Below are 142,500 nucleotides of genomic sequence, written 5' to 3' on the forward strand. Positions count from 1 at the left end.
CGTTAGTAATAAATGAGATTACTTGGATGATCAAATACTCAATAAATCTTAATAAAATAAAAAATATATATACTGGAAAATATTTATCTATTATTTCTAAATTACTGTCAATTTTTTGTAATTATATTTCCGCCCGAACACATTACACTGTCGGATCAAAACAAACCAAGTTCCGGAGAATTTAATTAAAAACCACGTCTGGAAATTATTATTAGTTTTGTTTTTACTTTTATTTAAAGCAAGTAAATAAACATATTTACTCTTCCGCGCTTAACATCCGCTCCTTTTGTATGTTATCACGTATAAAATGTGTTAAGCTATGTATGCGTTATAACGTCTTATAGCGTTTAATATCGCCTTGTGAACACTGGCATAATGCAGAAATTCTGCACGTGCAGCTGCTATTACACGGATAACATCTTTCTGGAGCAATATAAACTCCATGTGCGATTCACATCAGAAGAGCAGTTTAAATCGGATTATCGACAGGTAAGTGAGAGCAGTGTGACGGCTGGATCCGGATTTTATCTGGATATCTGGGTTTCTGGTTTCGTTCCCATTCACAATCCATAGCTTAGAAATAATTCGAATTCTCAGTTTACACACTCCATCAGTTCAACTGCAAGTCTAGATACTAATGTGACCAAAGATTCGTTTTTTTTCCCCCCACATCTCTTGTTTATGTTATAATTCACATCCTGGATCTTTAAGCTTATAATTATTCACATTCTAGATAATGGTATTTAGAATAATTCACATTCTGGAGCCTGAGGTTTATATAATAATAAATCTTATTAGGGATCTCGAAGTTTATAATAATTCCCTTTTTGGATCTTGAGATTTATCGTGATATATATTCCAGATCCCGAGATTCATTGTAATGTACATTCTAGATCCTGAGGTTTATAATAATTCACATTACAGATCCCAAAGTTTATATAACAGTTCACGCTCTAGATTCTGAGGTTTATAATAATCCACCTACCAGATCCTGGGATTTATGATAATTGACATAAGGTTCCTATTTGACTGTGTGGTTAAGCGTCATTCACATTTTATATCTTTTTCAAATAAATAACTCTGCATCTGAGTCTGCATTCTCAGGCGTATCTAATAGCTAACGTTCCTGATACTCAAATCTCTGGATCTAACCCTGTTCTAGGTCCTCCAGTCCCTGGGTTGTGCCACTGACACCCAGTACAATGCTGTCCTCGAAAAAGTGAGTCAGTTCTGAAAATCTTGGTCCTCATATCATGAAACATTATACACAAATGAAACACCAATCAGATTTGAGAATTTATCAGCGCCGTGGTTTATTAACGTTGGACCTCGCAGATCCACAGTGAAGTCGAGAGGCGCCGGAATCTCGAGATGCAATCAGCAGAGAGAAAATCGATCATCAAGGAGACTTACAAAGCGCTCCATCAGCACGTCTACAGCTTACAGGTACACGTCTCACTCCGGCAGCACCCCAGAGTTCAGTTCCGACTGCAGTGATGTGAAACTGCTAATGTTTCTCCTGCACAGGAATCATTCTTGGCCCCTGAGTTTGTAGAAATCGTGAAGTACAGCCTTGAAGACGGCGCCAGTGAACAGGGACTACTGCAGCTCATCACCTCAGAGGCGGGTAGGACGTTATATCGAACCGGGCTGATGTTATACGCTTGGGTGCCAAAGTATGTACACCCCCATAATATCTAATAACTATCTTTATATAAAAGGTGAAGGAGAAAGGGAAATATTTACATTGCATTCAGAAAGGGAAGTGAAAACATTTTAAACTTTTATCATTTACATTGTTTATGATTGATATCTCAAACCTGCACATGATTATGATAATGAAGGAACATCTGAAAAACACAGAAGACTGGACACTGTGATCCAGGGGTGTACAAACTTTTGCACTCGAACACATTTCAGGTTCTTCTGTACGTTTTACTGTAATTGTGCACTGATATATAGCAGTAAAGACACTGTGTGTGTGTGTGTGTGTGTGTGTGTGTAGCACCCAGAGTGTATCGTTTCCCAGTGTTCACACAGGATTTCTGTAGGGATCTGGTGGAAGAGCTGGAGCATTTTGAGCGCTCCGAGGCTCCGAAGGGTCGACCAAACACCATGAACAACTACGGGGTATTTCCTCTACTTTAAGTTAAGGGAAGCTGATTAGTTAACGGTGTTGCCAGTTTATTAGGTACACCTGCCTTGCAGCTAGATTCAGGGTCTTACAGCATGTGTGGTGCTCTGTGTAGTGTATAAACTGTATATTAAATCAGCATGGACAAGCTTTACACAAAATTCCTGATTCATCCAATCCCAAGCTTTGAGATGTCATGATATAATACTCCTTAATAGAGATCATCAAGCAGTGGACCACAATCCAGATCAAACAAAACACCAAACATTGCTACATTTAGGCAAAAAATGCCGTTTTTCACTCAGATCCTCCTGAACGAGCTGGGCTTTGACGAAGATTTCATCGCTCCACTCAGAGAGCTGTACCTGAAGCCCATCAGCTCGCTGCTGTACCCGGACTGTGGAGGGAAATGGCTGGACAGCCACAAGGCCTTCGCTGTGAAATACACACTGAACGAAGACCTGGAGCTCAGCTACCACTACGACAACGCCGAGGTCACGCTGAACGTCTCGCTCGGGAAAGACTTCGCTGACGGAAACCTGTACTTCGGGGACATGAGACAGGTGAAACAACACAAAACAAAACGCAAAGACAAAGATGACCTTTAGGCATGGCATTTATTTAAGAGTTACACACTTTACAAAGACGTTTTATTCTTGGATAAAATAAAGGATAAAGTGTGTGTGTGTGTATGAAATGATGCAGGTGCCTTTAAACGAGACGGAGTGTGTGGAGGTGGAGCACCTTGTATCTGAGGCTGTGCTCCACCGCGGTCAGCACATGCACGGAGCTCTGCCCATCACCTCGGGGTGCCGCTGGAACCTGGTGGTGTGGATGCGAGCGTCGCGTCAGAGGAACCGTCTTTGCCCCATGTGCAACCGAGCGCCAACACTACAACCTAGCACCGGCTACGGAGACGGATTCACAGAGGAGGACGCCGGACTGTGCGTTTTAACATGACATTGAAGGGGCGGTGTGTCATTTCTGGTGCCTGAGATAATCTTCTTTTACCTTCCCTTTTGTATTTCCTCCTCTGAAATACAGCTCCTTACAGTTTAAAGCTGGTGGCAGGTGGAGCTCATTTCAGGGCCAGAAAAAAAATGTGCACATGAAGCCTGAAATGAAGTGAGATACGTGTTTGTTTACATGTGTGACGTTTTAAACGGATCATGTCAGATTTAGATTTTGTGTCTGACCTCTTAGGTGAAATCTAGCACCTTTTTCCTTGCTCCGTTACAGCTTTAATTCTTCATCATGAGTATCAGCGTTGTAATTTTGAGTACAGATTTTGAAAAAGAAAAATACAAACCGCACCTTTAATCTTTAGCAATGTGAGCAAAAAAACCACGTTTAAATCCTTTAAAAGACTGAATCTGGATTTTCATAATCCAGATTTTTATAATGATCCGATTCTTGTGTGTGAACACAATCAAAATATTCTATATGTTTTTAAGAATAAATAAATAAATAAATGAATGAATGAATGAATAAATAAATAAATCAAAATAAATCATTTGGTCTGTAAATCTGTGTCATTAATGTGATCGGAGGTACATTTTAAAATAAAAGGTTTTTATTTTAAAGCTCTAAACACGCCCATTTCTGCTAAAATGTATTTACCTAAGCCTTTATGTACAAAAACAAGGTATAACATGATATTTGGAGTTTTTGGTTGTTTCTTTTCCCTGCAGTTGATTAACTTTAACAGACCTGAAACATTGAGGAGGGGGAAAAAATTTGGTTCTTTCTATTAATCAGAAATAATGAAGAAAAACGTAGATCTCGTTATTTTTACCCACAATCCTCAGCAATACATTACAACACAAACATGACCACAATACTGATTATACACACGTAGAAATAGAAACGTATTTATCTAAAATATATAATCTGATTTAAAGTAAGAACACATTCAGGGTTTTTTTCCCCCCCTGCCACTGTACAGTAAAGACGTCCACTGGGAACGACGGACCCTGTTCCATTTTTTATCTTGAAGAAGACTTTCTTTGGTTGCTTAATCTAGGGGAAAGCCTTTAACGCTTCTACAGTTAGATCCTGTTAGATTAGAAAGCATCCCATGAGGATTGTCGTTTTAAGACCATCTGTCGTTTCCTCAACAACGTCTCTCTCTCTCTCTCTTTGTTTTTTGTTTGTTTTTACTCATTTAAAATCTTTCCATTGATGGAAAACATTCTTATAGAAAGCACTGACAACAACCGTTTGCTTCAAATTTCCATTCATCTTAATGAGCATTTCTATAACGTGAGTGCATTAATATAAACCCTGCTGTTTATAGGACATGAATCAACTTCCTGACAAATAGAGCAAGAAGCCCCAGATAATGAAAATCTACATGAGAATATTCAGGACCTCATCTCGGCTAGCTGTGTATTCACTTACGCTACAGTTAACTAGCCGAATGAACTGACAAAAAGCCATGATCTCACACTATAAAAGGTTTTTTTCTGTACACCCTTTTAAGGGGAAACCCGTAAACATGACACAGTTCTGATGCTAAGAAAAAGTTCGGTTACAGTGTGGATGGAATCAGCCGCTAGTAAACCTCAACACGTTGTCTGCTGATGAAGTTAAAGGGTGGTCTCGCTGCTGTCCCGGTTCCTGTATCTGGGTTCCGTGTCGGTGTCGTCGTACTCCGACTCCATCTCGATCTTCACTTGCGGCACCGGACACGACACGCCTCGGGTGACGGGCGTCGCCGGCGACGACGGGCACGAGATCTTCAAGTGAAGGGTGATGCTGCGCAGTGGCAATGTCCCGTTATGAGAGTGAGGATGAGGTAATGGCAAAAGGTCAAGGGTCAGCGGTGTGGCACCAACTCTGCAGGTGAAGAATAGCCCTGCGTCCTAATACGGTTTTTAACACTTTTAGCCCCTCTGGACTTGGACTTTGGACACGCAGCACAAGAGGAGGAGTGTTTAGCAGGGAACACATTAGCGCTAGCAAGAAATTTTTGCACATTAGATCCTAAAAAAACAGTCATGTGTTTGAGATATTAATATTTTACCATCCTAACAAGCGTGACTCGAGTTCAATAAACACTGACCGATGATAAAAAAAAATGCAAAAAAAAAGACGTCTGATTAGAATTGTGTGTAGAATTGTGTGTAGTCTTATCACACTGACTGACAGTAGTGTCTCTACGGCAACGGAACCTACACCTGAAGTGCTAGAAAAGTGTGTAAAGTGTGTAGGATGTGTGACAGCACTTTGTATTTTAATACGTGAGTCACGAATGTTGCGTGGTTGAAGTTTGGACATATTACTCATGGATAAGATTGAGGTTTGTGTGTCACGACACTCAGATTGCAGCCCAAGCTAATGTCTAGAGGCAGAGAAGATCAGATTAGCGCCATCACAAACACCAACACACGAAAAGGTTGAGGAAGGAGGAAAGAAGTCAGTATAAGCAGAAAGCTAATTCTGATTGGTGTTGAAATGAAAGCCCCGCCCAGTTTTAATACTCCAGACAAAATAAATGACAAAAGAAAATCCTGAAATGTCACTAAGAAGCTTTTAAACAGCAAAAGCAACCAACTACATAAACCCGGATGTTCAGGGTCAGGGTCATATCCGGTCTCATTAACAATAAAATGTGTCTGTGATCCAGGTTCATCACCCCTGTGGTTTGAGGGTCAGACGTAAGTGTGGGGGAAAAAATATACTGAGAAACATTACCATCATCCAGACCATGCACCATTATCAGCAATGCAGACATGATGACCACTGTGTGTATTTCACATCACATGTCTTCAAGGAAGGAAGGAAGGAAGGGGGGAGTGAGGGTGGGAGGGAGGGAAGGAAGGAAGGAAGGAGCCAAGTAGAAAGGAAGGAAGGAGCCAAGGAGGGAGGGAGGGAGGGAGGGAGGGAGGGAGGAAGGGAGGAAGGAAGGAAGGAAGGAAGGAAGGGAGGGAGGAGCCAAGAAGATAGGAAGCAAGGAAGGAAATGTGGAAAGAAGTGGGGCAAAAGTCTAAGTCCTTTATTTGTAAAGCAGAGGCAAACGAGCTGCAGTTTATGTTCTCGGGGCTGGGGTTATGGCAGCACTATGGCACTGGGTGCCACACACCCACACACCCAATTAATATTGCTGCAGTTTAACATTTGTCTGAAAGTGTCCCAGCTCTGAGACATGATCTCACCACCAGGACTGCACTGGAAGCCAAACTTCATGACTGAATAATCTTTTCATTATTCTGTAATGCTGCCTGGGACAGATGAATGGATTTGGACCGTCGTTCGTTTGCTAACCAGATGCCAAGATCACATCAGTTATGACAAAATCAGATTTTTCTCAACTTCTCTCTGGAATAAGATTCTATCACTTTTCACACACACAGACACACACACATAGTCTCACACACACACACACACACACAGACACACACACGGACACACACACACAGAAACACACACATAGTCACACACACACACACACACACGGACACACACACAGGGACACGGACACACACACACACGGGGACACACACACGGGGACACACACACACACACACACACACACGGACACACACACACACACACACACACAAAAGTCAATATCAGGTAGCAGGCCTTTTTTTTTAAATGGAGTATAAGGTAGAGTAAATATTTTATTGTAACTCTTGGTACCAAATTGAGTCGCCTGCTTACGCTGCAAAAAAAATGACATCTTATCCTAACATCTTGACCCTCTACTCACATCTATCTAGCATTTCCTATTACGACATGACAGCAAACCAAATCTCAGATTTCTAAACAGGTTTACGCATTTATTTCTAGAAAGCAGAATCTGCCAATAGATACAGAACCAGGAAATGAGTAACAGGTTTAATTATCCTATGTTTGGTTGATTATAATCTGACGAAATAAAACACTCTATAAATTTATAAAGTAAGTTCCATCAATTAGGGACTTGATGGAACATGTCAGTTTCTGATGTTTGCTGCTTGAAGTGAACTGAGGTTTAAGTTGACGAACTGAACTGAACTGAACTGACGGATTATACTTGAGCCACAACACTGGTACAATCCGATCCTCAGATACAGTCACATATTTTGCCATTTTCTTGGCCTGGATTGTCTAAGATTCGTACAGTTTAGACCACCGAACTAATAACTCAGACTGTTTTGGCCCATTTTCATTACAAAGGGACACTTTCAAGGAAAAAATAAAGCAAATGAGAAGGACCTAGATTGAGTTCAAACTTGGGCTGAATGGAGAATCCCCGTCGCTCTCCGTGGGGATTTTCCATTCATCTGCAGCCAGAAAACCAGCCTTTAAATAAATAAATAAAACAAAATTGCACAGTATGACTCAGCAAACATTAAAGTGAACATAACACGGTACACAAAGGAGAAAGAAACAACCAAAATCTGCTGTAAAATAAAAAGCAGCAATTGTTCAGTGGTTCTTAATTATGAATGAAGAATAGCTTTCACCTTCTGCATCTGAATATTTATGGAGCTGGTATTAAACGCATCGTAATGCCACTAATGCTACGATGTTACATTCTTATTCTACGGAAAAATCGGGGCAGACGCATGCAGTCTGGATTTATCTGCATTGCTCAAAAGTGCATGGAAAGGACAACTGGGTCAAATGTATAAATATTTGTCTTCATATAGTGGGATTTAGAATTTATTTAAAAGCACAAATCAACAGGAGAAAAAATAGAGTGTGCATGCATGTGTGAAAGTACCGCAGTGTGTGTGTGTGTGTGTGTGGTGCACGTCAGTGGTAAAAGGAGCCCGGCTGACAGCGTGCAGCCCACTCGGAGCTCGAGTCGGGGGGATCTAACAGGTCTCGGTAGGGGACGTGCAGTTTGAGCACACAGTACCTGCGGTCCATGTCCAAGTCTGCCGGAGCGCAGTCGGAATACGGGTGGAACTTCTCCTGCAGGACAAGATTAAAAAAAAGGCGTTGTACAAAGCAGGTGGAGGAGGTGTACCTAATAAAGTGGCAGCCCTGGGGCTCTGTGAATGTTACGAGAGTTTCAGGCCAGTAGGGGACAGCAGCAGTACATAATGGATATTGATGGGCTTGAGTGTGTGTGTGTGTGTGTGTGTGTGTGTAAGTGAGGATAAAATCGAATATCTATCCATAACTTGACAAGGAAACTATTCAAGCATCAGTCTCACACACACACACACACACACACACACAAAGGAAGATAATCAAAAACATTCATCCACCAATACAACAGAGGTTTACCTCATCCTCACTCTCTTCTCCTCTGACCTTCTTCTTTTCCTTCTTCGCTCCGTCCTTCTTCTTGTCGTCCTTCTTCTTCTTCTCCTCCTTCCCGGGCAGGAGATCGTCCAGCCAGGCCAGGTCGTGCTGAGAGAACACCATGTCGAGCATCTTGCGCACCAGCATGAGGCCCAGAATCTGAGACACGAAGACATCACCAAAGTCATGTGCACAGACATGCAGCAGCCTTCAATGTGCAACAGAGATTTCATGTGATACACAATGAATCATCTGAAAGAGTCACAAGGGAAAATAAATGAATCATTTAAAAGAGTCATATGTGAAAATGAATCATTTGGGAAAAAAAACCTCACGTACTGCATGTGTATAATTTTGTGTGTTTAATTATTTTTCACATTTTTTTTTTTTTCAAATGATTCCCAATTTTGATCTCTTGGTCTTGTGCCTGCTCTTACACTCCCTTCTTCACTTCACAAACAGCTCACTAATCATTAATTCACTGAATAAAACTGAATAAAACAATGAAATCAGGAAACCCGGACCATGACGGGGAAGATGATGGCGAGGAAGGTGGATTTGAGGACCCAGAGGACAGTGAGGCAGATGACCTGCAGCAGCGTGAACAGGTGAACTCTCCTGAGTGGAACATGGCGCAGGTACGTGTAGTCTGGCTGGTGCTTCGCTGGCATCAGAAACAGCTTGATCCTGTCCCAGAACTGCAGGATTTGTCACAAAGGACAAATGTGTCAATTATTCACCTAAATAAAGAGCAGCTTATGGGCCAGAACTTTATATAAAGATTACTATTTTTGGCTGTACTGAATTTAAACCTACATTAAAGATGTTAATGTAGCTACGTAAACAACTTTTGTAGCTTATGGAGGCGGGCATCAAGAGTTTTTGTATCACTGCTAAACTCTCTAAGCTAATTTTACTGTATAACAAAATACTTTTACTGGCTGGCTACGTTAGTGTTAGCTAAGTGTGTTCATGGTTGAGTATCCTGCTAAATCTGTTCTGTGTGGCTATGGTTGTTATTTTGCTTACCTGGATGCCCCCAAGAGAAGCGACGCCCATGTAGAGGAAAACTCCGTAGAGCACAGGCATGGGGATGAACTGAGGACAGAAAACATCAGCATTCAGTGACACCATACGCTGAATAAAACACTTCACTCGGCTGATAATTCACACCAAAATACTTGGGCTCTGTTTTATAAAATGGCACATTTGCACTTGAATGGAACACACGCTATATCTGCGTCAATCATCACTGCCAAATCCACCCCAGTGCCGTCGTCAACAGGTAAAGGAAGGCTGACATTTGCAGTTTGGCACGATTAGAGACTCTACATTCACCCCACTGTGTGCCAGCTGAACCTGCTCCTCATTATGAATATGGAAACCCACCAGGATTTGAGATACTCTTGAAGCGAGACCTTTAAGATCTGTTTAATTAGCCGTCCTCCGAGTTAAAGAAATTTGGAGTCCAAACACGCACGTTATACGAGTTTAAAAAGCTTTAATGCCGCGTGACGGGACTTTACCTGTAGAACTGGGGCGAGGAAGATGGAGACTCCGGTTAGGACAAAGACAAGGATTCCTGTCAGTCGCTGTTCCCTTTGTAGATCAGAAACATGAAGAAGGAAAAGAAGAAGAAGAAGAAGAAGAAGAAGAAACTCAACTCCAGGCACAGTATATTGTTGCTGTATTCTGGATTTTGATTGGTTACATCGTGTTGCTTTAATTTCCTAAAACAATGCACTCATGCTTATACCTTATTGTTTCTATAGTAACCACTTACAGCACATTGTAGCAGTTAATATGCTGTTTTATTTTTTTATCTTAACAACTTCACCAGCGTGAACAATGGAATATAAGTACTGTTATTATTAAGGCTTTCCATATTAATTATTAAAAAAATGACTTTCCGTCTTTAAGTAAGAATTGTAATTGGTGGCAAATTGATTTGATTGACGTTGATAACATGCAAAAAAAATGTAGAAACTCAGCGTTCGTCATATCGACCGGAGTTAACCTTTTTTTTTTTTTTTCTTTAATTAAAAGTGCATGAAAAATCCCCCCAAGAAAGGTCTTAAGAAATCTAGAACCATAAATCATCCAAGGAACCATTAAAAGACCCTTCTTTTTTTTCTAAGATAAATGTCTGAGTGCACCAGTAAGCAGTGTTGTTTTTTTCCACCATTTTTCAAAAACGGTTACACTTTTTCTCCAAATCCCTGACATTCAAATTTGTCAGATTCGTTCCACCATTTTTTTACTCATACTCATTTACTCATTGTTTTTTATTTAAACATACAGTCCGTGGAATACAGTTTTAAAGTTAACTTTTTACCAAAATGAATGATGTGATTTAAATTTGATTACAATTTCCGAACAAAGTTTAAATCGGGTTTATTTTTGTTTTTAATAACCGAATACTGCCTAAGGTATCTGAGTAAAAAGATTTGGAAAAACTTCTGCAGCTTCATGAACTCTGTATATATTGTTCTGAACCAAACCACAAAACAAATACCACAGAGGGCAGAAAGCACTGTGACAGAAAGCACTGTGAAAGAAAGCATTGTGAGCATGTAAACATTACCTCACACCCAGAAACTGTGGCTGCTCTCCAGGGGCGTTGGACTCGCTCTCCATTTTAAGCGAGTCGATGTGAGCGATGGAGATGACTGTAGCTGCTACATACCATGGCAGGCCCATCAAAGAGCAGGCAACCATCAGGACACCCACCCAGAACAGGTCTAAATGGTACCCACACCCTTTCTGTTTGAAAGGGACAAAAAAGGGGGGGGGGGGGTTAAGATACTGCAGCTTGTGTGCTGAAAACAAATGTTTCTGATTTCATACTGACTCTAACCTGTCCAGAGATTGTATCATATACAACCTCTTACTGCCATAAAATACTATCACGTTCATATAAAATGTGAACACTTTCAAAAATGCTCTCACGTTCCCCCCAGAAATTCTCACATTCAAAACAAAAGCTCCCATAAAGACACCTAATTCTATTAAAATCACATAAAACTATCAATCGTTCACAGGAAAAGCTTCAATATGCAATAAAAATGCGCTCGCATTCACATAAAAGCTCTCGCATTCCAACAGAAATTCTCACATTTAAAACAAAAGGTCTCAAAATTACACCCAAATTCTCAAATTCATATAAAAACACTCACTCGTTCACATACAAAGCTGTAATATTCATGAAAAATGCTCTCACATTCACATAAAAGCTCTCACATTCATATAAAATGCTTTCGCATTCCCACAAAAATTCTAACATTTAAATCAAAAGCTCTGATAATGACACTTAATTCTCTTAAATGTATATAAAACATTTGAAAGTTCACATGAGAAGCTCTAATATGGAATATCGCATTCCAACAGAAATTCTCACATTCAAAACAAAAGGTCTCAAAATGACACCTAAAGCTTTCACATTCATATTAAACAATCTCCCGTTCACATGCAAAGCTGTAATATTGATGAAAAATGCTCCTGCATTCACATAAAAGCTCTCACATTCATATAAAATGCTTTCGCATTCCCTCAAAAATTCTAACATTTAAAACAAAAGCTCTGATGATACTTATTTCTCTTAAATTTATATAAAACACTTGATTGTTTCAATATGCATTAAAAATGCTCTTGCATTCACAAAAAAGCTCTCACATTCATATAAAATGCTCTCACATTCCCACAGAAATTCTCACATTTAAAACAAAAGGTCTTAAAATTACACCTAAAGCTCTCACGTTCATATAAAAACACTCTTATTCACATGTAAAGCTGTGATATTCAGGACAAACGCTCTCGCATTCATGTAAATGCTGCTGCATTCATAAAATGCACTCACATACTGTACATAAAAAATGCTTTCATATTCATCATATAAATCACTCTTGCCATCACATAAAAAAAGCTCTCGCATTCATATAAAATGCACTCGCAGTTGCATGAAAAAAGCTATTATAAAAGACTCACATTCGCATTAAACAGTCTGACCTTCGTATCAAAGCTCTTGTATTTATATAAAAAGTCTTACATTTATATAAAACACTTTTGCATTCTCTTTACATAATTAAGTAGAAATTCATTTAAAATGCTTTCCAATTTCTTAAAACTTAAAACCACATTTACATAAAATGTCCTTCTTTTCATGCAAATCACATTCTTACACTCACAAAAAATTACTTTCGCATCTACTATTCTCACCTCAAACATACAAAGCTTTCACATTTAATTTAATGTCAGTTTGTGGAAATGAAATCATTCACCTTCAGTTTGTTCTCTTTCCTGTTGACGATGACGGCGCTGATCTGCTGATCCATGAATATGAGGATGGTGACCAGGAGAGCGGGAACGAAGCTAGCCAGATAAACCCACCACGGATTCTTCCCAAAAGGCATGACGATCCAGCCGCGGTCCGGACGTGTGGGCTACGTGACGGAAAACAACAGAGAAATTTAACTGAGATTAAATTCAAAGTGAGAATCAAAAGAAAATGTGAGAAGACTCAAAAGGAAATGTTCCAGATCTTTAGTAAAGGATTTGAACAAAATGTGAGAGCATTTTATAAGAATGTGAGAGCTTTTATGTTAATGCTAGAGCATTTTTGTATGTGAATGAGTGAGTGTTTTATAGGAACCTGAGAGCTTTGGATGTAATTATGAAAGGGTTTGTATTTGACTATAAGAATTTCTATAGAAGGGCATGAAAATTATATATAAATGTGAGAGCTTTCATGTGAATGCAAGAGCATTTTTTTTAATATTATAGAGAATTTAATGTTGCAGAATGTTCAAGAAACAAGTTAGTTCCTGTTATCACTTGTGTTCACAGCTTTTTTGTAGTCTACATGAGTGTAAAATACATGTGTAAAGTGTGTGTGTGTGTTCTATTTCACCTTGAACTCAGTGGGCACGATCAGTTTAGGAGTCTTCAGCCCCATAAGCATGTCCAAACCCACAAACGTCATGATGGACATGAAGATGGAGAAGTCACTGATGAGCTTCCTGATCTAAAAAAAACAAAACAAAAAACAGCAGGCCACCAACGAGCACATCAGTATTCCATTTTCTCATGGATGCATCTGTCCAAGTCTTTTTTATCACCTTGAAAAAGTGAGTTTCCCGCTGCTCAGTGGGCGAATATCCAAAAAAAATACCGTAGACGTTACTGTAGAAACTTCTTGACAGCTGATGTTTATTCCATGCTTTAAATCCCAAATGTTAGGAGTCAGATGCAGTGCAACTTTAGCCATCCCTGTTGCCATAGCAACCAACAAAATACTTTATTTTATCTAAATAAATCCATATCTTGAGCCGTGATGCTGTAGAACTCAAAATTCTGAGATGAAAGATCTTTTTTTTTTTTTTTTAGATATCTCTTAATAATTTAGGAATTTTCTGGCTTAAAGATTTTATTTTTATGTGTGTTTTTAAATTTTTTTTTATTTATTTGCTGTTGTGAACATTAGTTGAATTAAAAAATATACATGTCATTGCTTGAACCCAAGACCATTTGTGCAATCGTACATGCTCTATTGTTCATTATATGTTATATAGTGTTTACACCAATCAAAAATCTGGTCATTTAGCAATATTTATATATTAAACAAAAACAATTAAAATAAAAAAATAAAGAGAAGATAGACCCCAGAAGGTCTTTTCCTCTCTTGCTGTACTGAACTCCATTAATGGCACCCCATACTTTATATTGTATTTAATTTTGGACTAATTTGGAGTTAACTGACCTTCAGAATGTTGGTGCAGATTTACTCTCACAATTTATAATTCACCTCAAACTCGGAGTCATGTACCAGACTTCAATCCCCAGAGAACCTAAAGCTGTAATTGGTTTCTAATCAGGTTAATGTTGCTCTCGTGTCTCCCGATGTTTGTCTACAAAGTATGAGCAATTGGCGACTTTCCAACCTCTTCCCTGTGCCAGAATTTCCAATTAAATGTGGGCGGGGCTTGTTTTGGGTGAAGCTTATGGAAGACGTTTTTGGAATCAGTGCGTTTTTGAGCTAACACTTTAAACTGGCTCGAATGGCACATGTAAGGATTCTCCCAGCATGCATCGTTATTTAGAGTGTAGGAAAGAGGGCTGTCATTATAGAATATCAGGCCACGCCCACATGTGTTTTCTGAAAATGAAGGGACTCAAATCAGATCAAATAAAAAACAAAAAAAAATCCTTTTTCTCTCTCTCTCTCTCTCTCTCTCTCTCTCTCTCTCCTACCCTTCATCATCCCTTGCTCGCACCTTAGTAGGAAAGTAGCGGCTAAATTTGAACTTCTTCAGTGAGACGGTCATGGAGTAGGTGCCGAAGAACAAGATAAAGGACATGAGCGCTAAATCCGGGACGAACTTGCAGGAGCTTCCCACCAGCTGGCCGCCGTATTTGAGACACTCTTTCTTGCTGAGCTGACTCCAGTCAAGAGCTGTTATATTCATCTGGAAGAACATGACACAGAGAGAGAGAGAGAGAGAGAGAGAGAGATGGACATGAGGTCAGGATGAACGTGCGGTCCATTCATAAAATGAAGATAAAAACCCTGAAACACAAGCTTCAATCCTCTTTCATCATGAGACCTTTTCAGACTCGGCCCATTTGAAAGCGTTTAAAGACATGAATCAAGAGATTGTGAGGCTCCAAACCCTTCAGGCAGCACAAATCTTAACTTAAAACATTTTTTTAACAGAAAGAGAGAAGCACTTACACCAAAGAGAGCAGACGTATTATCGGGCACTGGAACTACAGCACCGAAGAGCAGTGAAGCCACTAGACAAACAAGAGAGGTAGGGTAGAGGGAGAAAGAGAAAATAATAGGAATTAGCAGGATGGAGGAAAGAAACAAATTTGTGATGGGAATTGCAATTTGTTGTTCATTTGCATCACATCTGTGTGCTACTAAAGCCAACAGCTGGGCTTGGAATAGAAATTACAATCAGGGAATTTTAATTGTGGGCTTCAAAATCTCTGAGTGGAGAGAGAGAGAGAGAGAGAGAGAGAAACAGAGAGAGAGAGAGAGAGAGAAGAAGAAGACACCTTTGAATTTCATTCGCATGCAGCATGAGGCAGATAATACGGCATCTACCTTTGATTAAAAAAACATGTGTCAGACATGGACGAATCCTAAAAGGGCAAACAGCAATCAAAAGTCTATAGGAAAAGTCTCAAGAGATCAGCAGACTTCACTTATACCACAGCACTGGATTTTGATTGGACGCCAGGACTTGAATGGTGGACTGTCCTCATATTCACACATCTTCATATTTAAATAATTTGCTGCACGTTTATGTCATATTTAACGGCCTCCATTGTCAGAACAATCAGCAGCAACTATACATTTACGGTATAAGTGATAAAAGCAGATATTTCACAGTGTTAAATGTAACCATAAATTAATAAAAAGTACTTTTCATTCAACATTAGACAGAGTGAAAGGCTTGTATAGGAAAAGAGCTGACTGGAAAAAAATGGTTGTGGTTAAAAATCCAGGGAACTAGAAGGAGGGAAGTGGACTGATAATGATAATGACGGGTGATACTCACACATGCGAAACGGTGGCCATGTTTGCAGCGAAAACAAGCACAATGCAAATCAGTTACAATAGATATAAAGACACGGCTACTTCTAACCCAAGAGGAAATGTTTTATAGAAATGTATCAATATTTCTGCATAATTCAGATCATTTCACAGTGAAATGTTAGTTAGCTGAACCTCAAAGGTTTTCTGCCTAACCAGCTATGATTCATAAACCATTTATTTCGAGATATGTTTAACTTTCTGATTTACAATGTTTACAATATGGTTTCCGTTAGACATTTTAGATTTATTGTGGGAATAATGGACAACAGAACAACTAGAGAAGTCTTGCTAGAAAGTCTAGCTAGCAATGTAACCATCCATCCATCTAACCATCTACACAGCAATAATAGCATTTGTTTAGAATTAACACTTGAAACTTGGGAGATTTACGAACTTCATGAAACAATTTTAGTGTCCAAATGTTTACTTATAATATAAATTACTGCTTGGTTGCTTTGCTGAATTCCTAACTATATTATACGAGTAAGAGCGAAGGGTTACATCAATATTTATTTGAGGAAACTTACTTGGATTTAGAATTGGGTTAAGTTGATTATCTTTTCCATTCACATTATCCAAAACAGATTTAAACTACATCAAAACTAATAATGACCCAGACTTCCAAGACACAACTTCACGCATCCACGCTAACTCAATGTAACCCTACTCCAAGAAAGGACTCACTCGTATCTGGAGCGACACATTCACACTTGTAGGAGGTGATGAAGTCAGGCTGAAAGTCGGTGTTGATGGGGTAGTAGCTGAAGGAACCAGCCATCTTCTTGATGGCATCTGAGATGAAGATGAAGGAGATGAGGCTGGAGAATCCTTCCTCGGTAAAGCGTGTCATGTATTTGATGATGTAGCTGGCATCAGTGGCCACCAGGAAGAAGCACTGGATACAGGAGTGTATGCCGACCCACAGCCTCAGCTCCATGTAGTCCATGCTGCTGCTCCTGGGACGGGATCAATAAATCTATATTGAGACACTCAAGGAAAATTCAGGAGTTTAATGAATGTTATTCCTGAAATTACTCTTCTTTCCATCATGGACAACACAAGCTTGAGCAGTTATTGAGCAATACAAGATGAAAAGCAATCGTTTCTATGAGATATATACAAAACAGCTGTAAAAGTTCACACATCTAGTCCAAAGTTTTGAAGTTTTATAAGAGCTTAATCACTGCTAGCTCAATAAAGAAAATATACTAGGTACAGAACCGCAATTACATAGGCAATAACGTTAGAAAAACAGCATAAATCTTTGAGTTAATGGGCGATGTTTCAGATTCTAATGGAACAGTGTTTTTTTAAAGGTGAGCTGTGGGCTGTTAAGACTCAGAGTTTTGAATTATAAAACAAACAAAAATAATCTGTGTACTATGTGTGGAATAAAAGCCAAAAGCATCCTTTTCGAATGAATTTTTCTTTCATTTCAAATCAGGCCATGAAAAAATAAAGTCGAGACTCTTGACTGGCACTATCAGCTTTCCAAATGAATATTAATACACTCACAGTTTGCTCATTAATCATTGATTGGGTTGAACGTCAAAGCCAAATTGTGGCAGAACCACAGGGAAGCCATTTCAAACTCAAATTTATGAATTAAAAAAAAACAAACAAACAAAAAAAATCTGCCTCAGCTCAACTCCAGATTGTGGAGAGCCTGACGAACTACTCGTATTCATGCAGGTAACAAATACTTCGAATCAGGAGGCAAATTAGTCACGGCTGAATGAAAGCCGCTGTGCCTGCAACAGGAGACTGATGAATACCTGCTGGTGTGATGGATCTATGCCGAGCTTGAGACACAAAGATCTCTTGGAATAATTAGAGTCAGAAAGCAGAGCAGGGGTCAAAGCTTCTTTAATTCATTTTTTCTGAATGTATGAAGTGAGTGAGCACAATAATAGTAATGACACCCTTTACAAGAAGGAAGAATGTCATGCGCGGCATTCTTTCATTGTTTAGTCACCATTTTGTTGTTTTTTTACCTTTCTGTGTACCTTTCATTTGCACTAAATTTAAAATCGGCTGCGTCATGAAACCGCTTGGTGATTATGAAGAAAACCGGGGCTGCCAAAACTTTTGGAAATTTGGTGGGAAATATCCTCTTTCAGGTCTCAGTGTTTGTTATTCATTATCTGTGTGCTTTTGTTTATATTTTGCCATGTTAAATTGGTTTTGTTTTCCCATTGTGTGCACCTGTTAAGTGCTAGTTAGTCTGTAATTAACCTGCTGTTTCTTTGTTCAATGCCAATTTTTTTCATGAATTTCTTTTCCTTTTACATGAGTATTAACAACAGAGCGAGACACAAATGGGACAATCCAAACAATCAGTGGGGAAAAACAGGAAGAGCTCTTACTTGCTGAACTCATAAAGCAGCTTCTCAAAGATGAGTATGGGCCCAGTGGAGCTGAGGATGATGAGGGGTTGACCGCCAAAAAGGCAGAAGACTGTGCCTGCTAAGGCTGTACCCAGGAAACTCTCCATTACCCCCTGAGGGAAAGCAAGAGAGACAGAAAGAAAGGGTGAGAGACATTCTGCTCTTCTGGAATAAACCAAAATAAGAATAAGAAAGAGGAGGAGACCACCACTGGGTTTGAAAGTATGACATTACTATAAATTGGCCCATAAAGTTCAGTGGTTTACCTGGTAATTGTCTGTTGCATCTCCCAGCAGGCCACCAAAGGTAATTGCGTTGGTGATGCAGCCCAGGTATATAAAGAGCACGGCTGAGACCGACTGGATGTTAAAACCCTCATAAAAGTCACTGGGATACCAGGGTATTTTCCTCTTGATGTCCAGGAACAGACCTCCACAAAATCTATCATCCACACACACAGGTTTCTAGTCTAAGCCTCAGACATCAGAAGTTTTAAAGTTGTCATCTGGTTGGATTCTACAGGATATTTGGGAGACATCTGTGTCTTTTTTAAAAGTCCACCTTGGAACAAAGCTAGAATGACCCTCTATTTTCCTCATGGAAGAATTAAAATGTCCTGTGAGACTGAACGCTTAAGAGGATCAGCTAAATGCTGGATTTTCCAAATGATGTATGGTTCATGTTATGGACTCATTCATTTGCACGACTTCCTTACATGAACAATCTACGACTACATATCATCTGTTTTTGGAGGGACATTGACTTTACATTTACATGTCCCTAATTATGACCATAAACAAAATAAACTGTGATTGATGATTTACATTCCAGTCAGATGCCCTCTTGGGTGGTATTTGGCCAATAAAAGCTGCTCTGGAATCCAGACCTTCTGGCGTCATTCTGAAGCTCTGGCTATGAGAGACTAACAGGTTTCTAATACATAATTCAAAAGAGGTTTTCAGAATACACCACATTAAAAACAGAAAAAAGACAAGGAGAAGGAGAAGGAGAAAGGACAGACAGGCAACGAAAACAAGAGATTTTTCTGAGAAGAGAATAGTAAAGAACAGCACAGTATGCTGGCCTTCTGTTTGCTCTAATGCATTTTCCAGTCACTTGTTTTTTATGGCCATATTTATCACCTTAAAATCGCCCCCTCTGCACGGTTTGGAGCCATCTCCAATTATTTGCACTCTCCAGACTAGCCTTGCAACTGGCAAGTGAGTGTTTTAGTGTTTTAAAGGGACTTCTTCAGCCTGAAGCACACTCCAGTCCATCATAAGCCTGCTAACTGCCATGACACTCCTGAGGGATAATTGGAACTCACCTGCCCGTGTATGCCAGCTCTTCACCGAGCTCATGCGGCACAGGCATCTCCTCATCCTCAGCAGTACCGCCCCCGGCTCCCACAGTGCCGTTCATCTGGCCCAGCTCGTTCAGAGAGAACACCGACTTTCTGTATCAGGGAATAAGTCCAGAGACTTGAAGTAGCTGAAGGATAAATGGCGCAGTAAATGGATAATCATTAACTATAAGCTTTCTGATTCACAGCGCAGGCATGCCGTGGGCAATTAGCAAGTCATTTTCATGCGAGGTTCAAGCTCGACAAACCTCATTCACATACAGATACATTATGCAGGAATGAGCATAAAGTGGCTTGGATTTTCCACCTTTGATGCTTCTGATTACAAATAATGCCAAGAACCATGACTTCTTATTCACAGACACCCCCTAGACTATACAAAACCACTAGCAGACTGCTCATGGTCAGGGAAAACATGCAGTCTCAGAGCATAAAATCAATATACAGTGACCACAGCCATGCTCATAATGTGGGTTTGGTGTAAAGGATCAATTACAAAACAGCCCTGCAGCACAACAAATGTTGTTAAAAAGCCCATCTCCATAACTATATTCTCCAGAATATCCTGGCTTTACCTCTTGTCAGCAGATGGCACTTTTTTGGGTGGTTCAATGCGGATTTTAGGGTCCCACTCGCCAGGTGGAAGCACAGTCACCTCATCCAGGAATTCATCAATGCCTGCAATCAGGTCCTCTCGGTCCCGGGCCTTATATGCCACATCACTAAAGAGCTGAAGATAACGCTTGCAGAGTTACTTTCCTGATGTTTGTATCTTTGCTGGATTTATGCTTGATTTTTCAGATTTGCTTCTGAATTTTTGGAAAGAAGATTCTGTTCATACTTACATCATCCACCATAAGTGTAGCAATAGCACGGCCAATTTCATTGTAGGACTTGGCTTTGCCAGGAGGGCCCAGAAGCACAAACAAAAACCTGTAATACGAAAAGTTAAATTTAAAAAAACAAACTTACTTTTCAAATTGGATATCTCGACGTCTGTATTCTTATGGTTGCCAAACAATTAAAAAAAAAAAAGTCAAACTGTACATGATAAGCATGGATTAATATCGTAAGGAATGACAGTGGTGTTAACTGGAGGGCAGCAGGACCTTGGTATAGACTGGTAACAGAGGCTCCATCTGGGCACCAGGACCTAGATCCAGAGTGGAAGTTGTAGTAATATATGGGGACTTGGATCTTGGTATGGAACGGTGAATATGTTATTATATTACATATTATAATATACATATATTAATATAATATATTAATACCTTAATACAGAGTGGTATATGTGGTAATTGGTGGGAATCGGGACCATGCTCTGGAGTGGTACATGTAGTACTTGGTGGGTACAGGGACTTTGAAAGACAGTGGTAAATGTGGTACTTGGTGGCAAGTGGGATCTTGAAAGAGAGTGGTCATAGTGGTACTTGGTGAGAAATGGGACTTTGGTATGAAGTGGTAAATGTAGTACTCTGTGGGTACAGGGAACTTAATATTAAGTGGTATATGTGGTAATAAGTGGCAACTGAGACCTTGCTTTGCAGTGGTACATGCAGTACTTGGTGGGTAGAGGGACTTGGTGGAAAAATTGGTAAATGTGGTAGTTGGTGGTAAGTGGGTTATTGATAGAGAGTGGTCATAGTGATACTTGTGGGTACTGAGACCTAAAAACAGAGTGGTACAAGCGGTCCTTAGGGAAAATTGGAACATTGAGAGAGAGATTGGTAAACATGGTATTTGATCAGTACTAAGACCTTGGTACCGACCAAGTATTGCATATTTTATTCCATACTAAGATTTTGGTGCCAAGCAGCAAGTGCAGAATGGTAAATCTTTCATTACATGGGCACTGGGACACGAATGGTACAGAATAGTAAGTGTGGTTTTGATTTTGAATGCAGTATAAATGTAGTACTTGGTGGGAAATGGGATAGTGATAAGCATTGGACATCGTTGTACCTGGTGGGCACTGGAACTTCAGTCAGACCTCCTAGTGTCGTGGCTTGTGCAAGTCGTACAAAGGCCACAAAGGGTTTGTCAAGGAAGTCCACCTCACCCACAAGTACGTTGGAGGCCTCTGCATCCCTGGGGATCTTCTTCATGAACTTGTTCTTTAGCTTCATTCATAGTTAGCAAAGATAATGTCAGATATAAAGATTGGTTATACTGACAACATACTCATCCTTCCAGTTTCTGCATCTTGTCATCATGTATTTATTTTAAATTTATACCCTGAGGGCAGTTTCCTATAAGCCAGAAGATAAAAAGTAGTTTTTCCTCACAGTCATGTGCACTTCTGGGTTCCTGTAGCAGTTTCTATTATAATTCTAATTACCCAGAATCTAATTATAACTGCTTGAGCACACTCCGAAAAAGGTTGACAAATGTATTCTCGTTTTTATCTAAAACTTCTTCCGAGCTTAATCAACATCAGAAAGAAGGTGATTATCTTTGTAATCGAATTCTGAAGTGCTTTTCTGTACCCGTATGAAAACCGTTATACTATTTTCACGAGATCTTAATACACACTGCGCATGTTTTATTCAACACCCTTCAAATTCATGTGGAATATGAACCGGCATTTTATTTCTTTTCTATTATTTTTTATTACCCCAATCTCCTTATCAGGGATTTCCACAGCACTCACAATTAATATACATTACCTGCCAAGGGAATACATTATAGGGTGATGCTTCAGTCTGGTTGAACAGAAATAAAGCAGGGTATGTGAGAGGCACGAGGATGAGGCACACTTATTCTCCAATGGAAAATCAATACTGACTCTGATGCAAAATGCAAAGCTAACCACATTATCATTAACGAGCCACATCTCGGCAACACGTAATGCATACCTCTCTCTTATTTTGAACTTTCGCAGAGTGAAACCGCTGATCTAGGATAACATTTTGCCTTAGAGATGTAAAAGCACTTTTTTTGGGGTTCTGGTTTCAAAAATATTGGCACCCTCTGCAATTCACCATCAAGTTCTTATGAGAATTGTTTTTTTACCTCCAAAAAGTACCATAGTTTGTATGGAAGAAATAGTATTTAAATATGAATCATATATTCTGCCAAATGGGTGTGGTCTCTTCCAGGGTGACTCCACCCCTATTCACAAGGCTATTCAGGCTATTCTGGCCATGTTAAGCGTTTCCTCTAATTACTGAGACATCTGTGTATATATTTCAGTCTAGAATTTGTATTCAATCTTAAGCTTAACACTCCTCTGGAGATCAGTTTAGCAGCTAAAGCATGAAAGGCACCTGTGCGAAAGCAATAAAGCTCAGTGGAAAATGTTTACTTTTGAATGAAAAAAATAAGATTGAAGGTTTGTTTCTATGTGTTTATGTATAAATAATGTTTACAAGGCTTTGCTACTGAAAAGTGAACAAGAAATCGTCTAGTTGCCATGACAGTCATGCAGTAACCCCTGTGTGCCTGTTTAAAGAGTTTGTGTGTGTGTGTCAGAGTGTGTGTCATGATTATAGATGATTATAGTAGATGTCTGTAGTGATACCGTATTTAGACTAACATCCTTAAATGTTCTCATAGACACACACACACACATTTTATTAAGATGTGCTTTACCTGGTCGGTGCTTGGCGTGTCTGTAATATCGTTCATACTTCTGCTCTGGGCATGTCCTGTAACGTGCAAAAATAAATCCACACAAATCAAATTCTACTTTCATATTCATGTTAACACACTGAAACCAATACCGCAGATGGTTATTAATATTTGTACAGTTCTATTCCCAGTAATGAGGAAAGTCTAATAAAGGAAATGAAACAGAACTCATTCATAGCATAAATCAGTATCATTTAGAAATATTCACTCACGTTTTAGTTGCAAACCTGCATGTGGAATCTAATTAGCCAAGAATTACACACCTAATTTCATTTGCGCATATGCTGAACCACAATGCCGTGGACAAATCAGAAGCTAGAGCCATCTGGTTTTCTGCCAAGTTGCTATCTGAAGCTCAAAATCGATTGTCCAAATCTAAAATAACTTGAATGGGTTGCGTCTGAAATATTCTTATGTGTCTTTTTTTTTTTTTTTTAAAAAAAAGGTCTTGATGAAAGGATGACGTACGAAGACGGCCATAGCTGCCTCCATGTTTGCTGTGCAGATCCTCTATGGAGCGATTGAAGCTGCCAGTGGCTGCTGGACCACGGGCTGGAGTACGACCTGAGACAGGACCATCAAAATAAATACGGAATTAGAATTAGAAACCATCTACTGTCCAGTCTGTGAAGGTTCTCGCACACACAGAACCCTTTTATGGTACTAAATTGAACCTTTTTGTCTAAGTGTGTGATGAATAAAGGGGTTATTTACAGGAGGCGGAGTCTACTCACTGGGGGTGGAGCTGCCTTTGCCAATGTCGGCCAGTGAGCGGTGGATGGGTTTCTTGGTCTGGTGTCTGTGTTTCCTCAACAGCACAAAGCTGATCTTGTCCCTCAGCTCCGGATTGACCATGCCCTCCTCGATGTGGCGCTCGATGATGTCATCTGTCAGGAAGCGAGCAGGATGGGAAGACCAAAAAAAGATGTGAAACACTTTGTTGAATCAAGTCAAGTGTTTTAAAGCAGATATAACAATAGGCCACTTTTTCCCCAAAGTTTATATTATATATATATATATATATATATATATATATATATATATATATATATATATATATATATATATATATATATATATATATATATGATTCCCACCCACCAATCAGCTCTCCCTAATCCACCACAGCTAAGGAAACCACAGGGAAAGGAAAGTGCAATCAGCCCTCTTCCGCATACATGAGCTCACAGACGCCTGTGATGCTCTGTGTTTGACAGGAGAGCTTGAGTATGCATGGCCCTTCCACCCAGACAGCACAGCTCTCTTGTCATGTATAACTGAATAGACCAGTACTTTAACTTGACTTTATTAAGGTGAGAAACTGAAGAAAATTCTGGAACGGTATCAGTCAGGGTTTAGTTATTGGCTATTATCAAATTTGTTAAGAATGAAATGGAAATAATATTATAGCACAAATATGGTACATCAGATAAAAGGAGATAAGAAAGGGTTTCCCGGCAAAGGGGGTAAATACTTATGCAATCAGTTATTATTTGGTATATAATCATGACACCATCTCACTCAAGCCCCTTTTTGTTCCAGGTTGTTACACTACAGACTGTGGGAACCTTCAGGAGGGTGAATACTTATGCAAGACACCAAAACCTCTTCCTCACCGACGATCTGGGGCAGCGAGTATCCGTCCAGGTCCAGCAGCACCACGCCGGTCTGCAGACACGTACGCAGCTCGAACAGGCTGTGCAGAGACAATGTGGAGACGTGCGGCTTGCTCCAGCGCTCTCCACCTTCTTCAACCTTCTCCTCGAACTTCACCCACCTGAGAATACACACACACACACATACAGACACACACACGCACGTCTCACTGACAGGACAGGAGGAGCAGTGTGCTGCACTGCTACATTAATTTGCACTGGCAACCTGGTGTTTGTTCTTTATTCAAGGTGCTGTCTTCGAATTAGACGTGTGTGTGTGTGTGTGTACGTGTGTGTGTGTGTGTGTGTGTGTGAGACCTAATACCTGGCTGACTCCCTCCATTCCAGCTCATCTCCCTCATGTTGGAGTGTATCCATCTCGGTGAAGAGAGTGGGCGTGGGCATGGCATCTTCATCGTCTCCTAAAATATACCTCAGACGTTCTGCAGCCGGGGACACTTAAGAACCACACACACACACACACACACACACAGAGAGAGAGAGGGAGAACGCTGATTAAAATTCAGATGCACTCATGAAAAAAGATAGAGTATGTGTATAAAGGCTGATCTTCTTAAATGTCCCTTCAACACATGCATGTAGGAAGGAGTCTCCAGTGTCTCCAGTGTCTCTCAGTAACATTTCTGGAAATCTCCCAATTAACAAGTTCCTGCTAAACCAGTTTAGAGCGAGGTAACATTTAAACCGTCCTCATAATGAGCACAGGTCTGCTTTCGCATGTCCTGACTCAAGCGTTATAAATTATCCGCCTGACAGGCAGCTTAGCGCGAAGCAGATGTTGTGAAAGCTGCTTGTACTCATGAAACATGCAACTTCGACTCATTACTGTGTCAGAGAGCAAGCGTGTCGGATCAGACGCTTTTTTAGAAGCAAATCCCTGCAGGATTCAGAGATTTTTTTAGAGTGTGACAGAAAGACGAAGCTTTTTTTCTTAATTTTAGCACAATTCTCAGCTTTTATTATTTTATACCTTTTTTCTCTTAGCTGAATCTCTACAATCTAAATTATTTGCCACTTGGGCAGTGATTGAGATGTTGAACCCTGACATGAAATTTTCCACTTGTTATGTTGCCAGGTTTTCATTTTTGCTTCATTTTGTTCTTGGTCTTTTTGTTCCAGAAACGCTGGTTTCAGCCTTTCTTCTAAAACTTAATCACAGACTCAGAGACTCAGGACTGGAAAATTATAGTGCTGAAGTAGCTTTTTAGTCCATTTCTACTACTTTTCTCAAGTATTACAGAAACTGCAAGCTCTTAATCAAGTAAACTATCAAAGAGCAAAAACTTTTTCATTTTTAACCTTGGACTTGAGCATGAATTATTTATCTTGTGCAGAATTGCTTTCTCTTATTTAAATAACAAGTGTTTTAAATAACAAGTCGAGCTTGAGAATAAGAATGAGCATCCGAGTTCTTTTTTTTTTTTTACTGTATTTGGTGAAGATTAAAGTTTTCCTGTGTTAAAAAAACCCCACAAGATCTGTCTTAATCAAATCTAAAATATATATATATATATATATATATATACAGTTTATGTATCATGTTGAATTATGTTATGTTGCTGAAACCTGCTAGCTTGTACTAATTTTCTTTCGTAATTGCTCATTCCAACAGGGATATTTTTCAGAACTGAAAGGATGAAAAAAATAATAAATAAAATATCAGGAAAAATCAGCCCAAGCGGATTTATAAATAAATAAATAAATAAATAAATAGCATAGCATAGCATAGCATAGCATAGCATAGCATAGCATAGCATAGACAATTGTAATCTAGGGCTGTAAAAAGTGATTCTTTTCCCGATACGTTTTTTTTAATTATGCTCATTAAATACAGGACACTTGACATGGGCTCACTAAAAAGCAAAGATTAGTTGGTGAAATAAAAACAGGAAATAAAACGCTAATTTCACTAAGCATCAGCTAAAAAAAACACAGACAAACAAACAAACAAAAGCACAGCTGAAGCACTCGGTCAATCCTACACACTGTCTGGGCAAGGAGATGCTGCTGTCAATCATGCCACAATCAGACACGCCCACACACACTTCTGATCCAGCTGAAACTAGTCATTTTTTTTGTCTTTAGTCATGACATGTTTATGTTCCCATCCCTTTACCTTTCGCATCATCCTGAGAGTTTAATCAGCCAGAAATAAACCTCTGGACCCCTAAGCGGAGTTGAGAGCCGAGCTCAGCGTTTGGAAAGGACCCTGGACTGGAACCTTTACAGAGAGCTCTGCTGAGTGACGAACAAATCCTGCTGCCAGAGACCCAGAAATCACAGCCAACCCTGAGGGTCTGCCAGGAGGATAATAGTTCTTACAAGATTCTGGGCTTGATGATCAGATTGATAAAGGTTGGAGGTTTTGGAAGGTTTTTTTTTTTAATGATGTTTTAGTGACATCAAGCTGGAGCTGTATTGAAAGCTGTGGTTACTATAGAAACAAAGAATTTAACAGATTGGCATAGATACAAGAATACATTACAAACAAAACAACAGACATAAAACCACTTCCTGGTTTTCTCAGATCAGGCTAAACAATAAATCTGTTTCATTTTTAAATCTGAAATGTTAAACCTGTATTTAATGAAGCTTGGTGGTTTTTTCATTTCTTTTCTTTTTCTATTTAGGCCATAGCGTAATTGTTGAAACCAAAGTGAACTCTAATTAGGTCTGTGTTGTTAGGTCTGTGAAAGCAGGCCTGAGGGGATCAATAACATTGAATGCTGCATTGATGGAAAAAAAAAAACCCAGTCACATTATTGTCTTTGTTTCCCACCGCAAAAATAAAAGTGGTAAATGGCTAAAAGACTGAAGGACTAGCGAAAATCGTAAATATGCCACTTGAGCATTGAATCAATGAGACGTTTATTCATCGCGTCATTGATTAGCAAGACCAAAAAATAAATAAAGAAATGTTTGTCCAGTTTTCTAAGAATGGCCAGCAATTAAGATGTAAAATTGAGGAGCATCATTGCTGAGCCAATTAGCTACTACATCAGGAGTGAATTACAGTCTGTTTTCCGAAGACGGTTCGAAGACGTGGAGAAGGAATCAATGGCAATGTTTCATCTGTTTACACGATCAGCTTGTGAACTTAAGTCATGAACTCGCTTTGATTGTTCGATATTTATCATCTCCACCATCGCTTCATATCCATTCAGAACCGCTTTTTCTTAGTCACGACACACTGCCTGACAATTACAGGCTGCTTCATTTAATTTCTTTATCTAGATTTATTTCAGTCATAATTCTTCTTCGGGAAAGAGACTCGTGTCTTCCTCTGTCTGTGCAATCAGAGGGATTTCTGACACATCAAACTATTTTTAGAGAATCGTTTTAGCAAATCAATTTCAGTGAATCAATTTCAGTGAATCATTTTTAATGAGTCATTTTCAGTGAATCGATTTCAATGAATAATTTTTAATGAATCCTTTTCAGTGAATTGATTTTCGTGAATCATTTCTAAATTTACTAATAATTAAAGTTTTATTGGACCAGCCTTACAAAGTTTGTGCTAATTTCTGAACTAATTGTAATATTTCGAGTTTATGTCTGTAACAGTGCTAGTTGTTTTTATGATGTGTTTACGATGATTTATTTTTGAAAATATCAAACAATTTGTGAAATAATCCAAAGTGAAATGATGAAACACTACAATAAGACTTTCAGCATTTTCAAGACGTTAGACAATTTCATTTAAACATAACGTTGTTATTTTTGTTGAAATAAATTTGTATGAATTTATTGTATGTATAAAAATCATTTCTTATTCGACCTGAAACACATTTTATTACCGTATTCCTTCTAATACGTTAAAAACAAAACTATCAGTGTACTTCTTAAGTGAACTTGAAACAAACTTTTAAGCTTAAACCTATAGTACACTAGAATGGATTTTATTTTGACGTTTTCACATAAATATCTTTTAAACTGCTCAGACGTGAGACAGGTTTGGTATTTGAAAATACCAAATCAATGGGTCAGTGAGACCTGCGCTACTAAAAGAAGAACAAACCATTCTGTGTTATTTAAAGCCTCTCTAATGGACTGAAGGAGAAAAATATAATTATTTAAACAGTTCTAAATATATTTTTATTATATGAATTGATTAGAAATAGTGGACTCAAACAGGCCCTATTGAGGCTCACAGCAGGAGCAGAGTTTTATTACACTAGCCTTTAGAGACGACGGCCAAAAAAAATACACTTTTTTTTTTTTTTTTTTTAGCACTTAATCTCTATTCTGAGTGTTAATGATTCATTAGTTACAGTGGAATAAATTCTCATTGCTCACGTCTTACTAATAATTTACTAGGTATTTATTCCATTGTCACTGTAAAGGATATAAATATAAATTATCATCTAAATACTAATAAATATACTGCATACACACTCCTGTGGTAGGGAAAGCGCCAGTTGTCACCTTTTACCTTATATGTATAAAAATCTATATTGGATTTTGTAATATTTTGCTGAACTCACTAGTGCGGCTGGCTTCAGGTGGGTGAAGGCTGTGCTCCGTTTGCTCCATGTCATAGCGCTCAGTGTCCTCAGACTCATAGCGCTCGTGACGCTGGTGATCGCGATGCACGCCTCTCTCGATGTCTGTGACATCATGGCTGGAGATGGACGAATGCCTCCGGCGACGTTTGCGCCTGTAGCCACGTGGCACCGGCACGCCGATATAGATGGACTGATGATCTGCAGGTAGAGATTGAAGGTAGAGGATTAAGCAGAAAGAACATGGAAAGACATCCAGGACAAAAACAACCCAATCAAACAAATTAAAGAGAAGAACTCAATAACAAACAAACAACATCTAGATGTGCAGAAAGTACAGACAAATAGAGGACAAAAACATACCCTAGTCAAAACAAATTAAAGAAAACAACGATCTAGACACTGATTTAGGAAAAACTTCAAATGCAGGATAAAGGGAAAAAGATATCCAGAGCTGTTAAAAAACAAAGAAGACACCATAATCTAGCCAAAAAAAACTCCACTCAACACAGAAGCTCCACCAATGAACAGAAAAAAGACCAATTCAAATAATGAATAAAAGCCACTCAGAACCAACAAACAAAAGACACACAGAGCCAAGAAATAAATAAATTACTCTTAAATTACAAAAAAAACCCACAACCAAACAAACAAAAACAACATCGAAAAACAAACAAGATGCCATGTTTGGGGAAAAAACAAAACAAAAGACAGACAAAAGAGACCAGGTTCTAACAATAACAAACAAAAGACACCCAGTTCTTTCTAAACAAACAAACAAACAAACAAACAAACAGACAGACAGACAGACAGACAAAAGAGACCAGGTTCTAAAAATAACAAAAAAAGACACCCAGTTCTTTCAAAACAAACAATCAAACAATAGGCACCTGATTGTAAAAAAAAACAAAGACACTCAGTTCTAACAAAAAAATGAACAAGAGACCCAGTTCCAACAAACAAACAAACAAACAAACAACAAACACCCAGATTAAACAAAACACCTGCAGTTCTTACAAAAACAAACTAACAAAAACACATAGCTATATCACATGCATCCAGCTCTAACAAAAACACTTAGCTCCAACAATTAATACACAAATAAAACTTTCAGATCAAACAAAAAATAAACAAAACACTTTAGATACAAGACACACAGATCTAACAGAGTGAACAAACACTCAAACAAACAAAAGACAGACTGCTCCAACAAACAAAAGATAAAAGACAGTCAGACGTATCAAATAATGAACATAATGACTCGCAAATGTGGCCAATTCAACCACAGCACAATTTGTTTGGCAATATTTCATAAAAGTCTCAGCTTTTGTAATTGTCGATGATGATTAGCAGCCGAGACACTGATTGTGACGGGTAATTTCATGCTCCAGTTATCGTAAATATTTATTCTTTTTTTTTTTTCATATCATGTCCATGACCGGATGAAGGAATTCTGTTTGGATAAGACCCTTTTCAAAACCCAGTGCAGTCTCTTTCTCTTTCCTATCCAAATTCTTCTTTTTCTCCCTGTCTAATTAGCTCTCACTGGACTGGTGCAGGAAATCTAGTGCAGTATGTGCAGGAAGACCACGTGTCACTTCCTGTTGCTGGATTGCCTCGAGCAAAACCCATCTCATTCAGATATTAACTTTTTTTTTTTAATTATGATTCTGACGGTGTGTGGATTCTTAATGATCACAAGACATGAAATTAATGAATCACTCTGAGAAAATTGATCAGAGAGATTAGTGCATGCAATATCATATTATTAATATAGAAATATCGAAAAATAAACTGTAAAAATTCTCAAGCAAGCCTGCATTCAAACTGATTGCTTTTTTTAGATGCTTTTTATAATGAGATTCAAGTCTAATTAATCATTCGTCGTAAATAAGCCATTAAAATATCAAGTTTTTTTGTTTTATACAACTGCTGTTGGTCAGAATCAAGATTTTTCCCTAACAGCAGCTCTGACAGTTTGCACATGTGGTATTTCATTTGAAAATGATTGTAAAATTGTTCAGATCATGTCACATCACCCTGTCATGTTTTATTCTTTTACGTAACTAAACCACTAATCTCTGTGATAAAACAGCCAATTAGGAGCGTAAACACTGAGGCTGGAAGTGTTTATGTTTCGTGACAGAGCTGTTAGCTGATTACGATGCAGAGAAATCTGGAGGGTCCTTAACGACGCCGTCATTAATATAAATAGACACTGAGCCGATCTGCCAATAATAACATCTGTTTTGATATTTAGGCTTGGCGGATAATGAGATACTAGCTGTGTGTGTGTGTGTGTGTGTGTGTGTGTAGAGTCAAAACATGTCATTCTGTAACACGAAATTCATTATGAGACAAGAATCAAAGTCAGAGTTAAAGATGTTTTTTTTTTTTAAATCCTCAGCTTATTACGAAGTTTAACTGAGGTCCTTGTAAGTGTCATAACACCAGATTTGTGTGATAAAGACTCGCCTTCTTCTTCTTCGTAGCGATAACGACTGTTGCTCATCCCTCTATCATGGTCCATCCTGAGAGAGAGAAAAAAAGGCAGGAAGACAGAAAAGCAAAAATAACATTAAAAAAAAATATTTTGGGGGAAGGAAAACATGTCTAGGTTTTAAGATTTAAGGAAACAAATAAATCTGATTAAATATGTTCATATTATTTTTAATTCGAGTCATTTTTGTAGCGTATGAAGTGAAGGGCACCTCAGTGTTTGATTTACACATTTATATGGATTTAAATATAGCGATAAGAGAGAGAGATTATCTACAGAAACCTGACTGGCAGTTTATTAATGAACTTGTACTTGACCTAAATAAATACTTAAGTAGCCTATAGGGCATTTTTTGAAGAAGTTGAAGAAAGAATGAAACTCATCTGTAGATTTATTTATGTATTTATTTAATTCATGTAGCTGTGTGGCAATGCGCCTCACTCCAGGCCGTGACTCAGAGTATTGATCTGCCTCACGGCTTCCTGTCCTATCTCCTATCGATACTTAAAATAATTAAACTCACCCAGGCTCAGTGGAAACACACGTGATTCAACACAATGTGATTAAAAACCCCTGTGAGAACCCGTGCAGCTCGTGGCACATGCCAAATCTCCTCTGCACCATCATATATATACCTTTAAAATTTTATATATATATATATATATATATATATATATATATATACCTTTAAAATGCTAAGAGACACATTTTATAGAATCATGTGGACTAGTAGTCAGTAGTCACAGCTCTCTTCAACTCAGTGGATTTTTCTTGTAGGATATCTTCAGGGTTGAATCCTACTGTAAGACTCCATGTGCCACAAAAGAGCTTACAAAGCATCATTGTTCAAAATGATCACCTGAGGGCTACACAACGACAACTTCCAAAAGCAATCGCTGTACCATGACAGACAATCATCAGCAAATGGAGAAAATATGGCACACCAAGAACAGGAAGTTCCGCAAAAACCTGCTGAGAAGACAAAAAAATAGTCAAGGAGGCTGACAAGAGGCCTAGAGCAACTTTAAATGAGCTCTTACTAGAAAGTACTGGTTCCTATCTGGCTGGAATATGGGTCAGGGCGCAAGACACAAGCTTTGGCCAAACGTATATCTGCTTATAACTTATACCTGTGCAGCAAAATGCTCCAGAGTGAAGCATGGTGGTGGTAGCATCATGATTTGGAGCTGCTTTTCTTCAGCTGGAAAATTGATATCATAGATTATTATAGATAAATTATAGAAAATCTGAAGAGGACTGTACACAGGAGATATTCCCGCAGATTGACAGAATATTTTTGCAAAAAAGGAGTGAAATAATAAGGATGCTTCAACTAAGTATTAGCTCAGGGGTGTTTTTTATTGTAATTATTTGTTTTCTCTGAATTGGTTTTCAATGGCATTGTAAGTTTGTAAGTTTTTACACCAAGGTTGTAAGTTTTTACACCATGTATTAGAAAGATGGATAGATCATTGATCCCAGAAGAGGAAAGTAATGTCTTCCATTGTTTTCAGTAGCATCAGAAACAGAAACTTTTATTGCACCTGGATATTAGCAATGCATTCTTGAGAAATGTTTGTTTATGGTTATTTTTCTTAATTGTTTTGATAACGGATCAAACAGAACTCATGGCAGTGGACTGTATGAATGGAGTATACAGATGTTACAGCTGTGCAGATATATGGATAGTTTGGCGGTGGCACTGGGTCAGGTTTTGCTTTGTCAGTTTTCTGGCCTGTAATTCACACTATCACATCATCGATCAGTGTCCCGCTGCCTCAGAGAGAGAAAGAGACATTGAGGAGCAGGGACAGGTCAAATTGATGAACGATTGCTTTCCTCTTTTCCTCTGTACAATCGCTTCAGAGGCATCTCTCACCAGCCGTCCCAAACTTCCTCCAAAACCGCACGAGACAGTGAGCGCTGATCAGGATTCCTGTAGTCATGAATCAATGCTTTTCCACAGCAAACGCTTCCTCTAAGATGTCATGACCACTTCTTAAGCCTGAGATGTGCGCTGCGACTGCAAGAAAGTCGTGAACATGCGCGTGGATGAAGTTGCCTTCAATAAAAAAAACTCAGAGGAATCAGATAAAGTATTTTCATCTGAAAGTATAATGGCATTCATTTGGGAATGTGTAAGATCTTTTATGGGAATATAATCCCCCAAAAATCCAGGCTCTAGAATCATTTCCCAAATGTGCTTAAAAGCCATATACAAAATTACACTCCAGAGTCATGGAGAATATTAGAAAGGTCCTACAGACTTTGTGTGTTTTTATGTGTGTATTCTAGGTATATGATTCTGGAATATTTCATCATTTGTCATGTGAATCTAGAGTCTTTGTCTGCCATATATTTCTAAAGTATTTTGATAATCGCTATATGATTCTAGATTTTTTTTTCTTTTTTTGTTTGCTATAGGATTCAAGATTTCTTTCAGATTTTTTTTATTGTTTGCTATTATGATTCTAGATTATTTTTAGATTTTATTTTATTGTTTGCTTATTATAATAATAATAGATTTTTGGTCTAGATTTTTTATTGTTTGCTATATGATTCTAGATATTTTTTTTTTCTTTTGTTTGCTAAATGATTCTAGATTTTTTTTTTCTTTTTTCTTTTGTTTGCTATATGAGTCTAGATTTTTTATTGTTTGCTATATGATTCTAGATTTTTTTTTTCTTTTTTCTTTTGTTTGCTATATGATTCTAGATTTTTTTTTCTTTTTTCTTTTGTTTGCTATATGATTCTAGATTTTTTTTTCTTTTTTCTTTTGTTTGCTATATGAGTCTAGATTTTTTATTGTTTGTTATATGATTCTAGATTTTTTTTTTCTTTTTTCTTTTGTTTGCTATATGATTCTAGATTTTTTTTTCTTTTTTTCTTTTGTTTGCTATATGATTCTAGATTTTTTATTGTTTGCTATATGATTCTAAAGTATTATTATAGTTTGTGATATGTTTCTAGAAAAAAAAGTTCATATGATTTTAGAACATGTCCTGGTTTTGTCATATGATTTTAAAGAATTTTGTCTTACGATTCTAGAATATTTCCTCATTTCTCTTATAATTTTTCAAACTTTCATCATTTGTCACGATTCAAAAGTACTTTAGTTAGCATGTTTCTAGAACCTTTTATTGATTGTGTTATGTTTGTGAGTATTTATTCGTTCTACAACAATCCAGAACTTTTAAATCAAGCTCATTATACATTTCTAGAGCATTTCATCGCTTCATATCATGATAGCAAATTTTTTTTTCTCATATTATCTATAGAACATTTTGTCATTTCATTGTAGAAAACCTAATTTTCAGATGTTTCTTGAACAGCTTGTTGTTTGCAATACTTTTCTGAAATATTTCATTCTAGAACATTTCAGCATGTGATATTTAATGAGAAAATTCCCTTGCTTGTAAAATAATTCTACATTTCCTAAGATGCTAAAATATTTAAGCAGATTTTATATTTATATTGTAAACTATTTTCAGCATGTTTAGTTTATGATTCTAGAGTATTTCTGCTTTCTGCATGTCTCACCTGATTCTGTAATAATTCATTATTTTTCATATCGAATGCTGAACATTTCATTGTTTATCACATGATTCTTGAATATTTCATTGTCACATGATTATTTTAGCATATTAATTTTAGAAAAAAAAATTCTACATCGTTTCAAAAATTTCAGTTGAGTTTTTTTTTTCTTTTAGCTATTTTCTTTAGCTATCTAAGATTCTAGTTTTGCTCAGATATTTTACTGTGTCATAAATGCTTTTCTGTAAGGTACCAGCTAGCAGATAGCATATTACTGTACAGTCTTTCACAGCCATGAGTACAGATCTGCTCCATTGTTTCCATTAACTCTACGGGGAATGCAGCATTTTCAGCCTGACAGCTTTTGTTTGTTCCAAGTGTGTACTTATGTCTCTGCTTCGCCGTACTTCAAGACAGAAATGATTATCTCAGAAGCTTTTGTTGTCTACAGTGAAATACAGTGACATTTACAGCCTTAAAAGCCCCTTTAGACCGGGGCAGTAATATAAATCTACTGCACTGTACCTGGCCTGTCTATACCCAATCAAACAGTTTGAACATCGAGGATAAGTAAATAATCTTTCTCAACATTTCAAACATGAGTTCATTCTAGTTTTGAAAATTCTACACCAGTAGGCTGTATTAAAGCAATAAAGCACTTGATGACACGTTACGGTGATTTTATTACAGATGAGGGTGCTCTTAGGTATGAAGCGAACCCCCTAGCTTGCCCTGTTTACTGATACAAACATCATCCACTGACTTATTGCTTTTATAAAATTCAGTCTTGAATAAATAATTGTTCTTTCTTTGTAGTAAATAATTCTTCTATAAAACCCACTGTAGTCTTCTAACACTAAACCGCTAAGTAACATAACAGTTAGAATTGTAGTGTAGTCTATGAGATTTATTAGGTTTAAAGCCCATCACATCACATTTTACATTGGCTTTAAACGCAGCCAATCAGATTTTAGACCCCAAACCTTCTGTTTTTTAATCATAATCATTCTATACGTATATAGACTGCAGACTGGATCTTATATATATATATATATTTTTTTTTTCCCAAAGGGATTTGCTTTGTATTAAAGACACAAACACAACGTAAAATCTATTAGTCTTAAAAAAATCAGAGGATGATGTAATTCTTGATTTTCTAATCACATGACTTGTCTGTGAATAAAACAAAATTATTATAATTTTTTTTATATGGAGTTCTTTGATACTTTGGAATTTCCTAGACTACACACACACACACACACACAAAAGGCAAGATGTCTTACCTGGTTTGACCTGAAGAGACTGAAGAGCAAAGGAAATGAGGATTGTCGCTATTTGAAAGGATTCATGAATGCAGTTTGGGGGAAAAAGGTGAATGAAAGAGCCAAAAGTCCACAGAAGGCAAACTCTACCAGTCTGTTTCATTCTCTGACACACACACACACGATTAGTAGCTCTCGGTCAATGATATAGACCACTGAATGAGTCGATAGTTGGAGAACTAGGATTCAGGCAAATGGGACATTGGGATGTTAAAGTGTTCTCTTTATACTGCAGCAATTTCCAGATTATAATATTTCTTTATTAAATAAGAACATAGCATTTTTACCATTTCATTTTTTTTTCTAGAAGCTAAAAAGACGAAAATAATGGTGACGTTATAAAGAAAATTTTCCGTCTCACACACACTTGCCCCATGTCGGAAAATTAAGGAGATTCTCCTCAGATTACTGACACTGGAGACTCCTTCCTTAAACGTCCCATTACAAGTCCATGTGAGCTTGTAGCTAATCAGAGTCAAGAATTCAACAAATGTCAATATTTAACACAAAAATCTTATTGCAGTACTTTAAATGTGTTCAGTACAAGGCATATAGCAAGCAGGACCTGCAATTATCTCTCTATAACAATTTAAAACTAGTTCATTCAAAAGTTTCAGGAATTTTACTAGCAGCTACGGTATCTCCCAGGCAGCATCAATGAGTGAAGGTTCGAGCATGAAGGATCTCTTTCCTCTCTGATCACCAGCTTCTCATTTATCTAAACAAATGGATATGGCTTCATCGATGAGCAGATCCATTCTGGCGGCCTCGGGCTGCTCTCGCGTCAACACTTCAGCCTGGAATCTGGATCACACTGGGATAGGACAGGGTAGAGGTTATCGAGTGATAGCAGAATTCCAGTTCCTGACAGATGGTATGCTTATACACACACACACTCAATGTAACAGAAGGTTGAATAAATCAGTATAAAAAAAGGTCTGTAACAGCCTTGTGTCAATGTTTAGCTAATTCCTGCTAAGTGCACTGTAGTTATCTCCATTTCATTACTTGATGCCACATTGTACATCATTTGAATAAAAATTCTTTGATTTCCTTGATGGCATTCTGTCTTCAGCTAGCGAATTTCAGGATGTGCTCCATTAATGAAAATACCAAAGAAAGAGAAATGGCAGAAGGCTGAAGGAAAATGACAAATTGGAGGAAAGAAGAGAAGAAGAGGTGTGGTCTAATTTACATAAACGTTTTGGTTATACGACATCATCCAGGACACATCTAAGACATGATGTTCTACTGTATATCAGGCTAAAAAGTGAAGCTGACATTTGAGCATTGCTGGTTCCTTAAAGTCTGCTTTTGGTTTCCTCAGGAACCTTTTTGAGACAGATTCATTGACTATACTGTGGTCATATTCTATAGAGCGAAACAGTCTCCTTTTTTCTTAAACAAGAAATCAGGACTGCAGTGTTTTTGCTAGGTAATAAATTGAGTTGTCTTTATTTGTCACATATATATTACTGCATAGTGAAATCCTTTCTTCACATATCCTATGCTTTGGTCAGAGCACAGGGTCAGCCATGATGCAGCTTTGATCAAGGGCCGAACAGTGGCAGCTTGGTGGGGCTGGGGCTTGAACCCTGCTCTACCAGGCAATGACTCAGAGTCTTAAACCCAGAGCCTTAACCACTTGAGCTACCACTTTAATAAGCTCACAAAGATTTCTTATTATTGTATGACATTCTGATGTATGCTAGGGTTTTATATTCTGATGTATGCTAGGGTTTTATTCTCTCGCATTCTACCCACAATCTCATAGCACCTCTACATTTAGATCAAAGTAAAGGGATTATAAAGTTGGTGCCTCAGTAGTTTTTTGGTTCATTAATATAATCTGTGATCACCAACAATAACATCATGAACTGTGAACTATTAAAAGGTTCGTAGGGAAAACCTGGGAGTGTCGGTTTGGTGATGGAGATCAATTCATTTTTATCGACTCAGACATTAAAGCAGTGCTGTAAAAAGATCAGATAAAGATAATTCATGCTGAAGACTTCGGATTAAATATCTCCCGGCAACTGAAACCCGGTGAGGAGAGATTTAACACCGCATGACTGTGTTAAATTTTAAGTTGGGTCTCGATGTACAATATAACAATGCATTAATCTTTTTCTCACCCTCTCTCTGTCTCTGTCTGTCTGTCTCTCTCTCTCTCTCTCTCTCTCTCTCTTTCTGTCTCTGTCTTTCAAATGACTTCTTTAACATGGCTCTCTGGTGTTAATTCCCATGCACAGCTCATTGACAGAGAGTAAGACAGGCTTCATGGTATATTAAACCTTCAGCCTTACCAAAGAATTTGTCTTCATTAAACTGAATTACACTGCAAAAGAAAGCACACCATAGACCAGGCATTGTTTCACACATGAGAGAAAGCAATCATGGTACAGGTGGTTTTAAATAAGACAGAAGCGAATGAGAAGTTAGGGAAGGCATGAAAAGGCGACTGAGGAACAGAGAAGGCTCTTTTTAGCTGGTGAAGGCATAAAGGTGCTTGATGATCCCATGCTGCTCCATTTCCATCTCCTGATTGTGAATTTGTCACAGCAATTACAGCTATTTGGAAGACTTTCATTTGAACATACTTGAACTCCAGCTTTCTTCCACTGTTCAGAATCTGGAGCAGTTCTAACAGTTTTGGTCCTGACCCATGTGTCACCCCAACTGCCTTTAACATTTGATCAGAACTTCCTGTTTTGCTTAATCCTCACTCTGACTGGTTGGTCTCGCTCAAGATTTTACATAGACAAGGTTGAGGCTCTGAGTAGCATTCCATTAGAAAGCTAGACCATCCCTAAAACATCCAAAGAACATTTGAGGAACCAGTTGTTAAGTCTTGATAATGGGCTTTTCGTCTTGGAACTCCATCAGTTAATTGTTTCATGGAAAACTTTGAATTGTTTACAAACGAAACTGCTACTTGCCTTCATAAATCTTCTTGTTTATTAAGACTCCTTATCTTTTTATAGTACTACATCATCCCACTTGTTGCTGCTAATTTATTTCTTTAGTATGTTTATTACAGATTAGCCTCAATTTCAGCATCTAACAAATGATATGTCGATGTAAACTTAAAAGCCTATACATGCTTTCTTTTTTAATGCAGCCAGAAGTTCCGTAGATGGAGAACACATCTGACCCAGGAATGAGCAGATGAAGATGCCCCCTCAGAGCTGCACAGCAAAACAGGCTTGAGGAAGGAAATTTCCGAATGAGCCAAGCGTAATTGGCAGTGTGACAGTGAAGAGCTGGATGAGGCTGAGAACAGGAAGGAAGCGTACACCGAGGCATAACCAGGCATGCAATTTAAGCCCATTTTCGGCCAATTTTGCTAGCCTGAGTTGTACCCATTATCCCAGTATTATCGCATCCTGTTTATTTACTTACGTGTGCCTGCTGCTCTCTAGCATGCATACATCGGTGTCTGGTGCGGCATTCTCTACAGGAGAGCCCTCCCTCGGGCTGGGTCAGCCGGCAGACCATAAAATAGATAGGACCTTACAAAGCATGGGCAGGTCATCAAGCGGAACACCAGGCAAAGTCATATTAATCAAGCGAACATGGGTGCAGACTGATACATACGCTGGGCTTCAGCTCACCACCATGAACCACCACCAGTTCACTTGGACTGACGTTGATGTATAAAAGATGTATAAAAAGGAATCAAATTCAATTATGATAGATTCCTTAAACACTGACTGTATCTTGATCTCATGCAGTAATTATGAATGAGTGGAAATGACATGACAAAATGAGTAGTTTGGTGAGCTGTTTTGGTTTGAAAGACGGTAGATCAGTGCTGTTCGAGTGTATAAGGCATAAATCATTTCAGACGATGCTGCTATCCACATGTTAACATTAATATACTACATTCTTCAATTAATGAAAATGATAGTTGCCTCATTTCTGAAACGTGTAGCTTAGACTACCAGTACATCACACTTTTCCATCCATTAACCAGGGCTGAACCACCCTAACATCTAGACACAACAACAATTCACATAAAAACAACATATGAGTCATGTTTTGGCTTCCAAAGATTTTCAAAAACAGCATGGCCAGCCAAATAATGCTTTCTTTATACCTAACCGAACCTGTTTCTATTTTTACTGTGTTATTACGTCTGAGTCACTCTCAGAGCGGGCATAAGGTCTCGGGCAATATTACAGTCCTCCAGAACCTTCCATCAGCAAAAATGCTTCCTGTAGGGCAACTAACACTTAAAATCATTCACGATTTTGGATGAACTGATGAATCTAATTGTAACAATTATTTGTTTTGCGTCACTGAGAGTAAATGTGATTACAAACAAGGTGGGGTTTTTTTCCTCAACCACCGGTTTGTTATTTACAAGGAGTAATGACATGCTTGGAAAATTCTAGATTAAACAGGGTCTTCATACAGGGCAATATAAATACAGACACAGCAGTACAAGAGTTCATAATCATAGTGATGTACAGGGTCAAGGTAATTGAACATTCTCAGGTAAAAGCATAGAGGTTTCTTAAAAGAATATGAAGAGATTTATGACCTGGTGAAATAAATAAATAAATGCCAATACTCCAACAGAGCAAGGTAACAAAAAATATCAACCTGCCTATTTTTGAGGCAAGGAACCTTTAGATCACTTACAGCTATTATTGCTTAATGGATAAGTACAAAAAAAACAACAACACCTTTTAAACTTTTTTTGTTTAGGAAGTATGTCCATTTCAGAAACAGAGAGGGGAAACCATTAAACAATTCCAAAGAACCACTGGGGAAGGTTTAGGTAACTGCTGTAACTGTAAAATATCTCCTTTGTCCGTGGTTTCAGATCTATGAAATGATGCACCAGTTTCAGATCATCATACAGTTAAAAAAAAACAAAAACAAAACAGGATCCTTCCAGTGAGACAGGAAGTCTGTGATATTTTCCTGAATTGTGTAGTCAGCTTTATTGAGTGACTCAGTTATCCACCACAAGGAAGCGATGGATGCAGTTCATCATCCATATAGTGGCTTTAGAGCAAGGTTGCCAGATATGTGTTTGGTGGTGCAGTGGAGAGTGTTTCCTCAGTATATCTCCAGGGTTCAATCCTGGGTTTAAGTTACTTTTTCCCCCTAGCCTGATTACTGTTCAACACCTGCGCTGGTAAAAGCAGACCATCCAGGATGACTTAGGTGCCATAGATGTATTGAATAACTCATCCGTACCAATGAATATTTAGCATTAATCAATCAGGGAATTGTTTATACAGAAAAGATCACTTTTTTCACTTTGGAAAAGAATACAAAATCCTGAACAACATCCTCAAGAACAGGACATTGGGTAAGCTTGTTTAATTTTTAGCCAGTTTGTTCAATCTTATTCCTAGGGCCCTTACTCCTACTCTTCTAAGGTTATAGAAACTGTGGTAAAATTTCAACAGTGCCACCGTCTGTACTGGAGCATGATGGCCAATGCAACACAATATCCAGACTATACAACACAATGAATAGCCAAATAGCCAAGCATTAAATAGCTGTGCCTTAATTAGTTGTAAAAAAAAAAAAGAGAAAAAAAAAGACTGAAATAATACTTTTCGTCATCATCATCATCATCATGCCTCCTGCTCTCAGTGAGTGAAGTGCTAATTTGGCTCCATGGCTCATTTCCTGCCACTGCTATAATTGCTGTACTCGTTATTCCTCCAGAGTCTGAGTGAGAGAGAAAGCACTTGAAAAGTGACTGAGTTAATGTAATGATAACGAACGCCAGGCTACACTGGGTGGGTCGTTCACACCACTGGACTCGGTGCTATTTTAAATCCAGGCGCATTATTCCGGGTTCTTGGGTTATATTTAAATTCCGTTTAGCTCACATAAACACACAATAAGCGTTCCGGCAAAGCCATATCCAAACTGAGTGCTATGTTTTTTTCCAGACTGAATAGTTTCCCTGCAGTGCCGAGCAACAAAAAAACACAGCCTTTGACAGCAATAAAAAAAAAAATAAAAAAAATAAAAAATGACTCTTGTCTTGTATGTGATGGGAAATAAACACGCTTGGGAACAGATTAATGCAAGTCGTATTTTATTGGCAAGGACTCCGCTGGGGTTTTTCATAAGGCCAGCGGTGAGGAAGAGGCTTAAAGGAACAGTACAAAGGCCAAAATCTCATGTACAATTCTCTGCTTATTTAATTCCGGTTGTTCAGCTGAGACGTTTTCAGTGTCTGAAATTAGACCGGTGACTGAAAGGAAACTTCATATACTCGCTTTTATGCCACATTAAGCAGAATTAAATGTAAAAGAGCGCCTCTATTCAGGCGGGATTAGTTTGTTATCCTACAGCGAATGGTAAATGCGGTAAATTTTTAATATGCATTAGTGTTGAATGTCAAATTATTTTAGGAAGGAACTGACGTTGATGCAGTTGCTTACTTTTAAATAAATCATGTTTAATTTGCATAAAATTATGGTGTGTATAATTAGATTGTCCAATCAACAAAATGACAGATGAAACAGCTGGTTAATTTGGTCAACAATATCAAGATCAGCCAGAAGCGATTGATAGGGGTCCAAGCACTGTTCATAACTTGTGCCTACTTTGGCCAGTTTGTTCCAAAAGCATTTAAAGAATTATAAATGAGTCTTCATGATAGCAGCTTTAAAAAACAGTAGGTAATTTGTTCTGTAATGTCTAACTGGTAAAGGAAAGGAATAAAAAAACTAATTAAATGAGTAGCGCGTGCATGTAAAATAAATCCCATCCAAATAGGGCTATAGTTTGCATGAACATGTTTTAGGATAAATGTGAAACTCTTCATCTTTTTGGCTACAAACACACAAATTAAAAAAAAAAAATATCTGTAATGTTACAATGCAGTTTAATTCATGTTTACACAAAGTATTTGTCTATAATCAAATGTTTTGTGTGATTGATTGAATTTGTCGTGAAAGTCAAAAAGAAATTATTTATAAAATTTTTTTTAAAGCACTTTTAAATGCCAGTTTTAATCTTAGTTCATTTTTTTTTAATCATTTACAAAAACATATGCACTTGATGTTACAGCACTTTAACCGACAAAGTAGAGATTCTGAACATGATTATAAGCATTGCGTTTCAAGTACCGATCTTTTATTCCAAAACGATTTTCTTTTTAATTTTTTCTTTTTAAAAATCACTTGGAAATAGTCAGGGCTATTTCAAAACAGCCTGAGGTATCACTGGAAAGGGAAAAAAATGTAGTGACTAAGGCATCGGGTTGTCCTGAATTAGTGTCATAGTGTTAAACCCACAGGATTGTAAACAGGAACCGCAGAGCCACATCCGATTCACGAATTCGAGTCGCAAGAAACAAAAAAAAACGATACAGTTAACTAACATGAACGATTACGTAAACGGTGTCCAATGAAACTGAGACACGTGTGACTGTTTATTAGGTTCACCCCATAAAACTAACCATTTTATCAGATACAGCTACCAGACATGCCACTAAGTGTATACTAACCGAGTGATTGTGGTTATAGCTACTCGTTTACAAAAGAATATGCTTCGATAAAGAGTACGAGTAGTTTTCGTAACTGATACTGATACTAACGAGTAACTAATCGAATGGGAAATTTGATTCAATTTTCACTCACCTAACTTCACTTAGCTAGCGTTTGCTGCAGCGTTGAACTCCTTGTGCTGTTTTAGGTTTCATCAGGTGATTTGTAGTGTAGGAAGATGCAGTATTTCCTCTTCTTGGTATGTTCACAGTATGTGTTCTGATCAGTCCTATCCTTAATCCTGAACTATCCCCTGATCGCTAGAATTCGGCTTATTGTACACCTAAAATCACCTGGTATCAGATGCTGGTATTTGGTATACGGAAAAGAGTTTGGTATTAAACCAAAACCTGCTACCAGAATATTAATAGATTCCCCACATAGCTACACACATATGTCCATTTACACAGCAAAAGTAAAAAGCAAATAAAACTATTTCACCCTGAACATTCTGATTTCTTTTTTTCAGTTTGTCAGTCAAATGATTCCTGCTTAAAAAAGAAGGCATGATAAACACAACACACTAAACCCAACAAATCTTAAATAAATCCCTTTAGGTAAAAATGTAGAAATGGAATTTAAAAAAAAATCATATCACTTATTAAGAAAAATATGCAGTCTCTAATTAACGGGGTTCGAGGAAAATCTTTTTGATCCCGGTGTGTAGTGCAAGACTCGACAGTGCAAGACAAGTGCTAGTGTTCCTCGTATACAAACGGAAAAAAATAAATAAAAATCGCAATTAAATTAAAAAAACGGGTGACAGAAATGGATGCACCTCGGTTCTCTTTCCGACGTCTACGCTCGACTGTCTACCTCGTCCATTCCGGGCTGATCTTGTTTCGAATTCCTCAGAGATATCTCAGCCTGCATCTGCTCCAAGGTCACAGGGTCAGATTCCAGATCAGGGGTCAGGGCTTCCACTTCCGGCTCTGGTTCTGTGTAAGGTATAGGCAGGTAGCCCCCAACACGGGGCAGGCACATGCACCAGCCGGCGCCAGACAAGTCCAGCTCGCTGTAGTTGAATCCTGCCTTCTTGAGGATCTTGAAGTCCACCATGTCTACAGATTCGCTCATCTCTACCAGGAGGTTCCAGAACATGCAGCTCAGCAGAATGCCCAGAAACTACAAGAGGGAGAAAATGAATGCAGTGATCAAATGATCTAACTGGCAGGTAAGTTGTTTGCTAGATCAACAAGGCCCAAAATTAGCAAGCTCCACCCCCAACAGCTCCTGGTACAATGCCCTTGAAACTAAGACCAGTTCCTGAGCTGCTGAAGGAGATTCTTGTGGTAAATAAACCAAATAAAACGAAATACTGGCAGACATCCACCTGAAAGTTCAAAGCTTCTGAAAAAATTTCTCAAGAGGAAACATACCTAAAGGTAAAAATATTCCTGCCTCATAAACAACCAAGTTGCTAAGCAGGTTCCTGTGGACAAAATTTCGCCTGCTGCAAATCAAACCCGGGACAAAGCGTCTGGCGTATTTTTAAACCATGCCATTATTAGATCAAAGGATCATCATCATAAAAGATATCAGACACAGACTGCATGACTCGGCTCTTTTAGCTCCAGTAGCATGCTTTTGATGTCAGCGCAGGATCTTGCTCTCTGAATGAACCGACCCGGTGTCCAAGAGTGTTAATGGTGATGTAGGGCACCAGCTGCTGCCCCTGATGCTATCTACTCCCTTTCTGTGTGGTCAGTGACAAGAGAGAGAAAAAGTGGAGGTAAAAGAAATACAAGGTATGTGGGAAATTGTAAGAGGCAGAAAAAGAAGCCTGGAACAATACAGAAGCCATGACAGACCAGGATAATATATTCCAGAGAGAGACAGGAATTTGCAGACCTTCCTTTCTGGAATTATGCCAAACAATCATTCCTCAATCAGTGCCTGTTGTTCATCATATGTGTCTTGTGGTTAAAACGGGGCTAAAGGTCTTCAACTGCTGAAAATGTTCTTGTGCCTAAAGGGTTCCTGAGCTACTGAAAAGGTTCCTGTTGTGTTCCAAATTATTTTGAAAGGGTTCCTGTAGGGAAACTGGCCTGAAGTTCTTCAGCTGTTGAAAAGATTCATGTGGTGAAAATGTGCAGAAAGTTCCTGATCTGCTAAAAAGGGTCTTGTGGTGGTGAAACTGGGCCTAAAGTTCTGAAACTGCTGTAAAGTTTCCTGTGGTAAAAACCGTCTTAAAGTTTTTGAGCTGTTGAAAAGATTCTTGCACTAACACAACCAAAGTTCAATGTCTTTCGAAAACCTCTGAGGTAAAAATGTGCCTCAAGTTCCTGAAATGGCGACATGTTTCCCGTGGTACAAACGTACCCAAACATCTGCTGTGTTTAAACTGTGGCAGTTCCAGGGCTGCTGCTGTGAAAGTTCTTGTGGGTAAAATAAGCTGAATAAAAAATAAGCTGAAATTTCTTGAGCCGTTGAAAAGGGTATTACTAAAAGTTAACTAAGTTACACATCTCTGTCAAGTTTCTTAAGCATGGTTCCTGTGGTACAACTGGCCTCAAGGTTCCTAATGCCTTCCTGAAGTGATGTTCAAGTGGACCTTAGGGTTCTAAGTTCCTCAATAGATTCCTTGAGATTTGTTTAAAGATCCTGAACTTCTGAAAGTTTGCTGTGGTGAAAATGTGCCTAGTGTTCCTAATATTCTGAAAATGTTAATGTGGACATAGGTTCTTCAGCTGCTGAAAGGTTTCTGTGTTTAAAAAGATTTTCCAGTGGACATGTACCTTAAGGTTCTAAGCTTCTTAATAGATTCCTATATTTTTGAAAAGGTTCCTGTGATGAAAATGTGCCTATAGTTCCTGAGCTGCTGAAAAGGTTCTTGTGGTTTAAAAAAAATAAAATAAAAAAAGATCTGTGTGTGTCAGGTGAACAGAAAATTAGCTTGGCACAGTGGCATCTTGAAAAGGTCAGTTGGAGCGTGTTTCCCGGTAGCAGCTTACGCAACACACCATCAGTCCTCACTTTAGGGAATGTTCCAGTTCCTGCTGTGTTTAATGTCCTGCCCAAATTGCTATGCGTAGTCATATCTATGAACTTTCCTATGTGTAAGAAATGCAGCCAGAGTGTGATTAATGTAGGTTTTACAGATAAAAAAAACAAGAAGCTACTGAAACAGGAGCTGATGGAGTTCAGGGGTTTAGAGGAAAAAAGCGACATGAATCATACCTCATTTCAAAGAATAATTCTGGTTCTGCCTGAATATGGCAGAACCAAGAGATTGTTTTGATAATTTTGGTGCACAATAGCACTATTTCTTTCATTCAATACAACATGTCCAATCCACAAAATGACAGAGGAAACAGATTTTTTGTCATCAATATCAAGATGAAATGTAACAGCCAGAAGCGATCTGTAGGGGTCCAAGCACCGTTTATAATTTGTGCCTATTTTGGCCAATTTGTTCTAAGAGCATTAAAGAAATCATAAATGATTAAGTGTTGAAGTGTTTACGATGATATTAAATGGCAGCTTAAAGCTGATTGGCTATTATCATGTTTTTCTATCAAGCCATTCACCATTAGAAATGCAAATGATTCAGTACATAAAAATTCAACTTCATTGGCTTCCTAGAAATTTTTTTTTGATATTTTTTGATTTTTTTTAAGTTTTTTGAAAATATCTCCACCTCTTATAAATGACCACACCCCAATCTACCCATACTGCATTTAGTACATTTTCAATTTCGATATCAGATTGAAATCTAACAGCAAGGAGCGATCTGTGGGGGGCCAAGCACCATCAGTGAGTAGTGCCTCTTTGGCCCGATCTTGCGAAAAGTGTTAAAGAATGCATTTAGGGAAATTTTTTAAATGTGATAAATAAATTTTACTCTAAAGAAAATCCAAGAGTAAACAAGATGTTTAACCTGAGGCAAGCCCACGGCACAGCAGATTCCTATCGTGGCCCCGATGTTGTCGCCCATCCACAGGTTTACAGCATGAATACATCCACGTACGTGTATAATATCAGCTAAATCTTCACGCTGTGCAGAGAGGAGAGGGAGGAAATATGAAATAACAACATGATTCCAGACTGAACGGTTTTGTTAAGGTCACCAGAAAGACAGCATCGCGCGCACAACAGCCCTGCATAATGTGCATAATGGAAAAATTGAGACAGCGGCAGTAATGATGCTACAATTTGTCTGAACAAATGACCTCCTAAAGCCTGAGGTCGCGAATAACCGCGGCTGAAAATGTAAATACATGTTTTGCGGGTTTGCTGGTAAACTATCGGACCTTGGGGGAAAAAAGGGATAATAAACAGGTGGCGGGCATAAACAATGAGTCAGAGGGAAGCATGCAGGAATAAAACCTGTTTATTATCATTACTGTTGTATTACAATGTTGTTTGCTCTTTGAACCAGAAATCCAATATTTCCGGATGGATGAAAGAAGCATCTGTTCCTAAATGGGTGTACGATTTAGGACAATGAGAAGCGTACGTACCTGTTTGGTAAGAGTCTTATAGCCACACAGTGTGTTTACTACTTCGCCAGGCTGAAAAGAAACACACACACACACATTAATATTATTAGCTCCGTTATATGAATTCTGGGCTGTGAATGGTCAGAATAAAAAAAATGTTTCATTCATTTTCTATTGGAGCAGTTTGTGTAAATGCTCTCGTTTTAACACGTAATCGTTTCCATAGTAACAGTTCGTTCACAAGCAGACGCTAGAAAGTCTATTATATGCAACACAACCCAGACGCGAGGGAACCCGTGTAGATAAACATTTTCAGACTGTAGGTGCGATGGTGAGGATTTTGCAGCATTTACAGGTAATTTGTGTCACTTTGCGTCATTGGTACAGTTATTCTTGGCGCTTGTTATTTGAGAGATCACGATCAGGAAGTCGGGGTTGTAGCTGGTGAGAATGAGACACATGCTGTTGCATGTTGTGTTATGCTTGATATTCCTCACGCTGAGGAGCCGAGGCGTCAATCGTGCGGATCTTAACATTTTCGCTTCAGTCGTAAACTGGCGGAAGAGGTTTTTTAGCACGAGCTGAATACGGCGAGAATGTTTTGTTGTGTTCTTTTGCTGAAAGAAGAAACATAATTCTCATAGATGGAAAACGGCTTATCTTCGGCTCGGGCTATATCCCAAACCGCAAAGAGAGTGCACTATGATAAGCACTAATACTGAAACACTACACACCCATGGTGCTTTATAACTGTGACCTTCATATTGGTCATTTCAGCAGCTTTTAGAATTTCTTATCCTAAAAATTTTTTCCTATTCAGTATCCATGGGGATCTTTTGCAATTAACTATAAATGGCTCAGGCTACAGTGAACACTGCTGTTCTAGGTGATAATTTAAGAAAAAAACAAATCTGCACACACATACACACACATGTACACACAAACACATTTTCCACTTCATGTCACTACATTTCACAGCTGGCTTGAATGTCACGCCCCGGGCCTGGTGATTTCTCTTTACCGCCACCCTCCAGAAAGCAGCGTGTAGATCATGACAGGAGAAGGCGATGTCTGATCTGATAAGTACATGTCTGATTTCTGTGGCTCTCCAAACCTCCACAAAATGTCTAATAAGAATGTATGGATATTGGCTGATACTCAAAGAAACTCTTCTGGTATCTTCTGGTAAGTATGGTTCGTGGCATCTTTAATTTGACAAAGTGACCAGGTTTATCCTTAAATGAATCCTATTTAAGTCTTTAATTTATTTATTAACACGCCAGTAACAGGGCTATCGACTGTTTAACGATTACGGATCCTTCTGTATCAGCAATGTGATCTAAAACGCTGACAGAGACAGAGAGAGAGAGACAGAGAGAGAGAGAGAGACAGAAGGAAAGAGAGAGGGGGGAGGTCTGTAATTCTTCATCTTCAGTCATGCCTCATGGACTTCGACTGAGTGTATCATTTCAAGCAGTTTGCCCTTCCACCTCCATCTCTCTCCTCAGAAGCAGTGCATTAGCATCCCAATGGCATCACACAGGTTTAACTCTTAGGGAGGGAGGGAGGGAGTGAGTGAGTGAGTGAGGGAGGGAGGAGAAAGTGAGTGAGTAAGGGAGTGAGTGAGGGAGGGAGGGAGGGAGGGAGGGAGGGAATAGAAAGTGAGTGAGTGAGTGAGTAAGGGAGGGAGGGAGGGAGTAGAAAGTGAGTGAGTGAGTAAGGAAGGGAGTGAGTGAGTGAGTTAGAGAGTAAAGAAGTGAGTGAGTGAGTGAGTGAGTGAGTGAGGGAGGGAGGGAGGGAGGGAGGGAGGGAGGAGAAAGTGAGTGAGTAAGGGAGTGAGTGAGTGAGGGAGGGAGGGAGGGAGGGAATAGAAAGTGAGTGAGTGAGTGAGTTAGTGAGTAAGGGAGGGAGGGAGGGAGTAGAAAGTGAGTGAGTGAGTGAGTGAGTGAGTGAGTGAGTAAGGAAGGGAGTGAGTGAGTGAGTGAGTTAGAGAGTAAAGAAGTGAGTGAGTGAGTGAGTGAGTGAGTGAGTGAGTGAGGGAGTGAGTGAGTGAGTTAGTGAGTAAAGAAGTGAGTGAGTGAGTGAGTGAGTGAGTGAGTGAGTGAGTGAGTGAGTGAGGGAGTGAGGGAGTGAGTGAGGGAGTGAGTGAATAAGGAAGGGAGTGAGTGAGTGAGTTAGTGAGTAAAGAAGTGAGTGAGTGAGTGAGTGAGTGAGGAAGGGAGTAAGTGAGGGAGTGAGTGAGTAAGGAAGGGAGTGAGTGAGTGAGGAAGGGAGTGAGTAAGGAAGGGAGTGAGTGAGTGAGGAAGGGAGTGAGTGAGTGAGTGAGTGAGGAAGGGAGTGAGTGAGTGAGGAAGGGAGTGAGTGAGGAAGGAAGAAGTCAGGGAGGGGTGGGGTTGTGAGAGACAGAAGTGGGGGAAGAGGGAGGGTTTTAGACAGAGAGAGAGAGAGAGAGAGAGAGAGAGAGAGAGAGAGAGAGAGAGAGAGAGAGAAAGATAGAGAGAGAGAGAACAGACAAGGAGGAAGGGAAGTCTATACAGAACAGAATGCAACTAATTCAATACACTGAGGTGTTACATGCGTGAGGAACCTTCCATCAGCCAAGTGCATGTGCACACAGACACACAACAACCACATCAACACAGAGGGACAGAGAGACTCTGAGAGAGCAAAGGGATCTACAAGAAACATTCAGAGAAGAGAGACAGAGAGCCAGCCAGAGAAAGTGTGTGTGTGTGTGTGTGTGTGTGTGAGGGAGGAAGGTGAGAGACAGATAAAGAGATAGATAGAGTGAGAGAGAGACACACCAGAAACTTAAAAAGTCTGCAAGTGAGAGAGACTTCGAAAAAGCAAGAGAACCATCAGGAAAGAGCGAGAGAGCTAGAGAGAGAGAGAGAGAGAGAGAGAGAGAGAGAAAGAAAGAGAGGAAGAGGTGAGACTGGGTGAGACTGTGAACAAACACACGCTAACACATGTATGGAGTATGGCGTCAGGGCCTGGATATTTTTTTTTTTTTTCAATCTCGGTATTGTATATATATATATATGTCTAAGAAAGGTCAAAAACTCTTCATGTTTTTGTCTGTCACTTCTCTGAGGAAATGAGCTCTGATTCTGATGGATAAGGAGTCCAGAGGTCCAGCTGTAAATATCAAGCATGGAGGAGGAAAGTGAGAGAGAGAGAGAGAAAGCAAGAGAAGCCTCAGGAAAGAGCTAGAGAGAGAGAGAGAGCTAGAGAGAGAAAGAGAGAGAAAGAGAGAGAGATGATGATGGTAAGAGTCTCACCTCTTTTTTGTGGATGCAGCAGGTGTAAGGAACTCCGCAGGCCAGCGGGCCGGTGCCGTTACAGAAATGGTACTGATTCACCTCCCAGTCCTTATACTCATCACCTCCACAGCAGGAGAACTACAGACACAGAGACAGAGCCGGTGAGTGAGACAGACAGCAAGAAAGAGAGACAGGCGGCTACATGAGAGAAACATCAACGTTGCCTTTTCACAGATGTTTCTCGGTCTGCTTGGCTGTGGCAGGTTTCGTGCAGAAAAAGCTAGCGGTTGATGCGGAGTAAAATATAAAGTGTCACTTTCGTCCTTCTGAGGTTTTTCTTTGCAGTTATGTTGATATTTTGGACTGGTGTGTGCAGCTTATGTGGTCACCGAGCCCCTATGTTGTCCAGATCGTGTGCTTAAGTTAGAAAGCTAGCTTTGCTGCCTAGCAACAATGTCACTGTGAATCCAACACCGCTATAGATATCTAGATAAGCTATAGGGGTTTGTGTGTGAATTACGTCAAAATTGCTCTGGCTGTTTAGACTCTAATCCACGTCTCTAACCTTCTCTTGCACGTAGTCCAGGATGTTTTTGAAGTCCAGGTCGTCGTAGTAGTGCTTGATGCCTTGCCGGATGTTGTTCTGGAACAATCCGAATGTCTGGTGAGAGAAAGGAGGAAGTGAGAGAAGGCAAGTGTGTGTGCGAGAGCGTAGTGATGAGTGGAAGCCGGCTTACCGTTTTCTCAAACAGCAAAGCGATGATCAGGGCCAGAATCTGGAGCGCCAGCAGAACCGAGAGTACGCTCAGGAACTGCGAGAGATCAGACTTACATCAGCTCACTATTTACACCCCACTGCTGCTGATTGATCAGGAGCTCAGACAGAGGAGCACTCACCATGTGCAGCAGGGTTTTGTTGTCACGCAGAGATCCCAGCATTCCCACCACAGACACGGAGAACATGACGAGCCCCAGCAGGATGAGGACCACAGCAGGAGCCAGAAACACTCCCTCCAGGGTGCGGTGCCTCTGCCTCTCCACCTCGGCATACACACCCACACACAGCACACACAGGCCCACAAACTGTACACACACACACACATACACACACACAGAGTCATTTATCATGAGTGTGTACAAGCACACACAAGATACAAACATTCATCAAAAGCAAAATGCAGCCAATAAAAAAACAGAGGTTTTTTTTAATGAGATAAAGAAATTAATCAGGAAAAACACAGAGGAAAGACAGAAGGTTAAAGAAGGCACAATTTGTTTAAGAGAAAGAAAGAAAGAAAGAAAGAGAGAGAGAGAGAGAGAGAGAGAGAGAGAGAGAGAGAGAGAGAGAGAGAGAGAGAGAGAGAGAGAGAGAGAGAGAGAGAGAGAGAGAGAGAGAGAGAGAAAGAAAGAGAGAGAGAGAGAGAGAGAGAGAGAGAGAGAGAGAGAGAGAGAGAGAGAGAAAAGAAAGAGGCATCATGCAAAAAAAGGAATTAAAACAAAAATGTAAGAAAAAGAGCAAAAGAAAAAATGAAGACAGAGAAGTGAGAAAGAAATGATGAACTGAATACCCAGCTCTTCGGTAAAGGTTAAAGGTCATTTTGAAACAGCTCGTGCATACCTGAGGTTACACATCACAGTGTTCAGATCAGATCAGATCTTCCAGCGTGTAAGCTAGCGTTAGCGTGCTGCTGCGTTAATAAGAAACACCGTGTTGCTCATTAGAGCTGGAAGTCAAGCAGCAGCGCACCTAATCCATTCTGTCCATCAATTTCCTTCCTTAGTTTGATAATTAATTTGATTTAAAGCATCAGCCTTGATGCAATCTTTAATCTGATTGGTCTGAGCTAACATAGTCAAGGTAGAGGTAACTGGAAATGGATAAAAAGCATGGGTTTCGGATATTATGTGTGTGTAGATTGTAGTGTTGTGTCGAATGTGATTCATTCATCTCAGAGTCGACTCTGATTCATCTGAGTTGACTCAGGTTGTTCAATATATGAGCATTAAGTGTGAATTTGTTCAGATTGTAGTTTGTCGTTTGTGATTCATTTGGCTCTGAGTTGACTCTTTGACTCACTTGAGCTGACTCAGGTTGTACAATATCTGAACTGCTTGTTTAGCGTGAATTTGTTCAGACTGTAATGTTCTGTCATTTGTGATTCATTCGGCTCTGAGTCGACTCTTTGACTCATCTGAGTTGACTTGGATTGTTCAATATCTAAGCTGTTTGTTTAGCGTGAGTTTGTTCAGATTGTAGTGATTGTGTCATTTGTGATTCATTCTGCTCCGAGTCGACTCTCAGACTCATCCAAGTTGACTCAGGTTGTTCAATATCTGAGCTGCCTGTCTAGCGCGAGTTGGTTAGCGTCCAATTTATAACCGCTTCATCCTTGTCAGAGCTGCGTCACAATATCATGGACTTTGTCCAGTTGTAGAGCAAAACGTCAGGGAGTTGTTCGAGAGTCAAAAGAGTCGACTCTTATCAGCGAAATCAATCAGCCGATGTGATCTGATTTTTCCTGTGCTGTTAGACTTGAAATTTCACAATTGGTGTTATTTTGTGTGCGAGACCCTGAACTGTCAATCTCGGTTTCCTCTTTTAAAAATACCCTCAAAACGTCCATCTCTTATCCTATCCTAGTTATTATGCCGTGTGCTGTATGTTTATAATAACATCCGCACACTGAGTGTATAATTACACGACAATTAAAATGTCATACTTGGCTTAAGCCCGGCTCGTAAAGGGATTTTTTCTTTTTCCTGAGACACAAACATGCAATAAAGTGCAGAGCAGCTTCAGGTGCTAAGAGAAAGAAAATTCACGGTTCAAAACAAAGAGAAGAAAAAGCAGCGGTGTGTAAGCAGACAGAAATTGCAGATACGGAGTATTTGCTTCCTTAAGCACCCTTTAAAAATTCCCCTAAAAACAACGCAGTTCAGGAGGAATTCCTTTGATTTCTGGGAAAGTGTGTATTAGTTTTTGGCTATTAAATGAAACTGATATAAAGGAGCTCGAGCTCTCTGGGTTCTTTGGTGAGAATGCTACATATTATAGCTGCGTTAACGTAAGCGCTAAGCTGCTTTGCGGGAAGTTACACAATACTGTGGCCAGATAAAAAGTATAAGACGTGCTAATCTGCAGTCTTTGTGTCCTGTAGTGAGTTTATGATCGCCTGAACTCTTTGTGTGCAGTTTTTGTGTGTGTTAAAAGCTACACTCGGTTTCGGTTTGATTTTGATAAGATATTCTAAAAAACCCGCCAGATTAAATACCACACTGCAAACAAACCGCAAAGCTCCGTGGTGAAAGAGGAACGAAAAACACTTCAGAGAGAGGGGGAAAAAGTAGTAAGAAATAGCACAGTATAAAACACACTGTTATACATCAGTTATTTCAGGGATGTGATATGGCACCACAACGTCGCACCTTTAACCTCAAAGTAAATTATTTTCATACTTGTGTGCGGTCTGGAGTTTTATAATCATATACACTTAAACAAAGGACAACAATTGGGATAATTCATTAATATACAAACCATCGCACATTTTAGCTCTTTATAGTTAAAAGTAGCAGAACGTCCGAGAGACGAGTTAGTTCCTGCGCACGAGCAGTTACTATAGAAACGACAACGAATTAGATATTACAAACTCCTGGCTTTTGGTAGAACCGGAACTACTTTCCAAACTATACGAAAAATAATGCGCACCGCCTGACCAATCAGATTCAAGCATTCAGCCGGGCTGTGGTATAATAATCAATATATAACAATTAATCAATAATATCATTCAGCATCGTAGTGAGTACTATTAATGCTGATACGGAAAATATGCTATAATAATAATAATAATAATAATAATAATAATAATAATAATAATAATATCGCGGTGTTGTTGTAAAACCCGAGCAGTGACGTTGTTTTGTACCTTTAAGTGTCCAGACTCGCCTTATTATTCAGCACAAATAATATCAATGGGTTTTAAAATGATTAAAGACCAGACGAGCCAAGATCGAGGAACTGGATCATTTTAGCTTTAAAATCATTGTAAATGATCTCAGTCCCAGCGCGTTAGCCTCGTTAGCGTTATCGCACTATAATAATAAAAAAGAGCTGCTTTTTAGTTTTCCTTTTTTTCCCTACTCACCGAGAACAGCATGGAATAGACGTTCAGCGTGAATTTGACACAGTAATAAAAGTGGATGCTTTTCTTCCATTCTTCATACGAAGGCATGATGACTTTCTCAGGCTGTTCTCGGGCACGCGCTCATTTAAACTAAAAAATAAAGGATTATAATGAATAATGCCGTCTACACTCCAGCGGTTCAGCTAACAGGCACTTCATTCAAGAATCAGCTCCCTCTGAACGCCCGTGTGAACATGATTAATCTTTCAATTTCGATTCATTTTTTTTATTGTTATTATTTTTTTTAAGCAAGGCGTTTACACTATTACACAGCTAAAGCGAAACTTGTACACATTGTAAACAAAAACAACTTCCGCCCTGCCTAACGGCGCGCGCCGCCATTTAAAGGGCCAGCAGCACTTTTTGTACAAAATGTCATTTTTATAATATAATACTGGGAATTCTTTATTTATTAATGTTCACTTCAACCTATATAAGCTGTCTTGTCGTTAATAAACAAAACGATATACATGTCAGCGTGTTAGAAAAAGTTTTCATTATTATTATTTTTTTTATCACAACATGGCTCACGCTTTTTCCCTCAAGAATGACCAAAAACTGTGTTTAATGACGTGTGATAAATTTGGACATATATTCTTCTTCTTTCAGCTTTTCCCTTCGCCACAGCGAATCATCTCTCCCCACCTATCCCTATCTTCTGCATCCTCAACACTTACACCCACTAGCTTCATATCCTCATTTATTACATCCATATACCTCCTCTTTGGCCTTCCTCTTTGCCTCCTGCCTGGCAGCTCCATGTCCAACATTCTCCTACCAATATACTCACTCTCCCTCCTCTGGACATGTCCAAACCATCTTAATCTGACCTCTCCCTAACTTTGTCCCCCAAACGTCCAACATGAGCCATCCCTCTGATGTACTCGTTCCTAATCCTGTCCAACCGTGTCACTCTCAAAGAGAACCTCAACATCTTCAGCTCCGCTACCTCCACCTCTGACTCCAGTGTCTCTTCCTCAGTGACACTGTCTCTAAACCATACAGCATGGCTGGTCTCACCACCGTCCTGTACACCTTCCCCTTGATTCTCACTGAAATTTTTCTATCACCCAGAACTCCCGACACCTTTCTCCACCCATTCCAACCTGCCTGCACTCGCTTCTTTACCTCTTTCCCACACTCTCCATTACTCTGGACTGTTGACCCCAAGTACTTAAACTCCTGTACCTTCTTCACCTCTTCACCCTGTAATCTTATGGACACATATTATTATTATTATTATTATTATTTTATCCCAGCTGTTAAGGTTATATTTAAGATTTATTACCTAGGTACAATTTTTCCAGCATGGATAGTTTGTTTACATTGACAGCCTGCTGCTTTTGCTAATAATACCACACCACTAAACTAGCTAGCTAGCCTTAGCAAGCTAACAATCAGGACATGTGCAGTGTAAATTGTTGTTTTACTTATATGGATAAATGTCACATCCATATGTGGTTCCTTTAGTAAAAAGTAAAAATATGTGGTTCCTTGAGTCAAAATTCATTTATAAGTCTTTAGCTCTGTGTTGTTTTCTGAAGCACCATGTTCCTGAAGGAACGTTGTTTCATTTCACTATGTAATGCGTCAGCTATATATGGTCGAAATCACAATAACAGCTTCTTGACTTGACTTCATGAACACATGGTGTGTTAAGGTTTAAGTGGAAGAACTTGCACAGTGTGTCCCTGACTCTGACTCAACCCCACTGAACACCTTCGTCCCGTATGTGTGTGTCTGTGTGTGTGTGGAGTTTGCATGTTTATTTCCTCAGGGGTTTCCTCTAGGAAGTCCATTTTTCTCCCTCAATGTCCAAAGACATTCCTTATAGGCGTCTATCCAGCTTGTCCAGAGTCCCCTAAAAGGTTCCTGGAGACTCTGTATAGGATAGGTTCCAGGTTCCTGGGGACTCTGTATAGGATAAGTGGTTTAGAAAATGGAAAAATGGATGGATGGAAAAAATCTAAAGGCTCTGAATTAATCATAAGTCTCCACCTATAGTCTATAGGCAAAGAGACACTCTTGTCTATGAGAAAACATTAATATGAATGAATGAATAAAAGAATAGTTTAAAATAAAGTGTGTGTGTGTGTGTGTGATTTCACACAGTTGAAGAGAAAGCTAGTAACAATGCTTCAATGAAAAATAAATAAATAAATCATATTTAGAACACATTTTGTGCTAGAAAAACTACATGGCAATAATTTATTATTCTTTTAGATTTTGTTACAGAGCCAAGAATGATGAAAGGTAAAACGTAACAATAAGTGGATAAAAAAAAAGAGCATGAGATGATGACAGGAACTGCTGAGCTTTTTATTTCCTACGCTTTGATTTCATACTTGTCTCAGGGGGAATTTTGAAGAATACGTCTAGGCAGAAGGTACCTGGTGTCTGTCACAGTGTAAAGTGCAGAACGAGCGATCGCAACCTCAATCATCTTCCTGCTCCGCTGATCAGTTTCAGTTATATGCAATTATGTTCCAGGCCACAGCTGGGACTGAGATGAAAGCAGGTGTGTGGCGACCGGCCGCATGTCCTACCATCACCATGCTAATTCAGTTATAATCCCACGCTATGGCCGTAACCAGATGTGTCAAGCAGCTGTGGAGTGCTGATACAGTACCTCCTTTTTCAGCACGGAATTGAACGAATTAAACATTATATGAGTCTGAGGTGAGGTGATTCAATTTTTTTTTTTGGCTCAGACATTACACTGTCACGGCACAAATCTATATAGAAAAACTTCTTTCTATATAGAAGACTCTCTGTGAGCACTCCAGCCCAGTAGGTGGCGATAACATGTTATAAACTGTTGATTAGACATCTAAAAAAATTAAAAAATTAAAAAATAACATTATGATGTGCGTACCGAATAGAAGTAAAGCTGAAATTTCAAGCTAATGACAGTGTTTTCAGTGGTTTTTCCCAGTTGTATTTGGGGAATTACATGTTTCAGCATGATTAGATTAGGTTTCTATGGACTGTAGATAACGATCGTTGTGTTACTTATAATTCATAACTAGCGCTGCCTCAGCAAGGAAGTGTCTTCCTGTTACGAAGCACTGACACTGGAGACTCCTTCCATGAACATGCAAGAAACGTTTCCTTAGAGAAAACATTACAATCTATACAATAATAAAGTGTATAAGAACGAGTATGTTAGGTGTAAAGCTGTGATTTGAGCTAGAGCTGGAACTGCTATCTGAGCTGCCGGATTAGGAAAAGAATCTCCTGACCAATCAGAATCGAGAATTCATAAGTGCTGATGTATAAATTCTGAAAAACAGATGATTGATTATACAGGAAAATAGTTTTTATTACTGATCTGTACGAGTGCTGAGAATTAAAGAAAAAAAGACAAAGAGTGTGTAACTGGAGAGTATATAATCAGTATAGAGGATTCATTATCTCATAACGCCTTTAAAATGAAGCGAAGTAAAGGGCTTTAAAGGTAGCATGGTAATTGATTTAGCTTTTATTCCAGATCTATAAATTGTCTGTGAATCAGATACCTCTTTCAGGCATTTGTGAGCTTCGGCCAAGAAGCTTTGACATCCTGGAAAAGGGCCAGCAAAGAAAAAAATAAAAAAAAATCTATCAAACAGAACCACTGCTCAAATAACCATGAGCTCTCTCTCTCTCTCTCTCTCTCTCTCTGTGTGTGTGTGTGTGTTTATGAATAATGCACTACAGAATTCTCCTGTAATTGAGGCTGTCCCATAATGCAAATGGTGAGATTTGTGTTTCCGCTCGCAGAAGATGAGGATCTGTGTCTTTGCGAGCGCAAGGCCACATTAACTCTCTCCCACATCAGACATCAGCAGTAAAACAGAACAGATGAATGCCGTATTCAGAGGCTGCTTCCAAACAGGCAGAGAGAAAATGAAAAGAAAAAAGAAAGGTGGATGTTAACACCTAACAGACTCTGAGTTTCCTGATAAAACCACAGCTTTTTTTCTAAGTGAATTTTAAGCGTCAGCCCAGATTCCTGAAACGACCTTTTGAGTGGTTTTTTTAGAACTTGAAGCCACAGAATTTCCCCTGAGGGACGAGTTGATAGCAGTGTAAATAATGATGATTTTGTGACGGAGCCGAAGTGCCGGCTGAAATGCTGCTGCGTGTCCTGGATGAACAAAAGAGAGAAAATAAACACTTGTTTATATGATCAGTCCTTGCAGGATTTCACTGGTTTGCGATCGTACATAGTGCGGATTGTAAGGCCTTAACCTTTTGCACCGAAGATAAAGGAGTAGAGAAGAAGAAGTGCGAAGGACAAAATGGAAAGGAACCTCAGGAGCTGCTTTTGCAGTCAAATGTTAACACATGAAGTGAGAAACTAATATTGTGTGATTATTATCACCTGTAATCTTTTTTTAGATCACCTCCAGATTAGTCACTGCTTTCACTGATTGACAGCCTGCTGTACTACATCTGCCCCATGGTGTGAATATCTGATGCATCATGAGATGCTTTTCTACTCAGCACGGTTGCTCCTCCTTCTCTGACTGTCCTCAACAAAAAGTGAAGATGAAGTGAATAACACTGATTATCTCCTCATCATGGCACCTGTTAGTGGGTGGGATATATTAGGCAGCAAGTGAACATTTTGTCCTCAAAGTTGATGTGTTAGAAGCAGGAAAAATGGACAAGCGTAAGGATTTGAGCGAGTTTGACGAAGGGCCAAATTGTGTTGGCTAGACCACTGGATCAGAGCATCTCCAAAACTGCAGCTCTTGTGGGGTGTTCCCGGTCTGCAGTGGTCAGTATCTATCAAAAGTGGTCCAAGGAAGGAACAGTGGTGAACTGATGAAGGTGGTCAAGGCTCATTGATTCACGTGGGGAGCAAAGGCTGGTCCATGTGATCCGATCCAACAGACAAGCTCAAATTGCTGAAGAAGTTAATGCTGGTTCTGATAGAAAGGGGTCAGAATACACAGTGCATCACAGTTTGTTGCGTATGGGGCTGCATAGCCACAAACTAGTCAGGGTGCCCATGCTGACCCCTGTGCTCCACCAAAAGCACCAACAATGAGCGTCAGAACTGGACCACGGAGCAATGGAAGAAGGTGGCCTGGTCTGATGAATCACGTTTTCTTTTACATCAGGCAGTGTCATGCTTTGGACAAAGTTCTGCTGGGAAACCTTGGGTCCTGCCATGCATATGGGTGTTACTTTGACATGTACCACACAAGCTACTCAAGTGCTTCTTCAGTCTCTGGTCATTTCGAGACTGGACTACTGCAACTCTTTACTGGCAGGTCTTCCTCTGAATGCAATTCGTCCACTGCAAATGATCCAAAATGCAGCTGCATGGATTGTTTTCAACCTGCCTAAGTTCTCCCACACCACCTTACTGCTGCGCTCCTCTACTGGCTTCCAGTAGCTGCATCAGATTCATAACATTGATGCTTGCCTACAAAGCCAAGAATGGACCAGCAGCATCTTACCTCAAAGATCGTATTGCTCCTCAAACTGCACCTCGCTCCCTCAGATCCTCTAGCACTGCTCAACTGGTCCCACCATCTAGACACATCTAGAATCTTATCTGTTCTGGCACCGAAGTGGTGGAATAAACTTTCCCTAGATCTCCGTACAGCCGAGGCACGGACTGTCTTCAAACAACAACTGAAGATCTACCTTTTCCTGAAGCACTTAAACTAGCTCATATTTTTCCCTGTTTTATGTATTGTTATATTCTAAATTTTAGGCTAATAGTATCCTAAATCTGTGACCTATTGAACCAGTGTTAATGTATTCAATGATAGAGACTTTAAAGCATTTTTGTACGTTGCTCTGGATAAGAGCGTCTGCCAAATGCCAGAAATGTAAATGTATGTACCACCTACCTAAGCAGAGTTACAGACCATGTACACCCTTTCATGGAAACTGTGTTCCCTGATGGGCTGTGGCCTCTTTCAGCAGGATAATGCGCCGTGCCACAAAGCAAAAATGGATCAGGAATGGTTTGATGAGCACAATATTGAGTTTGAGATGTTGACTTGTCCTCGAAATTCTCCAGATCTCAATCCAATCCAGCATCTGTGTGATGTGCTGGACAAACAAGTCCGATCCATGGAGGCCCAACCTCACAACTTACAGGACTTAAAGGATCTGCTGCTAACATCTTGGTTGGTGCCAGATCCCACAGCACACCTTCAGGGATCTAGTGGAGTCCATGCCTCGATGGGTCAGGGCTGTTCTTGCAGCAAAAGGGGGACCAACACAATATTGGGCAGTTGGTTATAATGTTATGCCTGATCGGTGTATATTATATTGTATATATGAGGACAAATTTGAATCATGTCAAAGGATTAAGGATTTCCCAGGGGTTTTGTTTTGGGAGGAGGGAACTACACAGTGGAATTAAAGTGGATAAAAGCAGCTTCTCCGATTTTTAATCACTATTCTTGAAGCGCTGCCAAGCACCTCTGTGAGGATCAGTGAGAGTCAGAATCCGCTGGACCACAGATGAGATCCTTCTATTTTTTTTGTTGTCTCTTTATTGACAGGCATGAGGTTTGAGGGGAAGTTGTTCAAAAAAAAAAAAACAGGTGCCAGAGAGCCATTAGCGCTGCTGATTGCCATCTCTCTTTCCTCTGGCCGTTGTGGAATGTACTCAATGCCAATTGGTGTGTGAAATGAAATTTCTGATTTCTCACCTCACATCGATTTGTCGAGAAGCCTTTTTTTTTTTTTTAAGCTTCAGGACATTGTGTCTCTCTGGCGTTAGCGACGGCAACCAGAATGAAGCAAGATGCTGCAATTAGGGTGCTTTAGGGTGCAATCTCGCAGGTGCTTTAGCGTCACCAGGCTCCAGCTTAATACTTTTGCATATTTATATATATATTTTTTTGCCTTCAATAATCGAAATGTAGTGAGGAAACGGGATGAACAAAGACAGAGGGGTGGGTCATGAGGAGGTTATGAGCATCTGGTGTGTGTGTGTGTGGTTGCACATGCTTAAGTGTGCTAAAAGGGAATGAAACAGGATTAAGAGGGACGTGTAACACTTCCATGAAGCAGCATTAATCAGTCCTTTACTAGAGGGGTTCTAATAGAACCTGCCATGCTAACGTGGCTAAGAAAGTGCAAGGAATATCCTCTCAAATCATCCTCAAATGTAAATGTGTCTCTTGGAGACAGAGAGCTGAGATGTGAGGCACACAACGACCCTGGCTAAGTAGGTTATCAGTAGGAGAGATGCTAACTGCTTAAAATTCCCCACATAGGCTGCACGTACAGGAAATGCTAAAACGCTAACAGGCTTAGCATTAAGTGTTGGAGACATGGTGGCAATTAAAGCTGTGCTCTTATCGTTTCTATAGTAACAGTGCCTTTACAGGGATGTAACCGGAAATGGATAAAAAGTCAATACTATGATGTGTGTATTAAACTTACATAAACCTGGTCGTGTGACGCAACAACAAATCGCTCTAATTTTAACAGCTGATTCATTTCCTAAATGATTCATTATTGCTGTATTGAAAATAAAGCAACTGCACACACGATTCATTTCGTTTGATTCATTCAGTAGTTCACCGTTTCCTCGACTCACTTCCTATATCATCGCCTCTCACGCACTAAAGACTCGCTAATTGGCTGATCCGAGCCGTGAAGCTCGGCCTGGTCTCAGTCCAACAGAGGGAGGTAGTGAGCAGAGTGAGAGCCAGGAGCTTCAGACTGCTGACATTTACACTATTACTGACATTTAGGATTTGACCAATACACACTGACCACTGCACAGCTGTCCACATCAGCCTGGAGGAGGTGTATGAGAGCAGGGCTCAGGGAGGGTGTGTGTGTGTGTGTGTGTGTGAGAGAGAGAGAGAGAGAGAGAGTGGAAGAGAAAGAAAAAGAGTGAGAGTGTAGGGTGTGTGTGTGTGTGTGTGTGTGTGTGTGTGAAAGAGAGAGAGACAGTGTGTTTGTGAGCATGTGTGTGTGTGTGTGAGTGTGTGTGTTTGAGAAAGAGGGAAAGAGAGAGAGAGTAGGGTGTGTGTGTGCATGTGAGAAAGAGGGAGAGTGTGGAGTGTGTGTGAAAGAGAGCGAGCGAGCGAGAGAGAGCGAGAGAGAGAGAGAGTGTATGGTGTGTGTGCTTGTTTGAGAAAGAGGGAGTGTGTGTTGTGTGTGTGTGTAATGCACCTAGACACTGAGAAAGTATGAAAGTGTGGTTTCTTCACTACACCCAGTGAGCTGTAGGGACCCTACAACAGGGGCTGTGAATTTGGGAGGCATTTGCAATTCAAATCACTTTCTCCTAGTGCACTACTTAGGGTATGAAACATTTCTAAACCATCTGGAGCTCAGTGAACTCTTTCGTATATACAGTGAGCACACATGAACGGTTCAATGAGCTCTATCATCTATGTAGTGCACTAGGGGTGACTGGAGATTGACCCCCCTACCTCTCTCTTTCTCTCTCTTTCTGCACTATTTGTCTATTTGGTATGCTACATGAGGGATGAAATGACTTCTACACTCGGTGTAGTGCACTATATGTGAGCATTCAGTTTAAGTGCACCACTTCCACCCTACTTAGGGCACTATGTATTGTATTTAATAAGTATATACATGGACAAACCAGGGGATGAAGTAATGCCTTGTCCACCTGATATGGTGCACTGTTTGGATTTCTCAGCTTCATATCAAGTGCACTACTTATGGTATATAACACTCTGTCAAGTGCATTATGTCCAGCAGGGACTCACTTCTCTACTTCCCTTACTTGGGAGCAGTGGTAGCTCAAGTGGTTAAGGCTCTGGCTCTGGGTTGTTGATCGGAGGATCGGGGTTCCCAGCACCACCAAGCTCCACTGTTGGGCAATTGAGCAAGGCCCTTAACACTCTCTGCTCCAGGGGGTACTGTATCATAGCTGCCCTGGTGCCCTGACCCCAACTTCCTCAGCTGGGATATGCAAAGAATAGAATTCCACTGTGCTGTAATGTATGTGTGATGATAATAAAGGCTTCATGCCCTCACTTCTATCAGGGCTTTTTATAGTGCCCTAACTTGTGCACTATATCCCTAACAGGGAGCAATTTGAGATTCAGGTCTCTAATTCAGGTCTCTAATTCAAGTGCACTGCTTGCTCTATTACTTAGGCGCCTCGGCTCTCGGTGTAGTGCATTATTTGTAGGTTGATGAGGCATGAATTAACGCTCTCTCCACCCAGCTTGGTGCACTACATGTCCATATGGGCTTCACCTCTCCACCTCATATCCAAGTGGGCTTTATGATATGAAAACTCCAGCTTCTACCCTCCAACAAGTGCACTACATTTCTGAGATTCGAGCTTGACTTCCTATTCAAGGTAATTATACAGCATATACCCCTGCAGAATAGGGCATGAAACCATGTCCACTTGATCTAGTGCACACTATACTGTCCATTCGCACTAGACTCGTACATGTCCATAGCTATGTTTATTATTGTTATTATTTTTGTTCAACATTTTGAGCGTAAATTTCTGAGAGAGACAGAGAGCGAGAGAGAGAGAGAGACACGTGAGCGCGCGAGCGTGTGCGTGCGTGAGTGCGCTCACCTCGAGCTTTAATATCAGTCACCAAGAGCTCGCTGCAAAAAGTAAAAGCAGACAGAAAGCGAGGCGCGCGCTAAACCCGGGCTCCTTGCACTCTTTGCACGCGCTGCGCCATGGAGCCCCGTAAAACTTCCCGGCGCGCGCGGTTTGCGGTAGCGGACTGCTCGGACATGGTCGATTAAAAACAAACGCCAGGGAAGTATATCAGTGATTATTGGTGATTATTTGTGAAGATGGACCCGCTGTTTACTTACACCGACTCACCGGGAAACTGGACCGCGGAGAATAACGGCACAGACCCGGTCGACTGGAACCAGTTCACGCAGCCCGCGTGGCGCATCACGCTCTGGGCGCTCGCTTACAGCTTCATCGTGCTGGTAGCGGTGGTGGGCAACGTGACGGTCATATGGATCATTGTGGCGCACAAGCGGATGCGCACCGTCACCAACTACTTCCTGGTGAACCTGGCGTTCGCCGAGGCGTCCATGTCCGCCTTTAACACCGTGGTGAACTTCGTGTACGCGGCGCACAACGAGTGGTACTTCGGCTTGGGCTACTGCCGCTTCCACAACTTCTTCCCCATCGCCGCCGTGTTCGCCAGCATCTGCTCCATGACCGCCATCGCCGTGGACAGGTCAGTTCCTTCAACACTCTCCTCAAAATACTCTCCTCAACTTCACCCTAATTTTCTCACTCATCACTCCTTATATTTACTCATCACTCCTCTCACATTTTTACTCATGACTCCTCTCTCAATGAATATTTACTCATGACTCCTCTCTCAATGAATATTTACTCATCACTTCTCTCTCACTGTAATTTATTTATTTATTTATTTATTTATTTATTTATTTATTTATTTATTAATGATAATAATAATAATAATATTTTATTAAAAAATTTCCTACATCTTTATTGTATAGTTCATTATTTTTACGTTTTATTTTTGTCTTTTTTAAAAGTGTAAGTAGTTCCCACTGGAAATCATTTTATTTCTGTGATATTTTAATCTGAGTGTTTTTATTTGCATATAATCTATGCATTATTTATAATAATAATAATATATAATAATATATAAATATATAATAATAATAATAATGATAATGATAATGATAATAATAATAATAATAATTATTATTATTATTATTATTTGTGTAATTATTATTATTATTATTATTATTACTACTACTACTACTAAATTACTAAATGAGCTCCTACTAGAATTCTAGTATTTAGTATTTTTTAATATATTTTTATTTTTTATTTTTTATGTATTACCTTATTACCAATGTTTGTGGAAGTATCTATCTATGTATCTGTCTGTCTGTCTGTCTGTCTGTCTGTCTATCTATCTATCTATCTATCTATCTATCTATCTATCTATCTATCTATCTATCTATCTATCTATCTATCTATCTATCTATCTATCTATCTATCTACTGCTGGACTTTTATAAACCCTGTTTAGTTACTGAGCACCGAGTTGATGGTGATGGTGATTATCATTCAGCGAAACAATCCACTACTCCATAAATCCGTCTGCACTTCTTTCCCGTGAATCTTTTTGTTCTGTTCGGCTCGACAGTTCACTTCCAGAACCTAATGAGCTTGGCATTAGAGGTGATACGTCTGTGCGGCGCACTTTAAAAGGAGTTTTAAATCTTCTCTGGATTTGTGTTCTGTGACACTCTGATCATTCATCAACATAACGCTTGAGGCTTCCTGAGATGAATGACTTCTGCTCTCTTCGGAAAACTTTTATTTTAAACAACAAAAAAGATCTGAAAGGTTGGTGGTCTTTATTAGGATAAAAAAAATAGTTTCATCATATTGAGTTAAAACAATGGAAAAAGGCAGAAGGATGGAAGGCAATGGAAGAATGAATATGAAGGAGAGCTTTAAAGAAAGAGAAGATGGCTTAATTTTATCAGGTGCATAAAAACTACCAATAGCACAGATTTGAGCCAGACGGATGAAAATTCCAGAAGTAATCGCCTAAGCCTAGATCTCTCTGAGTACGCTAATCCAAGCCGGAATATGGCTTTAGTCGAGAGCCTGAGACTTTAGGAGCTTTAAATAAAAAGTTCACTCCAGTCCCACAGGCTTGACTTTGCTTCATCTACTGTAATAATCATAAATGACGACATGTGCTGTTTATCGCAGAATCAGATTAGCGTTAGCACTAATCGTATTAGCGCTAATCCTGCACTCGGAACACCATGCGGTAAACGTGTGTAAATCTGTCAGCTTATTGCACTTTTGCCCCTTGGAGAAGAGACCTGGTCTTTATCTGGGTTCAAGAATTAAATAGATCTCGAGGAAACACATTGAAAGATGGCGGGACAGGAGATTTGGCTTTAAATGGTTTTCATTTGTATTTTTCCTAATCTCACTGTGCAGCACACAGGTGTCTAATTTTAACCTTTCTCACACTGTGATCCAGCTGTGGTAGAAACACACAGGTGGTGGAACAGGGGGTGGAGCACAGTGTGTAACACAGAGCAGAACACAGAGTGTAACACAGAGCAGAACACAGAGTGTAACACAGAGCAGAACACAGAGTGTAACACAGAGCAGAACACAGAGTGTAACACAGAGCAGAACACAGTGTTACACAGAGCAAAACACAGAGCAGAACACACGGTGTAACACAGAGCAGAACACAGAGTGTAACACAGATCAGAACACAGAGCAGAACACAGAGTGTTACACAGAGCAAAACACAGAGCAGAACAAAGAGTGTAACACAGAGTATTACACAGAGCAGAACACATAGTGTAACACAGAACAGAACACAGGGTGTAACACAGTGCAGAACACAGGGTGTAACACAGAGTGGAACACAGTGGAACACAGAGCGTAACACAGAGCAGAACAGAGTATAACACAGAGCAGAACACAGAGCGTAACACAGAGCAGAACAGAGTGTAACAGAGCAGAACACAGAGCATAACACAGAGCAGAACAGAGTGTAACACAGAGCAGAACACAGAGTGTAACACAGAGCAGAACACAGAGTGTAACACAGAGCAGAACACAGAGTGTAACACAGAGCAAAACACAGAGCAGAACACACGGTGTAACACAGTGCAGAAGACAGGGTGTAACACAGAGCAGAACACAGAGTGTAACACAGAGCAGAACACAGGGTGTAACACAGAGCAGAACACAGGGTGTAACACAGAGTGTAACACAGAGTGTAACACAGAGCAGAACACAGGGTGTAACACAGAGCAGAACACAGAGTGTAACACAGAGCAGAACACAGGGTGTAACACAGAGCAGAACACAGGGTGTTACACAGAGCAGAACACAGGGTGTTACACAGAGCAGAACACAGAGTGTAACACAGAGTGTAACACAGAGCAGAACACAGGGTGTTACACAGAGCAGAACACAGAGTGTAACACAGAGCAGAACACAGGGTGTAACACAGTGCAGAACACAGGGTGTAACACAGTGCAGAACACAGGGTGTAACGCAGAGTGGAACACAGAGCAGAACACAGAGTGCAACACAGTGCAGAACACAGGGTGTAACACAGAGTGGAACACAGAGCAGAACACAGAGTGTAACACAGAGCAGAACACAGGATGTAACACAGAGCAGAACACAGAGTGTAACACAGAGCAGAACACAGAGTGTTACACAGAGCAAAACACAGAGCAGAACACACGGTGTAACACAGTGCAGAACACAGGGTGTAACACAGAGCAGAACACAGGGTGTAACACAGAGCAGAACACAGGGTGTAACACAGAGCAGAACACAGAGTGTAACACAGAGCAGAACACAGGGTGTAACATAGAGTGTAACACAGAGCAGAACACAGAGCAGAACACAGAGTGTAACACAGAGCAGAACACAGGGTGTAACACAGAGTGTAACACAGAGCAGAACACAGAGTATAACACAGAGCAGAACACAGAGTGTAACACAGAGCAGAGCACAGGGTGTAACACAGAGTGTAACACAGAGCAGAACACAGAGTGTAACACAGAGCAGAACACAGAGTGTAACACAGAGCAGAACACAGAGTGTAACACAGAGCAGAACACAGGGTGTTACACAGAGCAGAACACAGGGTGTTACACAGAGCAGAACACAGAGTGTTACACAGAGCAGAACACAGGGTGTTACACAGAGCAGAACACAGAGCAGAACACAGAGTATAACATAGAGCAGAACACAGAGTGTAACACAGAGCAGAGCACAGGGTGTAACAGAGTGTAACACAGAGCAGAACACAGAGTGTAACACAGACCAGAACACAGAGTGTAACACAGAGCAGAACACAGAGTGTAACACAGAGCAGAACACAGGGTGTTACACAGAGCAGAACACAGGGTGTTACACAGAGCAGAACACAGAGTGTAACACAGAGCAGAACACAGGGTGTAACACAGAGCAGAACACAGAGTGTAACACAGAGCAAAACACAGGGTGTTACACAGAGCAGAACACAGAGTGTAACACAGTGCAGAACACAGGGTGTAACACAGTGCAGAACACAGGGTGTAACACAGAGTGTAACACAGAGCAGAACACAGAGTGTAACAGAGAGCAGAACACAGGGTGTAACACAGAGCAGAACACAGAGTGTAACACAGAGTGTAACACAGAGCAGAACAGAGTGTAACACAGAGCAGAACAGAGTGTAACACAGAGCAAAACACAGAGCAGAACACACGGTGTAACACAGTGCAGAACACAGGGTGTTACACAGAGCAGAACACAGGGTGTAACACAGAGCAGAACACAGAGTGTAACACAGAGCAGAACACAGGGTGTTACACAGAGCAGAACACAGGGTGTTACACAGAGCAGAACACAGGGTGTTACACAGAGCAGAACACAGAGTGTAACACAGAGCAGAACACAGGGTGTAACACAGAGTGGAACACAGAGCAGAACACAGAGTGTAACACAGTGCAGAACACAGGGTGTAACACAGTGCAGAACACAGGGTGTAACACAGAGTGGAAAACAGAGCAGAACACAGAGTGTAACACAGAGCAGAACACAGGGTGTAACACAGAGCAGAACACAGAGTGTAACACAGAGTGTAACACAGAGCAGAACAGAGTGTAACACAGAGCAGAACACAGAGTGTAACACAGAGCAGAACAGAGTGTAACACAGAGCAAAACACAGAGCAGAACACACGGTGTAACACAGTGCAGAACACAGGGTGTAACACAGAGCAGAACACAGAGTGTAACACAGAGCAGAACACAGGGTGTAACACAGAGCAGAACACAGAGTGTAACACAGAGCAGAACACAGGGTGTAACACAGAGCAGAACACAGAGTGTAACACAGAGCAGAACACAGAGTGTAACACAGAGCAGAACACAGAGTGTAACACAGAGCAGAACACAGGGTGTAACATAGAGTGTAACACAGAGCAGAACACAGAGCAGAACACAGAGTGTAACACAGAGCAGAACACAGGGTGTAACATAGAGTGTAACACAGAGCAGAACACAGAGTGTAACACAGAGCAGAACACAGGGTGTAACACAGAGTGTAACACAGAGCAGAACACAGAGTATAACACAGAGCAGAACACAGAGTGTAACACAGAGCAGAGCACAGGGTGTAACACAGAGTGTAACACAGAGCAGAACACAGAGTGTAACACAGAGCAGAACACAGAGTGTAACACAGAGCAGAACACAGGGTGTTACACAGAGCAGAACACAGGGTGTTACACAGAGCAGAACACAGAGTGTTACACAGAGCAGAACACAGGGTGTTACACAGAGCAGAACATAGAGCAGAACACAGAGTATAACACAGAGCAGAACACAGAGTGTAACACAGAGCAGAGCACAGGGTGTAACACAGAGTGTAACACAGAGCAGAACACAGAGTGTAACACAGAGCAGAACACAGAGCAGAACACAGAGTGTAACACAGAGCAGAACACAGAGTGTAACACAGAGCAGAACACAGGGTGTTACACAGAGCAGAACACAGGGTGTTACACAGAGCAGAACACAGGGTGTAACACAGAGCAGAACACAGGGTGTAACACAGAGCAGAACACAGGGTGTTACACAGAGCAGAACACAGGGTGTTACACAGAGCAGAACACAGAGTGTAACACAGAGTGTAACACAGAGCAGAACACAGGGTGTTACACAGAGCAGAACACAGAGTGTAACAGAGTGTAACACAGAGCAGAACACAGGGTGTTACACAGAGCAGAACACAGAGTGTAACACAGAGTGTAACACAGAGCAGAACACAGGGTGTAACACAGAGTGTAACACAGAGCAGAACACAGGGTGTAACACAGAGTGTAACACAGAGAATAACACAGGGTGTAACACAGAGCAGAACACAGGATGTAACACAGAGCAGAACACAGGGTGTAACACAGCAGAACACAGGGTGTAACACAGCAGAACACAGAGTGTAACACAGAGCAGAACACAGAGCAGAACACAGGGTGTAACACAGAGCAGAACACAGGGTGTAACACAGCAGAACACAGAGTGTAACACAGAGCAGAACACAGAGCAGAACACAGGGTGTAACACAGAGAAGAACACAGAGTGTAACAGAGCAGAACACAGGGTGTAACACAGAGCAGAACACAGGGTGTAACACAGAGCAGAACACAGGGTGTAACACAGAGCAGAACACAGGGTGTAACACAGAGCAGAACACAGAGTGTAACACAAAGCAGAACACAGAGTGTAAAACAGAGCAGAACACAGAGTGTAACACAGAGCAGAACACAGAGTGTAACACAGAGCAGAACACAGAGTGTAACACAGATCAGAACACAGGGTGTAACACAGAGCAGAACACAGAGTGTAACACAGGGTGTAACACAGAGCAGAACACAGGGTGTAACACAGAGCAGAACACAGGGTGTAACACAGAGCAGAACACAGGGTGTAACACAGAGCAGAACACAGAGTGTAACACAGAGCAGAACACAGGGTGTAACACAGAGCAGAACACAGGGTGTAACACAGAGCAGAACACAGAGTGTAAAACAGAGCAGAACACAGGGTGTAACACAGAGCAGAACAAAGAGTGTAACACAGGGTGTAACAGAGCAGAACACTGAGCAGAACAAAGAGTGTAACACAGAGAAGAACACAGGGTGTAACACAGAGTGTAACACAGAGCAGAACACAGGGTGTAACACAGAGCAGAACACAGGGTGTAACACAGAGCAGAACACAGGGTGTAACACAGAGCAGAACACAGGGTGTAACACAGAGCAGAACAAAGAGTGTAACACAGGGTGTAACAGAGCAGAACACTGAGCAGAACAAAGAGTGTAACACAGAGAAGAACACAGGGTGTAACACAGAGCAGAACACAGAGCAGAACACAGAGTGTAACACAGAGCAGAACACAGGGTGTAACACAGAGCAGAACACAGGGTGTAACACAGAGCAGAACACAGAGTGTAACACAGAGCAGAACACAGAGTGTAACACAGAGCAGAACACAGGGTGTAACACAGAGCAGAACAGAGAGCAGAACACAGAGCGTAACACAGAGCAGAACACAGGGTGTAACACAGAGCAGAACACAGGGTGTAACACAGAGCAGAACACAGGGTGTAACACAGAGCAGAACACAGAGTGTAAAACAGAGCAGAACACAGGGTGTAACACAGTGCAGAACAAAGAGTGTAACACAGGGTGTAACAGAGCAGAACACAGAGCAGAACAAAGAGTGTAACACAGAGCAGAACACAGGGTGTAACACAGAGCAGAACACAGAGCAGAACACAGGGTGTACCACAGAGCAGAACACAGAGTGTAACACAGAGCAGAACACAGGGTGTAACACAGATCAGAACACAGGGTGTAACACAGAGCAGAACAAAGAGTGTAACACAGGGTGTAACAGAGCAGAACACAGAGCAGAACAAAGAGTGTAACACAGAGAAGAACACAGGGTGTAACACAGAGCAGAACACAGAGCAGAACACAGAGTGTAACACAGAGCAGAACACAGGGTGTAACACAGAGCAGAACACAGGGTGTAACACAGAGCAGAACACAGAGTGTAACACAGAGCAGAACACAGAGTGTAACACAGAGCAGAACACAGGGTGTAACACAGAGCAGAACAGAGAGCAGAACACAGAGCGTAACACAGAGTAGAACACAGAGTGTAACACAGAGCAGAACACAGGGTGTAACACAGAGTATAACACAGAGCAGAACACAGAGTGTTACACAGAGCAGAACACAGGGTGTAACACAAAGTGTAACACAGAGCAGAACACAGAGCAAAACACAGAGCAGAACACACGGTGTAACACAGAGCAGAACACAGAGTGTAACACAGTGCAGAACACAGAGTGTTACACAGAGCAGAACACATTGTTACACAGAGCAGAACACCGAGCAGAACACAGGGTGTAACACAGAGCAGAACACAGGGTGCAACACAGTGCAGAACACAGGGTGCAACACAGAGAGCAGAACACAGAGTAGAACACAGGGTGTAACACAGTGCAGAACACAGAGTGTAACACAGAGCACAACACACAGTGTAACATGGAGCAAAACACAGAGTGTAACACAGTGCAGAACACAGAGTGTTACACAGAGCAGAACACAGAGTGTAACACAGAGCAGAACACACAGTGTAACACAGTGCAGAACACAGTGTATTACACAGTGCAGAACACAGGGTGCAACACAGTGCAGAACACAGGGTGTAACACAGAGCAGAACACAGAGCAGTACACAGGATGTAACACAGAGCAGAACAGGGTGTAACACAGAGCACAACACACAGTGTAACACAGAGCAGAACACAGAGCAGTACACAGGATGTAACACAGAGCAGAACAGGGTGTAACACAGAGCACAACACACAGTGTAACATGGAGCAGAACACAGAGTGTAACACAGAGCAGAACACAGAGTGGAACAGAGCAGATAGAGTGGAACACACAGTGTAACATGGAGCAGAACACAGAGTGGAACAGAGCAGATAGAGTGGAACACAGAGTGAAACATGGAGCGGAACACAGACTGGAACACAGAACAGAACACACAGTGTAACATGGAGCAGAACACAGAGCAGAACACCAGGTAAAGCATAGAGCAAAACACAGAGCAGAACACAGAGTGTAACATAGAGCAAGAGTACATAGGGTAACATGAAGCAGAACACAAAGCAAAAAAACAGTGTTTAACCCAAAGCAGGTCACAGGGTGTAACAAAGAGCAGAAGACAGAATGTAAGATGGAGCAGAACACAGGGTGTAACACGGAGTGTAACACAGAGCAGAACACAGGGTGTAACACGGAGTGTAACACAGAGCAGAACACAGAGTGTAACACGGATCAGAACACACAGTGGAACACACAGTGGAACACACAGCAGAACACAGAGCAGAACACAGAGTGGAACACAGCAGAACACAGAGTGGAACACACAGCAGAACACAGAGTGGAACACAGAGCAGAACACAGAGAAGAACACAGAGTGGAACACACAGCAGAACACAGAGAAGAACACAGAGTGGAACACACAGCAGAACACAGAGTGGAACACAGAGCAGAACACAAAGTGGAACACACAGCAGAACACAGAGAAGAACAAAGAGTGGAACACAGCAGAACACAGAGTGGAACACACAGCAGCACACAGAGTGGAACACAGAGTGGAACACACAGCAGAACACAGAGTGGAACACAGTAGAACACAGAGTGGAACACAGAGCAGAACACAGAGAAGAACACAGAGTGGAACACAGTAGAACACAGAGTGGAACACAGAGCAGAACACAGAGAAGAACACAGAGTGGAACACAGAGCAGAACACAGAGAAGAATACAGAGTGGAACACACAGGAGAACACACAGGGTAACAAAAAGCAGAACACAGAGCATAACACAGAGCAGAACACAGATTGTAACACAGATCAGAACACAGAGTGGAACACACAGTGGAACACAGAGCAGAACACAGAGAAGAACACAGAGTGGAACACAGCAGAACACAGAGTGGAACACACAGCAGAACACAGAGAAGAACACAGAGTGGAACACACAGCAGAACAGAGAGAAGAACAAAGAGTGTAACACAGCAGAACACAGAGTGTAACACAGAGCAGAACACAGAGTGTAACACAGAGCAGAACACAGAGAAGAACACAGAGTGGAACACACAGCAGAACACAGAGTGGAACACAGCAGAACACAGAGTGGAACACACAGCAGAACAGAGAGAAGAACAAAGAGTGTAACACAGCAGAACACAGAGTGTAACACAGAGCAGAACACAGAGTGTAACACAGAGCAGAACACAGAGAAGAACACAGAGTGGAACACACAGCAGAACACAGAGTGGAACACAGCAGAACACAGAGTGGAACACACAGCAGAACACAGAGTGGAACACAGAGCAGAACACAGAGAAGAACACAGAGTGGAACACAACAGAACACAGAGTGGAACACACAACAGAACACAGAGCAGAACACAGAGAAGAATACAGAGTGGAACACACAGGAGAACACACAGGGTAACAAAAAGCGTAACACAGAGCGTAACACAGAGCAGAACACAGAGTGTAACACGGGACAAGACACAGAGCAGGAGACAGAGTGGAACACAGAGCAGAACGCAGAGTGTAACACAGAGAAGAACACAGAGTGGAACACAGCAGAACACACAGGGTAACAAAGAGCAGAACACAGAGCGTAACAGAGCAGAACACAGAGTGTAACACAGGACAGGACACAGAGCAGAACACAGAGTGTAACACACAGTGGAACACAGAGCAGAACACAGAGTAGAACACACAGCAGAACATAGAGTGTAACACAGAGAAGAACACACAGTGGAACACAGAGCAGAACACAGAGTAGAACACAGCAGAACATAGAGTGGAAACACAGCAGAACACAGAGTGGAAACACAGCAGAACACAGAGTGTTAAATGGAACAGAACACAGAGCAGAACACAGAGTGTAACATGGGGCAGAACACAGAGTGTAACACAGAAGAACACAGAGTGGAAACACAGCAGAACACAGAGTGTTAAATGGAACAGAACACAGAGCAGAACACAGAGTGTAACACGGGGCAGAACACAGAGTGTAACACAGAAGAACACAGAGTGGAAACACAGCAGAACACAGAGTGGAAACACAGCAGAACACAGAGTGTTAAATGGAACAGAACACAGAGCAGAACACAGAGTGTAACACGGGGCAGAACACAGAGTGGAAACACAGCAGAACACAGTGTGGAAACACAGCAGAACACAGAGTGGAAACACAGCAGAACACAGAGTGTTAAATGGAACAGAACACAGAGCAGAACACAGAGTGTAACACGGGGCAGAACACAGAGTGTAACACAGAAGAACACAGAGTGGAAACACAGCAGAACACAGAGTGGAAACACAGCAGAACACAGAGTGTTAAATGGAACAGAACACAGAGCAGAACACAGAGTGTAACACGGGGCAGAACACAGAGTGGAAACACAGCAGAACACAGAGTGGAAACACAGCAGAACACAGAGTGTTAAATGGAACAGAACACAGAGCAGAACACAGAGTGTAACACGGGGCAGAACACAGAGTGGAATACAGTAGAACACAGAGTGGAACACAGAGCAGAACACAGAGAAGAACACAGAGTGGAACACAGAGCAGAACACAGAGAAGAATACAGAGTGGAACACACAGGAGAACACACAGGGTAACAAAAAGCAGAACACAGAGCATAACACAGAGCAGAACACAGATTGTAACACAGATCAGAACACAGAGTGGAACACACAGTGGAACACAGAGCAGAACACAGAGAAGAACACAGAGTGGAACACAGCAGAACACAGAGTGGAACACACAGCAGAACACAGAGAAGAACACAGAGTGGAACACACAGCAGAACAGAGAGAAGAACAAAGAGTGTAACACAGCAGAACACAGAGTGTAACACAGAGCAGAACACAGAGTGTAACACAGAGCAGAACACAGAGAAGAACACAGAGTGGAACACACAGCAGAACACAGAGTGGAACACAGCAGAACACAGAGTGGAACACACAGCAGAACAGAGAGAAGAACAAAGAGTGTAACACAGCAGAACACAGAGTGTAACACAGAGCAGAACACAGAGTGTAACACAGAGCAGAACACAGAGAAGAACACAGAGTGGAACACACAGCAGAACACAGAGTGGAACACAGCAGAACACAGAGAAGAACACAGAGTGGAACACAGCAGAACACAGAGAAGAACACAGAGTGGAACTCGCAGCAGAACACAGAGTGGAACACAGAGCAGAACACAGAGAAGAACACAGAGTGGAACACAACAGAACACAGAGCAGAACACAGAGAAGAATACAGAGTGGAACACACAGGAGAACACACAGGGTAACAAAAAGCGTAACACAGAGCGTAACACAGAGCAGAACACAGAGTGTAACACGGGACAAGACACAGAGCAGGAGACAGAGTGGAACACAGAGCAGAACGCAGAGTGTAACACAGAGAAGAACACAGAGTGGAACACAGCAGAACACACAGGGTAACAAAGAGCAGAACACAGAGCGTAACAGAGCAGAACACAGAGTGTAACACAGGACAGGACACAGAGCAGAACACAGAGTGTAACACACAGTGGAACACAGAGCAGAAAGAGTAGAACACACAGCAGAACATAGAGTGTAACACAGAGAAGAACACACAGTGGAACACAGAGCAGAACACAGAGTAGAACACACAGCAGAACATAGAGTGGAAACACAGCAGAACACAGAGTGGAAACACAGCAGAACACAGAGTGGAAACACAGCAGAACACAGAGTGGAAACACAGCAGAACACAGAGTGTTAAATGGAACAGAACACAGAGCAGAACACAGAGTGTAACACGGGGCAGAACACAGAGTGGAAACACAGCAGAACACAGAGTGGAAACACAGCAGAACACAGAGTGTTAAATGGAACAGAACACAGAGCAGAACACAGAGTGTAACACGGGGCAGAACACAGAGTGGAAACACAGCAGAACACAGAGTGGAAACACAGCAGAACACAGAGTGTTAAATGGAACAGAACACAGAGCAGAACACAGAGTGTAACACGGGGCAGAACACAGAGTGTAACACAGAAGAACACAGAGTGGAAACACAGCAGAACACAGAGTGGAAACACAGCAGAACACAGAGTGTTAAATGGAACAGAACACAGAGCAGAACACAGAGTGTAACACGGGGCAGAACACAGAGTGGAAACACAGCAGAACACAGAGTGGAAACACAGCAGAACACAGAGTGGAAACACAGCAGAACACAGAGTGTTAAATGGAACAGAACACAGAGCAGAACACAGAGTGTAACACGGGGCAGAACACAGAGTGGAATACAGAGCAGAACACAGGGTGTAACAGAGGAAAATACAGAGAGAAACATAGAGTGGAATAACGAGTGAAACACAGAGAAGGGAGCAAGACAGGGAGTGGAACATGGAGCAGAACATGGAGTTGAACACATATTGGAACAGTGAGTGAACAGTAGTAGTAGTAATATTAAAACACTGAGCAGTAAGTTAAACTCCGAAAGTGGGGAACAATCCAGAAAAGAAGAAAGAGGAGTATTAGGAAGAAAGGATTCTTCTGTCAGGAGCCTCAGCCATTGTTTGCTTTAATCTCCACTTTAGAGACAGCATGAGTCTGTCATAATTTCAGGTCTTTAATCCTGTGTCAGAGACGCTGCTTCTTCTGTTTTCAGCAGTAAAGGCTGTGCCTCTATATTAGGAGATGAGTGAAAGCAGTGTTTACACGTCTGCATGTTGTTAAAGCTCGGGATATTACTCTGGGATCTGCAGGAACTTCTGCTGCTCATGTTAATGTGAAAGACTTCATTCCTGTGAAGATTGTGCATTCAGTTCAGTAAAGTTCCACATGAACGCTGTCCTAAATAACGCTAGTTGCTGCAGATAGTTAACGCTAACAAACCGTGACAAGTAACACAAACATCACAACTCACACCAGGGTTAATTTATGCCTGTTTAATTCTACATCAAAGCTGTGTTAACTGATGTTTACTGCACAATGCTGCGGATTACTCTATTCTGACAATGTGTGAGAGAAAAAATCTGAAAATGTGAGAGAGAGAGAGAGAGAGAGAGAGAAAGAAAGAAAGAAAGAAAGAAAGAAAGAAAGAAAAAATGAGGAACAAGAAAAAAGTGCAAAAAATTGCAAAGAAGGAATATATGAAAAGCAAAAATGTAAAAGAAAAAAAAAGAAGAAGAAGTAGAACCTGAAAAACAAGAATTGCAGATGTGGTTATTTCACAATGAGGAGGGAGGGAGGAAGAAAGGAAGAAAGGATGAAAAAAAGACAATAAAAAGAGAAACAAGAAAAAAGTTAGTTAGACAAAAAGGAAAGAAAACAACACTATAAAAAGTCTGAAAAAATGTGAAAAGGAAAAAAGTAAAAAAAAAAAAGAAAAGTTAAGAAAGAATAAATGTTAGAAATAAAGAAGAAAGAAAAAATGGGAAAGAAAGAAAGAAAGAAAGAAAGAAAGAAAGAAAGAAAGAAAGAAAGAAAGAAAGAAAGAAAGAAAGGAAAATGGTAGATGGGGAGAAAAAATAAGTTTGAAGGAAGGAAAGAAAGAACATAAAGGAAAAGAAGGAACATAAAGGGGGAAAATGAAAAAAGAAATTAAACAGGATATAATAAAGATATAAAACACTGAAATAAATAAAACATGAAAGAAGGTGTTTTGCAGATGAAGATCTACTGTTATTTCATAGAAAGAAAGAAAGAAAGAAAGAAAGAAAGAAAGAAAGAAAGAAAGAAAGAAAGAGAAAAGAAGAGGAGAGAAGAGGAAGACTGGATGTGTTGGCAGGCATGTCCTCCCACTTCATCTCCTCTACACTTCAGTGATGTTAAATCTCAGGACTTACTCAGAAAGCCACGAGCAGAGCCTTTAACCCTCGGCTAGATTTTCTCTGCGCTGTAAAGCACTGCCGCATTTCTTTCCAAACATCTCCTTCACAGCACAGAGGTACCCCAGAGCCATCGAAAAAAACCTTTCGACTTTTAACAAGCAGTGTGCAACAAAAAAAAACAATAATAATAATCAAAAATAAAAAAATCCGATGAGGAAGAGCTTCACACTTTCACATGATCATTCAGCTTCTTCTGCATTTAGGAACACATTATATACATATTCATTCATTCATTCATATATATATATATATATATATATATATATGGTGCTGATACGGTGAAAAGTTTACACACCCCTGTGATGCTGAGAAATAAATGATCAGACCGATTAGCATGCAGAATTCTCCAGCGAGTGTTAATATTTTACTGTGGATTTATTTTTGTCTGAGATTACTTATGGCAGATTAATGCTTTAGAAATGCAGAAAATAACTAATGAAGTGTCAGCATTGTTTACTTCTTAAAGCATTTATATAAATAGAGTAGATCTTTCTAGATCTTTCCGAATGAGATGCGTCTCACGTCTGCAGCCATCTGTTGCTTCGACTCTATTGTTTTTTTTTCCATTTTGGTTTTTGGTTCTGCCTCGCTCTGACAATCTGACTCCTTTCACCTGTGTGTGTGTGTGTGTGAGAGAGAGAGAGAGAGAGAGAGAGAGAGAGAAATATTGCTTGTGGATTTAAATTGAGACTAGCTGATGTGGCCAAAGGGGAAATGGTCTGAAGTGCTGAGGTCTGAATCTCTGGACGTAAACAAATAATCTCCAGGATGAAGATGCATTTATTTATCATTCCCACGTTTCCCAAGTCCATTTCCATGCTCTAAACAAGATTTGGATCTCATCCTGTCCTTCTAAACTCTTCACTGTCAGTTTTGCAGAAACTTTTGCATCTCCTTCTGAATCTCAACAACTCCTTCCTACAGAAATCATGTTATTTTTCCCCCCTGTTTCCTGCAATCTCGCAGTCTCCACTCCCCATATATGCACTGTTTATAAGTGTGCATATCCGTGATGGATGAAAGATACAGAAGCCTCAAGCGTCTTGTTGATATCTGGAGGTGAAGATAGACAGTTTGTCTGTTTTAAAAGCCAAACCAGAGCTCTGGCTTTTGTACGCTTATATAATCTGCCGACAGGAAATGGGGCTCTGGTGAATTGTATGCTTTTGGAAATCCAAACCGGGATCAATACGATATTCACTGCCAGTGATTTAGACACATCTAATGAAAAGGATTGTGAAGGATGTAATCTAAATGGAGAAAAATACAGATAGAAATAAGAAGTGAATTTTTTTTGTCAGTGTGAACGTGCCAGAAAAGTCCACAGAAATCACACACCATGACGACACTGTGGAGATTTTTTAGGTTCATCAATGATTCATATTTTTTTTAAAAATGGATTTGTTTATCATGTTAGAAATAATTTGCATAAAACTGGGAAAATTTCAATTCTGGTACAATCCGATAACACATCATGGATCAGTATCCAATTCCCTAGAAATACCATTAAGCATGATTCAGTAAAAAAAATAAAAATAATTAATAAATAAATAAATAAATAAAAAACAGTGATGAGATGAAAACTATACAGTGCCCTAAATATATTTGGGTTCAAAGTAACATAAATTTATTGTTTTGTTTTTTGCTCCTTTTCCTGCAGGAGGCCAATAATTCTGGAGTTAATTGCATTTTTTTTATATATTTTTAAATGTAATCATCATTTTTTTTTTACAAGTAGTTACAGCAATGCTACAGTAAAAAAAAAAAATCTTGCATTTCTTACATCACAAAGCCACATTTGCATATTATTTGCATACTCTTCTCTGACTGGCTGCACAGAGGAAGCAAAAGTTAAGCACAGATATTTTTGTTACATCTTCCGCCTGTTGTACGAACTTCAAGCTTAATCCCCATCATACCTGTCTCTAAAAGGAAATCCATATGTAGTTTTGCACATCTTTGATGTGAAAGAAATGTTGCTTGTCAGTCTTTAAGCCACGCCCCCCTTAGAAACACAATGCTAAACCGGGTGGCTATAAAGTTTTTATCCTTGACTTCATCTATCAAACATGTCTTGGGTAAATTTGCGAGAGTTAAGTGTGTTCTTTCGCCTGATATATCGAAACATGCATCACTGAGATCACAGATTACCACACTTAGCCCCAGTCTTTTGTATGCTCCTGCTTGTTTTTCGGTGCGAGACAATCCTGACAACGCGTTGGCAGCCGAAACCCGCGGCACATTGGCAAACCTCAGCCTTGCTGTTGACGTGCGCTTTCTAATTAAAGCTGTAAAGCCCGAGATGAGACGGCAGACACACAAATCATCTTAATGTATGCATTTCTGGCTTTCTAAAGTGAAGCGGTTTATCCCATCTCGCTCCTGCTTTGTGAAAAAGCCTGGTTCACTTTCCCCACATTAACAGAAGCACATCAAGGCTTTTCACGCTCACAAAGGAATTTCTTTTCGGACCAAAAAAAAAAAAGAAAGAAGAAGATTGCGGTGCACAATCCATTTCAGAATTTTTAAAAGGCGCCTAATTAGCCGTTCCTCGCTGTACAAATTGCTATAAGTGATCATTCATGGAACGGAATGGGGGTGGGGGGTGGGGAGGATTGTTTCTTGCAAATAAACACGCATAAATTATCACAGGGACATTTAAGGTAATCTGCGAATCAGTGCAAGACAAACGATGTATTATTCATGAGACAAGCCGGAAATAAAAACAATCGGACTATTAGGGAACGAGGACATGTGTGATGTATGAATTATGCTGTGGATTAAGCGTTTAATTAGCTTCCATTGCATTTTCATGTGATTGTAGTGCATTGTGTCCGTTGGTTCGAATGATCTCATCCCGGTGGAAAAAAAACTCTTCGCCTCCAGCATGCTTCTACATCCACTACTTTACTGTACTGGAGGGTTTTTTTTTTGCAATGCAGTAATAGGGCACTCGCTACGACTAAAATGAGAGGAAATGAATTGAAAGCACTGTGACACGGTTCAAAGGGTCAGAGCGAGAGCGAGCACGGCTCGGCCCATTTCAGACCGTCTCGTCTGATTCAATTGAACGGCATAAGACGCAGCGCGCCGACGGTTCGAGCTGTAATACGAACACAGTTGAAAAAGGTGGACCTTTGTCACTTCGAGACACTTAACACGTCGGTCACACGGATCATCTTTTTGTCTTAATTATACACTCACGCACAGAAAATAAAAACCCAGTGCTTCCATCAAGGCCACTTCCACAGTTGTACTGAAATATATATGTATGATGTAAGTGTAAATCTCTTGTGTTTCTTCTTCGGTCCGCGTTTTCTATCCCAATTTTTTGCCAGTTTAAATAAAGTGAACTTAAAAAAAAGAATCTGAATGTAGAGCTTAGACAAAAACATTTGAAGTACTTGTCTAGACAAAGTCTGAATCCGAGTAAATGTTGCTGTAACTTTTAGACCCAGTGTCTCCGTCCACATTTAATGATACTTTTAAAGTCACACAAGTGGACCTCAAGGACTACAGCCCACGAGGAGGAGAAGTACACCTTAAAAGGGTGCCAATACTTTGTGCAGCGCTGGCCATGAGCTGCAGTCTGTAATTGTGCACTGAAGTGTTTTAAAACCTAGTTCCTCGCTTCAGAGTAAACAGAAACTCTTGATCTTGATGTGTAATTCTTCATTTGGCCGAACAGAGGAACAACAAAGCCCAGCGGGCTCCCGGCTCTCTGCGGCGCCTCTGTGTTACGTGGAAAAGACTCAAGCTGTGAGAGTCAGTGCTAGATGTGGGTTTGTCTCGGATAAGGTGCTCTTCGTCCGAATATCGATACACATGCAAATCGATACATGTTCTGTTAGTAGATACAAAATTGGACATATCATTCTGTATGGAAATAACAAAGATTAAATCAAAATCTATTGGCATATTTCAGTAAAAATGTTGCAAACCTTATATTTAAGAGCATACACTGTTAAATACTATACTACTGTGGGAACAAGCACATTGCTATTCTTTAAAGAAATACTGTTAAACATGATTAGAGCTATAAAAAGAAGTAATTAAAACAAAAAAAAAGATTACCGAAATGAAATATGTTTGAGCTTAAAACAACACTAATTTCTTATTAAATTTAGCTCCCTTTCCAACGTTTTTTTACAAGACGTTACAGCAATGCAACAAAAATCTGGATTTCTTACCTCACAAGAGACAAATTTGCATATGATTTGCATACCGGTCTCTGATTGGATACACGGTTGCAATCTAATGCCACTCAAGCTGGACACGGCTTTGGATTGGCTCAACAAAGACAAAACCCAGAAACGTAAATTATCTCCATTCTGCTGATTATCTGTACACATTTCCACATGTTCACCTACAGAATGAAAATGATGTCGTTCGCTTCTAAAAAAATGTCTATAATTTTTCTCATAAGTTTGGTAGTGAATTAATTCATGTGGTGGTTCCTTTGTATTGGGTATTGAACCCTACTATCATGGATAGGGTTACGGGTTCAATAGTCAGAGAAAGCCTCAAAGCTGATAAAGATGGCCGCTCTATCAGGCACGTCCCACTGGATGGAGACCCTGAGATAGACCCAGGAGCTGCTGGAATATAAGAGATTATATCTCAGCATTGGATGGGAAGTAACCTCAATCTCTGGCCAGGAATAGAGAAGACTTGGCTAACCTTCTCATCCTAATCCGCTTGAAGAAATGCAGAAAGAAAATCAATAAATGAATCAAATGAATGAATGTCCCCTTTGGAAATCTTTATATGCATTATCATATTTTACTCAGGACAGGATTTACTGTTCAGCTGTGAACTTGTGAACCCGTGTTGGTGACCGCTGTGCTTTTTGTTGTTCGCTGCAGATACATGGCCATCATTCACCCACTGAAGCAGCGGCTCTCGTCCACGCAGACCAAAGTGATCATCGGCGTGATCTGGGTGCTCGCTTTCCTCCTCGCATTCCCGCAGTACTACTACTCTGACGTGGACCAGGTGCCCGGCCGCATCGTCTGTTACATCGATTGGCCAGAATACACCGTCATGGACTTCAAGAAAGTGTAAGAGTGATGCTGTTGTTAATCTGATGGAAGATGGTCTTAGAGAAAAATATCTTGGTGTGCAGGTGCTGTCAGTGTGCTCCCAGTCTCATAGAACATTCCAGAGAGTTGTTGACTTGATTCTGATTGTAGACTGTCAGCAATATGGATTTTATGTCTCCCATTGTATGTAGTGAAGTACCTCGAGTAGAGAATCTAAATTTAAAGCACAGCTTCAGATTCTTCACTCAAGATAAATTAGCGTGGTATGAATCAACGTCAATGATAATAACTCGTTAGCATTGAATGTTAATAACTAGCTGTATACATAAAAGCAAACAATGTCATATCTGTTGAAGTAGAGATCTATTAAATCTATGTACAGATAAACAAGATTAAAAGACCAAAACAAAGTAACTGGTGATTTGTTGCTTCAAAGCTCTCTGCATTAAGACCACACTAATCTTATTTAGCTGAATTCTATATCCATCATCAGATTTATTGATTTACATCACTATAACTCTCAAGCTACATTCTGATTTACACCATTACAGCTCCAGAGTTTGGATTGAATCATTTTTGAAGGGCATGAAGGGCCAAGCAGCCGTCTGGTCCAAGCAGACGGCTCCTGAGGGTTTGTCGTGTGGAATGGACTGTACAAAGTAAATGTGTGAATAATGATTTGCAAATCTCATAAAAAATCTTTCAAGAGTGCCTGAGAGAAGGGAGAGGAGGGCTTGGAGGTGTGGTTCTGGATAAAATCTTAATGGAATATCCAATTTTGATTCAGATTTAAACAGGTGTAAAAGCATCCTGAAGGGTTTGTCCCTCAAGATGGACTATGTAGAGTCCTTCAGCAGATGGTTTTTCTCAGTGGGTTTCGAGTATCTAAGCTAGAATCATCAACCATCCATAGAAACCTTGACGTACTTATGTTGGTAATAATAGAATTTGTGCATCATTTAGGTGCAATTTTGATGCACAGTTATGTCAGACAGGAAAATAACACGATAAAACAGCTCCCTTCCTGTACATAAACAAAGTCACTGGTCATCCTGTCTGAGCGTTTGGGTTGAAATTCATTCACCAACCTGCAAAAAAACCTTTGTTTACTTTTAGATTTCCAATAGTTGATAAATTAGGTATTTAAAAACCTGTCTTTGTGAAGGATTTGAGAGAATAATCAGATAACAGTATTAGGTGGAATTTCCCTTTTTATCCAATATAAATTTTTGGTCATCTGGCTAATCAGGAAAATGGCCTACTACTTTTCTTTAATCTACATTAAAAGCCAAATTCATTTAGCTCAGATACTCACCCAAAGTGCTAGTGTAGATTCATGGGAGCTTTAAGCTGTAACAGATGCTCCTCTGTTTCCGTCCACCTGGCTGCATTGGGGTTCACCCGAAAACGCAACTTAATTTCATGGCTGTTCGCTTTGATCTGAACAGAACAAACAGCACCCGAGTGCGGTGGAATCAAAAGGAGAAAGAAGGCGGCTGATCTCGAGAGTGGTCGTGGGACACGGTTCACCGTGACAAAGAAAAATGACACGCATGTCAAATCATTTTTTTTTTTCAAGCTGCCTTTCTACCAGTGTTCTTACAAAGACCTGTACCAGAAAGGTGTGTATGTGTGTGTGTCAGGCAGGAATGTAAAGAAAAAGGTCTTATTGGTATGAACAGTGTGAAGTTTTGTCTTTGTTGATGTTAAGCACAGCCTTTCCTTTATCTTGTTCCACGCTTTTTGCTCATTCGGTTGCTTCTCTTTTTTTTCCGCTCTGTCGTTCTTTTAGCCCTCACCACTTTTGCATGGTTGCTGGTCAAGATCTAGTGCAGTACCATTCAGCTGTTTTTGAAAAGACAGTTTCGGAAACCACAAGCTGTTACCCTTACTGAAATTGGGATTCCCAGCTGAGCCATCTACCATCCCCAGGGGCAGTCTTGGCCCTGTTCTCATTTAGAATAAAGTTCAGTAGTATCTCTTCCTCCCCATTGTCATGCATCGTGTGCATCCGAGTTTAGCTCTGAATAGTTTTCTTCTCTTAAAGTGCTGAGGCCTCCAACAAAGCAGCTTAACTGGTAGTTTAAGAAGATGCTCCAGCAGCCCTGATGAAGGGATTTCATTAGCATTTATATCGTTCCACTTCTTTTCCCCCCACATCCTCCGTGTCATGTACTATTCTTCCAATCCAATAAGCAGGGGTGTAAAAGCTCGAGTGCTGGAGGGCCAGAGTTCAGCAACTGTCTGATTATTTGCCTGATCTAATTAGAATTAGGTATCTCTGAGCGAAGAGATCACCAAACTGTGCTTGTGTCTCGTCCTTCAGGAATCAAGCGAGTGTGCCTCTGGTAATAGATGTATTTCTGCCGTTGTAGTCTTTCACCCTCATAACACCCTCTTTTCTCTCTCTTGCTTTTTCTGTCTTTCACGTGTGATCTCTCTCTCCGCATCACACTCTCGGCCCTCTCCCTGCTTTCCACACCCACTGAAATAGAGCTGCCAGGCTTGCTCTTGTTATTCCTGCAAGAGAATTTCAATAAGAAGCCTCCAGTATCTGTGGCATGAAGAATTATATTCAGTATATTCAGTATACTCTAACTGTGCCTTGCTATCTCTTTCTCTCTTAGCATCAGAGAGGCTCTTGAGCAGCAAGAGCAAAGAATCAATTCAGGATTTAAATACACCTACCCAGACAAACACACAGACACCTTGAAACCAGCTCATGATGAGAACTTAACCCTCCAGATCACTGTCTTATGCTTGGCACTATGCCATGTGCACAATCAGCGAGACAATCCGAATTACCCCGATCATGTCCGGGTGGCCAAGACGTTTATTATTTTTATAATGAAAGTAATGTCTGTCACATCTGGGCTCTCTGGAGACGGAAAGTAGAGGTGGGATGAAATGTTTGAAACCTGCACTAGCATAATGAGTGAGTGTGATTAGAGGTTTGGTTCGCAGTTGGTGGGCTGAATATGAATGCCAAAGTCTAAAAGAATAGTGGACTTACAGTTATGAAAGCTTCTGAAAATCAGAGACTCTGAGCGTGCTCGATCATCTATCCGCACCTCGAACATCATCAGGGAAAAGCACATAGCACACTGTGCACACAAGAACACTGTGTACTGCCTGACATACACTTACACCACACGCTTCAGCAAATAACACAGTGCATCCTGGGCATTCTCTGTTTGAATTTCATGAGTGGACTAGCCTTTTTAACAATATTACTAGTCTCAAAAAGAGTGGTGCAGTGGAGCAGCCGTCCTCTTCAGGAGTGTGTGTAGGAGAAAGAAGGTGTAAGCCTCAGCCTCTGAAATGGAGGGAGATGTGAGCTAGTGAGAAGAAACGCTTTGATTGATTGCGTGATGATTGATAGTACATGTAATTGATAGCCTTTGCAACATTACAAGGCAGCTCGACGCTCTGAAGGAGAACATCACCTGCCCATTTCACAGGAATGGCTAAGAAGCAGGCCATCAAACCCAGAGTTTTGACCCATCAATAAAATGCATCCATTTGATTTTTTTTATACCAGTGCTTCCATGGCTTTTAACCAAACCAGATACATCAGATTCCTTTATCAGATTTCTCATCCAAAATATATAGTTGCTGATCTATGGCCGTTTTCCCCACAGTATTTGGTCTGCTAAAATACTTGCTGGTTCTGCAACCAGAACCCGACCCGCCAGTTCCAACCCGAGCCTCAGACAGTTGCAGCACTCATGAGTCATCCACGAGACCACCATTCCGTACCGTTTATTTGAAGCCTGTCCTAGGGAGCAGTGAGTAGCAGCGAGTGGGGTGTCGTTTTGGAGGCAGCGCAGCACTGTTGGAGCCTTCGAGGCAAAGCCAGTCTGCTTACATTATGCCTGGTGTCAGCTTACGTTCAGTGTTCCATTCATGTGCAAAAGAGAGAGAGAGAGAGAGAGAGAGAGAGAGACAGGCTGACTGCATAGTCCACACACACAAACACTTATATATAGACACAGTCACTCTCACACTGCTAAATATACAGAGCAAGCAGAGCTGAAATTCCACACACCCTCAACAAAATGATCCACAGTTAAATGTGTGACCATGCCGAGCATCACACTGCTTCATCATATGCTTCTGTCGCAGGAGGACAATCGATTTATCTTGCAACACACGTGCCAACACCTTCATCTCAGAGATACCCAGACTAGCTGTAACTCCTGATTCCTTTTAACTTCTCACTTTCTCCCAGTCTTTCTCACCTTCATGTGTTATCTATTTCCCCGTTCTCTCTTGTATGTCTCCTTCGTGCTCTTTCTCTCTGAGCAGGAGTGAAGGATTATCATCTTGCAAGTGTTCCCTCCTTATACTGGACTACGATGGTCTCGTTTGTCTCAGCGCTGATTTCTGCAGATTGCTGCAACCATTCCTCCCACGGGGCTAAAACACCCAGAAGCAGTGTCACACACCTGCCTGATTTTGCCCGTAGCACATCCATTTCCACGCTCATGAGGAATGGAGTACAGACATCTACATCACGTTGACTTATTCTGTACTAACATCTTCTGAAGAGTCATAAGTCATAGCAGATCTACAGCTTTATAAAGAACTAAATTATCATCTTCGGAAGATCATCATTCAGATATAACTTCATAGACAAGGTGGTGAGGAACCTTTGGAAGAAACCTTGACAGGAAGCAACCCATCCTCTTCAGAGTGACACCGGATAGCGCAATTATAAATTATTACTCTTTCACAGCTGTGTACTATACAGTCAAACAGCACTAAGTGTGATGAATAAGAGAGTGAATAAGAGTCTTGGGATGAGCAACAGGACAGTCTTAATGATTTCAGTGGCAGATTTTGATGAGTGAGATTTCCACTGAAGCTTTTTTGAGTTTTGGGTTGATTTTGTGAATATATTTAGGATGTTCATATGGGACCATTTACAGCAGGGGAAAGTGAGCCACAAGTGCATAAGCTTGAGCAAGAGGTAGAGGTAGCACATGAGGGTGAATCAGGCAGGAACCACTGCAGGAGAAATGTATCAGGATCTGGCACTGAATCAGACTATCCAAATAATTCTGCCCTTAATAGACATCGGTGAACTTTATAATCACAAGGGAGCTCTAGACGTTTAAAGTTACATGGTTGGTTTAGATGATAATATGACCAATTAGTGCAGGCAAAGTTAATCTGTGTAAACCTATAATGTCCGAATCTTGCTGTCAACCCCATTTCACATCGCTGTACACATTTGATCAAAGCCTGAAATCCATTTTTTCTGCCTCCTCCCATATGAGTCCAGCAGGACAGCTCATAAATTCAGCTTGTACCTCGTCACATCGAGAGCTGATTTTATTCTGAGTTCTGGTTTTTAGGCCAGTGTTTTGGGGTTTTGGAAGTACCCTTTGTGCTAGTGAACTCTTTTGCCATTTGATCAGAATGGAACAATGTCTTGCGCAGATGCCCTGGTTATTATTATCCTGCTATACAAGATAAAATGAGAGGGGAAGGCATCCGTGCCAAAAAACTCGGATCTCATTTGCAGTGCTGGAGATGGAACGCTGTACTGTTTATTTTTTCTAGTTCGAAGATGCCGGATTCATTAAACAAGTCATTCATGAAGTTTAAACAAATGATTTTAGATATCTGCTTCTCTTATCTATGCTCCAGTGCAAAATTCAAGAAGTGAAAGTCAGGTATCATGTATCATTCAGCCTTAACGGTGAGGTCAAAAGTGGAGTTTGGAAGAATATAGTGGACCTCATGACCTGGCCATCAGTTTTTTCTCAAATTGGACTCTAAACATCTGGGTAATTAAAGACTTTTTGAGAAATCCTCATGTTAAATTGAACCAACAATCCTGGGATGATTTATTATTTCCAATATTTACAAGGTGTTATTTCATCCAGATGCCATCACAACACTGATATTACGCCTCATTTATCAAGCTGAATGCAAATTCATTAATCTGTAAATCAATCACAGGAGCATTTCCACAAGAAATACTGCGTCCACACAAAAGTCGGGGGAAAATCATTTGCATCCAAATTCAAGACCTGGGTTTGTGTAAATTTGCATAAAAGTCGACTCAGCACTGTGCATCTCAATTGATCGGCTTCAGAAGTTCATAAAAACCTTGAGTTAATTCATATATGGATTATATACGGGCTGTCAAGTATAAATTCGGTTACACACACAAATGTAATGAAACTTTTATGGCAGTCGTTTTATATTGACTTGAAAAAAGCAGCTCAAAATAAATCAATAGATTAAGGCGAATAAGTGTGTGTCTGTTTCAGGCTGAAGCGCTGCAGTGGACGAGCTGCATTACTAGACGTTTTCAGGTGTTATTTCACAGTTTGGATGCCATTTTTGTTCGTTTTCGGCTTGCTTTTAGTGGGATTTTTTTAGAACGTGATTAAATGTAAATCAGCCATGTAAAAAAAAGTTTTAACTAAAGGAAAAATGTAATAAATACGGGTTATGTGATCGGTCAATCTATAAAGACAAACGGTTTTAACTTACATTAGTGAGCAGCCCCAGAATAATTTAGCAGATTTTAATAACCGATCTCAGACGCCGGGTCCCGACTGTTTATTTGCACCTGACATCCCCTATATGAGCGTGCATGCTTTCCCCTCGTAACGAAACCCTGGAAATTGTTTGCATTAATTTCGTCAATGACAGAAAAGCTTTCCTAGTAGATCACTTTCCAGTTTGTGGTGTGGCTTTTTAAACCCGAATAATGCTGGAATAATAACTCCTGTCCTGCGGCTCCATCGAGCTGAGTGTTTAGACTACATACCCAGGCTTTGGAAAGGAAGACAGGAAATTTGATGTCCTTCTTCTTCATTAGGACATTTTTTTGGAGTGGACGGTGGCGGCGTAACTCAAGCAGCCCGTCTCGGAAATGACTTCGGCTGCTGTTTCTTTGCTCACCTAAGGCAGTGAATGGAGTCTTTGTCAGGGCATATGGTATTCGAGTTTTCCTCACATAATTACAGACAGGAGGAAAGACATCAATTAGCCTTGATTGCATAACGCCGTCCTTTAAAAGGTTTGGCAAGAGACATGAGGTGGAGAAAGCAACACGGTTTTTGTCTCCGATGTTGTTTTGACTGGCCAGACTGTCTGATCCATGATAAATCTATCATAGTGTGTGTGTGTGTGTGTGTGTAGTCAGAGCCTGGCCGGAGATGATGGCTTAATACTCATTTTTTAGGGAGCTTTAATCAGCAGCTTGTGGTTGAACTCCACATGCGATCTTTTTCTCGCTCTCTCTCTCTCTGATTGTGGTTAATTGGTGGAGAAATGGACTGAAAGGTCTCAGCTGTGTAGTGCCCAGTTGGGGCGAATGGATTAATTCTGTCTTCCTGTGGAGCTACGCTGTGTTGAACCAATGGCATGACGTTTTTTTTTCTTTCCCTTTCTCTTTACAGTAATATAGAAGAACAGAGGCTCTGGATTGCTGGGGCACCACCTGTGCCACCGTGAAACCTGGATTAGTCGAGTATAACGAACGAATGTGCATGTGCTGCATTTTATTAGTTAATAATTACAGGCAGATCCATGATAAACGCTCGTTCCGGTCATTTCCCTTACTTAGCCTCACTTTTTCTTTGTTCCGAAGCTAATAAAAAATCTCAAATCATAAAATCTGCTGTCATGAACACTTTCCCACTTCGGAAAAACCTAAAGATATGACGTTTCCACTGAAAGCGCTGACACTGGAGACTCCTTCCATAAATGTTATCATAATGACTATATCAGTGATCGTAATATGTTTACATGATTGCTGTATAAATCCCTGTGAATGAGGTGTTACCATAGAAACCTGTCCCAAATCAGGAATTCAGGAATTTCTGTATGGAACGGAATAAAGGAAAAAAAACATCAAATCTTTCCTGGTTCCTTCTCTCCTCCTTGTCTCTACAGTTATTATGTGTGTGTGGCTGTGCTGATCTACTTCCTGCCCCTGTTGGTGATGGGTTGTGCTTATCTAGTAGTGGGGCTGAACCTGTGGGCCAGCGAGATTCCCGGAGATTCTTCAGGTCGCTACCAGGAGCAACTCACCGCTAAACGCAAGGTTCTTCCTCATACACACACACACACACACACACATAGCAGACTAGACAGCGTGACATTACTATCTAAACAGTTCACAGACTAAACAAAATTGTTTTGTGTTTTTTTTTTTTTTTTAAATGAAGCAACACGATCCAGACAAAACAAAAATAAATGATATGCTTACAGAACAAGAAGGACACTTTAATCACTTTTTTCCCGTTGATCCATATGCCACCTTTTCGCCCCTTCGGCTGAATGCAAAATGAATTTCTGATGTTTCCATTCAGACTCCGATTCAGGGTTTGAATAAAAACAGGATGATGAAAAGTCCGCGCTCGCAAAACACTCAGGTTTGGGAGATAATGAGGGTCAGGAAGGACGACTGTCATGAAATATTCTATATGAGATTCCTATTAGGCCACCACGGCTCATCATTTCAATCTCAATCTCCTTTACACACACACACACACACACACTCACACACACACCACGCTTTTTTAAATGCTTTCCTCAGGAGCCCCTGCTCATTTTTCTTACTCATTCATTCTCGACTTTTCTTTGACACGCTCACTTATTCTTTTCAGATATATAGCACCACTTACACTCCTCATTTGCTCTGACTATTGGACTCCCTCTCTGGTTGTGTGTAGGTGGTGAAGATGATGATCGTGGTCGTGTGTACCTTCGCCGTCTGCTGGCTGCCATACCACGTCTACTTTCTCCTTCATCAGTTTTTCCCTTTGCTCTTCGAGAAGCCCTTCATCCAGCAGGTCTACTTGGCCATCATGTGGCTCGCCATGAGCTCCACCATGTACAACCCCATCATCTACTGCTGCCTGAATGACAGGTAACAACACATGCTACCTCTGAAGTGTTAAAAAAAGTCAATTGTGCTTAAAATTATAAGGAAAACACAGCCTACACTGGGAAAATGGTTCGTCACGGGTTCTTTAGATCATTTTGGGTTTGTTTGCTGTCTAGGCAACAGATTTCACAATGTGTTTAACAAGAGACCTTCAATCATCCACGAAGCATAGGCAACAGGTTCTTTACAGTCACTATTATTTAAGTTATTCATTTATTATTGAGTTCTTATTTGATTGGCTGCTAATATTGAACCTAAACTTCAGTAACTCAAACCCAAATTAGCTCTAACACCCAGCTATAGATATCATAAATATCATAATAAACATTTATGTCAACATAAATCTAATGATAATTCTAGTGTTCAAGAGGTCTAGTGAATTGGTAAAGGAGTAGAAGAATGCTCCAAATGTAGCCAAACAGTCAGTAGACAATCAATCAACCACTCAATCAATATATAAAGAACAAAATTACTGAAAGTTCAAAACAGAAATAATTGAACAGCTAAAGTTTCTGTCCAGTCATTAATCTGTTCATCATTTGTGGTAACTCTAAAAAAGAGGCTTCCACAATTTTGCAAGGTTTGATAATAATCTGAATGAACAATAATCATGAAGTTGTACAGAGGAAACAACTTGCAAACATTCTGGGACATGATTATTTCTAACATTTATTTACAAGAAAGAGACACAAACCAAGCTTAAGGCTGGTCACTTGTTGGTCACTGTTTTGTTTAATGTTGACACTAGAAGTCACACCCAGTATGTGTAAAGATAAGCTTAAATCTTCACACTGCAAGTATGTGTTCATTATGTGGCATACAGTATATATCTAGGGAATATAGGACCCTGGAGAAACACATTCCCATGAGTTCCTCCATAATATGCAAGCAATTAATGAATTAAGTGGACAAAATTTGCTAGTGTGTAAGATGATCAGAGGTTAAAGCTATGATTATTTCTCAAAGCAGAGAGAGAGAGCAGTGTCAAGCGGTGTGGATATGTGTCTCATAAACACTTCTCCCAAACTCATTAGGATTTTTTTGCTCGTCGGTTGTGTAATAAAAGCTTCGATGCAGTGTGCATGCTGAAGAGGAGCACAAGAAAGAACAGGCTCAACAGTGGAGATGACGAATGCTTCTGAAACCTATCTGAGCTCTCTCGCTCTCGTTCTCCTCTTTCGCTCTCTCGACTCTTTGTGAAGGGTTTAAACATTCATACTCATCAAGCTGCATTTTTTCTGCACAATCGAACACTCTGTGTGCCTCTCTGTCACACTTTTGTCCTCACCTCCACAATCCACCAGGCATATCTATCTCCACAGACCTTATTCTGGGTGTGTGTGTGTGTGTGTTTGGCAGATTCCGTGCTGGCTTCAAGCAGGCGTTCCGCTGGTGCCCATGCATTCATGCTGACTCCTACGAAGGTCTGGAGCTCAAGTCCACACGCTACCTGCAGACGCAAACCAGTGTGTACAAGACGAGCCGGGCGGAGCCAACGGTCCTGGTGGTCAACAGTCCGTCGCTAGAGCTGGCGTCCAACGGCTCATCATCTCGTAGCATGTCCAAGACAGTGTCCGAGACATCCAGCTTCTACTGCGGCAATAACCTGCCTGCTTAGATCAGCAAAGGAATGTGATGAAGAACTGGTGTAATAATACAAAAAAACCACGGTGGATCTTTTTACCTCGTCATCTACGTCTGATTTTCTGTATAATCATTGTGACAGACAATTCTGAGCGGTCATGGTGGGTGTAGACAACTATTCTCCATTTTGTCCGGGAGGACAACGTGTGGATTGTGCAGAAGAAAAAAAAACAGAAGTGTTCTTGCTTCCAGTGTTGACAGATCCATAATGAATGAATCATATCAGTTTTATTTATCACTCACAGTGGGCACGCCTTATAAGGACCGTGCCAAAGAATTCAAAGTTCATTACAGATGATGCCCTTCATCTGGTCTTATCAGCAGCTCAGAGGGTAAACCGCCTCACTACTTAGATGGGATGCTGAAATCTGACCATTGTTAAACTGCCGCTGATGAGGTTATGATCAAAAAGCCTTGAGCCACCTGCCAGCTGAATAAATGTAAATAATATCTCTGTTTAATCGGTATCTCTAGGTAGTATTGGTGTAGATGGCAAAGAAACATGTTGAAGCTAAATGTGTTAAACAGTTGACTTTTGGAGAGACGATCCCCCCCCCGCCCCCCAGCCACATATTATAATCTCTGTAACAGACCACTTTATGGAAATGTTTTGTGTCTGTGTAAGTGCCTCATAACTGCTTTCACAGTGTCTATCATCTGGTGTAAGTAGACTATTCTCTTTATTTTGTTCTTTTTTCTATTCTTCTGGCCACCTTTTTATCAAAGTTCAGCTTTGAAATGACTGACCACATGAGTCCCTTGAGGGACGTGACCGGAGACCTTGATGGAATGAGGACAGCGTCAGCGAGGCTTTGCAGACGGATATGGTCTGGAGTACAAGAGGCTACAGTGTATTACCGTTTACATTTTACTAGCATGTAATATTGCGCATTATGTATCGTATACAAGGCATACAAACATATACAACCTCTCCTGTCTGTGTATACACCTGTGTGTGTGTGAATGTGTTTCTCTTTTTTTTTTCTTTTTTTTTGGACCAGGGTTTTGGGAGTCTCGATCTCTGGATCAGCTCAGTTTAAAATGCACACAAAGTACATTTCTGTCCAAATAATTAAGCACATTTCCAAACAGACTATATACAATCCATGACCAGCAGGCTAAGCACCTTGGAGAAAAATGGCTTCTGGCACGGTACGGCATCGTGCACTGCCATACGAGGGATGAATCCCTGCCAGTCACTTCATGCGTAGATGAAAAAGCCCCAAATATAGTATCTAAACTGCCTCTTGGCACGGACATAATGCAGAACAGAAAAAGGAAGAATATTCCTGTTCCCGGAAATCTAAATTAGTGATGACGGCCAGGGTTCCACTGCCAAAATACAATCATGGGTTTGTCCGGTTCAGAAACGCTGGTAGCTGTGACCCCGTGTTGCCTTGGCTTTGTTTTAATTTTTGTAAATTTATCACTTCATTGTGGGATAAATTGTAATGGGAACGGTTGTTTGTTTCTATCTGTGTACCTCTGTTGATCGCCATTGCCCTCCCCCTTCCAACCGCTTGCATGTTCTCGGCTTAAGCGGTCACGCACAAAATTAACTCTGGAGTCAGGCCCTGGAGTTTTAATTTTAGCCTCCCATCAACACATGGTGCACAAATCTGACAGAAGAGGCGGAGGAATGGAAAGGATTTGCTGCTGCTGTTGTGGGGTGGCAATGACAGACAAAAACCCTCGAGGAGGACCGCTAGGTTAGGAGGAGGGGTAGCACACCTGTTGTTTGAGATTACGGAGCGTGGTATGTGACAGTCGTATCAGTTTTCTAGACAGGAGGAGGACATGGCGTTCAGGGTGTTCTGGCACTCTGAATGGTGCGCAGGCAGATTTTACGAGTGATCGTAGAGGTGTGGAGAAGTTGTGCTGGAGTCCTGGGAGATTTCTGCTTTGCTTTGCTCCAGACATTCTGATCCTCCTCTAAAGATTAGTCTTGGGTTGGAGCTGGAAAATAGTAACGATGTGGTGGCTGCAGAAACTGAGTCACTAGCAGAGAAATAAGAATCTTAAGATATTAGGAGGAAGGTGAAGCTCCTGCTATGGTCTTAATCCCTAGTAATGGGATAGTTTTGTGGAGGTTCACAACATACACTATCATGGCACCTGTTAGTGGGTGGGATATATTAGACAGCCAGTGAACATTTTGTCCTCAAAGTTGATGTGTTAGAAGCATGGATAAGCGTAAGGATTTGAGCGAGTTTGACGAAGGGCCAAATTGTGATGGCTAGACCACTGGATCAGAGCGTCTCCAAAACTGCAGCTCTTGTGGGGTGTTTCCGGTCTGCAGTGGTCAGTATCTATCAAAGTATTCTTTAAATCCTGTAAGTCCTTTAAGTTCTGTAAGTATCCCTTAAGTCCTGAAAGTTGTGAGGTGGGACCCATGGAGGCCTCACCTTGTAACTTACAGGACATAATGGATCTGCTGTTAGCATCTTGGTGACAGATACCACAGCACACCTTCAGGGATCTAGCAGAGTCCATGCCAACACAATATTAGACAGGTGGTCATAATGTTATGCCTGATGGTTAAATAATTCCAAGTCGATTTCAGTTTAAGGGAGGTGAATAATCAAGGTGTTTGTGTTTTGAGTTTTTACTGCATATGGATTTTTGACGTTTGAATGTATTTCCTCTAAAGCTGTGAGCTTGTTGGGTCTATAGGGAGCAGTAACAGGTCTCCATTTGGTGTTATGGTAATGGACTTGATTTGTCCTTGTACTAGAGTGGACAACATATGGGTCTTCATGAGTCTGTAAACAGTTTTTGTTAAGGGATGCCTGATCAAGTTTTGCCGTTTTCCCATGATTCTCTTTACAGCTTGTTGAGATCATATAGACAACAGCACAACTTCTGCAGACTCTCATCTGCCCTTGATGTTCTGTCCTTTAATCTTCAGAAGCCACTGTTTATACCTGCTATGATGTAAGTGATAACAGCATCTAACTTGTTTCTGAGACTTTAAATAGAACTTTAAATGATATAACAAGTACTTCGTAGAATAAAATACCTTGGGGTGTTCTATTATAGGAAGGTAATCAAGATCAGACTATTAACGTCCGTGACTGTATCACATCTTAGCAAATATGATGTCATAGTATTGCATCACCTATTAGCTAGCTTGTGTTTATCAGACCATAATAAACATTTCCCCGTAGCTACAATCTTGTTAAGTTATTAACATAACTTAATCATATCTTCTCCTCATAATAAAAGATATCGACATTTCCATTGAAGTACAAATGAACTTCTCATAATAAAACATATCGACGTTTCCATTGAAGTACAAATGAACGTAAACCCCCTTGCAGATATTCCAGATTTAGGTGAGGATGCAGCAAAGCTCCTCACTGCCTTTTCAGAATACTGACTAGCTGTAGCAGGCTGCGTGTAGAGTCTCTTTTAGTATCTGCTCGATGGGACATAAAACCCTCATCATGCCTCATGTGTCTCAACACGGCAGAGCAACAACACCTGCTGAGAGAAGTGGACGTGCTGTAAAAAGCCTCTGCTGACTGAGAACTGCGTGTTGCCTGTCCATCATCTCACCGACATGCCGGCGTTCGTCGTTTCAGCGAAGAAAAGTCTCCTAGGTTTCTATCAATTGGGAGTGTATCCAAAAAAAAAATGAAGCCTTCCAAATATGAAAAAAAAATCCCAAATGAGAAGCAGTCACGTGTTTTTTTGGCAATTGACTTTGTTTGTTAAGCAAACTGCATTAAACAACTTCCATTAACACGTAGTAATTTCTTTTCTGGTATTTTTCCATCTCCACATTTTCAGGCCACCTGCTACAATTGTGTCTCTCCAAAATTAGTCAGCCTTTCCCTGCACCCTCATGACGACCACATTGTTCTTAGTGGTAGTGCGAAGAAATAATCACCAGCTTCGGGTTTAATATGAAACCTCTCAAACCCCTCAGGATTCGAATGCAAACCTGACAGACTTTTCTTGCCATGTGGAAATCATTAAGATGAATATGGAGGGTTGGGATATATATATATATATATATATATATATATATATATACGGCTGGTTTTCAGGGTCCGGTGCTATTGAGAGAAGGAAAAAGTGCCTCTTTGTTTTTGATATTGTTTTGATTATTCAATCAGCTGTTGAAAGTGTGAAATCGCTGTGCTTGGATATCTCAGTGTGGATGATATCGACTGAAAAACTGCAGAGCTGTTAAAGCAGTTAAAGCCTCCGAGATTTTATGCCGCTTAGTTCCACAGGAAAGCGACTATCGATTCCCACACACCGTTGGCTCTCGGAGATATCATTGTTTCGAGACGATCCTCTTCTGATGATCTGACAGCATGTTTTTTTTTTCTTTTTTTTTTTTTGCTTTGACCTGAATAAAAACAGCAAAGAGCCTTAAACCTAAGCTGTAGCATGAGTAGGATTGAAATGGGATTAGTCCTCTTAATATAATAATATGGTTTCTCTTTAGCTGTTTAATCAGGATATGGACTCATTTACACTGAAGCAGGTTCTAGTGTTTTCCCTGCCTGGTCATGTGATAAGGAAGCGCTTGCTGCTGGGTGGCGTATTTTGTAAATTGGAAATGGCCACATTTGGAGAAAATGGGATTAAAAAATGTAAATTAGACATCTTTCTTTCTTTCTTTCTTTCTTTCTTTCTTTCTTTCTTTCTTTCTTTCTTTCTTTCTTTATTCTTTATTCATTTGCCTTCATGTTTATTCTGTTAAAAGGCTTCTAGAAGAGTTTTAGGTGGATATGCTTACTCTTTTTTTTTTCCTCCCATCTAGCTATTTGCAGGGGTTATGCGTTTGGATCTGGATTTAATAAAGTTATTCACAAAGCCGACGGCTATCTAAGAGACTGTCTTCCCCTGGTACGAGAGATGGAAAGCTGTGTGTTACTCACGAGACGTCCCACTGTTTAATAATAACCCAAATGATCCGGGTTGTTGGGGTGGTTGGAGGGGGGGTTACTATAGGCGCAGACAACAACATGAAGAGATGTTTCAAGGATTTTTTGTCTTTTTTTTGTTTTTCTTTATCTTTTCTCGCTAGTGACCAAATTGCTTTGTGTGACATATAACAGTGTTTACACAGAAAGTCCCTTCCAGCCTCAGACAGACCTTTAATGAAATCTCAGCACACACACAGTCTCTCTCTCTCTCTCTCTCTCTCTCTCTCTCTCTCGATCTCTCTGCATCTCGCCGTTACGGATCAGGATGTAAAGCTCATATTCTTTCCACTGTGGCTCCTCGGCTGCTCTCACACAGGATCTGAAGTGGTGTTTGAAGATGAGAGGAGAAGTTTGAACGTGAAGGGTGATCCAACTTTTTTGTGTGTCTGAAGTAGAGAAACTAAAATACATGAGGATATTATAGTATGCAAGATTGTAGAGAATGTGTGTGTGTGTATGTGGGGCTCTACAAGAGCCTGGGTGGATGCTCTCATCAGCTCCATCTCTCTCCAATCAGAGTAATTACCCAAGAGAGGAGAGCGCAGCGGACAGAACAACAGCTGTGCTATCCGTGTGCACAATACCACACACACACACACACATTCTTCACATCTCTATCCTAAAATATGATAGGGCAGCCTTATTTCACGCTTCACTGTGTGTGTTCACGCAGTGTGTGATTTTTTATTTTTTTTATTATTAAGCTTAGAAGAATCACACAATACCCACGAGTCCTCCTTTTGTTGGAAGCTTCTATTATGTTCGTATTCTCTCGTGTTTATGAAGCAGCGTGTGCTATCAGCAGGACAGCCCCTGTGTGATTTTTTATTTATTTAATTATTTTTGTATTAGGTGCACACCTGTGTGCGGGATTATAGGATGAACATGTGTGTAATAGTGCCCTGTTGTGTCTGGAGAGTGTAGCTGGTGGTCAGGACTGAGCTTTGATGCTGTGCCAGTGCATGGGGTTGATCCTCTCACTGATGGAGCTGATCTGAGATCAGATGACACCTGAACAGAAGCTCAGGATAAACTGTGAATATGGAGGGCTGTATGACGATAAATCATTCAAATTCAGATTAATTTCTCAGCAACTTTGTTATTTTAGTTGAGTGACAGAACTGGTATGATGTGGCTCTTCCTCTAGCCCTGTTATTCACACTCTGTTCACATTACTGACATTTTCTTCATTCTACACAAATTAGTCTTGATACCCTAAAGAGTCGAATCCAAATGAATCCAAACAAATCCTCAGAATCTATAAATATATATATTTGGAAATTTTAGTCTATTAGGAGGCGGAGTTTAAATGCTTAATGACACCAGAAAAAAAAAGATTGTGATTGTCCCAGATGGCTATCCATAATAACGTCCAAACTGGTTCATTTTTATAGGTAACTTTTTTTTTTTTTTCACATGTAGCTTCAGCGCAAAATAAAACCAGACATCAACATCTTGATGCTCAGCTAATTGCTGAAATGAGTTTTCATGCCAAATCGTTCTTTTACCATCTGATTCACGTACAAGTGCGTATTTGTTGGTATTATCTTTCATCTGCACAGCTACGTCTGTAAAATCTTGCTTATGTATTAATGCAATTATTACTGTTTTTTTTCCCCCTGTGCAACATGATGTGCTGCATTAATTATGCGTGGCTCTGAAAGTGACTCTTTGATAGCATTTGCTTTGAGTAAAGCTTTTCTCTAACAGAGTAAAAAATAAAAAATAAATCGGGGTTGATTAAGCAGCCTAGCGCAAAAACACTGAAGGGAAAAAAAAAAAAAGCAGAGCTGTTTGATTTTCTGCCTTGAAACTTGGGATCTAATTAGTGGCTGTTTAAAATTCCTCTTTGTTCAGACGGAGACGTTCCTGCATCTGATCTTCATCATCTGCTGCTTTTGCTTGGAAGTGGGGTTCAGATCTTCAGCTTTTTCTTTTATCACACTGCGTCAGCGTGCATCATCTATTCCCCTGCTGCTGCTGCTAGTGCAGGAGTTCCCACTTTGTCAGCGGCAGCTTTTAAACCTGAATTATTTGCCTCAAGTGCACCATTGGGGATTTCTCTAAATCAATAAATGTTGATAAATGCCACAAAAAGCCTCTTAACCTGCTGCTCCCAGAGCTTCGGTGGTAACTGGCCTGGGCCTGCATTCACATCTTTTCAATTTACATGGATTTAGGAATGACGTAGGAGGCACGAAAGTTAACAGATTATTTAAACTCACCATGATGTGCTGATTGGAGGACATCCTGGAATTAATTAATTTATCTTTGGTATCAGCTTTATCCTGGTCAAGGTCTCGGTGGGGGTGGATGAGATGTCAGTCGATCACGGGGGCAGTATGCCTTCATGGGGCAATTTAGAGTCATCATCAACCTACTGGCATGTTTTTGGTAAACTAGTGCTCAGGATCTAAGGATTCAATGCAATCTACTAGCAGCTTGATGCCCCTTCATAAAATTGGCCTTGATGCTGGAATTGCAAGGTTACAGAATGCTAGCTCTAATCAAACCCCAAACTTGGAGATATACACGTTTTGTCTATAGACCATTCCCTCGAGACCACATCTACCCAGTTTATTTATGTTTACTGAGCACTGTAATGGTACAGGAAATGGGCGTACACCTTGATCCTTGATGTAACATACCGCCTATGACGTCATGACGTTGTGAGCTCAAACATCGAGGTCTGAGCAAGAGGGGGAAAAAAAAGCTTAAAATATCTCAAATTCCATGCATAGTGAGCTCCTGAGTTATGAGGAGGTGAGAAAAGCAGGTGGGGCAGAGAATCAATTTCATTCATGTCAATTGAGAGACCCAAATGAATATCTTCGACTTGACAAACAGCCAGGAGTCACTTAAACGAGAGAAAACAATTGACAGATGCCGCACTGAGGCAAGGCGAGTTAGGAAGGCGAGTTAGGAAGGAAGGATTGCTCCTGGGAGTCTGGGCCACTTTTGGTCTATTTACCTTCCCGAGTCCGCTCCAAATGAGGAATAATAGGACTGCTTTTCTGAAACAAGATGAGGAAGAGTTTGGGGTTTGACTGACAGCTGGGAGGAAAATCAGCATATAAATGACCTGCTGTAATATCCTGGAGAAAGTAGAGTTTCAGGAAACAGTTTAATCTGGATTTGAAACTGGACCATGATGAAAAGATGGAATCTAACACTGACTATAAGCATCATCGGCATGGTACAGGTGGCCACCATGGAAGAAGAAAATGTTGGGAGAAGGTTGTTTTTGAGCTGCACTGGAGATTAAAACATTAAAATGAAAGAATGTACTACATTTTTATGCTGTAATTTCATGGAATTTGCAGCTAATTTGTAGCTAACAGAAAACTTGATTTTTCCCAGTGTTTGACTGATTTTTGCAACAACCAGTAGCATTTGAGATACACATCACTCCTCTGGGGGTGGGACTCCTCTGGGGACGGGACATATATGTTCTAGACAGCATTTAATTGGATAGAAACAAGACTAGTAAAAAATTTGACTGACAGATCCAGAGACGATCGGAGACACCAGATTAGATTTAATTCAAAACTAGCTTGTTTCTTCGCAGTTTTGAAATCTGATAACTCTGATGAATTTTCTCAGCAGTGGCACGGCGGCGCTCTCTGATGCGCGACGTCTTAGCGTTTGTTAGAAATGTTTATGTTTCTGGAAGCAGTCGCTTGTGACCCTTTAAGTCGTTGCGCTTCAGGTGTTCACTGTGAATCCGCTATTTACACAATAAATCTGTTAGTGAGAGCGAGTCGAGTTCCGTGTGGAGGCTGTGCTCCATGTCAAATAAACTACCGTCTTCACCTCAGTGCTCTCCTTCATCTTCCTCTCTTTCCTCATTTTTCATTTCTCTCTTTTTACGCCCTTTTTATTTCCATCCTTTCTCACCCTCCATTTTCCTCATCATTTTCCTTTTCTTCGTTTTCATCTTTATTTTCTCCTCCAGCTTTCGCTTTTTCTCTCCTTTAATCTTTTCCTTTCCTCCTTTCTTCTTTCTCGGTTGGTTTCATTTCCTCCTCTTCTCTTACTTTTCAAATTCAAATTTTATTGGTCACATACGAAACCATACACAGTACGACATGTAGTGAAATGCTTTTTTACGACTGTCTTACATAAAAAAGAAAGAGTAAAAAAGAAAAATTTAAAGTGACATGAAAAATAGGGGATATAGTTAAGAATATATAGGGAAAAGTAGGGAAAATTAAGTGGTAGAAATCACAAACGAAAATAACTTGAAAGTCAGGTGTCAGATACACATATGCAAATAGATAGATAGATAGATAGATAGATAGATAGATAGATAGATAGATAGATAGATAGATAGATAGATAGATGGATATGTGTATAATATATATATATATATATATGTATATATATATATATATATATTATACACATATCTATATATATATATATATTTGCATATGTATCTATATATATATATATATATATGCATATTGCATATGTATATATATATATATATATATATATATATATATATGTATATATATATATATATATATATATATATATATATATATATATATATATATATATATATATATATCAATATTTAGCAGTAAATATTATAAATAATGAAAAATAAAATAATAATAATAATAATAATAATAATAATAGTACAAAAATAGTAATATGATATATAATGTATAAAAATATAAAACTGCTTTATAAAAACTAAATATAAAAAAAACAAATATAAAAACAAAAATATAATACACTAATATAATACAGTACAATACAGTATATATATAGTATATGTGAAAAATAAAACAATATATAAATAAATATATATGTGTAGACTCTATAATATATAGAAGATACAGAATATGCATATATGTAGATAAAATGGTCAACTTTGAAATGGTGTAGCAAATGAATACAGTATGTACAGTGTGCATATGTAAGATAAATATATAAATATATATGTAGATGTATATATAAGGCAAATATAAATGTCCAGTTGAACAGGGAGTAAAGGGTCAGTGCAGTGTGCACACAAAGGTGTACAGAAAAGATGTACAGTGAGAGCGTTATTGTGTGTACAGGGTAGTGCAGAGTACAAAGTAGTGCAATTATTACATGTGCAACAATCAGCTCTCAATTTCCTGCTCTCTTTTCCTTATCCCTCATGTCACTCTCATCTTTCCTACTTCTGTGTGTTTCTCCTCACCTCCTCTTTTCACCTTCACATTCTTGTTCTTTTTCTCTTCTACTTTTAATCATTTTCTGTCTTCCCAGACTTTCATCCATCTCACCTTTCCTTATCTGCCACATTTGTATCAATCCTTTATCTTTTCCATCTCTCAGTCTTTATCTTTCTCTACCACAAACTTCCCCTAAACTATCCCCCCATCTCAGGCTTTTGAATCATCTATTTTTCTCCTTTTCCTTTCTATATCCTTCCATATTTTTCCCCTCTCTCCCTGCTTTATTTCCCCCCTATCTTTTCATTCTTGTCTTTCTTTTGGCATCCACCCAAAGTTTTTTCCCTCTCCATCCATCATTCTCTTGCTTTCTCCATCAACCCATTTGTCATTCTCTATCCCTCTCTTTCTCTCTTGGTCCATCCTTCTTTCTCGGTCCCTCCCTCCATCTTTCTTGTCTTCTCTCTTTATCTTCTCCTTATTTTCACCTGTAATTTTTCTTCCACTTCATTCTCTTCCATCCTTCACTGTTTATCCCTCTCTTTCGCTGTGTCTCTATATTTTTTCTCTCTCTACATTTCATTCACTCTCCCTGTTCTCTTTTCTTTCTCCTTCACTCATCCATCCCTTCTCTCTTCATCATCCTTCTCTTTCCCCATATCCCTGTCTATCCAGCCTTCTCTTTATCTCAGCTTCTAGTCTACCTCTGTCCTTCTCTTTCTTTCTCTCTATCCAGCCTTCTTCCTCTCTCGATCCATCCCATTCTCTCTTCATCTGTCCATCCGTTTCCCATCTTTCTTTGTCTGCCTTTCTTTCTGTTCTCAGCTGTCAGGGACACCCTCTACAAGTCCATCAGGTACCTCAATTCCAAAAATGGTCTTATTAGCACACACACACACACACACACACACTACTCTACTCTACTCGTAACCCCAGGAGAGCTTGGACAGACTCTGAAACTCTGATTATCTTCCTTCACCTGCTGAAGAGAGCAGGATGAGGTGGAGGACCTGCTTTTATCTAAACACAGAGATCTTCAGCAGGAGAGACGTCAGGGAAAGAAGACGGTCAGCATGGCCTGGGCCTGAGTCAGCGCCTAAACACTCTTTCTGCTGTTTGTTTTTCTTCTGCACTAACTATTTGATTCAATAATATTGAGGTGACCACTTCAGCCTTCAGCCAATCCACCAGATGACGAATGAAATTGTCTCCATGGCAACGACGTCAGACCTTACCACAATTTCTCAAACTTTACACCTCCATCAGGTGTAAACCCCCAAAGCTTAAATATAGATGAGGTTCCTGTTTAAAACATTCACCTCTCTTTAAATTGTTTATCTATGAGTTGCAGACATGAGAATTAATCCGTCTCCAAGACAACAAGTGCTCAGGAGAGTCCCGGACCATCTGCATGCTCGGGTTATTCTCAGAGAATCTCCAACATCTCTTCGAAGAACACTCACAAAGCATCTCTTTCTTCATCTCCTCTGCTGTGGTTCCTCTCTGTTTCCTCCTATGGAACCCACAGGGCATACAGAACCTGTTGATATTCACTTCAGCAGCTTTCTGTTCCAAATCCTCTGACATGCTGAAAGTTTAATATGGATCTGAAGATTTCAGGTTTTATTCCTCAAGAATACTGAAGGGTTCTCGTGAGGTCCTACGTTGAACTCGGTATACATATTACATCAAAAAAAAATACATTGGTTAGAATTTTCTTTATTTAGAAGAAGATCTGAAGGTAAAGATCATGCTTCTGGCTGTACATTCTTCTGAAATGAAAGGTTCTTAACCTTAAAGATTTCCTCATGCGTAGCAAGACAAATATTCCTCAAGGGTTCTTCATTCCTCAAAAGTCACTCAGAGACATCGAAATGAAATGATATTCAATTCTCCATGAGTTTCTTTCTACTTAGAATCCACTCAGTTATATCTTAAGATTTATCTAAAGGGTTCTTCAAACATATATTAGGGTTCTTAGCTTCAAAATGGAAATCTGACTGATACAAGGATAGGAGACGATGAGTTTCACTTCAAAAAAAGAACAAGATTGGAGCTACAGATTGGGGTTGTGTCCCAACAAGGATCTTATCTCAGTAATGGGCTTCTACATGGCCTTTTAGACACAGATTATTTCCTCTGGGGGAATGTTTAAAGGCTCATCAGGTGGAACATGGAAAAGGAAAGCTAAGCTTTTTACACTTTTTAAAATAAAAGGAGACAGAAATAAGACTATACTAAAGACTGGAACTAAACTAAAGAGAACTAAAAAAAATCTTTCATGCATAAATGTTAGCAAAATTTAACATGGTTAATAAATCATTTATAGACACTTTAGTGCTATAGGGGTTAGGGTGAGGGTTCTTACTTCAAATGTTTCTCAGTAGAAGAACTGAGAATATTGACCGACCGCTCAAGGTGTCGCTTTTACACATGTGAGAATGTGAAGAACTGAGAGAAATTTAGAAGAAAAACTCCAGCAGTAAACACAAAGGAATCAACACAAACACACTAATGATACAGACTGGAAGAGGCAGACAGATTTAATCAGAGGTCAGGAGGGTCATTCAGCACAAAGCCAGAGCAGCAGGAAGACAGGAAACAGGCTGTTTAATCCAAACAAAGTAGCTGAAGTTTTACACAATCAGACTGCAGGCAACAGTGTGAAAAAAAAATTCTGTTTATTTTGCTGCGCAGTTATCCTAAATATTTGATTTGTTTCCCTTACTACTACAGAAACCGAACGGCGGCCATTTTGCCCTCTTTACAGAGTTCATCTGTAAATGTTTGTGTCTAACATTTATTCTAATACCACACATAACACTGAGTGTTTGTTATTCTGTAAGATCTGCATCTAGGAGAGCTTTCTCTACGTGAGAGAGCGATTGTATTTATAGCTGCTGTAAGGTCAGTGAGAACAGGAATATTATTTTTCCTACTATAAAAATGCCTCATTGTGTTATTAAAACATTCCTCACACAAATACCCCGGTTCCAGTGAGGAAATAAACCTGTACTTCTTCAAAACGTTCGATTTTTAATCAAGTAAAAGCTAGCCTTATAGCTGGTCCAAGCTCTGGTGCCTTCAGTGAACTCATTTACGTAAACGAAAGTGATTGGTTGAACCACAAGAGAGCCTACCAGTGAATTAATCCTGACTGGAATTTGTTTGTGTGTACGTTACGATGTACAATGTGCTAGCACTAATGCTCACATTTCCCACCAAGCTCAAACCAAACATCGGTTTCTTTCCTTTCCCTCTGATCACTCACATGAACTGATTCTCTCAGACAAGCTCCAAAGCTTGCAGTCAACAGCTCCAGCAGCTGCCAGGCTCGTTTTAACAAACTTTGACAATAACGTCCCATCTAAAATTAGCAGCGGTCGAGCCTGAGGTTCTGCGCTAATGACCGGAGGGATGCGAGTTCAAATCTCAGCACTGTCAAAGCGCCAGCGCCGGAGCCTCCAGCACACATTTAACCCTCAACTGCTCAGCTGTGTGATTTGATTAGACGCTGCGTCGGCCCTTTCGGATTAAAGCGTAACTCAGAGACGGATGTTATGTTTTTAGCGAATGATTTAAGCTTCTGTATCTTTTCTAGCTCAGTGCTGAACTCAGATTGGGATGAAGCGTTGCTAAGATGAACTTTCCTCATTGAAATTTTTTAAGAAGAAAACTTCTTGGCAAAAAGAAGGCAGGACTTTATGAACTTCAAGCAACTTAAAAACAAATTAGCGAGAACAAACAATCGAACCACCTGAGAAAACCTGATAACTTTGACGTTTGCTTTGTTTGCCAGAAACAGATGTTAAGGACTCCATCTGCAGTATCATCAGCTCCGAGTTTTTTTTTTTTTCTTATCTAACATCTAAATTACTTTAGTAAACTTAGCGTTGGCTTACGGTGCACTTTTGTCCTCCAGATCCCCGAAATGCAGCCCTTGTGTTGGGAGAAGCAGGTCATGAAATGGGCCACGCCGCCGTATCTGTAATTAAATCTAATGCACGGGTACAGATGAGTAGCCGCTTCAGAGCGACGTTAATTGATATCCATCAGCGCGGGAGAGAGCAAAGCCGCTGCTGGAACACAAGCACAGCTCAGCCATCTTCATAATGATGCTCTAGATCCAATTTTGTCATGATGATAGAGGGTGGATAATTACTGTCCCATTATGTCAATGACAAAATGCAACCATTTCATTCTTTTCTTTCTTTCCTTCTTTTGGTTGTTTACTTACGTCACCAGATGGTTTCACTCCACACCACCAGAGGTCTCCATCTCCAGAACTCTACACTATTACCTGATCTTCATTACATCATCATCAGCTCCCGGTTTTCATTCGTTAGTTGCTGAATCCTGCCTTCCACATGTCTTATTTTTTCTAGTTTTGGCCGCTGATGGTTTTGTCTCTTTCAGACTCAGAAACAACACCGATGATATCCGTCAGTATCCATAATGATTGCGATACCTAAATGAGTAACGTATTTAGTTGGAATCAATTACAGGGCATCATGGGACATTTTCTCTAGCTATATTTTGATGTTTGATTTGTACGTATCTTTACTTAAGAGCATAATGTTGACAATATGAGTTATTCGGCGCTGTATTAGCGAGATTAGTCAGTGTTAGACGCTTAAAATTTACATTTTGTCTCATAAGCATTGCTCAGTGCTCGCTGAACATAATTGCTCTCCTATACACTTTTACAATATTTTTAATCTCCGGTTTCCTAAAGGTGAAAGTGTCAGCTGTGATTAAACGACGATTTCATAAACCTGTGAGACAGTACAGTGAGAATGTGAACAGGGGATGGCTTTATATTTACGCTTCAGGAAACAGGAAGTATAAACCAGATAAACAGACATATCACAGGCATTCATTATAATGACAGTTATAGCCTCACTTTATATTCGCACGTCACAATATTGTCCTTTGCTGTAAATACAGGACAGTTGATAGAATCGATTTTTATTACAGATGACACCCTGGGAAAATTATGTAGTGGAGATGACCGTGTCAGTCTGATTTTTTTTCAGAAATCTTGTGTATCAAGTGGAACTGTGTCGATTTAATTGAAAGAAATGTTAAAGTTACCTTCACTCTTATCCGGATTGCAAAAAAATAATTATTATTATTATAATCAGTGATTATTGTTTAAGATTCAGGACACGTCCATTAGCCAACTCTCTTGGCTAAAACGTCCTCAGTAACAGAGCTCCACCTCTTCCACTACCTCTTATTACTGCTGGTAAAGTAGATAAATCTATTCACAATAACTCCTAATTTGTTAATAATTCTCTATATTAAAATATAACTCAATCAATACATTTAATACTAAATTTGGTTCATTTTTTGGTCAGCTGCTTCTTCTTGTTCAAAAAAAAAAAAAAATCAATCTTAAGCAAAAGCCATACATCACATTACGCTCAGATCGATCACCGTGAGGTTGTTCACATAAATCAACCTTCTGAGTCATAAATCAGGACTTCGTTTCCTGGCCTTGTGGTGACCCGTGAGATGCCGAGGAAGACAGGCTGAGTTCAGGAGAGAGCGTGTTTCTCTGTGCCAAAAATGGCCAGAATTGGGTAAAAGACTCATTCCTCATTACTACACCACTCTCTCTCTCTCTCTCTCTCTCTCTCTCTCTCTCTGAATGGATAGTGACATTCGGAAGGTCATCACCCTTAAGAGGTGAACTTGCTGTCAGCTAGACTTATAAAGACAATTCGTAATGCAGTTAGTACCGAAATATACTGTACACTCATGGCTTTCAGCGAGATGCAGTCTCATCCAGTGCGAGGGGAAATAAAAACGACTGGAATAAATGCCATATTCATGCAATATTCATCGAGATTTTAATAGGAAATGCGTTACATTTTCTGTGAACAGCCAGAAGAAAAGTTTCCTTGTTCTCTAAATGTACATATTATACATTAATACTGTATAACAGTTTCTCCTCTTTTAACAGTCGTATTGATCCATGTGTAAACACTAATGTCCTTTTTTTGGAAATCTGTAATGTTCAGTACAGATATAGAGGTGATTTGTTTAAATAGTGTTAATACATTCACATCTGTGTTTAAATTCCCAGCCTGAACGCCTGAGACAAATTGATCTGACACCTGGTGTGTTCTTCCACTCAGTGAGAACACAGCAGTCACGCTCGGGTCCAGGAGCATCGCAGTGAGGTTGGCCTCAAGCTGCTTCTAAGAGAACTCAAACTTAGTGAGAAAGTGATTCGACTCTGAATCGACTCAACTGCAAAAGTAAACTCTAGCGATAAAGTGATTTGACTGAATCAACTCACCTGCAGGAACTGAACTCTAGTGAGAAAGTGATTCATCTCTGAATCGATTCACCTGCAGAAAGCAACCTCTAGTGATAAAGTGATTTGACTAAATCAACTCACCTGCAGGAAGTGAACTCTAGTAAGAAAGTGATTCATCTCTTAATCAACACACCTGCAGGAACTAAGGTCTATTGAGAAAGTGATTTGATTCTGAATCAACTCAGCTGCAGGAAGTGAACTCTAGTAAGAAAGTGATTCGACTCTGACTCGATTAACGTGCAGAAAGCAAATTCTAGTGATTAAACTCAGCATTATTTGTAGACAAGGTATTCCTAGATTACATGATCCCTGTGAATGATCTGTTACTATAGAAACAATAATGATAAACCTATGATTTGCAGATGCACTACAATTTCTGACCATTCAGAATCCAGAATTGAACAGCACTGTGGTAAACTGCCATTATGTCAGGTGAGAGCTTATACTATATCTATTTTGCTAATAAAAAAACATCCTGCAGAACTCGAGTCTTTAGACACTTGGATGAAACGAGGAATTTCCAGTTTCTGTAACCTTGCGCTTCATAATTGTCTTGATGATATTTCTTTGCCTCTGCTTGTGAAGCTGTCATCACAGGTTACTCCAGAGGTGACAGACGTCAGAGCTTTAGGATAAATGTGAGAGAAGGACAGAAATTCAAGGGAAGCAAAAAGAGAAGAGAGTGTGGGTGAGTGATGATCGTGTTTACAGGAAGCCATGTTTCTCGGAGACGCCACAAATCTTTCTGACTATATTAAAGACCGGTAAGTGAGCTAGTGGGTCAGTGTGTGTGTGTGTGTGTGTGTGTGTGTGTGTATTGAGCATTGCTGTAAATTTCATGCAACATCATGATGGAAGAGCTCTCGGCACTGATGGTGGCCTCTTAATGGAATTAAAGAGCTGCTCCTGAAGCCTAACAAATTGCACTGTGGAAACTAGTTTTGACATAAAATAATAAACACACACACACACACAAGCCCACAAAATACTGCCAGAATGTGATACCACATTTGATGTTATACAAAATCCACCTCTACGTTGTATACATACAACTGCAAATAACATGAAAAGAGGTCTTTGTGTAAACATAAGAGAGTAAATGAAGTGTATTTTGTGTGAGGGTGAGGGTGTTTTGTGCCTATGTGAGAGCACGTTGCATAAAAGTGAGAGCATTTTGTGAAATTGTGAAAGAATATGTTATGAATGTGAGAGCATTTTGTGTGGACGTGGGAGTAGTTTGTGTGAATGTGAGAGCGGTTTGTGTAAATGTAAGAGTATTTTCTACGAATTTGAGAGTAATTTGTGTAAATGCAAGAGCATCTTGTGTGAATGCGAGAGCATTTGGTATAAATGTGAGAGCATTTTGTGTAAATGTGAGAGTATTTTCTAAGAATTTGAGAGTAATTTGTGTAAATGCAAGAGCATCTTGTGTGAATGCGAGAGCATTTGGTATAAATGTGAGAGCATTTTGTGTAAATGTGAGAGTATTTTCTGTGGACGTGTCAGTATTTTGTATGAAAGTGAGAGCATTTTGTGTGAATGTGAGATCAATTTGTTTAACTCAGATGTCAGAACATTTTGGTCAAAATATAAGAGCATTTTGTGTAAATGTAAGAGAATATGGTGTGAATGAGAAAGCATTTTGTTTAACTCAGATGTCAGAGAATTTTGTGTAAATGTGAGAGCATTTTTTGGTTATGTGAGAGCAATTCGTGTGAATTTGAGAGCAATTGGTGTAAATGTGAGAGCAATTTTGGTAATGTGAGAGCAATTTGTGTAAATGTGAGAGCATTCTGTCATTTTGTTACATTTTAACTCAGATATCAGAGCATTTTGTGTGAATGAGAGCATTGAGTTTGAATGTGAGAGCTTTTTTTGGTAATGTGAGAGCATTATTTGTGTAAATATGAGAGCAATTTGTGTAACTCAGATGTCAGAGCATTTCTGTGTAAATCTAAGATCAATTTGTGTAAATGTGAGAGCATTTTTTGGTAATATGAGAACAATTTGTGTCAATTTGAGAGCAATCTGTGTGAATGTGAGAGCATTCTGTCGTTTTGCCATATTTATGTCAGAGCATTTTGTGTGAATAAGAGCACTGAGAGCATTTTGTGCAACACAGTGCATTTTGTGTGAATGTGAATGTGAGAGTATTTTCCACATTTCACACCGTGTGAGAGAAATGTAATAAACAGGCTGAAATCTCAGGCATACACAACAAGAACACACTTATAAATAATAATTAAAAATAAATATATATAAAATAAATATATATAATATATATAATTTATATAAATATAAATAAAATCACACTCACTCAGTGGTGTTCTCCCGGTGTACACGTGTCCGGATGAGCTGGCAGAACACTGCAGAGACTAAGGCTACACAAAAAGTAGCTGTGATGAAACCAAACAGGAAATGTACCTGGATTATATCTGGACTCGCTCTCTAACCCCTGAGCTCCTGATGATTGAGATCTGGTTGCAAATGATGACCACGAGGAGTTTAAGCTCTGATCTAGTATGCAGTGGAGGTCCACTCTTCCCCGTGCTCTATTCTCTAATGAATGATATTTGCTGGTGAATCTCCTCCATCTCTTTCCCTCGCTGAAAAATGGCCCTCGCAGCAGGGCTCTCCCAAACAATCCATTTAAAGGAATCTTGTTAGGATGCGTTCGTGTTAATCTAGCCCTGTTTCTCATCTCGGCCTCTTTCTCTGGCAGGTTTAGAGCTCAGAGATTAAATGCGGTATTAATTCCGAGCCTTTCCGTGCGGCGCCGCTTTAAAGTGCAGCTTATTTCAAACTCTGCCCGAGCAATTAGCTAAATTTAGAGAGTGTAATGAATTCACGTTGTTATTAAAGCGGACAAACAGACTCCTTAGTCATGGTCAGTTTTCACACATGTACCTCATTAGGGAAGGGGGGAGGGGGGGATGTGTAAAAGAAATGCAGCAGCGCTTTAGTCCTTCACTCTAGTGCTAAATACTACACCCCCCTCCATTCCTTACCTCCTCTCCCCTCCCCCATTCCCTACCTCCTCCCCCTTCCCCCATTCACTACCTCCTCTCCCTTCCCCCATTCACTACCTCCTCTCCCTTCCCCCATTCACTATCTCCCCTCCCCCATTCCCTACCTCCTCTCCCCTCCCCCCTTCCCCACCTCCTCCCCCCTCCCCCATTCCCTACCTCCTCCCCCTTCCCCCATTCACTACCTCCTCTCCCTTCCCCCATTCACTATCTCCCCTCCCCCATTCCCTCCCTCCTCTCCCCCATTCCCTACCTCCTCTCCCATCCCCCATTCCCTACCTCCTCTCCCTTCCCCTATTCACTACCTCCTCTCCCCTCTCCTCCCCTATTCACTACCGCCTCTCCCCTTCCCCATCCCCTGCCTCCTCTCCCCTCCCCTCCCCTATTCACTACCTCCTCCCCCTTCCCCCATTCCCTACCTCCTCTCCCCTCTCCTCCCCTATTCACTACCGCCTCTCCCCTTCCCTATTCACTACCTCCTCTCCCCTCCCCCATTCACTACCTCCCCTCCCATTCCCTACCTCCCCTCCCCCATTCCCTACCTTCTCTCCCCTCCCCATTCCCTACCTCCTCTCCACTGACTTTCTGTGAAGAAATTCAAAGTTTTAATCAGGATTTGAAGTTTTAATTACTGACCAAAATCAAATGATGTGCCTCTAATTGCCAGAAATGAAAATACACCCCAGTCGAAATCCTTTCCCAGCTCCAAGCTGTTTATTTAAATTCCTGGCCATGTGCATCATCTCATATACAGCAAACATTCCTTCAAACCTCAGCGTATCAGTAAGCGTGCATCTTTAGCTTATGTAGCATCTGCCATACAAGTCTGTGTAAAAGAGATGCAGTGGCGCTTTAGTCCTACACTCTAGTGCTAAATACTACACCAAAATCAAGTGTCAAGAATTAAGAATTTCAACATAAACATATATAAAATGGAGGTTGCCATATACATGTTTTATCCCCCACACACAGTCAATTCCAATCCCTCATTTTATATCAGCAATGCTGCGGATTTCTGTCTGTTTTATTCATAAAAAAAGAGAGGCAAATTTACACCAGAGCCGGTTGACGTTGACAAAACGCCCCGTTTAATCACGTCTGACATTAACAGAGCATCCGTACATGGAGACGTTCCCTCTTTCACACACCCCGGCACATAACAAGCTGCTTCTCTTTAACCATCATTCAGTAATAATGTGCGGCGTAATTCTCTCTCTGAGCGCAGGTAATGAGAAATCAATACCTGTTCTGTTAAGTGCAGACGATACAGACGAGTTTTGAGAGACAGGATGAGGGAAGGAGCAGCTGTGGGCTGAGATACAACACACACACACACACACACAGTTGCATTAGAGAAAGAGAAAAGAAACTCCAGGATTGATCCCAGCTCGACAGGTTCACTACAAATCCTATACGTGTGTGTGTGTGTGTGTTTCCCCAGTTATCATCGTCTCAACAGTCCCCCTTCACTTTTCTTTGCTTACGTTATCTCACGCCTCGCCTCGCCTCACCTCTCCATTCAGTCCGGCTGCGTTCAGTTCAGTTCAGTTCAGCGTAGTGCAGTGCAGCGGGGTTTTATTATTTGCGTGGTTATATTTAGTTACACTGCTGCCAAAACATCATCATGTCGACAAGGAGAAGATCAGAAGTGACAAGATGATGAGAATATTAAGAGATTCACATTCGCTGGCATATGGTCCTGTCTGTCTGCTTCTCCGTTTCTCTGGGGCTTTATCTGTCTGTCTCTCTGTGTATATATCTGTCTATCTGTCTGCTTCTCCGTCTGTCTATATCAGTCTGTGTCACTCTGTTTAATTGTCTCTATCTGTTTGTCTCCATCTACGCTGTTGTTCACCTCTTTCTCTCTCTTTCCCTCTCCATCTCCATCTTTCTTTTTCACTTTTACATGTCTCTCTCTATATCTGTCTATTTCTGTATCTCTCTCTCTCTCTCTCTCTCTCTCTCTCTCTTGCTTTCTCCATCTGCCTCTCTATCTTTCTGTGGTCTTTCTTTATTTCTCTCTATCTTTATTTGTTGCTTGCTTTCTCTCCATCTCTCTGTCTGTCTCTCTTTCTCTCTCTCTCTCTCTCTCTCTCTCTCTCTCTGTCTGTCTGTTGCTTTCTCCATCTCTATCTTGCTGCAGTCTTTCTTTATTTCTCTCTATCTATATTTGTTTCTTACTTTCTTTGTATCTCTCTATCTGTCTCTCTTTTTATTGGTTTCCCTCTTTTTTCTTTCTATCTAGCTGTCTGTCTATATCTGTCTATTTTTTCTCTCTCTTTCTTTCTTTCTGTTGCTCTCTCCCTCTCTTTCTCTCTCTCTCTGTCTGCAGTTTCTTTTTATCTCTCTATTTTGTTTGCCTCTTGCTTTCTCTTCATTTTTCTGTCTGTCTATATCTCTCTCTGCCTCTCTGTATCCAGCTTTCTCGCTTTCGGTCTGTTTCTGTCTCTCTCTCCATTTGTCTCTTTATGCCGCTTTGTGTTCATTTGTTTATCTCTCTCTCTCTCTCTCTCTCTCTCTCTCTCTCTGTTTCTTTCCCTCTCTACCCCAGTCTCTTTACATATCTCTTTGTATATCTATCTGTCTCACTCTTTCTCTGTCTGTTGCTCTCTCCATCCGCCTTTCTGCAGTCTATCTATATTTGTTTCTTGCTTTCTCTCCATCTCTCTGTCTGTCTCTCTTTTTATTGGTCTCTGTCTCTCTACATGTCTCTCTCTCTCTTTCTTTCCCTCTCTCTCTCTCTCTCTGTCTGTTGCTCTCTCTCCACCTCCCTCTCTCTATCTGTCTGCAGTTTCTCTTTATCTCTCTAACTTGACTGCCACTTGCTTTCTATTCATTCTTTCCAGTCTGTCTATATCTTTCTCTCTCTTTATTGGTCTCTGTATCTCTGTAGCCAGCTTTCTCTCTTTTTCTGTCTATTTCTGTCTCTCTCTCCATTTGTCTCTGTACGTCTGCCTCTTTGTGTTCATTTGTTTATCTCTCTCTCTCTCTCTCTCTCTCATCATCATCCAGAGATGGTGTGTGTGTGTGTGTTTTGTCATGCTGTGATGGGAAAACAAGGAAATTACAGTGTGCTGGTCCCCACGAGGGCAGTGTATTTTCTTTTTTCATTTCATCAATTAAGGAAGAAACAGTTTGCAAAAAGAAAATTTTCCACTTACACCAGGACGTGTTATGTGTCTGAGGTTTCTTTCTTTAGTTATTGGTGCTCTGAGGTCAATCCTACAGTCTGAAAGCTGTTCAGGTCATACACAGTTCATACACAGTTCATACACTGTTCAGTTCATACACTGTTCAGTTCATACACTTGCTTGGTTTAGCTACATAACCTCATGAATATCTGAAGAAACAAATCAGTTAGAGTTAAGTTACTGTAGAAGTAATGACGGAGTGTGTAAGAGCAGAATTGGAAAGATTTCATTGCCGAAGTTCCAGTGTTGCAAAGAACCTCGTCATCAGCAGACTTCCTCCAGGCTCTACCTCACTTGCAGCACTGATGAGAAGAAATCTCCAGCTCAATCCAGGCTGATTAGTCCAGCAGCCAGAGAGCTGTTGCTTTTCTATCAGAACAAAAGAAATCATGTGAAAGCGCCCCGCTATCATTAAGTTTCCATGCCTCACTGGGCATGTACTTAACTCATTATGTAATTGAATCAGAAGCCGAGGTTTTCTCCTGCTTTTACCTGCTGAGTGTGTGAGATCTTGCTTCTAGCCTCAGGCCTGCTGGCTACAGAATAGCCTATTGACCAAATTCTTTCTTATTTCTGGTGTGAAACAATATAACGAGTTTATTTCGGTACTTTGTCTTCATTCTGCCAGAGCCAAAAGGACTGTTTTCCTGGACGTATGGCTCAGGTGGAGATGAGTTGTTTCTCTCAGGTTCTCATTGTTCCTGTTATTTAAATCAATTTTTTTTCTTTTCAAGAACATCTATTATGACATTTAACATACTTCTCTTAGTATCTTATTTTTATTTATCAGGAATTGACCAGATTTTTCTAGAAAAGGCAAAGACTTTAGATTGATGCACCAACACAGCCTAAATGGTGCATTGGGTTTAAGATGCTGGCGTAAATAAATCCATAATGTTTAAAGGATCTGATCAAATAATGCATCGTATGATGAGCCGTAGCAGTTGAGTGTTTGGTCAGCTAATCCTTCAACCTGCTGAATTAAACTATTTACTGATTCGGTCCGTATTATCTATCCCATTATTTTTTTTCCACTGTTAAAAGTGAATGTGTGTGTTTCTAGTGTGTCACTATTGAATATCTGGCAACCAGCTAATGTGCTGTGGGTGTTTGTGTGATCATCAGAAATATATACAGGTAGCACAACGCATCAAGGTTATAGAGCGACTCGAGGAGATTAATGGCTGCTTAATGACACCCCAAGAACCGACTCAGGATTCCGTGAAGGAGCCTTTGCTATGGCAACGAACTCATAAATATATAACCCTGTGATTTGCAGCTGCACAAGTGTCAGAGCTGCTGTTCTGCAAAACGCATCAACCAACCATCCGACCAATCAGAATGCAGAATTCTGCAGCGCTGTGGGATAAACAGCGCAGAACAAGGTGCTAATTGAGCCGATGTCAAGCGCCGGGGGTTCAAAGTCTTCGACACGTGACGCTTTGCATTAACGGCGTGACAAATGCGATGTGCAGCCAAAGAGCTTGGAAATGGAATTTTAATTTTATTTAAAATGCTGAAAGTGGAATGTGTTGCTTTTGGAAACGTCTAGAAATAATTATATAATAATAATTAGTGGTTAAGTGCTTGAAATATCTGAAGAAACGACAGCACACAACCTAGCGGTAATTATACGGACGATCGCTTCAGTCAACACACTGAATCAGACCGTTACCTCTAGCGTGTGTGTGTGTGTATGTGTACATCATCACATTTTCCTGGTAATGAAACAATAACCCGACCCATGAACCACCGCTGTTGATATAATAACACTTAATAACCCGGCAGCGTGTGATCCGGCATGGGATGGTCGTTGCTCATTCGCACCCGTCAGCTTCGTTAACCGAGCGCTAATTGAAACACGTCCCAGCGGGCTGCGAGGTCAGCGTGGACATAATTAGTGTCATCTACGTGATGAGATGGAGTCTGACCCCGAGTCTGATGGAGTTTAGCACCCGGAGAAGGTTCCGCCCCTTCCTGAGTTTCATGTTGTGGTTCGGGTAAGTGGACGCACTCCTATGAGTTAGGTGTTGCTATGGAAACGATTTATATAAACCTATGATTGTCATCTGTTATAACAACTCAATCAGCACCTTCTGACCAACCAGAATCCAGACTCACCGTGGTTAAGTAATTGGCCGCAATCATTCTCTCTTTCCCTTGTTTTCTATCTGAACCTTTTTCCTCTCTCGCTCTCTTTCTCTCTCATCATCTTAAGTGGTGGATCCCGGTCATGACCAGTGAAGCAGTGCTCCAAATAAGTGGCCCATCTTCACTGGCGCTGCTCCAAGGCGGTTGAAATCAGAAACTCCACCTCTCCTTGTAGGTAATTAGAGCGTCACTGTGTGCACTTGACGTGAGAGGCCTTGACGAGTGCCGGGTAATCGCCTTCCCTTCCCACTACTGCAATCGCTGCACCACTGTTGCCTAGGTGATTTCTGGATCTGTGTTTTTTTTTTTTAAACAGTATGAGTCGGACCGGCGTGTGGCCCAGTCCAGCTGTGGAGTGTTGATTAATTTCTTAGGACAGTCATGCAGCTGCAGCTCACCGGTTTATACGAATGTGTTCAGTCTTTAGTGAAAAAAAAGGCTTCTTATATTCTGTGTCCAACTGGAGGAATTCACGGAAAGAGGCATTCGGATCCAAAATAATCTAAAATGGATTTGGGAGAATGGCCCAGCTTGTTTGTTTGTGAAAAGCTGTTCAGGATGGTGTCCATGTTCATCCACTCCTACATCCATCAAGTGCTTAGGGACTGTCAGTCATGCCAGGTGGCACGAGTAACCCTGGCAGCCCTGATTCAGCGCTTTCTGCATCCTCTAACGCGGCTCCGCCACTGCCTCTGTGCTGCGTGTCATTACGCGCAAAATTACACTCCACAGCAAAAAAAATGGCTTTGCGGCAGTGAGGAAGCGGCGAGTTCGGCTCGGCGGTACAGGCAGGCGTGCGGGACGAGAATGGAAACGCCGGGTGTAATTTGGAGCCTGGCCTCCTGCTGTAGGAGACGTGGATTTTTTTGTCTTCGTGCCCTCCATGAATATAAAAGGAGGCAATTTGCAAGAGTCTGACTCCTGCACAACACTTATTACCCCAGCGCTCTACCTTCTGCTCATTAATGTGAACAGGATCGAGCAGGAAAAATGAGAAGAGAAGAGAAGAGAAGAGAAGAGAAGAGAAGAGAAGAGAAGAGAAGAGAAGAGAAGAGAAGAGAAGGAGAAGAGAAAAGAGAAGAGAAGAGAAGAAGGAGAAAAGAAGAGAAGAAAAAATAAGGAGAAAATGAAGAGAATATAAAAAGAAGAGAATATAAAGAGAAGAGAAGAGAAGAGAAGGGAAGAGAAGAAAATCTACCCACATCAACAATTATTTATTTGTTTGTTTGTTTGTTTGATAGCCATTAAAGTGGAGTGTTTTCAGTGGCTGTCCCTGTGAATGAGGCGTTACTATAGAAGCGTATTAGAGCGTGATATAAAGCTGTCTTTTATGTTGGAGCTGGAAGTCAGTGGTATAAAAAGAGACTGAACTCTTTCTGATTGGACGAATCAGCCATTCCGCGGGATAATAACAGACTAGCTCTAGCTATAGAGGGGTTTCACATAATAAAGATAAAAAGCTTTTTCCTTCAGGTCTAATGGCCTCCAGGGATGACAGACAGGCAGGAAGCTGTGCTAGGTGGCCTCCAGGAAGTAGTGGGTCCAAGTGCAAGTGTTTTAACTGGCTGAAATGAGTCCTGACTTTAAATCAGATCCTCCTCATCAGAAGTTTATATAAAAACAGACGTTAGCATGTGAAATGTCACACTAATTCATCATGGCTCCGGTCTCTCTGTGCAACACATGCTACGTTTCCGAGCCGGCGCTTTACAAATGTGACGCGAATCTCCGAAACGTCTGCTACGCTTCGGGAGAACGCCGAGAGGAACGGCGCTGTCAAGTGAACGCTCCTCCAGTGTGTTGTTTTATTTGGCGTTCCAGCATCACCAAAGGAAACTCGCTAAGTACCAACATTTTCCTCCCCCCAAAAAAAATAACATGACTTGACAGTGTGACAGGTTTTTCCCAGGCTGCACCACACAGGTGACAGATTTCATTTCCATCTTTGCATCATGCCCTACAAGATATTACCTCGCAGATTAGGGCCTTGCAGAATTCTCATGAATAAATCCTAACATCGCGGATGGCAGATGGACACATCGCTGTGCCAGCGGAGAAAAAAAGACGTGAAGACCAGAACAGGGTCAGCTAAGGTTTCACTTGGTTATCCATGTAGCTGTAAAAGCCATGGAATGAGCAATTACACTGTGTTATGCTCTGGAGTGCTTGTTTATGTCATCTTATAGATACTCCCCCGATGCCCCTTGGCTCCGCCTCCTGAAATCTAAAGCCTGAAATCGTCACACGCCCAGCGCAGCCAGATAATTCTCTCTCACACAAACCGGAATAAACCGGAATAAACAGTGCCACTGCTTTTCCAAGATGGAATAATCCCTAGGTTTCCCTTGCTGCAGAAGACAGATGGATGGACTTCAACTCATTGGCGTTTTTATTTACGTCCGTCATAAATAAGGAACAGATTTCAAGTCATAAATATCGAACATCTGGTGTGGCCGTGACTGGACAGTCTGAAGGATTAATTTTGGGTAGTAGAAAGCACACAGTTCAGGACAGCATGTTGGATACAAGGATTTTCAACTGATTTGACATTTTAGGAGTTTGCACAAAGCTCTAGAGACACTGAACTGATTTTTTTTCCAGCATTTCTATGAGAGCCTTCCATCCTACGATGACGCCTCGATTCATTTTCCCGGAGCTTTGTTTCATTTATCAACCAAACAGATACAGACACCAGGCACTGAGACACTGAGCCATCTCTGTCACTGAAAATAAAGTTATACAGAAGGCAGGATAAAAAAAAGAGAGAGAGTGTATGTATGCGTCAGTCTTTGAAAAGGCAAATCCCGCGAGTATTTTCCGTGAAATCTTAATGAAGACGCAAAACAGAATTTCTGAAGCAGTGACAAAAGCGAATCATGGCGTGAAATTTCTAGTTTTAATAACGTTTCATTTTACCAACGCTAGTTATCTCTGCTATCACTTGTCAGTCCTAGCATTACTAATTAAGAAGGCATACTATATAAAAGGCTATTCACCAATCAGTATTTTCATCCCAAAGGAGTTCGAGACACTCGCCATCTGAAGGCACTGCGAGACATTTAATAATAACTTTATTAAGCTCTACAATAGACGACGGATCTGATCGTGTCCCTGTGACGTCGTGAGGCATAGGGACAGAGGAAATAACGGATAAAATCCTATGATGAGGCGTCAAAGTAAAGGAATTACAAAGTCAATGAGTCAAAGAGTCAAATCATTTGACGCAGTTGACCAATAGGAGTCGACTCTTTGGTTGCCAAATGACTCCTTGCCATTTTATTCTGTTCAAAACCATCAAAGGTTCATATCTGTCCAACAAGGGTTCTACATAGAACCTTTAAGACTTTCCACCAAAGCTGAAGAATCTAGGACTTCATACTCTCTTTGTTCACTAGCTACATATAGACTCTGACAATCTCTGCTACTTCCATCCATGTTGTATTTTTTTTCTGTAATGTCTCTATACGTTAATGAGAGGCTGTTTACAACAAACTAACCAAGAATACCACCTATAACCTTGCTTATACAAGAAGGTCCTGGGTTCGAATCCCGGAGTCAAACAGGCTGGGGCCTTTCTGTGTGGAATTTGCATGTTCTCCCCGTGCCTGCGTGGGTTTACTCCGGGTACTCCGGTTTCCTCCCACAGTCCAAAGACATGTACATGTTGATTGGTAATTCTAAATTGCCCATAGGAGTGAGTGAGTGTGTGTGTGGTTGTTTGTCTATGTGTGGCCCTGCAATGGACTGGCGACCTGTCCAGGGTGTACCCCTGCCTTTCGCCCTATGTGCGCTGGGATAGGCTCCAGCAGACCCCCGTGACCCTAGGAGTCCTAGGAATAAGCGGGTATAGACAATGAATGAATGAATGAACCTTGCTTATATGTTCTTCTCACATTTTTGTTCCTCAAACAGTGCTAAATTACATTTAGATTGCTAGCATCATAGTCAGATCTATTTTACATATAATGGAGAAAATCTCATTTCAAATGATGCCTACTGTGCATTTGATGGAAATTATGCCTCTTTTTTTAATGAATCAGATCATTTGACTCGTCTCACCAAAAAGAGTCATTTATTTTGATTCAGAAAATATCAACAACATGATTTTGTTTCTTAAATCATAAGCAGCAGTGGATTCATGACATCTAATACACACACCTCACAGGTTCACACTAACGAACAGTTCAGATGTTGAAGGAAGACGCATTTTGTTGTCGAGGAGTCAGATCATTTGACTCGACTCACCAATAAGAGTCGACTCCCAAATTTGACCCTCAAATGACTTGTTGTTTTGACTGAAATTGATTCATTATATTCCATGAAGGTTCGGCAGAAGCATTTTGATGAAATGACACTGTGAGAGTAACTAAACAGCTCGGGTGCAAAAATTCGACTCATTCACACATCACTGCGACACGCTTGTGTGCGTCTGCGGTTTGCGAATTTGAGGTGTTTCACATGATCTGTACTTGCAAATTTGCAACATCCCCAGCAGTGACAGACCCAAGCATTGGCGTTATCTCTCTCTCTCTCTCTCTCTCTCTCTCTGTCTCTCTCTCTCTCTGTCAAAAAATAGATGAGCAGGGACGTGGAGCAGACCTGTTAAGTGTAAAATTTATTTATAAGGTGAACCTTTACTGGGAGAAGCTCTCTGTTCCCCTGCACCTCTCATGCCACTATATTTCTCCATCTACATGCAAATTTCTGCTCAACACACGTCATTAATAAGATGTATGACATACAAAACACCGTCACTCGCCTCCTGTTTTTATTCGGCGAGAAGCTGTCAGCTTTGGACAGCGTTTGTTTTCCTGAGATTAAACCCCATCTAGAAGACAGCAGGAAGACATGTGGTAAAAAAAAACATGTTTTTGAAAAGCAGTGCTAGATTTGTCCTTTGTTTTATCTGTGATGTAAGAGAAAGTGGTTTCAAGCAGTTGAGTATTGGCATTAAAAGATTACACGTCCATTAGACGCGGCAGCATCAGATCGGGAGCCACGAATCTCTGACTCGAACAAATCTTCTCATTAAGAAGACGCGGCATTTCGAGTCAGCGCAGACGAGTCGAGTCAGAGGAAATAAGCTAGATGGAGGACAGTAAAAGCGTAGGCCTGTGTATCGAGCGCTGTGATTAGACGCACCGGGCTTGTTTTCTGGTTTCTTCCTGTTCTGGAGTCATCTGTCTGTCTCTCTCTAAATCCGTCTGAAATCTTCAGCAAGCACAGAGAGGGAGGGGCTTCGAGTGATTAAAAAAAAAAAAAAAACCCTCTACAGATGCCAGTGTGTAACACTGTTGGTCATTCAGGTCAGAAAAATCAAAGCCACTGGAGTGATGTAGTAGTGTAGATTGTTTCATAATAACTAGCATTACTGTTCTGATAACGTATCTGAAAATAACCCAATATAAAGCATAGATACGTCTCACATAATGAAGACAATGGAGCGGGTGATGCCACATTAGGCCACAGGTCCGCCACGCCCTCGACCCTCTGCAGTTTGCATACCAGGAGAAGGTGGGAGTGGAGGATGCCATTACTTATGTTACACAGATCCCTCTCTCACCTGGACAGCGGCAGCGGGGCTGTGAGAATAACATTTTTGGACTTCTCCAGTGCATTCAACACCATCCAGCCGCTGCTCATCAGAGACAAACTAACAGAGATGGGAGTAAGCTCACACCTGATCGCGTGGATCACAGACTACCTGACAGGCAGACCTCAGTACGTGAGACTGGGGGAGTGCAGGTCTGACACTGTGGTCAGCAGTACTGGGGCACCACAAGGGACTGTTCTCTCTCCGGTCCTGTTCACCATCTACACCTCAGACTTTCAGTATAGCTCAGAGGTCTGCCACGTGCAAAAGTTTGCGGACGATACTGCTATCGTTGGCTGTATCAGGAAGGGACAGTAGGAAGAGTACAGACAACTGATACAGGACTTCGTTGCATGGTGTGACGTTAACCATCTGCACCTCAACACTACAAAGACCAGGGAGATGGTGGTGGACTTCAGGAGGCCCAGGCCTCAACCTGAGCCTGTTACTATCAACAGGGACTGTGTGGAGTTTGTCAAGACCTACAAGTACCTTGGATACAGCTGGATGAAAGAATGGACTGGACTGCCAATACAGACGCTCTGTGTAGGAAAGGACAGAGCCGGCTGTACTTCCTAAGAAGGCTGGCTTCCTTTAACATCTGCAAAAAGCTACTGCAGATGTTCTATCAGACTATTGTGGCGAGTGCCCTCTTCTATGCAGCAGTCTGCTGGGGAGGCAGCATAAAGAAGAAGGACGCCTCACGTCTGGACAAGCTGGTGAGGAAGGTGGGCTCAATTGTAGGCTCAGAACTGGAAAGCCTGACATCAGTGGCAGAGAGGAGGGCGCTGAGTAGGCTCCTGTCCATCATGGACAATCCACTGCATCCACTGTACAGCATCATCTCCAGACAGAGAAGCAGCTTCAGTGACAGGTTGCTGTCACTGCCCTGCTCCACTGACAGACTGAGGAGGTCGTTCCTCCCCCATGCCATGCGATTCTTTAATTCCACGCAGGGTGGGAGGAGTCAGTGCTGACACTACTCTTCTCTCTGTACTGGACTATACAATAAAACACCCACCACACACTACACACAATACACTCCGGTTTATACAGAACTCTCAATACACTCCGGTTTATACAGAACTCTCAATACACTCCGGTTTATACAGAACTCTCAATACACTCCGGTTTATACAGAACTCATAAACACGCAGTTTTTGCACATAACAGTAGGTCTGTAACTTTAAACACTTGTCTTGCACATTACTTGTTTTTCATCTAATTCTCCATATTTATTCCTAAATCTCTGTATTTAGTATTTTTCTGATATATTTTCTTATATTGTTATATTCTGCTATATTTTGTAATATTTTATATTTTGTTATTTGATATATTTTTGTTATATTCTATATTTTGTTATTTGATATATTTTTTGTTATATTTTTGTACCCTAATTTGGGTATTTTAGTATTTTTGTTAAATTCCTTCCTATTTTATCTATTACCTGTGTTTGTGGATACTGCTGGAAACTGTGAATTTCCCTTTGGGATGAATAAAGTATCTATTTATCTATCTATCTAGAGCTAGAAGATTGTTTTTATTTGCAATGAAATGCCCCTCGTTGCTATTTTTAAGGAGATTTTTATGAGGCGTTATGCAGGAGTGAGCATCTGGAATATGTGTTTACTGTGTGAATATGTGTTTACTGATACAGTTACTGAAATGAGTAGCTTAATGCCTGTTAATCAATCACTGATTGACACTTATTTTATCGCAGCATGTTCGATATAAAATGAGTCAGGACTTTCTTGGCTTTCAGTGTGAGACATGGGTTTCTCCCTCTGTTGTGTAACCTTACTGTTGAAGATAAAATCTGAGCTGATTATGAACACGCACTTGGAGGATCTCAGAGAGCAGAAATGGAGTTTCTATCAGCCTTTACTTTCAAGATAGAAACATTTGTGTGGAGAAAAATTTAAGCCTTTTTGTTTTTGTGTAACTTTGTTATGATGTATTGCTCCTAGTAGGCTATGGAAAAAGAGAAATACTTATGAAACACTACAAATTCTGAGTGTCTGCTTTCATATGAGATTGAAAACAGGAGCAAATTCATTTTTTGGTGTCATTTTTTGGCAAATACATTTTAGATAGCTAGATTAGTTAGTCTTTCTCAGAATGAGAAGGATATCAGGGAACATCTCTTTTCCAGACTGAACTCATTTGATAGATTTAAAATCCAAACTAAATCCTGAGCTGATCGTTCTTGCTCACACGTCGAACCCATGGCTTTGCGGCTGTGGGATTTGAACTTTTAACCCTCCGGTTACTTGCACGGCATCTTAATCATGGCACTTCCAGTGTGCTGTCATGCAAGAGGCAAACGGTGAGTGCTGGGAATTGATAAGCTGACACAAATGGACGTGATTTAAGCCCGGCTGAGCGACGCTGCGCAGATTTGTATCTGTTCGCTTTATATTTCATTTGTATTTAGCCGTCCAGAGGACGCTGTTATCCGAAGGGATGTGCTGAACGCAAAGTACCTCCTCAGAGAATATCTAAGGATTTATAACTGGAGGAATGAATGCACAAGTGCATACGTGTGCAAACTGAAAATTTCAGATTTTGAGACCTTTCATGCGAGAAATGCAGACGGTTCCAACTCGAGGGCGAAGTCGGGACACTGAGGGAGTGACATCTCGCATTATGATCATGCTCGGCGCTCAGAGTAAGACACGACGGGTTCGAGGTGTGTGGTTGTGAAACAAGGGGCAGAGATAATGCGGCGTAGATCTGAATAATGAGCAGGAGATTCAGCGTGATATGTACAGACGGAATCAAAACACAACAGTGTGCCATGATGAAATGTAGTATCAAGTGACTTTATTCGCTTATGTTAGAGCAGCTGTAACAGTATTTCCTTAATTAAATATAATTAGAGAAATCATCTAAATTCATTTCTACCAACAATCTTCAGTATGTGCAGGATGAGAACAAAATCCATCTGAAGTGTCAGAAAAACATGTATATTCGGTAAAATCCATCTTAAAGCTGGAAAATACGAGCTAAGGCAAATTCAACGGTCATAACGTCTTCCGTTTTGTCATAGGAGATAAACAACATTGGACCAAACATCAAGCCTTGTGGCACACCTGCATTGAAAATGGAGAGAAAATGTAATATATCTGTTAAAAATCCTTCAGCCTTTAAACTTCAACCCCAGAAATCCTTACAGAAATAGTGAATTAAATGCACATTACGAGACGTTCGAACGGAAAACGGCTATTTTATGACATTTTATGAAATTGTAATGAAAAAGTGAAGGAGATGGAGATTTGATGTGTTTTTAATGATGTCTTTAGCTCCTATTCCGAGGGAATTAAATGGCTGGGATTGCAGGTCACACCAAATCTGTCGTTTCAGCTGTTTTTTTTTATTTTTTAACAGACTGTGTTTATGTGCTGTAGAAATAACCAGCAAAAATAACTCCAAGTAATATACTGATTGGTCATGTGACTTACTAATGATGTGTGTAGATTGTTAAAACACACATATCTGTGATTTAGAGACATAAGTAATACTCACTAAAGTCCTACATAATGTAAAGAGAAAAAGAACCCCATCCGAATAGGGTTTCTGTGTCTGAGTGACGATATTTGCATTAAGAAAAACACACAATTCTAATTCAATTTTTTTTTTAAATCCCATCTTGGCTTAAAGAGTGTTTATTTCCAGTTTGCGATTATAACTGGCATTTTGTGAGCTTTCTCATACATGATACATAGCATGAAGCAGGAGGAAACTGATATCTCCTCTCAGCTCAAAACTGCACCAATATAAATATTTCATAATCACACAACCCTTGCCATATTCCCCATATCTCCATTTTTTCCCCCATTACAATACAAATTTCAATGAGAAGGTACTTCAAAAAGGATTTAGTGGCCTGAAAGCGATTCGCAAGAAAGGTGTGCGTTGAGGCATGTTCGGTTTCACAAGGATATACATCACATCACCAGCCGTGGAGCTTGGACTTTTGGCTCGGCAGATAAGCCCGGCGGCAAGAAAAAAGACGGCTATAAACGTGGATCTCCTTATGTGGAAAAAATGAAAAAATGGATTTATGAGAAGGTGTCAGGTAGGCAAGATAAGCAAATCTGTGTGTGTGTGTGTGTGTGTGTGTGTGTGTGTGAGTGATACCCATATTAACAGTTTTTGCTCTCCTGACCACATTGTTTGCATGCATTATTTAATCCTTCAGTGCTCGTACTTGATAATAGATGGTTTCAGCCCAGCACCAACGTTTCTGAATCCCATTCAGTCAAGCTGCAGCGGCGGAGATAAAACCCCTTCCACGGAAATGGAGGTAGTTTGTAATTGGGCTCGGTCATGAACATGAACACACGTTCGCCGTGTTCCCGGGTTCGCTCGTCGTACTGATAGGAGGAGAAAAATGCCTTGTGATTAGTCTCATATTTGTTGAAGTTTGTGTATTACCATTAGAAGTAAAATGTCTGAAATTCCAGTTCCAAATTCCCAAAAATACACCACTGAATGCAAATCTTACCTATTAAGGCATGTAGCTGACTGATAGAATCACATGAATATTCAGTATAGTGCTTTTTAAAGCTGGAAAATACGAGCTACGGCAAATTCGACAGTCATAATGTCTTCCGTTTTGTCATAGGAGATAAATGACATTGGACCAAACATGGAACCTTGTGGCATGCCTGTATGGAAAATGCACAGAAAATGAAATCTGTCTGTTAAAAAGTCCCAAATATCTTTTCAGAAAGAGAGAATTAAATGCACATTAGAAGACATGAAGAAAAGAAACTATTTTCTGAATGAAACTGTAATGAAAAAGTGATTGGGATTCTTGATGTTTGTGTATTAGCTTAAACACGATTAATTCAGAGATACTGAACTAAAATGTCTGATATTCCAGTCCCAAATTCGAAAATACACGACTGAATGATGTCAAACCTCACATATTAAGGTGTAACCTAGAGATTCTTGACTTTTTTTTCATGAGTTTTTTCAAGGGCCCAGATTTCTCTCTCTCTCTCTCTCTGTCTATAAATGAGAGGACTGGGCTTGTGCGTCACACTGCAGCGTCAGGAGATGTAGTTAAAAGACTCACGTCTCATCTCAGATGTTACATCCAACATTTGATTGAGGCAATGACCTTCATCGATTGCTAATTTTCAGAGGCTGGCAATGCTTTTTGGCTTCCTAATCTACTCTCTTAGAAATAATTTAAAAACAGGATGCCCTACTGTGGTACCACCAGTGTAACATAATTTGTACTTGTAGTGCAGTGTGTATGTTTTTTCCTGAAAATGTAAATGTATTATACTTCTAAAAGGAATTTCTGGTATATAATCAGACCACATGAACCATTCCGGGTAAACACACAAAATATAAGTACCTGATAGTACCAACCCAGCGACAAGGAAAAGTACAGTTTGATCCAGTTATTTATAAGAGTACACACAGGTATATTCTTTGCTGTCACGATTCCACAAGGATGAAGTTCTTGGGTTGATAAACCCCAAGGGACTGGAACATGGTGAGGAGATTCCACCAGTAGGAAATGGCGAGGAACGGTCGACGAAGGCATGCTAATTAGAGGATCGGAACATAGCCCAGGACTGCATTTACTAAAAACATTAATGAGGGCTGATGAGGGAAAAAAAAGGGAATGAGTTGCTGCAGTGATGTGACGCTGATTTCCCAGCAGTGGAGAGATAATTGGCTGCGCTACATGATCCCTTGTTAATTTATGACCTTGTAAAAAGTTTCTCTGACCTGCAACAGTGAACTCTGACACAGTCTAACCTACACAAACTCCAACGTTCCCTGGTGTGTTAGTGGATGTGTGACAGGGAAGGATGAGGGGGGGAGAGAGAGAGAGAGAGAGAGAGAGAGAGAATAAAAAGTTAGCAGATTTTTAACTGTTGGCTAACTGAGTTTCACTTTCTTCTATCTAAGAGCTTTGAGCACAGAAGTTTATAGATTTTTACCATTGAATTCATTCAGAGATTGTGACATCACTGCCACCTAGTGTTTTTCCCTCAACCTCATGCAGTAGGTACAGAATATTTGGGTCTTAGGTTGCCTTTCCTTGCATATTACTCTTTATCATTTTAAATATAATGTTTTTCAGATTGCCTTTGTAATGAAATTCTGAGTTGACTTTACTTCATTAAACTTCATTACATTGAGTAGTGGGATTTTATCCCTCACTTCATCACTACCTCAAGAGAGCGATGCAGCGGCACTTTAGTCCTTTAGTTCAAACTTGGTAACTTCAAAAGCTTCGACTTTCTGGCTAAATACCGCCAAATTACCACACTAGTCATCTCAGACCGCTAACTAGCCAAGTCGTTGAGGCCAACGTATGAAGCAACGTTCTTCTACCACTTCTCTGTTAAATTTCTCATTAATATAATGTTAACCATTTCAGGATGATCTTGCTCTTTTGATTTTTAGGGACTAACACAGATCCATTATGTTTATGATTATTAAATTGTTTTTTTTTTATTCTTGGTTGACTTCATTGTAACTACTAAGTGCTCACAGAAATAATGAAAATGCAACACAAACTAACCTATAAAATTAGCCTCAAATCACCAAGTACATCACAAACATATCAATATAATATATTTATCTGCTGGAGCCTATCCCAGCACACATTGGGCAAATGGCAGGGGTACACCCTGGACAGGTCACCAGTCCATCACAGGGCCACACATATAGACAGACAACCACACACACTCACACTCACTCCTAAGGGCAATTTAGAATTACCAACCATACGTTCTGTACTGTGGGAGGAAACCAGAGAACCCAGAGTAAACCCGGGCAGGCACAGGGAGAACATGCCTGTTCGAACCCAGGACCTTCTTGCTGTGAGGCAACAGTGCTAACCACTAAGACACAATGCTGCCCTATAATATATTTATATTTTTACAGATTTCAGTGTAGTGTTTTCTTTATTTGTTTACTACAAAATATATTTACAACAAAATATGAACATATTTCATTAAAAAATCATAAATATAAAAGTATACCCTGAAACAGGGAGTTTGCTAGCTACATTACTAGCTAGTACAGAACTGTCTTGTAATTGTGTAAGGGTTTATACGCTTATTATATGTTCATTTGGTTTGTGTTTATTATACATTTTACAGAGTCTTTTGACAAACATTATTTAACAGGCTCCAAAAACTTTCTGCAACAAATTCGTACTAAAAAATACCAAATAATTTGGTAGAAATTTAAAATAATCTATCTTTAACCTTAACCATACTCAACCCCTATGGTAACGCTTCCCCAGACTGTTCTGAGAACAGCTTTAATTTTCCACTGACCGCTATTTTAATAGAATTCATCTGATTTTAATTTCACCTACCTGATCCTAGATCAGCAATATGCGTCTTTTTTTTTTTTTCTTTTTTTTTTTACTGGCGTGTTGCGTAGGTGCATGCGTGATGTCGTCATCGTGTACGTATGACGTACTAACCGTCCGGCGCTAAATTTCAAATAGAAGGAAAGTGGAATCTGTTGTGTGTGAGGTCAGTCCTGTTGTTTACAGTAAACTTATGAACATTTTTTAACCAGTTTGTTTTAATCGTAAATAAGTAATCGGATATTCATCAAGTTGTGCGATAGAACGGAGTGAGTATTTAATTCTCTTTTTATTTGCTGAAACGTACGTTAGTCTTGTTTTTTAGCGAACGGGAGCCAGCATGCTAATATGCTAGCGGAGGAGGCTGTATACATTTTAATGTTATTTTTTTTTGTAAAGAAAAGCTAATGTTTGTATAATTGAATATGTTTGTCTGTTTCCTGATCCCCGTTTATCCTTAGGGACACTTTATTTGACGAAAGAATATATATATATATATATATATATATATATATATATATATATATATATATATATTTAATTTTTTCTAAGAACGCTTTTAAATCAGTTTTAAATGAAGGATTCAGAAAAGAATCGTTTGAGAGAATCGATTCAAACGACTCGAATCACGAAAAAGAACAGCGTTTCTCTCTACTACTTCTGTTTGTCATTTCTGCTCAGTTCAGATTCTGTGTATTAATCGCAGGATGATTGTATAATTTCATCATAATCATGACGTTTGAGTGTGTTTAAGAGCACGAGACCATCTCTGGAGTCTGCAAACTAAAAGTTAATATGTTTTGTGCCTTTACTATGGATTTGATTGACAGGCAGGATGAGTGTAGTGAGCACCCCGACTTCACGGCCAAGGCAGTGGTCCTCTCCAGCGCTGGGGCACAAAGCGGCCCTCTCTGCCACCAGTACGCCGCTGCTCGGGTCCATCCAAAGCAACGATGACGAACAGGAGCGAAGGCAGAGACGCAGGTCCAGAGTCATCGACCTTCACGCTGGGGCAGATTCCTCAATCAATGAGGTGTTCAGGTGAGTTCACCTGGATCCTAACCCTTTATTTGCTTATGAGAAGATTGACAGGATTCTCATCTTTGAATTAAAAACTATCTGATTTACAGTAACACAGGAACTCCTGCTGCCGTGCCCAAGCTGTCTTCTGCCCAGATCTCGGAGCATTACTCCACCTGCATCAAACTCTCGACAGAAAACGTGAGTGAAACACACACACACACAGAGAGAGTTAAACAATTCCACTGGTCCTGCTGAACCTTTCTGATATCTCATCAATATGTCTGTAGAAAATCACCACAAAGAATGCATTTGGTCTTCACCTCATCGATTACATGGCCGAAATCTTAAAGGAGAAAGACTCCGAGCTCAACTTCAAGGTGAGTGTGTTGTACACCTTCAGCAATAGTGTTAAATGTTTTTACAGAAAACCAGGTGCATGAGTATGATCTTTGGTTCTGTTGTAGTAGGCACAAGATGTGATGGTGTGTGTGTGTGTTCAGGTGGCTGCAGGGACACTGGACGCTAGTACTAAGATCTATGCAGTGAGGGTGGACGCAGTACACGCTGATGCCTACAGAGTTCTGGGAGGACTCGGCTCTGAGACCAAACCGAAAGATGGTGTGTGTTTATCTGCCTCACTAATTAATATCCCATACACTAATATAAAATATCAGCACTTGTCCTAGATATAACACAAAGCCACAGTTATCTTCTAATCGTCTCCTGTTCCTTTTTTTCCACCTGAATTGTAGTTGAACTGGAAAGTGTGTGTGCATGTGTGTGAATCTACACCCCAGTATTAAAGGTGCCATACATCATGCCACTGTGATGTGTTGTAATGCTGTGTTTTTATGACTGTACCAGACCAGGAGGCAGGAGAAGAGGCGGAGGCAGCAGGGGGCAGTGTGAGTGAACAGGCAGCCACCAAGCAGCCTCCAAAGAAACGGCCTCCGAAGAAGACAGTGGAGCAGAACCTGAGCAACATCAACCTCTCAGAGTCAGAGATGAAGTGTGAGGTAAAGGACATGGCTGTATCTCCAGTACACCAGATTCTTCACTCTTTATGCACTCTTGGACACACCCACTTTACCGTGCATGATAGAAACAGAAGCCACACCCACTTTACTGTGCATGCATCTGTTACTGTGTATGATGGGTACAGAAGCCACACCCACTTCACTGTGCATGCATCTGTTACTGTGTATGATGGGTACAGAAGCCACACCCACTTTACTGTGCATGCATCTGTTACTGTGTATGATGGGTACAGAAGCAACACCCACTTTACTGTGCATGCATCTGTTACTGTGTATGATGGGTACAGAAGCCACACCCACTTTACTGTGCATGCATCTGTTACTGTGTATGATGGGTACAGAAGCCACACCCACTTTACTGTGCATGCATATGTTACTGTGTATGATGGGTACAGAAGCCACACCCACTTTACTGTGCATGCATATGTTACTGTGTATGATGGGTACAGAAGCCATGCCCACTTTACAGGGATTGAAGGGTGTTAAGGACTAATAAGAACAGAAGCCATGCCTCATTCACAGACAGTGGTAGAATCACAGAGATGGAAGGATAATGAGAGAAACGCGTTTAATAATAATAATGCTTATTAAGAGCAGAATGCCTGATATCATCATCATCATCATGTATTACAGGTGGACCCTATGTTTCAGCGCATGGCTGCGTCTTTCGATGAGAACAGTACAGCTGGAGTGTTTCTGTCCGTGCTTTTCAGTGAAGACAGGAGTTGTGAGCTCAGGTTCCCCTCCCACATGACCCTGCTGAAATCCAGACCAGCCAGCTCACCCTCACCTGTACAACACGCACCTGCCTCACCCTTCACAGGTACCGCAGTGAACGCCTGACTGTCTGTATATGTGAAGTGTGAGGAGACGCACATCTCACTGGGGATTTTTTATCCTGTACCTGCAGTTAGTTTAAAGACTCTTGAGGAAAAGATGCCCATCTGCCCATCTCTACAAGATTTCTCCTTCACCCAGTGGACACCTGAGCAGGTAATCCAACATTTTACAAGGGAATTTGACCTGTGCTTTATAAAGATCACTCCTACTTCCTGGTGGTGTTTGTTTGACAATAACATTATTTGAAAATTCCTATTATTAAACCCCCACAGTGACGGATAAATCTCATCTCTGTTCATCTCCACAGGCGACTAACCTGAACCAGCTGCTGGAGAAGATGAAGCAGGGCGAGCACGCGTTCGACGTCAATGCCGACGTCGAGCCGGACGAGGGCGAGGCGCCGGACTTCGGGGATCAGTTTGATGCGGATGGAGATGATGGAGGGGCGGGAGACTGCGGGGAACCCTTCGACGAGCACAAAGACGCCTGCTCCAGGAGGAGCCCAGAGAAAGGACGGTCAGAGAGCTAACGTCTGATTACATGTGTTTTTGCTCACATGTTCTAGTGTATAGATTAGGTTTGTGTATAGACAATTTGGATTTGGTGTTAGTGTTGTATTACAGTGGAACATGCAGATGGTGGTGTTAAAGCGAGCGTGTGTCTGTGCAGAGGGGTGATACCGATCGGAGAAGGCGACATCACCACCATGTGCCTGCAGCTGTCAGACAAACCCAGAGAGTATTCATACTTCAGCCCCCGCACCATGGCAACGTGGGTCGGCCCGGGATACTGGCTCTTCAAACCCACACACAAACGTGAGCTCACACACACAACAACAACACTCCTGCTGTACTCCATGTCATGCAGCATGTTGGATTCATATATATATTTTCTTTGTTTGTTTTTCACCATGTAGAGGATCACAAGCCGGAGAAGGAAACTAAAAAGCGAGCATCGAAAAATCCCCTGGTGATCGACTTCAGCGAGGACATCCACTTTCACAACTACTTCCGCACCACCAGAGTAAGAGCTCCCTCATGTTCTGCTGAAGAGCACAGAACACAACCTCAGATCTTACTCAACAAGAGAGGATGCTGGAATTACACCAAAACATCTAGTGTTCACACAGGAGCACATGTACAGCGATGGTGTAACACTGACAAACACTCTTCATTAAAACTTCCCTTTTTTAAATCTGGAATTGCGCACCTGGAATTAGATCAGTTATTTTATCAGGGCAAAAGTCTTCAAAAATAGATCTTTTATGATTTCACAATTTTATGATTATGATTAATTTTCATTTATTTATTTTGCAGAATCATGCGTGTTAATTTTTCACTATTTTTATTTTTCCTTTTTTTTAATTTACTTTAATAAAAATCTATCAAACTCAATTTTTTAATTTATTTTAATCCAACAAAAAATATTTTTTTTAAGGATAAAGTCATTTTTGATATCAACACATGTCTGTACACTAGTGCTGAGCCTGAAAGAATTGTCAAGAAAAGTTTCTGATTTTCCATTTGTCAGAATCTATCTATCTATCTATCTATCTATCTATCTATCTATCTATTCATTCCTCATTCCTGTCGTTTCCAGGCAGCAACCACCGTCAGTAAATCTGCCCTGAACACCAGCAACAAGAAAACCACTCTGCCGGCAGATTTCCAGTATCCACTCAGCAACCTGTCGCAGCTCAGCCTCAAACCTGCCAGCACGGTGACTCATTAAACACAGACACAGCAGAAGTCTCACTTCCTGTTCACGTAGAAGCTACAAAACTTTATATTCAGACACACTAATGGTTTTACCCGTGTCCTGCCGTGTCTCCTAGCTGATTACAAAAGACAAGAAGAGGATATCGGGCGAGCTAGCCGAGGACATCGGAGAATATGATTATAACAACGCTAATGACACTGCTAACTTCTGCCCACGACTGCAGGTACACACACACTCACCTTTACTATATAACTGACTGACTTTGTTCAGCCTAGCATCACTAATGCCAATTTTTTCCCCCCGTGGTAAAATCTGTCAGCTGGAGGACAGTGATGATGATGTGGGAGGATTCGCAGGATCGGATGACTCTCAGCCTGTAGCAGACAGACTGGACCCCGACGGCCTCTCCACATACGGAGAAGACTGCCTGGTGCCCGAGCCGCATAAAGTAAGAGCACATACCCTCAGTGTTATGAATAATAATAACACTAATATAATACAAATAAACCTAACCCACAGAGTCAACTTTCTCACTGTTGGATTAATTTTCACGGTGTTGTTTCTATACGTTTATTGTGAATGCTTCCCACTGGGAGTGACACAAGTCAGATTCCTGTAAGAGCGAGTCGGATTCCTGTAAGAGCGAGAGATAATATTTACTGAGAGGGTGTTATGTTCTGGAAAAGCTGAACAATGTGAAGGAAACACACTGTAAAACCTGGGGAAAGAAATCTACTACTAAACACTCTCTCTCTCTCTCTGTCTCTCTCTCTCTCTCTCTCTGTGTGTGTGTGTCTCTGTCTCTCTCTCACTCTTCTAGGTCAACATCATTGAGATTAATTACGCCAAAACGGCCAAGAAGATGGACATGAAGCGCCTGAAGACTAGCATGTGGAGTCTTCTGACAGACAGCCCAGAGAAACCAGCCAAGGTATCCTGCTCCATACACACACACACACACACACAGGGCAAGACAGAAGAGTACATATCAGTACTAATAACTCCTCCCTGATCTGATCTGAGCTGTCCTGTTCATTTCATTTCACTCTGTGTGTGTGTGTGTGTGTCTTAAAGGATGCTGAGAGTGAGAAGCCTACAGAAGTTCCGGGAGAGAAATCCTTCAGCCAGTCCACCAGGACACTCTTACAGAAGTAAGCAGAATAGCATGCGACACAAACACAACTACACAACAGACCCACGTTCACGACTAACAAGCTGCTACTGTAGAGGTTTATGAGGGTGGGACAAATCTAGAAAGCATTTGATTAGAAACAAACACATCCTCAATTTCACCAATTTCCCAAAAGTCTGAATTTGTAAATAAAGCTGAAGGAGACATTTGATCATACGCTGCTGACGGATCCCTCACCTGTGCCGCTTCAGTCGTTAAATCTCACAGAAGATAAGTCAGAGATGAGACGTGACCCATACTGCAGGATCCTCATGCATCTTTCACACCCTCAACCCTCGGCAGCGTGACCCGCGGCTCTCCTTCACGCACTCCCATCAATTATACATAACTATGAAATGTATAATAATTCATGCCTTTGGCTCGTTTCCTGTTCCAGGCTGCCCAGCACCATGGCCAATAACCTGTCTGTGCCCTTGGCGTTTGTCGCTCTCCTGCATCTGGCCAATGAGAAGGTGAGTCCTGAAAAATAAGCCACAGCCGTTAATTTTCTTTAATTTTCCACACAATAAAATATCCAGTGTCTGTCTCTGGCTTACAAAATCTGCAGTAACACATTAATAATAATAATAATCTCATCAGAGGTCATATGTTTTCTTACTCAGAACCTGGAGCTCCACAAAGTGGACGACATGTCAGACATCATCATCAAACAAGGACACTGAGGGCACGCCCACATCACCATATTATTATTATTTTTTATTGTTTTTAGAGCAGTTTTTACTGTTTTAGTCCACATGTCAGGAGCAGATATTTTACAGCAAACATTTCCTTTATGTAATTTTGTAATAAAATATTTTAAACTGTGATTTAAGTCTGTCATTCAGCATCATGTGGGGGAAAAATGATCTAAAGGGAGGACTGGGAGTATTGTGTTTTCAGGTAGAATAAACCTGAATCTGGATGTTCACACTTTATCCACCAGCTCTAATGAAGACCACTTGTTCTGACATTTCACTGAACCTCCAACACCTTCATGAACCTTTCTCCTCTTTCATGTCTCGTCTCCTTAATTTAAACCGTCTGTTACGTTTTGATGTCTTTCCTTTTATCTGTGCTTTAAATATCATTAAATCTTTGAATATCTGAGTGTGTAAATGACTGTGTTCTTAAAATCAGCCTAGATAAACAATGCATTTAAAGCAGGTATGAACCGGTAGGCTGTCTTATTTGCATATGTGAAATGCAATAGCCAATCAGAGGTGGTTTCTGAGCTTGTTACGATTTAGCATTTCTACAGCCAATAAAGGAGCTGGATTGTGACTTCATTTGCATATGACTTCTCCATAAGTCTCAATAGAAACTGTTTGAGGTCTCATTTGCATATGCTAATTAGTAGCTAGTTTATGTCGATTGACTAACATGCTGATGTTCGCTAAATAAAATGAGCTAAACATGTCCACTACAAGGAACTCTTAGTAACGATGTGACCTCGCTACCTAGCATCAGCTTGTTACTTTCTTGATATAGAGTTCTTGTAAGCTAAGCCTGCCACAGTATTGGTTAGCAAGCCAACTTCACGGATATGATAGTTAGCTTATTAGCTAAGATCAAGCTCCTTGGATTAATTATTTTTTCTAACTGCCTGTAACCTTAAAATGTATCCTATTAAAACAATATGCATATATTTTGCATCCAAAAGCACAATTTGACATTTTAGAAGACACATTCTAACGTGCTCTTAAAATCGCTATAATCTACCACATCTACTTTAATTCAAAGTGAACCAATCAGATTAATGACCTTTATATATGCTAACAGCAACCCTGCTACATCCTTTATAAAACCCCGGAACCAGCTCGTGACAACTCATTTGCATATTCTAATGAGTTCCTACTACGGCCTTTATGAAACTCAGGCGCCAGCTACCGTCAGCTCATTTGCATATTCTAATGAGTTCCTACGACACTCTATAAAAACCAGAGCCAGCTTGTGGCAGCTCATTTGCATATTCTAATTAGCTCCAACTACAGCCTGTATACACGATCTACACGAAAAAAAGCCTATTTACAGGATAGTATCAGGATGTTCTCTCATTTACATATGCATTTACATATCTTTCTCAGCGTCACAGCCAATAGGAATCATTTCTCTGGATGTACATCTCGTTTGCATATTTCTAAGGCTTTGGTTCCCTGTTAAACAGACTAACGTGAACGATCATGTCGACGCAAATCACCTGCACTGAAAAGCACGGAAGGGTGACGTGTTAGGGGGGCGTGGCGTGATGAAGTCATCGCAGTACCAGAACAGGGCGGGGCGGATTTCAGGACAGTAATTAGATTTTTTTGTTGTTGTTGTTGCTGTTTTAAATATATCTGTTTCTATGTCCCACGTTGTGGGACAGGTCTTACCGCTTTGTGTGGGTGTGACGTACCACCCAAAATATTTAAAACACGTATTATTAAAGTAATAAAACCTTTCTTTTTCACGAATGTCCCCGACAATATTCCTCCTTTTTTGACTCTTTTATTTTTATTCAGTTCACAAGATTTTTAAACATTATATTTAAAA

At 40.5% G+C, this 142,500-nt stretch overlaps 5 protein-coding genes across 10 annotated transcripts; 3 read left to right on the forward strand and 2 right to left on the reverse strand.

Annotated features, from left to right (window-relative positions):
• The first annotated feature begins 110 nt into the window (after positions 1-110).
• On the forward strand, positions 111-3,541 carry ogfod2 (2-oxoglutarate and iron-dependent oxygenase domain containing 2). The gene is made up of 7 exons (XM_058375094.1): positions 111-489; positions 1,163-1,219; positions 1,336-1,446; positions 1,528-1,627; positions 2,006-2,130; positions 2,440-2,697; positions 2,840-3,541. Exons 1-7 carry the CDS (start codon positions 376-378, stop codon positions 3,092-3,094), a joined length of 1,020 nt encoding a protein of 339 aa, XP_058231077.1. The 5' UTR covers positions 111-375; the 3' UTR covers positions 3,095-3,541.
• Positions 3,542-3,591: 50 nt separating this feature from the next.
• On the reverse strand, positions 3,592-29,717 carry slc4a5a (solute carrier family 4 member 5a). 3 transcript variants are annotated; one of them, XM_058375092.1, is made up of 24 exons: positions 29,518-29,717; positions 25,338-25,470; positions 24,974-25,134; positions 24,092-24,244; positions 23,826-23,921; positions 23,319-23,374; positions 21,690-21,847; positions 20,573-20,660; positions 20,303-20,457; positions 19,692-19,820; positions 18,631-18,805; positions 18,344-18,477; positions 16,662-16,933; positions 15,105-15,139; positions 14,647-14,838; positions 13,284-13,397; positions 12,655-12,816; positions 10,962-11,140; positions 9,904-9,976; positions 9,407-9,475; positions 8,902-9,075; positions 8,360-8,536; positions 7,986-8,041; positions 3,592-4,891 (listed from the first exon to the last, which is right to left on the reverse strand). In XM_058375092.1, the coding sequence occupies exons 1-24, from the start codon at positions 29,564-29,566 to the stop codon at positions 4,723-4,725; spliced, it is 3,159 nt and encodes a 1,052-aa protein (XP_058231075.1). In that variant the 5' UTR covers positions 29,567-29,717; the 3' UTR covers positions 3,592-4,722. The 3 variants fall into 3 exon arrangements, with proteins under 3 accessions (XP_058231075.1, XP_058231074.1, XP_058231073.1); XM_058375091.1 differs by having other exon boundaries at positions 3,592-4,972; positions 29,518-29,716; XM_058375090.1 differs by having other exon boundaries at positions 3,592-4,972; positions 15,105-15,166; positions 29,518-29,715.
• Positions 29,718-42,944: 13,227 nt separating this feature from the next.
• zgc:110329 (uncharacterized protein LOC550500 homolog) lies at positions 42,945-56,627 on the reverse strand. Its single transcript, XM_058375544.1, has 8 exons — positions 56,268-56,627; positions 53,023-53,208; positions 52,863-52,937; positions 52,691-52,786; positions 52,144-52,263; positions 48,884-48,934; positions 48,301-48,417; positions 42,945-45,545 (listed from the first exon to the last, which is right to left on the reverse strand). The coding sequence occupies exons 1-8, from the start codon at positions 56,352-56,354 to the stop codon at positions 45,219-45,221; spliced, it is 1,059 nt and encodes a 352-aa protein (XP_058231527.1). The 5' UTR covers positions 56,355-56,627; the 3' UTR covers positions 42,945-45,218.
• A 9,191-nt stretch (positions 56,628-65,818) lies between these two features.
• Positions 65,819-101,037, forward strand: tacr1a (tachykinin receptor 1a). 3 transcript variants are annotated; one of them, XR_009203169.1, is made up of 6 exons: positions 65,824-66,481; positions 85,681-85,875; positions 93,778-93,928; positions 94,560-94,756; positions 96,134-99,352; positions 99,891-101,035. XR_009203169.1 is itself a non-coding variant. In XM_058375612.1 (5 exons), exons 1-5 carry the CDS (start codon positions 66,081-66,083, stop codon positions 96,390-96,392), a joined length of 1,203 nt encoding a protein of 400 aa, XP_058231595.1. In that variant the 5' UTR covers positions 65,824-66,080; the 3' UTR covers positions 96,393-101,035. The 3 variants fall into 3 exon arrangements, 2 of the variants coding, with proteins under 2 accessions (XP_058231596.1, XP_058231595.1); XM_058375612.1 differs by having other exon boundaries at positions 96,134-101,035; XM_058375613.1 differs by lacking the exon at positions 85,681-85,875 and having other exon boundaries at positions 65,819-66,481; positions 96,134-101,037.
• A 33,236-nt stretch (positions 101,038-134,273) lies between these two features.
• On the forward strand, positions 134,274-141,072 carry ncaph (non-SMC condensin I complex, subunit H). 2 transcript variants are annotated; one of them, XM_058374316.1, is made up of 18 exons: positions 134,274-134,344; positions 135,009-135,219; positions 135,309-135,399; positions 135,489-135,578; positions 135,702-135,819; positions 136,066-136,217; positions 136,872-137,061; positions 137,149-137,231; positions 137,386-137,594; positions 137,748-137,893; positions 137,995-138,101; positions 138,678-138,797; positions 138,913-139,020; positions 139,117-139,245; positions 139,618-139,728; positions 139,872-139,948; positions 140,366-140,441; positions 140,592-141,072. In XM_058374316.1, exons 2-18 carry the CDS (start codon positions 135,014-135,016, stop codon positions 140,649-140,651), a joined length of 2,073 nt encoding a protein of 690 aa, XP_058230299.1. In that variant the 5' UTR covers positions 134,274-134,344; positions 135,009-135,013; the 3' UTR covers positions 140,652-141,072. The 2 variants fall into 2 exon arrangements, with proteins under 2 accessions (XP_058230299.1, XP_058230298.1); XM_058374315.1 differs by having other exon boundaries at positions 134,308-134,447.
• The last annotated feature ends 1,428 nt before the right edge of the window (positions 141,073-142,500 follow it).

Source organism: Hemibagrus wyckioides, linkage group LG22 (assembly GCF_019097595.1).
Source record: "Hemibagrus wyckioides isolate EC202008001 linkage group LG22, SWU_Hwy_1.0, whole genome shotgun sequence".
In the NCBI taxonomy this organism is placed as follows: Eukaryota; Metazoa; Chordata; class Actinopteri; order Siluriformes; family Bagridae; genus Hemibagrus; species Hemibagrus wyckioides.

Coding starts and splice junctions, on each gene's coding strand:
- ogfod2 (XM_058375094.1), top strand. CDS start 376: ATGCAGAAATTCTGCACGTGCAGCTGCTATTACACGGATAACATCTTT. Junction 1,220..1,335: donor ACAATGCTGTCCTCGAAAAA/GTGAGTCAGTTC, acceptor TGGACCTCGCAG/ATCCACAGTGAAGTCGAGAG. Junction 1,628..2,005: donor GCTCATCACCTCAGAGGCGG/GTAGGACGTTAT, acceptor GTGTGTGTGTAG/CACCCAGAGTGTATCGTTTC.
- slc4a5a (XM_058375090.1), bottom strand. CDS start 29,566: ATGGAGCAAACGGAGCACAGCCTTCACCCACCTGAAGCCAGCCGCACT. Junction 23,375..23,825: donor AGGCAGCTATGGCCGTCTTC/GTACGTCATCCT, acceptor TGCACGTTACAG/GACATGCCCAGAGCAGAAGT. Junction 13,398..14,646: donor GCCGCTACTTTCCTACTAAG/GTGCGAGCAAGG, acceptor TGTTTTTTTTAG/ATCAGGAAGCTCATCAGTGA.
- zgc:110329 (XM_058375544.1), bottom strand. CDS start 56,354: ATGCCTTCGTATGAAGAATGGAAGAAAAGCATCCACTTTTATTACTGT. Junction 52,787..52,862: donor CTTTGCTGTTTGAGAAAACG/GTAAGCCGGCTT, acceptor TTCTCTCACCAG/ACATTCGGATTGTTCCAGAA. Junction 48,935..52,143: donor GCTGCATCCACAAAAAAGAG/GTGAGACTCTTA, acceptor GTTTCTTTTCAG/CCTGGCGAAGTAGTAAACAC.
- tacr1a (XM_058375612.1), top strand. CDS start 66,081: ATGGACCCGCTGTTTACTTACACCGACTCACCGGGAAACTGGACCGCG. Junction 93,929..94,559: donor AACTCACCGCTAAACGCAAG/GTTCTTCCTCAT, acceptor GGTTGTGTGTAG/GTGGTGAAGATGATGATCGT. Junction 94,757..96,133: donor TACTGCTGCCTGAATGACAG/GTAACAACACAT, acceptor TGTGTTTGGCAG/ATTCCGTGCTGGCTTCAAGC.
- ncaph (XM_058374316.1), top strand. CDS start 135,014: ATGAGTGTAGTGAGCACCCCGACTTCACGGCCAAGGCAGTGGTCCTCT. Junction 135,820..136,065: donor TGAGACCAAACCGAAAGATG/GTGTGTGTTTAT, acceptor TGACTGTACCAG/ACCAGGAGGCAGGAGAAGAG. Junction 137,595..137,747: donor AGGAGCCCAGAGAAAGGACG/GTCAGAGAGCTA, acceptor GTGTCTGTGCAG/AGGGGTGATACCGATCGGAG.